Source organism: Heteronotia binoei, chromosome 9 (assembly GCF_032191835.1).
Source record: "Heteronotia binoei isolate CCM8104 ecotype False Entrance Well chromosome 9, APGP_CSIRO_Hbin_v1, whole genome shotgun sequence".
NCBI classification, from domain to species: Eukaryota; Metazoa; Chordata; class Lepidosauria; order Squamata; family Gekkonidae; genus Heteronotia; species Heteronotia binoei.
The window spans coordinates 99792026-99936204 of record NC_083231.1 but is presented as its reverse complement, the minus strand read 5'-3'; the positions used below and the strand labels follow the sequence as shown (position 1 = coordinate 99936204).

Genomic DNA, 144179 nt, shown 5'->3' with positions numbered 1-144179 from the left:
AAGACACAAGAGATATATGATCACATCTGATATTTCTACTCTTAAGAATAGCCACAGTGGACTCCAGTGGCTGAGGTGGGGTGGGGCCAGGGGCTAGGCAGTGAATTAACACTTTCTTTCAAGTATTTTCCCTGATGTTGATTGCTTTCTTCACTGCTCTGCTGCTGCTTGTTGACCAGCTGGTGAAAACAGGCCACAAGCTCATGGGACACAGTGACCAATGTCTGTTCTACCACGCCTTAATCAAATTTTGAAGAAGAAGAAGAGCTGGATTTATACCCTGCCCTTCACTCAGAGGGGCTTACAATCTCCTTTCCCTTCCCTTCCCCAGAACAGACACTCTGTGAAGTAAATGTGGCTGAGAGAGCTATTTGTGAGAACTGTGACTGACCCAAGGTCACCCAGCAGCTGCATGTAGAGGAGTGGGGTATCAAATCTGGTTATCCAGATTACAGTCCACTGCTCTTAACCACTATATCAAACTGGCTCTCTTCTGGTAGCTAGGCAGATCAAACTGTTCATGCTGAGCCAAGCCAGTGGTCCATCTAGCTTAGAAGGTTTCTCCTTGGACTAACAGCAGCTCTCTAGGCAGAAAAAGAGCTTCCCCAGAGCCTGGTATCTGAGATCCTTTAACTGGCAGCTGACTGAACCTGGGATCTGCTACATGCAGGGCTCAGGTTGGGTTGCCAGCCTCCAGGCAGGGCCTGGAGATCTCTCAGAGTTACAATGGATCACCAGACTATAGAGATCAATTTCCCTGAGGAAGAACATGGCTTTGGAAAGTGGGCTTTATGGCATCACATCCCAGAGGTCCCTCTCCAGGCTCCACCCCTCAAATCTCCAAAAACGTCTTAGCCAGAAATAGCAGTCCTATAGCTCTTCCTTAAAGCTGCTTCATGGTTAGTGTTGCCAGCTGCAGGTTGGGAGATATCTGGAGATTATTGGGGGTGGAGCCTAAGGGGGTGGGGTTTAGGAAAGGGAGAGACTTCCGTGGGGTATAATGCCTTAGCACGAGATCATGTTATGGTTCCCACTCATTTTTGGAATGCAGTAATGGTCTAAGTGGAGAATCTTGCAAAACAGATGTTACATTGGCAGCTCTGTTTACATACAGAACTCCCGTCAGCACCGGCATTTGAGTCTTTCTCCCAATCTCTGGTACAGGTGAGTTTTTCTGGGACTAGCCATGTGGGCAGATCACACTAATTTAAGGATAAATCAGGCCTAATTGGACACTATGATCTCGCAAAATCGGTAGCTTTATTGGGCCATTACGAGTAAATTGCTAGGCCTTTTCATTGAACTGTTTTGATTTGCTGTCTCGTTGAATGGAACCGATACACTGAAAAGCTATCATTTCCTTTTCTTTCCCTACTCCGTATCTTGGCTAGGAAAATAAAATTACTCTCTGTGTAAGCATCTATCGGCTCTCATTCTCCTCTGGAGGCATGTCAAGTCTTACTTGGAGAGGTATAGGCAAAGAACCAAAGTGCACACCCCTCCTCTCAAATTAATGTTTGGGACTGACATGTCAGACTGGCTACACATGCTCTCTTGAACACAAGAGTCCATTTAGGTAACAGCTGTGCACTGTGAGTCTCCTGTATTACAACTCTGAGCTCTGGTTCTGACAAGCAATATTAGGCCATGAAATCAGGTTGTCAGCTTCCAGGTAGTGGCTGGAGATCTCCTGGGATTACAACTGATCTCCAAGCAACAGAGTTCAGTTCTCCTGGAGAAAATGGCTGCTTTGGAAGGTGGACTCTATATGATGTTATACCACACTGGAGTACCTCCCCTCCCCAAAGCCTGGCCTCCTCAGACTTCCCCCCAAAAAAATCTCCAGGTATTTCCCAGCCCAGAGCTGGCAACCCTAGCCATGAATACCTGAGCACAAAATTCAGTCTCTTTACCCAGGGTTTTCCCCTGGGGAAACCTGATGGAATGGAGTTTCTGCACCTCTTTGTAGAAACTAAAGTCTTAAAAAATGTTTCAAAGTTCACGAGGGGCACTTGTGTGTTTCTCCTTCTTTACTCTCTTGAGAGTTCTGGCACCTCTTTTTCCAGAAAAAAAGCCCTAGCAAAACAGGCCATAGAAATCTCACCCAGTTTTTTCCCAACTCAGCCCCAAATGTCAGCTTGATTGTACAGCCAGCAAGTTGCTTCTTCTGTGTTCACAGCACATATGCAGAATCTTGGATCTGTCTGCAACTATATGGAAACTCATTGCTTCTTTCCCATGCAATAGACACTTTTTACCATGGCAGTCCTGGTATTTGCTTATTTTTAAAAGGCAAAGCTTGAGTCTAGACCTTACATTTGCTTTAAAAGAACATTAAGACAAGAGTGGTGACTAGGGAGCCAGGTGGGATCTGAGGATCCCCTGGAAGTACAGCACATTTCCAGACTACAGAGATCTCTTGTTTTGGAGAAAATGGATACTTTGGAGGGCACCAGACTCTATGGTATTGTACCCTACCAGGGTCTCTGTCCTCCACAAGCTCAATTGCAAATCTCCAGGAGTTTCCCAACCTGGAGCTGGCAGCCGTCTTCCATCCCTGCTGGTGGCCACGAGGGGTCCCGGCAATCCTAATGGTGACCACTAAATGCTGAGCAACAGGAAAAGAAACCAGAGTATCCTGTGATTTATGTTCCCAAGGCTTCCTGACAGTCTGTTCTTTGGACTTCTGCTGAATCCCCCCCCTCCTCCTCCACCACCATTACCAACTCCATTCATTCAATCCAAACCAGTGCTTTAGATCACCCAAGTCCACTCCAGGACTTGGTGTGGGCAGGAAGAAGGAGAAAGGAAGTTGTCCTCAATGTAGCCCCAGACAGAGAAAGGAGTGACCTTATTAAAAGATGCTCCTGCTCGAAACCATGCTGCCTCCTTCTTTTGATATCTAGAATTAAGAACACAACATTCCTTTGCCCCCAAAGGCTTCTCCAGTGTTCTGGCTGTGTCCCTTTCTCCACTGAAGCTCTTGGTGGGGATTCTGCTTGGCTACTCTCAACGAAGAAAAGCTTGTATTATTATCTTTTAGTTTGACTATCCTGGAAAATGGGGGTAGAAATAAGAAAGCCACTCGTTTTAACCACCAGATGGAGTTGCAGTGCAGTTTTGCGTCTGTATGTGTTTGCAGCTAATTACTTTTTTCCTTTAAAGTGTTCAGGGATTTCTAAATATCATAGAGGGGATTTATCATTAATACATGACATGACGCTGCAACTGGAAATGGCATCTCCATGCTCTGTTTTCTCAAATCTCCCTTAGTGGGTGTATAAATCTTGCTTTGGGTCGTCATCTCACTGTGCTTTCCCACACACTCCCTTCCCATCACCAAGTATGATTACACATCCCAGCCAATGGAAATGGGACATAGCGAAGCCATTTTTTAACATTGTTTTGGGTCCTGCATAGTATTTGCCTGAAGTATATCTGAGCATAACACAACTATAATCACCAACAGCTTCTCCACCCTGATACAGTCCTATTTCCTCCATGATTTCATCTGCAATTACTAATGTGTTAAAAGCTGTCATGTCGCTTCTTGGCAACCCTATGAAGGAATGTCCTTCAAAATGTCCTATCCTTAACAGCCTTGCTCTGGTCTTGCAAAGTGGGGGCTGTGGCCACCTTGAGGGAGTCAATCCATCTCATGTTGGGTCTTTTTTCTTCCCTGCTGCCTTCGACTTTTCCTGGCATGATTGTCTTTTCCAGTGACTCTTGCTTTCTTAGTATAATAGCCTCTATTTAGTCATTTTAGCTTCTGGGGAGAGCTCAGGCTTCATTTGGTCTAGAACCCCCTGATTTGTCTTTCTGGTGGTCCATGGTATTTGTAAAACTCTTCTCCAACACGTTTCAAAGGAATCAACTTTCTTCCTGCCAGCTTTCTTCACTGTCCAACTTCCACACCCATACATAGTAATGGGGAATGCTATGGCATGAATTAACTTGATCTTGGCCTCCAGCAACACATCCTCACACTGAAACACTTAAAACACCATAGCAAAACCCCTGTCCAAACACCAGTGTTGTACTCAGAGGTCTCTCTCTCTGTTCCCTCAATGCCTGAAGTGCAGTGGGTGAGAAAAAGAAGAAGCATTGGATCTATACCCTGCCATTCACTCAGAATCTGAGTGGTTTAATAATCTCCTCCCCTTCTTCTTCCCATAACAGATACCCTGTGAGGTAGGTGGGGCTGAAAGAACAGAGTCCTGGCACATTATGCGGAGATACTCTAGGATTTCATGGGAAACTCTATGGTTTCACATGGGGACACTAGCAATTTGGGGGGAAACTCAGCTACAGGGGACTTGTCATCCCTACTCTTAACCACTGCACCAAAACAGGGCCTTCTTGGTGGCAGCACCAGAAATATGGAATTCTTTTCATGATTTCATATCCTCTGTTGTTATTTTCTTACCTGCTGAACATGACCCATTTTGAGAGGGCTTCACTACATAAATTGCTCAGATCACTACAGAATTGGTGTTGGAATTCTTATTTTGGAAAGCTGCCTCTGAGACTTCTTGTCAGATGAAACAGCTGATTATTGTCTTCTGATGCTGTTTTGCTATAATTTGCTATTTTATAGCATTTTCACACTGGGTTTATAGTGTTTAAAATTACCTTTTTAAATTATTGTAATCCATTCTCGGACGGAAAGGCAAATGGTAAGTGTTTGTAGTAAGCAAACCCATCAATATATGCTTATTGAGATTCAAAACAGAATTATGGACCTTTCCTTTCCCACCCACCCCCTCCAGCGGCTGCTGGATTCTATCGTTGTTCCATTGATGCAGTAAATAAGTGTGAAGGAGAAATGTTGTCCCAAACACACAATGAATATGAATCAGAGAGCCACAGCCAATTTTAGCTCCCTGGAGCATGTCCACCGTGTGATCTTGAATGTATAGGGAAGCCTGACATCTTCTTTCAGACTTGCTTTCGCACACTTTGCACAGTGCTATCCCACTATACTGCAGCCATCCCCCACAACCAGATCCTCCTGTTTTGCACAAAAAACCCAGTTGCAAATAACTGCTGTAATGCACTGAGTGCAGACTATTAATCTATGTGGCAAAGCAACCTGATATGCATTCACCATGGTAAATAGGAACTGCCCTACAGCATAAGGCTGCTCAGATACCCTTTTATTTTTAATGCTAAGAGAAGTTATCTTAATTTCTCTTTAGCCACTTTCTCCTTGAAATCTAGCAATCCATTTCCCTTTCTCTTTTTAGAAATTCTGAGTCTGTTTCAAATCAATTCAATTTTTGATCAAAACAGAAGTTTGTACAGAGGAGCAAGAAGGGAGTTTTTCATACTCAGATTCTCAGAAGCAGGCAATGTTTCCCCAAACCTTCCTATCCTCCTATGAGAGCACTACCTCCTGGTGTGTAACATTAAAAAAAAGCCCTGCAAGATCCGAAGTCCCAAAAGGGCACACCGAGACTGCCAGAGAAATCAAAGAGAGATTCCTCTTTTGAAAAAAGAAAAGCAGAATAAAATGAATCAATGTGTGTATAAATTGCTGTCAAGTTTCAGCTGTGTTAGGAAGACCCCAAATGGAGCTTTCAAGGCAGGTGAGAAACAGAGGTGATATCTTTTAAAAAGTGAATTTTGGGAAAAAGGAATTCTCCATAACAACATTACCCCCCCGCCCCCCTTTTAGATCTGAATTTAGCAACTAATGCTAAGGTTCCAAAAATGTCAGCACTGACTTATGTTTGCTACATGAGAAAGAGTGAATACTTTTGTGAGCTCTGTGGGTATGCAATTTCCATCCCTGCTTCTACTAAGATCCCCCCTTTATTATTAAAAACAATAAGCAAACAGTACAACTGTAGGTTGATTACATTCCACCACTAAGCCTTACTTAAACATACCTTACATTACAAACCACAATCTCTAGTCCTCTACCTAACTTCTATAACCATCAAACTCTAAACCTAAATTGATATTTCACACTACCATCCGTACTTTACCAAGCTCTAAAGGAACATAACTGTCCTACATACAAATTTTAGTCCTCTGTTACTGCCTGTCTTGATGACCTTTACTGTTCCATTAATACAACCAAAATAGTTTACAAGTCTCTACAAATTTGGCAACAGATCATCCTTTCTGAGTATGCACACACCCATATGAAGATATCTTATTCATTGTGCACATAAACTGTGCAGTGTGTCACCACAGTCTCAAAGATGGCACAGTCTCACAGATGGCATTCTGGCTTCAATAACTAGCTGAAGTAACAGATGTTGTTCACCACTCCTTTTTATCCTCACAACAATCCTGTGAGGTTCGTTAGGGTGAGAGTATGTAACTGGCCCAAGGTCACCCAGTGAGCTTCCATGACAGAGTAGGGATCTGAACCTGGCTGTCACTATAGATCCTAGTCCATTGAATTTAATGGGCTCAGAAGGCCATTAGGCTTACCAGGTGCCCACTAATGGCAGGCAAACTCCTGCTAATAATTGCAGATGGACATGGACCCCCATCTGGCCAGTGAGTGAAAGCAGGCCAGCAAAATGGGGGTGGGAATTTTCATCACTGCATGATGATGTATTTTCTGGCCAAACCCGGAAGTGCTGGCACTGTATTGGATCAATGCTCTAGCATTTGACCCGGAACTCCATAGTTTTGAGGGGCAAGTGCTAGAATCTCACCCTGGTGCGATGCTGTGCTTCAAGGTCACTCCAGTAGTGACTTCATTGTGCAGTGACAAAGGTCATCACCCTCCCCTTCAGTAAGTACCCACCTCCCCTCATCTCCCACAGGTTGCTTGGCAACCCTGGTTGTAACTGTGCATAAGAGTGCAGTCTTATGTGGGTTCAGTATTTCCCAAACAAAAAAATTGTTTGTTATAAGAAATCCAAAGAACTCCACGAGGCAAGCAAGTGATGTTATCCTGATATTGCAGCTGGTGGTGCTGAGGAGGAAAGATGACAACTTGCCCCAAACCACCTATTGAGTTCAGGGCTGATTGCCCACTCTTTCTTGACAAGTCCGAGTGCATTCAGCCAAATCAGGAGAGGATATATCTTATACCTCTTTAATTTTCGTTATGGAGCAGCGGCCATGCCTTCATCAGACGGATACCTGCAGACATACTGAACATGCCACGTTTCTGAGTGCGCGTCGCCACCAGGTGTGAAATAGCCCTGTGTAAAAATGGCACATCAAGCCAACCGTTTTGCAGATGGCTTACAACTCTTTCTCCCACTTTGACTGAAAACCTGGCTTATCTCTCGAGCTGTCACTGGCCTGCCAAACAAAAGCCTTGACACAGTTCTCAAACTGCCAGAAAATGTTTTAATACTATTTTTACTCTCTTTCTCTGCATCATTTCTGCACAAACACCAAACAGGTGTAGATTTTTAACAGGGAAATTTTGCTGCAAGGAACCAGCAAATGATGCCAACTTAAAGATCAAGGGAGAAATGAAATCAGAATTGGGATAAAAGCAGGAAGCTCATGCAGTTGTAAACAGAGCTGATGTCAGTGGGCTCAGAAGGGTTCACTCTGCTTAGGACAGCTTGAACAGTCCTCCCAGCAAACACACTCTAGGCTGTTGATTGTTGTAGCTTCCTTTTACTTCACCTTTTCAAGCTGTAGTGCTTGAGTTGCCTGCTCTGGGTTGGGAAATACCTGGAGATTTGGAGGGTGGAGCCTGGGGAGGGTGGGGTTTGGGGAGGAGAGGGGAGAGTCCTCAGCAAGGTATAATGTCAAAGAGTCCACCCTCCAAAGCAGCCATTTTCTCCAGGGGAACTGATCTTGGTCATCTAGAGATCAGTTTGGTGATCTAGAGAGCCAATTTGGGGTAGTGGTAAAGTGTGCGGACTCTTATCTGGGAGAACTGGGTTTGATTCCCCACTCCTCCACTTGCAGCTGCTGGAAAGACCTTGGGTCAGTCACAGCTCTCGCAGAGGTTGTCCTTGAAAGGGCAGTTGCTGAAAGAGCTCTCTCAGCCCCACCCACCTCACAGGGTGTCCGTTGTGGGAGGAGAAGATAAAGGAGATTGTAAGCTGCTCTGAGACTCTGATTCAGAGAGAAGGGTGGGGCATAAATCTACAGTCTTCTTCAAATATAATAGTAGGAGATCTTCAAGTGCCACCTGGAGACTGGCAACCCTATCTAGTGCATTTCGGGGGGACTGTGTGTCCAGAACCATGCACAGCATTTCCACCTGTGGCCATGCCACCGATTGACATCAGGGTGTTAGGAAGTCTGCCCTTTAATTTGCAAATCGTTTTCCTAACAGAGATTGATCTAGCTTGACTCCCTGAAGAAGACTTCCCTGAGGACATGCATCCATCTTTCACTAAGTCACTCTGGGAAGTGACATGACAATCTCAAAAGAGGAACAAATGGTTTTACAAATTGCATTACCGTGTGGGGTTACAGCCTTGCAGCATTTCACAGGGATTGTGTTTTCTTCTAAAATTGTAACCACCTTCTGTTCTGCAGTGAGAAGGAAGCAGAAACAGAATCTACTCTCCATGGCTGTTTGCGTTTCTCTGAGGAGAAACGAAGCTGGGGGATCTGTACGGGAAGCGTAAACAGGAATGTCTCCTCTTCTTTTCTATTTTCATACTGTGCCACATCCCTCAAGAATTTCAGTTTGTCGCTCATTGGCAACTCCACAAAACATTTTCCACACACATCAAACTCTCTCAAGAATTGATCAAAACAACCGACCTAATAGCTTGAGTTTCTTCATGTGGTGTTATGTAAACCTATAGCAGCAAATTTACTGTGGGTTATTTCACTCATTCATATCAGGCTTTAATTCCATCCCCCGCCCCCCCGCCAAGTGAAAATTTCTTACAACAATGTAGGATTATTTTCCAAGGAACATATACAGACTGTACATTCAACACTGCTTGTGAGAATCCAGTTGGCTGCTGTGAGAAACAGGATGTTGGACTAACTGGACCCCATGGGGCAGATCCAGCAGGGATCTTCTTAGTTTTCATGGCCCCTTCTTACACACACAGGGAAATGCTGTTCACCATTTTGGGGTCAGGCAGCAATTTTTATCCAGGCGAGTTTTGCCAGGGATCCTGGAGACCTTTTTTGGGGGCCATCTTTTGGGCATGAAACAGGGATCACTGGGGGTGTGTAGGGGGAGGTATCTGTGAATTTCCTGCTTTGTGCAGGGGGTTGGACTGGATGATCCTGGAGGTCCTGTCCAACTCTATAGATTCTATTATTCCTCTTATTTATTAATTTAAATATTTGTACCCCTCCATTTTCTACACCATGGAGGTCCAAAATAGGGATTTCCCCTCCAACATTTTACGCTCACCTTAACAATGCCGTTCTTAAGGTGTATGTGGAATGTATGTAGGGATGAGTGAGTTAGGACAGTAGACAGTGGAAATAACTCAGGGACAACGGAAGACAATGTGAGGGAACAGCTATAGGATGTTGTATCTGAAGCTGTTATCTGAAGAAGTAGCTAAAGAAATGAGTAGCGGCTCACAAATTTTGTCAGTCTTTATTCTTTAAGGCGCTACTGGACTTGCTCTTTTCTACTGATACAGACAGACTAACTAACAGGGCCACCCATCTTGATCTATCTCCATGGTCACTTATAGAATCATAGAGTTGGAAGGGACCTCCCGGGTCATCTAGTCCAACCCCCCTGCACAATGCAGGAAACTCACAAATACCTCCCCCTAAATTCACAGGATCTTCATTGCTGTCAAATGGTCATCCAGCCTCTGTTTAAAAACCTCCAAAGAAGCAGAGCCCACCACCTCTCGAGGAAGCCTGTTCCACTGAGTCAGAAAGTTCTTCCTAATGTTCAGCCAGAAACTCTTTTGATTTAATTTCAACCCACTGGTTCTGGTCCTACCTTCTGGGGCCACAGAAAACAATTCCACACCATCCTCTATATGACAGCCTTTCAAGTACTTGAAGATGGTGATCATATCACCTCTCAGCTGCCTCCTCTGCAGGCTAAACATACCCGCTCCTTCAATCTTTCCTCATAGGACTTGGTCCCCAGACCCCTTACCATCTTCGTCGCCCTCCTCTGGACACGTTCCAGCTTGTCTATATTCTTCTTAAAATGTGGGAAACTTAGTGGGATACCATGGCAAGTGGGGATTTGAACCTGGGTCTTCCAGATTCCCAGTCTGATCCTCTAACCACTATCCATCTTTTATGAGAAGGTGCACACAGGGCTTTTTTTTGAGCAGGATCACAGTTCCAGCTCGCTTGGCATCGGGGATTAGTGTGTGGCTTAATATGCAAATGAGTTCCTGCTGGGCTTTTTCTACAAAAAGAAGCTCTGAGTGCACCAACTGACTGCCTGATAGCATTTTCATACTTGTACCTTGAACTTTATATTAATAAAGCTTTTTATTAATAAAAAAAAAAATAAGAGTATGGTACATGTGTTCATAAAACACATTTGGTTAGGGTTGTCAGCTCCCGGAGATTTGATGGTGGAGCCTGCAGAGAGTGGGGTTGGGAAGGGGAGGGACCTCTATGGGGCATAATGTCAGAGTCCATCTTCCAAAGCAGCCATTTTCTCCAGGGGAGCTGATTTCTGTAGTGTGAAAATCAGTTGTGATTTCAGGAGATCTTTGGTCTCCACCTACAGTTTGGGAATCCTACTGTTTACCAGATTTAGAACTACAGTGAGAAGAGCCCATTCCTCTTCAGGATTCACCCCTAAAATCTCCAGGTATTTCCCAAAACGGGGCTGGCAGCTATAATTCCAGGGCATGTGCAGAAAGGCTTAAGTTTTCCTATTTTTTATGGTTACCATCTCTAGGTAATGGCTGGAGATCTCCTGGGATTACAACTGATGTCCAGGCAACAGAAATCATTTCACCTTTTCAGGCTCCACCCCCCAAAGTTGCCAGGTATTTCCCAACCTGCAGCTTACAAGACTAGTTTTTTAAATCTTTAACAGTCACAGAGAGCAGCTTCTTTATTTATTCTTTACTGGCTGAGGTAAATCCAGGTTTCCACAGCGGGACAAACCAGGGCTATTTCAGATTGGGAAAACAACATGTGGGGAAAGGCTTGATCCTTTTCTCCTTGTGCACTACAGTGCCAATCCAAACTGGGCCCTGGTGTGCCTGGGAATTGAATCATCAAGTGGAGAGTTTATAGTGCATGTCTCATACACAGTTTTCATGGAGGATCCAGACCTAATACAAGGACTGTGTGACCCGCAGTCTCCTCCTTCTCAGGGTAGCTGTGAGGAGAAAATAGGAGACGCAAGTATGCAGTCCTCAGTTCTTCGGAGAAATGGTAGGATGAAAATATACTCAAGAATCATCACCCAGATCTGTAGGACCATATAGCTGAAATGGTGTCTTGCTACTGTGACTCCTAAAGGCATGGGAGTGTCACGAGCCCAGTTACCCAGACCCTGTAATGTCTGGAAAAACACAGACGCTCTCACATCAGTCACATTGAGACAAGATATTTCAGCAACTTGCTAAGCTACTGTGGATTTTTCGCATGCTAAGCAGAATATTTTACATGTTTCCTGTGAGAATCTTTGTGTTGCTATGTCTTAAGCTGAGACCAGAACCCTATATAAAAAAGGCCGCTTGCTTTGCAAGCTGAGCATTTTCTCCGCAACATGCGTGTTGTGTAGTTCATTCCTACACAGATCCAGCTCTAGTTCCCCTAAAGCCAGTACTTATGTATGATTTATTGTAACAGACTGTGGATGAGAATGTGTGTTCAGTGTGTGTGTGAGTACCCCACTGATAGCACTACAGTACAAAGAAACAGCATCCATAATTTGGATTTGCATCTGATTTATGCCTGTGGCTGTTGTTCAGAGCCCAGAAACCTGCTTCCATCTGTTGATCTCTGTGTAGTGAGGATTTCTAGATTGGGGTGCCAGCATGGTGTAGTGGCTAAGAGCGACAGACTCTAATCTGGAGAACCGGGTTTGATTTCCCTCTCCTCTTCCACATGAAGCCTGCTGGGTGACTTTGGGTCAGTCACAGGTCTCTCAAAGCTCTCTCAGCCCCACCTTTGCTTTCCTGGGGAGAGGAAAGGAAAGAGATTGTAAACCACTCTGATGGTGAGTTCACTCTTATTAAGTAATGTGTTTTACATCTGGAGTTTTGCTATTCTTATACAGTAAAAATCCAGATGTAAAACACATTATTTAGTGTAGTGTGAATGCACCATGAGACTCCTTTGGGTAGTGAAGAGTGGAGTATAAAACCAACTTCTTCTTCTTCCTCCTCCTCCTCTTAGGACATAGCATGGCTGGATGTATCACCAAAAAACAGCTTCAAATGTGGCCTAATCTGTGTGCAACATGTAAGACTGTGTCACACATAATCAGATTTCTGTTTGGAAGATTTGGATGCGTGATGGTCCTAACTTGTCCATTTCTTGTTTCAGGTTCCTACTGGGATGGCAGAATTGGTCAGCAGTGTGTGTTCCTTGATGCACCTGCATATGTGATTGTTGTGTGCTGCAGTCAACAAATTCAGAGATATTACTGGAAACTTTACAGAACCAGGCTGATTAGCTGGCTGCTTATATAACTATCATACCAACCGCATGCTGATTTTTGTTTCCTAGGTGGACTTTTTTCTGCACTGGAAAGAGATAGTGCCTTTACAATAATTATATTTATGAGCCTGTGGTCATTGAAGCCTGCCTTAGGATCACTGTTAGAGATGGAATGGACATCTGACAGTCAAATGTTTCTGAAAGTGGCAGTCATGTAAACCACAAGGGAGCTGGGCTACCATCCTCTGATGAGCTGTGTATATGTGACTTTGGTCAATCACACAATCTTAGGCTAACCTACCTCACAGGGGTGTTGTGAAGATAAAACAGAGGAGAGGCAAATGATGCAAGCCACTTTGAGTCCCCAGTGGGGAGAAAGATGGCAGACAAACAAACAAATGAATAAATCTAATGCTCTCAATGAGGGGGTCAGTGATTTGTGTCTGGATGTCTCATCTCTTTAAGAACTAATGAAACCATGATGCTGGTGGGCAAAAAAGGCTTAGCTTTGCCTTCAGCACAAGGCCTACCTGGGCAGTGGATCTCTGGCAAGGTAAAATTATGCATACAGAGGCTGATGACTCCATTTAAACAGAATGCTGGGCATATAACAGTATGGCATAGTGGTTAGAGTGTCAGACTATGATCTGGAAATCATCAGAAACTCAATGGAGTTTCTGGCAATTCCTAGAGCTACCCATTGTCACTTCCAGGTTTTACCCAGAAGTTACATAATGACTTTGGTGATGTCACCGGCATTGCCTGTCCCCCATTCATGTCTGCGCCCCAAATTCTCCTGCTGCTTGCTAAGCAGAACCTGGCAACCCTCCATTACAACAAAGGATTCATGGAAGAGACATATTTTGAGCTGGTGTTTCAAGGAATAAGGGGGGGGGGCAGTATGCACAGAAATTCTGGGAGTTTCTAGGATGGCCAGCTCCAGATTTTGGGGACACTAAACAAGATGGCCTCTAGCAGCCCCCCTGCCCCCTCCCCCAATTACCACAGTTGCATTCTCCTCAGTTAAATCTCCCCTCCTCCAGTACTTCTTTCTCCCTCTGGCGCTGGTAGGACTAAATAAAACCAGAGAAGTAGATTCTCTGCTCTGTCCAGTGGATCTCCAACCAAGCAATGCCATGAAGAGAGCCTTGAAAACTGCAGGAACCTTGAAGGCAGTGTCCAGTTTCCTGGGGAAGAGGTATCTGGGATAGGCACTGGAGCGTGGTTTTACTGCTTTCTGCCTGCCTCCTTCAAGAGTCTCTCCTAACAATAGATTGAATCTCATCTCAGAGGCCTTGGCAGAATTGCAAGGGCCTCTGGGAAAGTGTTGCCAACCTCCAGGTGGGGACTGGAGTTCTCCTGGAATTACATATAACGCCAGGTGACAGAGGTCAGTTCCTTTAGAGAAAATAACTGCTTTGGAGGTGGACTGTCTGGCATTATGCCATGCTGAGGTCCCTCCCCTTCTCAAACCTCACCCTCCCCAGGCTCCACCTCCAAATCTCCAGATATTTCTGAAGTGGAAGGTGGCAATCCTACTCTGGGCTGATCTCCTTTCAATAGGAGGGAGAGATGCCTGGTGGAAGCTGTGTACAACTCACAAGTGAGAAGTATGTTCTGCTGCAGATTGAAGGAGTTCACAAAGAGAAATTGTTGTCTCTTTTCCAAACTACTAGAACTTTAGGGCATCCAATGAACCTAATGGGCAGTAAGTTCAGGAGGGACAAAATGAAATATTACTCTACAAAGAGTGATTCAAATGTGGAATTCACTGACAGATAATATAGTGATGGCCACAGAAATAAACAGCTTTAAAAGAGGATTAGAGATTTATGGAGGATAAGTCATTGATAATGGCTACTAGCCATAGTGACTGAGGAGAACCTCCACATTCAGAATCTCAGAGCTAGGAGGCAACATCAGGGGAATATAGTCTGTATGCCCTATTGTTTACTGTCCAGAGGAACTGGTTGGCTACAGTGTGAGACATGATGTTGGACCACTGGCCTGATTCAGCAGAGCTCCTCTAAGGTTCTTAACTCCCGTTTTTGGAAACTTGAAATTCATAAGGTCCTAAATGAACAGATTATTACTGGATGGTTTCTTTCCTGTAGTAGCAGTTACACTGATTCCTAAGAACATAAGAACATAAGAGAAGCCATGTTGGATCAGACCAATGGCCCATCCAGTCCAACACTCTGTGTCACACAGTGGCCAAAAAACCCCCAAATGCCATCTAGAGGTCCACCAGTGGGGCTAGAAGCCCTTCCACTGTGCCCCCCCACAAGAATACAGAGCATCACTGCCCCAGACAGAGAGTTCCAACAACAGTGGCTAATAGCCACTGATGGACCTCTGCTCCATATGCTTATCCATTCCCCTCTTGAAGCTGTCTATGCTTGTAGCCACTACCACCTCCTGTGGCAGTGAATTCCACATGTTAATCACCCTTTGGGTGGAGAAGTACTTCCTTTTATCAGTTCTAACCCGACTGCTCAGCAATTTCATTGAATGCCCACGAGTTCTTGTATTGTGAAAGAGGGAGAAAAGTACTTCTTTCTCTACCTTCTCTATTCCATGCATAATCTTGTAAACCTCTATCATGTCACCCCACAGTCAATGTTTCTCCCAGCTAAAGAGCCCCAAACGTTTTAACCTTTCTTCATAGGGAAAGTGTTCCAACCTCTCCCTTCCAATTATGATGGTCTGGTGCAGCTCAGTAAAAGGTTACTGGAAGCTAAAGGAACATTTCCCCAGAACTGGTGTAAAAACACAGAGGATTTAGAAACACATTTCTTTTTCTTTCCTCTTAATAGTTGGCAAAGGTTTCATTATGCTGTGATTCATTACTAGTACTGTTTCAAAGCTGGAGTTCATTTTAGCCCCAAGATACATTTATATTAAATTAGTGCTTTGTGGTGTACTTAATATTGCATGATTTAGAAAAGAAGAACCTATCCATTAAAATTAAAGTCAGCGATGTAAATAACCAATATCAGTGTGCACCTCAGAGTAACAGATTCAGTTTTTATATGCCCCAAGAAAAAGAATACGTACATATTCCTAATAATCATAAGATTTGGGGAGGGGCCCATAGTTTGGTGCCTTGACCTAGATGGCCCAGGCTAGCCTGATATCAGATCTAAGCAGGGTCAGCCCTGGTCAGTACTTGGATTGGGGGAGGACTACCAGGCAAGTTCAGGATCACTATGCAGAGCCAGCCAGTGGCCAACCACCTCTGAATATCACTTGCCTTGAAAACCCTACTGGGTTGCCATAACGACATATCTAGGTGGGTAGCCATGTTGGTCTGACTGAAGCAGAGAACAAAGTCTGAGTCCAGTAGCACTTTTAAGACCAGCAAAGTGTATTTCTGGATGTTTAAGCATTCATGTGTACATACACACTTCTTCAGATACAATGAAATTGGGGAAAAGCATTCAAATTTATAGACAGGACTGAAAAAAATGAATTAGCAGTTAACACGATGCGAGCGTCCCACCCAGCATACACTTCCTCTTTGGGGTGGTGAAATATCTCAACTCACCCTTGTAGACCAAAATCAGACTTTTAGGTAGAATTGAGTAAAAAATAACAATATCCTGTGTTCAGGTCTCGAATTCAGTGGGAGCTCACAGGAGTGCAGCTCCTGAACCTTTCTGAGAGTTCCACCTCCCCCTTCCCACCTTGTCCATTGAATAGTAAGTGCAGCTGCATAACTATCCTGGATGAGCTCCACCACCTATTTTTCTACAAAGCAACACCTGCTTGAGTCCAACAACTAAACATAAGCAAGCACATCTGGGGAGGCTTTTCCAAATTTTTGGTGCCCCCACCTGCCTCACTCCTGAAGGTTTTTGTTGTTGTCTTTATGCAGTTTTATAGCACTATCTATACAGAGTAAGCTGCCACATGACTTGTTTTGAAGGGAAGGGCTTGTCATTTGGCATCTTTTGGCAGATAGGCCCACTTGGTAACAAAAGCAACTTAATGTGGAGCCAGCGAGCTTGCTAGACATCTGGGTGTTCCTGAGACATAACAAGATGTGGAGAGCCATTTGTCCTCCCTAAATGGAATCCTGCTCTTTTACTTAACATTATTTAACTTTGGAAGATTTAGATGGCAGACCAATTCTATAAACAGAATGGAGACAGAAAATAAAAATAAAAAAGAACAGAACAATTGCTGCTGATGGGGAAGGTCATTGAGTCTCTACAGATGACCAATTGATGTACACAGTCAATGGGCATACAGCTGAAGCGGGCATAAGGACACTGGTCCCACTCTCTGCCAGCTTGGGAGCACAGATGACTATGCAAGGGAGGAAGCAAACACTGGTAGGACCCGTGCCTATAATTAGGTAGAAAAAGTCCAGTAGGAACTCATTTGCATATTAGGCCATACTCCCTGACACCAAGTCACCCCGAGCTGCTTTCCTGTGCGTTCCTGATAAAAAAAAAACACCCCTGGGTATGTAATATTCCTGATTGCAGAAGGAGCCTACACACTGAAAAATCCCTCACTCCTATGCACTGTACTCACAAGCAGCAATCACATAGGCAGAGGCTGAGGCCAGTGCACCCATGCCCATTCCCACGGCAAAAGTGTTGATTCCGTTCAATACACAAATGGACCATCTGAAGAAAGCTGATGAATGCCTGCAGCCCAGATCAAAGATCGGTGGGCAGAGCTTGGCAAAGAGCACCCAAGAAAGGAGCATGAACTGTTAGGTCCAGATCAAGACCTGGGACTAGGGATGAGAGAGCTCACCTTTGCTGAAATAGTAACATTTGAAGAAGAAGAAGGTTCTGTGAACACACAGAAGAGGCTCTTTTTAAAAAAACAGAAAAACAAAATTGAGCATTGGCTTGAAAATACTTTGCACACATTGCATGTACAAGTTTTCACACTGCCACATGCACATGTTCTCGCAATGCTGCAGAAGGCATTGCATTGGTTAGGCAGGTGTGAGATGTTCTGTGTATATCAGGCATCAGGATGCCTTGCTGCATGACTGGAGGCTCATACATGCAACTATGATACATCATTTATCAAGCCAGAAGCTTGGATCCTCTAATGGCAGAAGAACAACATACAGCAGTAGCTCTGGTCATGGTGACATTGCTAAGATGGCTGGTAAGCGCCAATCCCAACATGGTTCTTGTTAATTTTGCTTCCTCCCCGTTGTCCTTCCCAGGGATAAGAGTGGCAGACTAGTGAGCTCCTTGCAGTGTGTTGAGTAGGGCAGGAGTAAAAGCTGAGCAAAAGCAATTGGAGAAGTTCAGGGAGGATTTGGGAAGTAATCACTCGTGCTCAATCAGTTTCTTTGGACTCCAAAGAGTTAAATGGTCAAGTATGTTCTGAGCATGTGCCAATATCAACTATTAGTTGTCTGTGTAGTGCAAGGCATGGTGAATGACTAACACAGGCCTCACACTCAACAGTAGCACCATCAACTGTGCCCTCTGTTTTTAAAATTGTCAACTGATAATTTTAGAGTATGAGGGAATGTTTTTGAAAAAAAAAAGGCTTTATGAGCCAAGCATGTTCAATTATGAGTACATTACCTCCAAACCTTGCTGTATCAATATCTGCGACTGTAGTTCACTGGAAGCACAAGAAGCAAAATCAAAGGGTAATCAGCAAGGTCTAGGCCAGAGAACGGACAACCAGGATCATTGCTCCAGGGCTGATCTGAAGCCTAGTAAGGGATGACCTTTTGGTGCAAAGTGTATTGCTCCAATTTCCTGGGGATGAGGGAAGGGTCAACTCTGAGTTAAAGGAACAGCCCACCATTTCTGAGGCACTTGCTACAGCAAAATTAATATCTCTCCTGCTTCTCCTTGTCAGTATCCTATATCTTTAAGGCATATTGGAACTGCCAAAGGATTGTGAAACCCTTGCATACAGGTGTTTAAGTGTTAGCATGTGATAGCATGTGAATGTCATTAACCAATGAAGAATGTGATTGGTTAAGGGGAATACAAAAACAGTAGCCTAACGTCTGTTCAGTGTGGAGTAGAACAGATGGATAGAGTGTGGCATGCTGTTGGACTGATAAGGGATTGATGATTAAGGCCTGTGACTTGACTATTCTATTTGGACTCTGTATCTGTACCTTTGCCTGGCTGGACTGATTGTAAGTGTATGATTCTTGACTATGATATCTGCCTGACCCTAATACAACTTTGTTGAACTGGCTGTCTTTGTGAGTGTCTTCATTAGCGCAACAACTGAGACTGGTCTGACCAGAGTGGCCCTGAGGGACGCTTCCACTACTACTCTGTCACTCCTAAGGGGCCAAGCCTGGAGTGTGGGACCTGGATTTCTCTCAGTGTGTGGAACCTGGAGTTCTCTCAGAATTACAACTGATCTCCAGACTACAGAGATCAGCTTGCCGGAAGAAAATGGCTGCTTTGGGATTTGGACTCTATGGCATCACATCCCTTCTGAGCTCCCTTCCCAAGCTCAGCACCCTCCTTCAAATCTCCAGTAATTTCCCAACTGGGAGAAATGGGAACACTGTCCCACCACCTATGGATACAGCCCAAGGCAGGCAATAAACTCATCATCATAAATTTGTATTGGGCCTAGAGAAATATGGTATTGGCTTTGAGAACAGGTTGAAGGCCAGATACCCAGAGTCAGAGGGCATTTCCAGGGAAGAGTAATCCCTGGAAATCCAGGGAAGAGTAATCCCTGTGGATGTTGGCTAGGAGACTTTCTCTGGAAACTGAGGAGCCAGCACTTTAATTTGTGGAAACTTTTTCCCTTCTGAGAGGACTAGCTCGCATCTTCAGACTGCTTGAGGCAACAAAAGTGAATTAGGTCATGATAATATCAGATTCATTCCAGTTAACCTGTTGTGGCATCTTCCTGGGAATTGTCATTAGATGAGAGTGCAAAAATTCTCCGTCCAAAGCATCTGCTCAGGCCAGAAAATCTCAGTTCCTAAAGATGAAGTTAACTATTATACCAGTTATAAACTGTGATGTAAGCCCACATTTTCCCACAAAAAAAATTATGTCAAGACCTCTTCAGCAAATAAGATTATAACTCAGCTTGAAATTATATAAAGTGCCATATTGGCTTAAAAACAGTTCATAGTTCACTTCAGTACATAACATTTTACCCATCAATCTCTCCCATCGTCAATTACTTTCCCTTTGATTGTTCTGTTTCTCTTCCTCTTCCTTTGCTTTTCTATAGACTTGAAATGTAGTTGGACTGCCTATAATAATGATCTTCTTCGTATAGTGCTACTGATTTCTGGATATTATGAAGTTTGGTTATGTTGTTTATGAATGTCAAATATTATTCAATCTACTCAGACTAGTTCTGCATCTGATCTCTGTCAGATATCATGCTTTACTAGATATGTATAATGCTTCAATGCTTCTTTCACTGTTTTATCTTGCCTTCTATGTACGATGTTTGTGTGTTCAATAAAAAGCTTTTTGAATTTTTTTAAAAAAATAGGGAATGAGTCTAAATAAATATCCAAAGAGATAAAGATTCACTTTATTAGAACTATAAATGTCAGTATGGATGGAGAAATTGCTAAGAGCACATGGTGATAGATGGATCTCTCCAGCAAGATATGTCCTTATATTACACTGCGCATCGGGCATACCTGAACTCTCAACTGATTGATGATAAGACAGAAAGAATCTGTCAGAGATGAAATATTTATGAAAAATGTTTGTTTAACAGCAGTGTGCCAGAAGGACTGAGCCAAAGATCACTGAAGCTTTTGAGCTTTGGTGTTACAACTTTTAAAATAAAATTTGCTCCAGCTGGGCGGTGGCGGGGGGGGGAGAATTTTGGAAAGGGTGTAGGATGTTAGCAGCAATGGTAATATCAATTATTCGTGCACAGATCCCAGCCGATTTACACCATAATTTAATATACATAAATGACTTGAGAGGAAATCCAAATTCTGAATCAGCCACGCCTCCAAGGGCTACCAAGTTCCCACTGGGGTCACAGTGGTATCAGGACCACAGAGGGAAAAAAAGCTGTACAAATACGCAATCAACTATCCGTCTATCAAAAATTCAATGAAAATATATTTGAATATCACTAAATTCTCAAACGAACAACACTAATCACAACATATCACCATGAAACATAAAGCTTTCAATGCTGATATGGAAGGTAATTAATGGCAGCGCTTTGTAGACTGTGTAAAAGACTCGAGGAAGCTTGGATCAATATAAAGGATTGTTATAATGAATTCTGGCACTATTGGACCAATTGATATTCTGTGAATACTATTAATAATCCCAAGAAGAAGGATTTCTTATCAGAAATGGTTTCCATAACTGGACCGGCCTGACATTGGACTATCTGCAAGGACACAAACGAGACTTTGGCATTTCTGCCTCATATGGACAGTAGCTGCGATGAGAAACTGACATGGCTTTCCTTTTGTATTTTTTCTGTTATTATGTTTCATGGTGATAAATGGTGATTAATGTTGTTTAATTCGGGAATTTAGTGATAATCAAATATATTTTCATTGAATTTTTGATACGCGGAGAGTTGGTTGCATATTTCTACAAGTTTCCGCTGGGGGCAGGTTTGGCAGGCCCCAACCCACCAGCAGGGAGGAGGCTGCTGGGGGATCCCCATCCCCCAAAGAGTCCCATCGCCACATATGCGGCATTTGGAAGTGATGTATTGCGCTGGGGATGTCGCATGCGGATGCTCTAGGGATTTGTGGGAAACTCTGTGGTTTCACACAGGGATGCTATAGCAATTTGGGGGGAAACTCTGTGGCAGTCATGGGGGACTTGGCAACCCTAACGCCTTCAGGTTTTTTAAAAAATCAACTCCATTATTTTCTACCCCACACACCCAAATATAGGCCATGTGCACTCTTTTTTCAGGATATAGCTACATTTCAAAAAATTATGCAAAAGAGGCAAACAATATTTGGCATTTGTGCGTTAAATTTTCAAGAAATAGCACATGGGATGAACAAGTGTTGATAACATGAGCAAAAAGAAAGTTAAACAGCCAGTGTGTGATATAACACAGTTAGAACAAAGGTCAACAGCCCTCAATTGGTTTTTCAAGGCTGGATCTGTAGAGAAGGCTGATTTAGTCAAGTACAACATGAGTTGCATATTGCGGTAATAATAGAGCATGCAAACACCTTTAATTATGTCCCACAGAGCCTGTGTGATGTAGTGACTACCGGGTCAGTCTAGGATCTGGGTGGGGTTGCCAACCTCCAGGTGGCAGCTGAAGATCTGAGGCTATTACAACTGATGTCCGGGCAATAGAAAGCAGTTCGCTTGGAGAAAATGACTGCTTTGGAAGGTGGACTCCATGGCATTGAAGTCTCTCCCCTCCACAAACCCCACCCTCCTCAGCCTCCTCAAATCCCTAAAATCTCCAGGTATTTCCCAACCTGGAGCTGGCAACCCTAGATCTGGGGGACCCAAGTTTTAATCCCTTTTCTGCCAGGGAAACACATTGAGTGACCCTGGGCCAGTCACTCTTACTCAGCCTAACCTACCTCAGATGGAGGATTGTTTTAAGGACAAAATGGACAAGGGGTGAATGTCATAAGCAATGATGAGTTTCCACTAGAGAGAAAAATGGAGAATAAATTTTTTTAAAAATAGACACGGTAAAAAAAATCATGCAACCATCTTTGTTGTGAACTCACAAGGGGGAGAAAGGCATGGTTGCCATCTTGGGTTGTCCTCCTGCACCTTGAATACAGGGCTTTCAGCTTCTAGGATTTCTGGAATTCTTTCAGAATTACAACAAACTTCCAGACCACAGAGACAACCCCCTCCCTCCCCCTGAAGAAAATGGCCGCTTCAGATGGTGGACTCCACAGCATCATAACGCCACTGAGCTTCCCTGGGTCTGCTGCCAAATCTTCAGGAATATCTATTCCCAGAGTTGTCAGTTCTACTTTGTTATATGTGATAGGCAGAAAGGTAACACATTTTCCCCCATCACAGCAAGAGCAGCTTGACTTTATGACATGTGCATAAGTCTTGTCACCTGATCTGGGAAACCGAGTAGTTGCCCTGGTTAGTACTTGGATGGGATATCACCAAGAAAAACAAAGGTTGCTATGCAGAGGCAGGCAATCGCAAACAACTTTAATTGGTTGATTGCCTTGAAAACCCCAAGGGATTGCCACAAACTGGCTGAGACTCAACAGCACCAACCTCTGCCCATACAGCAGCTGTTAAAGACACCTCTGCAGTGACCAGCTGAGAGACAGGCAACTTTTGTTAAAACACTGGCTTAAAAAGCAAACAGGACCACACAATGACTTATTGGGAATGGGACAGTCATGAGCTAATTATGAGCTTGTAGTCCCAAGACAGCTATCTGTTGTGGAGTTCAGGTCAAATTTAGACTAATGTTCCAAAACCGAAAAGCAATTCCCCCAGTAATCCGGTTCTCCACCAATTAATCTTTAATTACCTTTTATATTAAAAGCTGTAATGCTGGTGCATCCCTCTGTTCCTCTCTTCCCCAAGTATCAACAAACTCATTAACCAAATGGGTGAAACAGCGATAGCATTTTAAAAGAACAACAGACAGCTTAGAAGCAGTATTAGGAAGCAAGGGATGAGCTATGTTTTTTTAAAAGCCCTCCAGCTTAATTATTTACTGTGGCAGTATTGAGAAAATCAAAAGAGTTTCTATGAAATATTAAAAAGAAGTGTGATGACATTTCTGTGTTTTATTGTGAAGGTATACTATAGTCCTAGGGCCGCATTGCATTATGGCATTAAGCAATTTTGTATTTCAGTTTCAATCAGAGGTGCAGGGAAAGCACAGAATCCCCATCTGGGGTCTGATTCACCATCTGAACACACACAGAACGTATACTGAATCAGACCCTTGGCCCAACCATGATCTTCTACTCGGACTGGTGGTAGTTCTCCAGGGCCTTAGGCTGAGGTCTTTCACGCTGCTGACTGCCTGATCCTTAAACTAGAGATGCTAGGAATTGAATCTGGAACCTTCTGCATGCCGAGCAGATGCTCTACTACAAAATCAGACAGCCACTCCCCCATCTTGATTAAATCCATGTGAGAATGGAACATGCGGACATTTGTTGAAGACCTGGGCAAAACTGCTTTCAGCAACAAGATAAGCACTGTACAGATAACACAAAAAAAAATTCAAGGGCATAAATGGTGGAAAGAAAAAACATCCTTCTGTTTCTAGTTTTCTCTTCAGGAGATGGTTGTCCTTGATATGAGACAGCAGAAGCCAGTGTTTGCAAATGGGTGTATCTCCTTGCTGCACCACAGAGCTGTTAAAAGGTGATGAAGCTTCCATAAAGGATATTGCTAGTAAGACAAAACTGATGCAAGAGGTTCTTCTGGGGGCTTCTGTGTTTGGGAGAAAGAACCCACTTTCTCACTGTGCAGTGAGAAAGAACCACTATCAGCTGAATAGATCCATGGGATACAACTCAGATATTATTTAAAGTGCCCATCTGTTTGCATTTTAAAAGAAAAAAAGGAGCTTGCAATGAGGATTGAATGAATGCACCATCTGAAGGGCACTGCCCTCCTGTGTGCATGATATGCAGGAGTCTGTTGGGCTACCAGCTACACACATCAGCAGCCCCACTAAGAAAGATGTAATTTGGTGCATGGCATATAGGAGCAAGCAACTGGGGATGTAGTTGTGGAGCTATGAGGATCTGGATTATGCCCAGGATAACAAGAAAAAGCCCTAAATTCTACAGTCCCTGCTCAAAACCCCCAGTCATACTCAGGTCTCAGCTTCTGTTTTTAACAGAATTGTATCTTCTGATATTGCACTTGCACCTGTGGTATGTATATTTGGAAGACATCACACTGAAACATGCTGCTTGAGCAAAACAAACCTCCCACGTCGCACACATTTCTCTAGAACTGTGATCTTCAAGCAGTCTTCTTGCAGGAAGCTCTTCCCATCATCTGACCTTCTGAGAAACCCCAGTGAGTTTGCCACAGAAGCCATGAGTGTTGTAGGGGGTTCCAGATCCTGCTGTAGAGTGTGCAACCCGCTTTCATGGATCAGATCTGTTGGGCCTCCATCATGGTTGCCCCATCTGAAATGAACTCGCCTGCTAGAACTTGCATGCACTTCCAATGGGTGACGGTAGCAAGAAAGATCTCTAATGAACAATGTAGTGACTGCTTGAGAGCCAGATAGATTCAGGTGGGTAGCCATGTTGGTCTGAAGCAGCAGAGCAAAGTTTGAGTCCAGTGGCACCTTGACGATCAGTGACGATCAGCAAAGTTTTATTCAAGGTAGAAGCTTTCATGTGCTTCTTCAGATACATTGAAACAGAAGTTACCAGTCCATACACATAGTTTTGGTTTTGGGAAAATGTAATAAAGAAATAAGGACGAGGTCTGATATAGCACATGAGTGAATGAACATATGAAGCTGCCTTATACTGAATCAGACCCTGGGTTCATCAAAGTCAGTATTGTCTACTCAGACTGGCAGAGGCTCTCCAGAGTCTCAAGCTGAGGTTTTTCATGCCTACTTGCCTGGACCCTTTTTAGTTGGAGATGCCAGGGATTGAACCTGGGACCTTCTGCTTACCAAGCAGATGCTCTACCACTGAGCCACTGTCCCTCCCCAAATGAACCATTAGTAGCTGTGCCACCATGAAGATCACCAAGGAAGAATGGTGGATCCACCTGAAGTGGCCATTTATCGTGGTTCTACTTAATACAACCGATGTTACATCTCAGAAGTTTCTTAACTGTGATGAGGGTCTGCAGGGCTTGCTTTTGTATGTAAGAATTCAGCTTAATTGGAGCAAGTTGTCAACTCTGGAGCTGTCCAGGGTGCTGCTACTTATGTCCAAGGAACCCTTCCTTTAGCTTCAAGGTCCCCCTACTGCACTCATTAACTGATGTTGTTCTCCCACCAGAATTTTATTCTATGGATTCCTGCCTGAGTCAAGGATGGAATTTCCAAAGCCTCTTCACTTGGATTGGACCTAGAGTGTGAGGTTGGTCCCTTGATAAACCACCTCTGAATGTCTCTTGCATTGAATATCCTACAAGTCAACAATGATTTGACAGCAAATACTGACCAAATACTCTCCAGGTAAAGAGATTTTGGAAATTCCAGTTAATCAAAGACAACTAATATTTCAACCTTGACTCAAGCAAGAATCCAGAGTTCACTTTGGCAAAGCATCAGAGGGAAGCAAATCTGCTATAATGAAATGCTCCATTATTGTATTTTAGTCATAATGAACATTGGTGCAAATGCCAAGCTGTAATAAACATTAATTTCAACCTGAAAATCAACAAGAAATAATATCTTTTTTAAAAAATGCACCTTTCTTTCTATATTCAGGTTTCTTAGAGAACTTATTTTTAAGGAAACATGAAAAGGACCAGGCTAACCATGGGTAAAAATTGGGAGGTAAATTCCTTTATTATGAAAAAAGAAGGAACTCTACCTCCAAGAGACCCATTGCCATTACTTTCCTCTTCCTTTCCATCACTCTCAAGCAACATCAACTGTTACAAATGTGCATGCACTCACTGAGTTGTCACACTGCCATTTTGGAAGGTTAATTGTCATAATGAAATAATGCTGTAATTACCTTGAAGACAGCACCGTTTCAGAAAAGGTTATTGCTCTCTGAAATTAGAACGATGACAACCAACTATGATAAGGCCAGCTGTGTCATAAACTATGGCTTACAGGACTTTAAAAATTGTATAAGTTAGAACATGTGTGCAAACACACCACTAGGCAGTTTGCTGAGCTCCATGGTAACATGAGAAGAAATAGTTTTGCAAACAGAGAGCTGATAGAGTTGGCTAGATTGAATCAGTAACAGGAAGGGGACCAAAATGCCCAAATCTGAATGAGGTTGTGGTGCAGTGGAAGAGCCCCTGCTTTGCAAGCAGATGGTCCCAAGTTCAATCCTCAGCATTTCCTATGAAAAGAACCAGGCAGTAGGTGATGTGAAAAACCTTTGCCTGAGACCCTGGAGAGCTGCTGCCAGTCTGAGTAGACAAGGGGTGTCAAACTCATTTGTTATGAGGGCTGGATCTGACATAAATGAGACATTGTAGGGCTGGGCAATGTTGGGCCAGGCCATATGTGTTCCTATTTAAGATTAGGTAGCAGAGATAGAAACTTTATAAAGGACACAAGACAAACACAATTAAAGATTTCTTTTAAAAAATTAAAATAAAACATGCTTAAAACATTATTACTCATTGGTTTTAAAGGTGCCTTCTTTGTATTTCTCCCATGGGATTCAGAGAACTGGGAAAAGGAAGCTCTGGCTCTTTCCTTCCTTCCCCAGGAGACCAGGAGGGGGAGGATTCTCAGCCAATAGAAGGAAGAGAAGTTTGGCTTAGTAGCTCTGCTGTGTGAATGAGAGTGCCTGGCAAAGCAAGCTCTCCCCCCCCCTTCCTCCCCAAGGGAGGAGCCTCAACCAATGGAGAAAATAGGAGCTATCCGGGGGCCTAATTTGGCCCCCAGGCCGCATGTTTGACACCCCTGGAGTAGACAATACAGACCTTGATGGACCAAGAGTCTCATTCAGTATAAGGCAATTTCATGTATGTGTTTAACTTGCTTCTCCTGAGACCAGTCCAAGAGGAAATGTTTATTGTTCTGTTATATATAGGTTCAAAAGAACGAGGGTGCCACATGGCAATCAAGCAAAACTGGTAGGGAGAGCTGGCCTAAACAGAGACTTAGGTTTCTTTACTCACTATAGTCCCTAATAGGATTCTCTTGTTAGAAATTTTAATTGGCTGTTCTTAACATACTTCACTAGAGTATAACATTATACCAGTATCTGTATATTTTCACTTAAACTTATCTCCTTGCTTATTTGTTTGCCCCTCTGCCTTCTCTCATCTTCCATTATTTATAACTGCTTTTCTGTTTCAGACACACAGAGAGCTTGCACTCTGAAGTTTTATGACTGGATTCACACCTATTGACATCTTTTTTCTCCATGCAGATTTACTCGTAAAAGGTTCGTGACATAATACATGCTCTGCCTTAACTGCTCTTTCATGCATCTTGTATTCTCCCTCCTTAAGTAAAAACCTTGGCTTGATCTCCATATATCTGAGGAAGCGATCATGACTCACAAAAGCTCATGCAGAAATGTTAATTCTTAAGGTGCTACTGGACTTTTGAAGAAATTAACATTAAAAACAGCACAATCAAACACAGAGCTGGACCGTGGGCATACATAAGAACATAAGAGAAGCCATGTTGGATCAGGCCAATGGCCCATCCAGTCCAACACTCTGTGTCACTCAGTGGCCAAACCCCCCCAAGTGCCATCAAGAGGTTCACAAGTGGGGCTAGAAGCCCTTCCACTTTGCCCCCCCCCCCAAGCACCAAGAATACAGAGCATCACTGCCCCAGACAGTTCCAACAATATGCTGTGGCTAATAGCCACTGATGGACCTCTGCTCTATATGCTTATCCAATCCCCTCTTGAAGCTGGCTGTGCTTGTAGACACCGCCACCACTTGTTGCATGTGGTGCCCCAGGCAGGGTCCCTGCCCACTGCCGCCCCCGCTCTGTTGCTGCCCCCCCGTGACATGCCGCACTGCACCGAGGCTGATCCTTACTTGCTTCGATGCAGCTGGCACGGCTTCTACTTCTTTGAATAGCCCGCAATGCGAGAGGAGACTTCATTCCCCCTCCTTTCCGAAACCGGAAGTGAGGTGGAGTGAAGTTTCCTGTCACATTGTGGGCTGTTCGAAGAAGTAGAAGTCATGCCATCCACATCGAAGTGAATAAGGATCAGCCTTGGTGCAGTGCAGCGTGGTGTGGCGCACGGGGGAGGGCGGCGACGGAGCGCGACGCTGCCTGGCAGCTTTGCAAAGGGAAGGAGGGCGGCGGTGGGCTTGCCGTGGTGGCAGGGAGGGAGGCAAATTAGGGGGTTGCCTTGGGCACTGGAAGGGGGGAGCCCAATTCGGTTCCCCCTACCTCCCAGCGCCCTAGGCAACTGCTGAGTTTGCCTAGTGGGTGAGCTGGCCCTGATCAAACAGTTCCATCTTGTGTACCATATGCGGCCTTATGCCTGAAATGTGGCCAAAATTTTATGACCACAGGGGCATGGTCTATGACCTTAAAATTTTGGCTTCAATTGCACTATAGATCTGAGCCCTCTAGCCACTGTGCCCAATTCTTGACAGAATCCAGTATTTCCCCTTGGCTGGTCAATATTGAAAACAAACTAAGAACATTGAATATTTCCTTTGAATCTCTTCTCTCCCTTTCAGATTTAGAGGCAATGCGAACAATAAGGGACAGATTATTTGAGGTAGAGCTCTCTGAACTGTACAATGCAGCTAATAAGACATGCTCCCCTCTTAGTCATGGGATCTTGCCCACTGTGAACCTTCCTGCTAGCCACTTTTACCAACTTCAGACTCCAGTGTTATGCAGAATCTTTTCTCTTGCTAGGTTCAATGCCCTCCCTTCAGCGGTTTTAACTGGGAGATTTAACAGTACACCTTTTGCTAACAGACTATGCCCTTGTGCAAGTGGGTCCATTGAAACTGTGTCTCATGTTATTAGAATGCTGTTATTATGCTAATATTCAGTGCAGCATTTTATTGTTAATTCTTGATAGTAACTTAGAGCTTCCGGATTCATATAAACTGCTGTATCTAATAAACAACAAAGATGGGAACACAACTGATGATGTGGCAAAGTTTTCGCAAGCTGTTCTTCTTATACACAGTAATGTATTGTAATTTACATTTGTATTAGATTGACTTTTGACTTGTATAGATTTTAGACCCCTTTAGAATGTTCTTTTGTCTTGACTCGTGTTGGCATGTTTTATCTATTTGTATGCATATGTGTGTGCATCTATTTTTTCTCTCTCTTATCTCTCCTTTAATGCCAATAAAGATAACTGAACAGAGTATTCTCCCTCCTTAAGTAAAAACCTTGGCTTGATCTCCATATATCTGAAGAAGCAAATATGACTCACAAAAGTTCATATAGAAATGTCAATTTTTAAGGTGCCACTGGACTTTAAAGGAAATTATCATTAAAAACAGCACAATCAAACCTGACCTGAATTTATAGGTGTTAAGAATCACTGGCTTCCTGGTGTGATATGCTACTTCAGAATATTTGGCAGCCATATCCATAACATTCTAATGCTGATAATTATGAGTGATGCACCACAATCAAATATTGTTTATTGCTTGATTATCCTCTCGAGAGGATCATGTTTGCTTGATAGTTTTGAGCAGAGTTGATCACTTGCTAAACTGTTTGGATGCATCCAAACACAAGGGGAAGCATTCCATTAGTATAATTACAGTGCTTTGTTGCATGACCATCCTGCTGTCAGAATGTCCCCCCCATATGACATGATCATCTCCAGTTTTTAAAAGGTGCAAGAACAAAATCCAGTTTGAGATTTTTTTTACTTGAGGCCTACTACTTTGATGTCTGTATGCCCTTCAATGTCTGCCAAGGAAGCCAGCTAAGCTTGTAATCTGTTCTTGAACAGATACAGCTGACTATGCAGGTACAATGCCATCTATCTGATGATCGTTGTTTAAAGGATCCCTCTGATTGTATGGGCGCAAAGAAGGAGTTGATGGCTAGGAATCCCATGCTTTACATAGGACTGGTTGGTTTAATGAGCCAACCTTTACCCCAGAGGATAAATGTGTCTTTTCTTGTAATTGACATAAGTAACAAACCTGGGTTCTTATCAGTGTGTCTCACACTGTCCTAGATGATATATCTTCAATAGGCTTAATGGTTGTGCTGAAGCAGCACCATCAGTGCTCAGGAGACATAACTCCTCCTTTGGCTTCAATGGGTGGGCCTCTGCTCATATAGTTGAGAATGTGACTGCTAATGGATACATGAACCCATGAAGCTGCTTAAACCATTGATCTATCGAGATCAGCCAACTCCACTCTGGCAGTTGCTCTCCAAGGTCTTAGGTACAGGTCTTTACATCACCTATTTACCTGATCCTTCTAACTGGAGATGCTGAGGACTGAGCCAGGGACCTTCTACATGCAAAGTAGAGGCTCTACCACTGAGCCAGGACACCTCACCAGCAGGAGCTGAGTGCTGTTGGAAGCCACCAGGGATTCAACATACACAATGACTCATTTCCAGCATAGAAGATCAGCAAGGATTGTCTTGCTGCGCTGAATTTTCAACATCACTCTAAGACAAGGTCAGACTGTAATTAAAGTCATGATACTGTTGGCAGTTGCAATGTATACTTAAGTTTACAAGTGTGTGGATTTCTGATGTAATTAGTGTAGCATCAAACATGATGCTGAGGAGACTCTCATACCAGACTCTCGGACACCAAAGGTTTTCACCTTTTCTATTGCAGAAATGGCAAGTTGGATCCAGCTAGCTTTTCCACTGGTGAAAAAGAGAGGAGCAAGTCCACATTGGCTCAGACCTGGATAGCCCAGGTTAGCCAGATCTTGTTTGGTATTCGGTATAGGAGACCACCAAGGAAGTTCAGAGTTGCTACAAAGAGGAAGGCAACAGCAAACCATCTTTGAACATCTCTTGCCTTGAAAACCCTACAAGGTCACCATAAGTCAACTGTGGCTTGACAGCAAAGCAACAACAACAAAGGTTGTACCGGGGATCATGGGACCAGCACACACATAAGCCATATGGGATAGGAGGTGTAAAAGGAAGGGAATTTGGGTGAAGCGGAAAAAACACTCCCTCAGTTGAATCCAGCCTACTGTAGTTCTGATTGTTGGAGAGACATTAGTTGGGATTGGCCACTGCACAAAGCTTTCCTAATGGCAACTCAAATGAAATCTAGAGGTTGGGGCAAATGACGTTATTTAAGCAATATGAAATAAATGCAGTTGACATATTCTGCATGGAATATGAATACACATTGTTAATAACCCTCCAGAAACAGCATATCTGCTTTTCTCCCATCTCAGCAGATGCTGTTTTTCATTTGAGCTCTAGACTAAAAGTGTGCTAGTGTCTTTCAGTTAAACAGAAACTGAAAAATCAAGAGCCCTTTCTTCAGGTATGGGTGTCAGTCAAGGAAATCTCTATGGGAAATGAATCAGAGGACAGAATCAGTGACAAAGCATACATCAAATATCTGCATAAAAAGTTGTTTTTCTTACACTAGTCTTTTGATTTGATTTCCCCATAGCCTTTGTTCCGGAACAATGGCATGTGTTTAGCCATGCAGTTCCTCTGATGGAACAGCATTTCAGTCTGCACAAGAGGGCACAGTGATTCTTGCCAACTCCTCCCTGGCACTGCAGAACCCCCTTGCCCCTCTAAGCTGTTCCTGGGAGTCTGCTAACCTCCCCCAGGAGAAGAATGCAGGGGCCTCAATGGGAAGAAGCAGGTGAGAGGAATGATCCAGGAAGTTCACAAATGGTTGGCTACACCCCAGTAGTGCAATGTTTAAGACAAGCTGTAGGATCATGATTTAAAAATAACAAAAGGGCTCAACCTTAACTCAAATATTTAGAGCCCAGCTCTAAACAGGATTTAAAAATTCAGTTTCATTTTGGAAGTAAAAATATGCTTTGATTAGTTCCAGAAAGGTTGTTTGGGGAATAGGCTGCACCACAGAGGCACACTAGCCAACTGCTAGGTGATTTGTATTTTCCTATTACCCATAATTGAAAAGAAAGTTTGTAAGAGAAAGGACAGAAGGTGCTCCAGTCTCTTAGTAAGGGGTGGGTGGGTAATAAGGAAATGCTACAGAAGATTCTGCTTGCATTTTGGTCAGCTATTGTGGTGCCATAGCTGAGCTCTGTGAAGAGTTATTATTTTATTTCTTTAACTTTGTTCTGTTTGGTTTTAATTGCTATTTTAATTGGGCTGTTCAAGTTATATTTTCTTTAGGAAGTGACTGACCATGATAGATATGAAAGTACTATAGAAGTCTAAGAAGGATTGCTTTTCCTGATTTGGCTAGAATCCTACAAAACCCTGTACCAAACTGAGAAAGTCCCCCCCCACCCCACCCCACCCCGCTCAATCTCTGGATCCCCTAAAGGAAGAGCTGTTTTTCTCCCACCTTCCACCTTCTCCTCTGTTGATGACTAGGAGCTCAGATGTAGAATTAATAACTTGGGACAGGCATGCAATGTGAACTGGGACAAATGGTGTAGAAAAAACAATCAGGGATAAATGGAAGGTAAACGGTCCTGAGTCGAACTCTGAAAGAATCCCAGTGGGGAATCACTCTCTCTCTCTGTGTATAAAGTGCAGTCAAGTTGCAGCTGATTTATGGCGGACCCAGTAAGGGGCCTTCAGGGTAAGTGAAAAGCAGAGGAGGTCTGCCATTGTCTTCCTCTGCAGAGTCTTCCATGGTAGTCTCTCATAGTAGTAGTCAGGGATGGAATTCTAGCAGGAGCTTCTTTGCATATTAGGCCACACATCCCTGCTGTAGCTAATCCTCCAAGAGTTTACAAGGGTATTTTTGCTAGAATTCCACCCCTGGTAGTAGTAATAGTAGTAGTAGTAAAGTATCTGGTCATTACTGTTACAAATTGAAATATACTAAAATTTTAAAATACAATGTTCATCTTTAAATATTCACTTTCACACTCAAATATACTAATTACTTTGCATTTTAAAATACAAACATCCATCCTACTCCCCACCCTGCTTAGCTTTTGAGATCTGAGGAGATCAGGCTAAACCATGCCACCACCCCTTCCCTCTGCCTTACAGCACCCCTAATTTTCATGACACTGCTGAAAGCTCTCCTCAGCTACTTCATTAGCTTCCTCTGTAATGGCTTGTTCCCCATTGTTTTAAAAGTTATGTTGATCCAGTGCTTGTTCTTTGGCAGAGGAATGTAATTACCACACAGCAGCCTGGCCACAATTCCAAGCAGACCTGAACAGCTGAGGTGAGTCGGCTGGGCAGTCCAGCATTGTCCTCCGTGGTGCCTTAATGTAAGCAGCGATGTATTTTGCCTAAAAGACAAGCCAAGCAGATGCTCTGCCACTGAGCCACAGCCCATCCTTGTTTTAGGTCAGGATAGCTGATAACAGACTTTAACGTATCACCAGCACTTAGAGAGTTACATTTACGAAGAGTCTGGAAGATGGGAGTTCGGCACTGAAGAATCCCACAACTGACAATATCTCAGCCAGACAGGGCTGGCTCTAGATTGCCTGGCACCCTAGCAAGGCTAACTTCTGCCCACCCCCCCTGAAAATGTCACCGAGTAACATTGGGGGCACCCAATTCAGCGCCCCCAGAAGGCCAACGCCCTAGGCAATTGCCTAGTTTGCTTAGTGGCCGGGCCAGCCCTGCAGGCAGATATCCTCTGAATGCAAAAATAAGGGGGGTGGTTCAGCAGAGACACATCGACTGATACCAGACGGCTGGTTTGGGGCAGCTTCATGCTGCCCCAAAGGCAGCCGGCCAGAAATTGAGTGCCCCAGAGCTTCTGGATGGTGCTCAGAAAAGGGGTGGGCTGTGGGCACCTGGGGAGCATCTGGAATGCTCACGCATCCCGTGGCTCCCAGGCGTTCTCCGGGGACTTCCCAGAGATGGCCAGGGAGGCACCTCAGAGGCACCCCAGTAAAAAAGGCACCACTTTCAAAGTGGTGCCTTTTCAAGTCAGCTCCCGGCAAGCCAGGGATGGGACAGGGGTGAGACAGGAATGGAAGGCAGATGTGGGCGTGTGGACGCGCTTTTGTGGTCCACCTACCTCCCGTCCCCCGAGGTAGCTTTAAAAGCTTGTCTGTTATCAGCCATCCTGACCTAAAACAAGGAGGGGCTGTGGCTCAGTGGCAGAGCATCTGCTTGGTTTGCAGAAGTTCCTGGGCTCAATTTACAGCATCTTAAATTAAAGAATCTGGCTGCAGGTGATGTGAAAGACCTCAGCCTGTGGCCCCAGAGAGCCAGTGCTCATCTAAGCAGACAATACTGACAGTGTGATTTGGTATAAGGCAGCTTCATGTGAGAGAAAGAACACTTTTTCTTCTCTGAAAGACACAGTTTCCAGGGTGTGGCTGGGGTCCAGCTTCAAGGGCAACAGTGCCTTTGCCTGAGGCCTAGAATATTTTGCAACATCCAGAGAGCTCAAGGGCCCAACATGAGTGTGGATTGGAAAAATACCTCGAGGGCTGCCAATCTGCAAAGCTCCTTTCAGAGCAGATGACAGGTAAAAGAAAACAGGATGTTTCCAAAATGCCTGTTCAGTCTTTCTGAGTGCATATCCCAATAAAACCCTGGCCACTCTCCACCAGGCACAGTTAACAGAAAAAACATTCAGCTATTAAAGAGCTCCTACTTAATAGCAGAGAAGCCCACCAGCAGCGAATGCTCAGATGCTCATAAAATGTGAGAATCTATTGCAGGGGGAGGTTAGTGGTGAAGGGCTCCCTTCTTGCTCTGTTATCCACAAAGAGTTTCAGCTATTTAACTGGGTGTAACAAGCTAAGACAATCTTCAGGTCCATTTGTATCCCTCGTTATTTATAATTATTCTAATGAGCTGTGTTGTTCTTATTCCTAATTATGGATTCATAATAATTATTCCTATGAAACGCATTGCTCTTTCCCTCCACGAATTGCCAGCTTTTGAACTGGTCCCTCTAGCTGCCCTGCAGTAATTAGCTGTGAACCAAAGAAGAGCCTTTCCAGATCCAACCTGTGGCTGATCTCTAGCCCAGCATCTTGTTTCATGTGCTGGCTGACCAATTGCCCTGAAGGGCTAAAAGAACCACCACAGAAGCTAAGGCTTTCCACTGATATTGCCTCCTAACACTGGTTGGTATTCAGAGGTTTGCTGCCTTTGGCCATGGAGGTTTCAGTCAGGCACCAGGGTTGGTAGCCATTGATGGACTTCTCCTCCATGAATCTAATTGCCTTTCAAAGCCATCTGTGCTCACCATCACCTCTATGTCAGCTGGCAGTCAATTCCACAATTAAGCACTCACTAAGTGAAGAAGAAAGACTGTCCTGTGCCCTCCAGTTCTAGTATTATGGAGGAAGGAGAAGAAGCAAAGTTGAACTCCGCGTCAGATTTCCAACCAGCCAAAAGAACTGGGAGGAAAAACAGCTCACCCATCTCTTCATTGGGAGTTTGACTGCAGAAATCAGTCAGAGAAGCTTTTGATGGCATGATCACTTGCCATTTGTTGCACAACACATTGCTCTTAAAGGCACAGTGACAGATCTGATGAAATCGGTAAACCTGTTTCCATGCTATTGAAACCTTTACCTATCAATTTTTTTTGAAAAACACAGGAGCAGGCAAGTTGACAACCCTATTAGGTATCCTTATGGCTGATTGTTGGTGGTGTTTTGAGGAGCAAAACAGGCTAAATCAGATTCTTAATAAGGCTACTTTCTGTTTCTGGAATTGTATGCAAGAAGGTGGTGGGGACAGTGGTGAAGGAGGCAGCTGGGAAGTGACTGCCCTTATGGGGTTTGCTGAAGAGGTTTCCTGTCCCTTGAACTGAAAAAATGTCACCCAATTTGAGTGTTTACATAACACACTATTTAAAATTAATCTCCAGTTTTGTTTCTGTAACAACTACCACATTCACCCTCTGCCTTTTAAAAGAAGCTTTTCATGGCATGGGGGTAAATAACTTCACCTGGTATTTGCTGTAGATCAAACTGATATTAAAGGGACAGCTAGAGAAATCCTTGTAAAAATTGGCAACCATAAATAAAAGGTATCGCATAGCTTTTGCCTTGGGATCTTATGTTGGATCAGCATGGCTACCTGTCTTCAGCACTGCCGTTCTGAGGCACTTGAAAGGAACAATTGTGAGCGGCAATGATTTGGAATGTTTCATTTCTGCTGCTTCAACACCCCATCCCTATGTTCATTTCTTCCCTCTAGTGTGTGAACTGAACCCATGACTCTTTATTTTTGTGTCATTTTCTGTTTCCTTATATTGATTTTCCAAAGTTCTTGTGTGTCATTAAAGCAATATTAGGAATCTGCATGGACTTGCAAGAGGCATCTCACTTCCCCTATTTCCTTTCCCCCCCTCACTTCCCCCTATTCCCTTCCCCCCCTCACTTCCCACTATTTCCTTTTTCCCTTCCCTGAAAGCCCCCACAGACTCTCCCCTTTATGTGCTTCCTTCTCCCCTTAGGGTTGACAGCTCCAGGTTGGGAAATTTCTGGAGATTTTGGGGTGGAGCCTTGAGAGGGTGAGGTTTAGGGAGAGAAGTGACCTCAGCAGGGTATAGCACCATAGGCTCCACCCTCCAAAGCAGCCATTTTCTTCAGGGGAACTGATCTCTGTCATCAAGAGAGCAACTGTAATTCTAGACGCTCTCCATCCCTCATCTGGATGTTGCTAACACTAGTTCTCCCAGAGGAAACGGCTGCTTTGGAGGATGACGTCTATGGCATTTATACCTGTCTGATGCCCCTCCCCTCCTCAAACCCCACTCTCTCAAGACTCCACCCCTCAAATTTACACCAATTTCCCAACCTGGACTTGGCAAGCCTATCTCCTTCCCAGACAACAGCCAATCTACCTCTACCTGCCCAGCCTTTCTTCTCTGCCCCAACGGCATCCTCTAGCTACGAAAACTGCAGTCTTTCTCCACAGTGGAGAAAGCGTCTTTTTCAAGGCATCTTTTCCTCCCCTCCTTTTTATCTGCACCACAACCCTGTTAGGATGAAAGCACATGATTAGTCTAAAATCACCCAGTCAGCTTCCACAGCAAGATGGGGATCTGAAACCAAGACACACATAGGATTGCTGTTGAACAATAGCATGCAGCCAGGGCAAGTTGAGTGGTATCAAGTCACTCAGAAGCTGCTGTCAGGCCTAGGGGTGTCATCCTCCAGGTGGGTCCTGGGGATCCCTCAGAACTGCAGACAACAGAGGTCTGCCTCCTGGAGAAAATGTCTGTTTTGAAGGGTGGACTCTGTGGCATTATACCATGCTGAGGCCTCTTCCCTCCCCAAACTCTGTACTCCTCAGACTTCACCACAAAATTTCCACAGATTTCTCAAACTTGACCTGGCAACCCAAGTCAGGTCTAGCCCCAATGACTACTCCTTCAAAGACCAAAACAGGCCTGGAAAGAGCCCTGCCTTCTTCCTTTGTTTTTATACTCACAAAACTACAGTTTGAAATCCTGTGGCTGCCTAGCAACTGCTACTGAGGCAATCCATTTTTAAAGCTGCAGGCACTCCTTTTATCATTCGAAGATTTTTAAATTCCTCAGGGTTTTTTTTTTTATTTCACGTTTCCCTGCAAACCTGGGGCCCTTTTAGGTTTGTAAAAAGATCTGTCTTGCCCATTCAAATATCCAGATTTAAGTATCCAAAGATTTGCCAATTTCTCTATTAGAATATAAGACAAGTGGGAAGCCACAAGGACTTGTGGGAGGCATCTCATTTCCCCCTCTTCCACTATTTCCTCTTTCCCTATCTTCAAAGTATGTCATACTTTTAAAATCAAGAAGGATTGTAAGTGGATCTTCCTGCACACAGACATAATTCCCTTCACACACACAAAAAGGAACCTGTAAGGAGACGGCTAGGCTGGAATCTGTCTCTTCGGTGTGCCAGTTCTCCATATCCTGGGAAGTTTTATGCAACCCACTTTGTATTGTATTATATTATTATGATTTTATGATGTTATATTGTATGAAAACATTGGATAAGCCTCAACCTAGACACCACAAAGGCCAGGAGAAAAGTATTCTGTCAGTTTATGAGAGGCTTAATGCATGGAAATAGACACTTCAAGCTTTTCATGGCATGCAGTTTCACCTAGTAACATCACCAGTAAGTCTTTGTTAAAGGGACAGGAATATTTCCCCTCTGTGCCATTGACAACCCTAGCCAGAGATGCAGGGTTATCATTATCTCCTCTGTGTGAAGTAGATCTAAGATGGCATCCATGTTTGTGTCTATGATTCCTCCTCCCTTTCCCCAGAATTCTCTCAGCAGGAAAGGCATCACCTGACCTCCTTGCCTGTCTGTTTCTTCTTCTCTCCCACCTATTGCTTCTCCATCTGCCAGGCATTTTTTTTTTTGTTCAGAGGAGCTGCCTTGAATTATGCACTAAATACCAAGAAGCTTTAATCAAGGCCCACGTCCACCTTTAAAGGGACGATATTCTGATATTTTAAAAGGAAAGATGTATGGGGTTCATTCTGTTCTCCGCACAGAGGTATGGGGATCAAACGGAAGGTTATGTGCAGTGAACCCAGGATTTAGTATTTCCAATATACTTTCTCTCAAGATTTAATTTTCTTTAATATACTAATCGTTTGCAGGATCTACTGCAAGAACGGTCCTCTTATCTATCTGGTCTATTTGATCTCTCTCTTTTTCTGCAAATACTGCAGAGTGGCATACTTGGCTCTCCCTCCCCTATTGTATGCTCACAACAAGCTGTAAGGTGGGTGCTCAGTGGGTGTGTCTGGTTTAGTGTCACTCTCATGGCAGTATGGAGATTTAAATCCTGGCTTTCCCTAGATCCAGCACTGCCTTTCTTCTTGTCCTTCTCTCCTATTGTGCTAACAATGGTTGCTTCAGCAAGTGACAGGTTTGCTCTGTGTGTCTGAGCAAGAATAGAATCCCTTCTCCTGCTTTCTGTGGCAGCTCACTGTACCCTGGGAAATGTATTTTTTTTATTTATTTACTTCAGATTTCTATCCTGCCCTCTCTGCAAGTGGACTCAGGGTGGTTAACAATCATTAAAACAACAATTTTAAGTTACACGAATTAAAACAATAAAATGTAACAATAAAAATTACATTTATGGAGCTACTTCAGAGTTTTGATATAGGCGGGATTCTAGATTTCTTCATTCGGCAGTCTAATTAATAATGATGTTATAATTTATTGTTTTTCTGACAGCGGTCCGTATGATGGTCCCCATATAATGGTCCTCAGCAGTATTAAAGTGGCAGTCCTCTCCTGTTTAGATATTATAGGCCAGTCAGAATAATTCAGTGGTTTTTTTTACAGGCCCCGTAATGTAGTCAGGTATCTTGAGGACCATATTTGCTAAGATACATTAAATGAATGGCATACTGGGAAATAAATGTTCTTCCTTCCCATCAACTGTTTGGTCACCCATCTGCTTGGTCAGCTCCCACAGCAAGCCTGATTTGACACGAACTGATGCCCCCAGTAAGGCCAGGCTTAGGCATCCAAGGATATGTGGTGATAAGACGGTGAGGTGGTAGAATGGATTCTACTTAACACACAAATGAATGCCACTCAGTCATTTGTTGCAAAGTATTTTCATTTAGATAACCAAATAAAACGTTTACTTTTTCCAGGTCATTTTCTGTCATGAATGGAAACAAATACCCATCACTCACAGTTCTTGGGACCAATTCAAGGGAGGAGCTTGAGGAGAGGGCTGTGTCACAAATGCTGTGATGTCCCTTCTGGTTGAGTGGGTGGAAGTGATGTCACAGCATAAGTAATACTCTTCCTCAATCTCTATGGTAAATATCACAGAAATTAGGGAAATTCCTAGAATGTTGCTGATGCTGTGATGTCACTTCCATTTGCTCAACCAGAAATGACATCAGGGTGTTGTGGTGACATCACCCCGACTTCCCTTCCAGCTGCTCCTCAGTGCAGGGTGGGAACCAGTGCATGGGAGCAACCTGGTAAGGCTTTACCCATCCATATTGCATTCAGCCTTGTAAACATGAACAGCCATGGGCTGCAGAACATGCCATTGAAGATGGTATCAGACAGATTGTGCAGAATCTACAGACCCTTAGTTTTTGTTTTAAAAACAATATAAATGGCCAGTCATATGACATAACACCCTTCACTCCACCAGAAAAGAACAGTGTGATGTAGTGCTTACAGCTTTGGACTAGGATCTTGGAGACTCCAGGTTCAAATGCCCACTCTGCCATTGAAGCTTACTGGGTGACCTTAGGCTAGTCACACACAACCTAATCTACCTCACAGGGCTGTTGATAAGATGGAATGGATGAGAGAAGAACAAATGTAAGCCGCTTCAGCTCCTCATTGGGGAGAGAGGTGGAGTAGAAATGAAGTCAATAAATAAAACAACATTTGGCTTGTACTGATTTCAGCATGTGCTGAGGGAATCTGTCTTCAGCACCTACAGATTTTTTTTAACAACCCATCATATGAAGATACCTAAAGAGGGCTGAATACATTGAAAACAACACTAGCACCAAATTGCTTTTAATGTTTTTAAATTGTTTACTGTTTAATCTGTTTAATGTTTTTAACTGTTAGAGTTCAGAATTGTAAATGTTTTTATTGTTGTGAGCCGCCCTGAGCCTGCTTTGGTGGGGAGGGTGGGATATAAATCCAATAAAATAAAATAACTAATAAAATAATAATTGGTCGATGGAAGTGTTGCACTGAAAGCCAATTGATGCAGAGTTCAGTGAGAGTGGTAGTGATGTCACAACTGCCTTGGAGCACAATGCTCACACTGGAACTTGATGTGGCTCATATGACTGGACCCTAAACTTCTATTCAAGGTCTGTATGTGTGTATGTGTGATTATCTCAATGTAACAAATGCACATTGGCTTGAAATCAAGTTAATAGTTATCACTTTCCTGGGAGCTGAACTGAATTTTGATGAATTGTTGAGCATTCTCTGCATAAGACTATTTCTCTGCACCACAGAAATATAATTCCCATGGTTCCTTCAAAAGAGAAACTGAGTTCTAAAACGGTTTCTCTGAAGTACAGATACATAGAGATATGTGCATGTGTGCATTTGTATATCAACGTATATCCGTGGATAGTGTATACCCTGATAACATTCTTTTGCTCTCTCCGGCTCTTTTTTAACAAGTCTTTTTTATCATGTGACTCTGAAGCTGCATAATCAGACTTTTACTCTAAAAAAATCTAGATAAGAATGTCCTAATGCCACAGAAATATTAAAGCACCACACTTTACCATGCCTGGATTTATTGAGTTTATTGTCAAAGCAGAGATTTATCTGCCTGCCCTTGGATGTGCAACCAAGATAATCCAGAAAGACAGACAGGAATTGCTACTGACTTTCATGCTTGGGCTGAATTCTGTGTAGGGCATTGAGCAAAATTTTTTGTATGGGTTAGTGAGAGAGTATTTCAACAATATAAAGAGTTCAGGAACACCTGGGGAGGAAACATAGAAGTTACTGAAATTATATATATATATATATATATATATATATATATATATATATTTGCTAATATGTAATGTACTGGAAATGGGTGAAAAGAGGGGGTGATATTTACTTGTTTTATAATAGTTATTTCATCATTATCATTTGTTGCATTAATGTGTATGCTTGATGTCATATGGGGCAGTCTATGATTTAGCTTAATACCAACTATTATGACATTATTATTTAATTAATATAAACTGATGCTTGGTAAGGAACGAACTACAACTTATCTTAATTATGGCTATTATACTATAGTATATAACATTATCACATGAAAGTTGTTTTTCTCTTTTGTTGATGTTCTGTTCATACTTTAAAAAAAAGAATTCAGAAATACCAAGGATATATGCACTCAGATACTAATTATCAATCTACCTGGTACATTTTAATCCTGCCCATCCAAAGAGGTCAAGGCAGCATCCAAGGGTTTCCTCTCTTCTGTCTCTCTTCAAAGTAACCCTGTGAGGTGAGCCAGGCTCAGAGAAAATGATGTCCCCATGGTCATTCCATGACCTTTATAGCCAGGTATGGATTTGAACACAAGTCTCTAAAGCTCTAAACACTACATTACCATTCTCTCTTGCTAAATTGAAGAAATTTGGGGGCTTTCTGTTGTGATGATACTAAACCAGACCAGGAACAGGATTAACTAGTTGCACTCTATGATCGGACCAAATGGCAGATTTCAGTGCATTCTGAGGTACAATTCATAATACTGGGGTATGCTTTGAATTGTGCACTTAAAATGCTTGCTGTGCCAGGTTGGCATGGTTCTAGATGAAGGGAAGAGGTGCATTGCTCCAGCTGCTCTGATCCCACCCTCGCCCCTATGTGCTTATAGGCAGGGCTTTTTTGTAGCAGGAACTCCTTTGCATATTAGGCCATACACCCCTGATGTAACCAATCCAAGAGCTCACAGCGCTCTTAATACAGGGCCTATGGTAAGCTCCAGGAAGACTGGCTACACCAGGGGTGTGTGGCCTAATATGCAAAGGATTTCCTGCTGCATAAAAAGCCCTGTGTATACAGCATAACATTTGAAAGAGTCTACAGACATATGAAATAGATGCACAAAGGTTCTGTATGCATAAAGCAGCCTTATCCTGAGACAAAGGATTGGTCTATTAGAGCCAGGCTTGCCTGTCCAGTAGATGTCTTTCACATCTAGTGGTGATGGAAAGCCCTGGCAAGAGATGACAAGAGGTGATTTGCCATTGCCTGCCTCTGTGTAGTGACCTTGGACCTTCTTGGTTGTCTCTCATCCAAGTACTAAATAGAGTAGAGCTTTCTCAGCTTTTGAGATCTGAACAGACTGGCCTAGCCTGGGGTATCCAAGTAGGTTCTCACATCTAAGAAGAAGATATTGGATTTATATCCCGCCCTCCACTCTGAAGAATCTCAGAGTGGCTCACAATCTCCTTTACCTTCTTCCCCCACAACAGACACCGTGAGGTGGGTGGGGCTGGAGAGGGCTCTCACAGCAGCTGCCCTTTCAAGGACAACCTCTGCCAGAGTTATGGCTGACCCAAGGCCATGCTAGCAGGTGCAAGTGGAGGAGTGGGGAATCAAACTCGGTTCTCCCAGATAAGAGTCCACACACTTAACCACTACATCAAACTGGCTCTCCTGCCAGATCTATTGCCTGATCATTTTATTTGGATATACTGGAGATGGAACCCATGTTCTTTCGCATGAGGACCAGATGCTCTCCCTACTAACCTGTGGTCCTTCCCAGTTGTATGCACTGAGCCATGTGTGTACATGCATAAACTTTTCCAAATGTTATGGAGAATACATAGATAAGCAGGAAGTTATGTGTCTGTAGGTGCAGTCTTAACTGTCTTCAGATGACACACGGGGAAGACAACATGCATAGAGGAACACATGAGGACAACATTATTCTTGCTAGCCTTTGTCTGAATTCCTGTTATAGTCATAAAAGGATACCTAAGAGGTCTGCCGTGAAAACGTTGTGAAAGCAACATCACCCCAGAGTCGAAAACGACTGGTGCTTGCACAGGGGACTACTTTTTGTAAGGGCACTGAATGCCATCGGACATTAACAATATTAGCACCAAATTGTTTTTTAACTGTTATATTACTGAATGTTGTATTATTTTAAATGTATAATTAAAGTTTTAATGCAATTTTATTTCTGTGAGTCGCCCTTAGCCTGTTCGGTGGGGAGGGCGGGATATAAATCTAATAAATCAAATCATGAACAAATGCACAAATCCTATCCTCACTTTTGACACTTTATGCAGGACTTTGCGAATAGGTTCCATATTCAAGGTTGGGAATGTCTGAAAAAGCAGCATTCCTGATTATGGGGATGGAGTCCCTGTTTATACCATTCATACATGCGCACAGGCCCGTGATCACATTCTTACAATGATGTGTAACTGGGGGTAAGTGGTTTCCAATAGTGTCATTTCTTGTTACCTGTATGCAGGGGTCACTGTGAGAATGTGATCACAGGCCTGTGCGCATGTATGAATGGTATAAACAGGGACTCCATCGCCATAATCAGGAATGCTGCTTTTTCAGACATCCCCAACCTTGAATATGGAACCTATTCACAAAGACGTGCATAATCTGTCAAAAGTGAGGATAGGATTGGTGTATTTGTTCATTTGATTTATTAGATTTATATCCCCCCTCCCCCAAAGCAGGCTCAGGGCGGTTCACAGAAATAAAATTGCAATAAAACTTTAATTATACATTTAAAATAATACAACATTCAGTAATATAACAGTTAAAAAACAGTTTGGTGCTAACGTGTGTGAACCTGCCCCTGTTGTTTACCAAAAGCCTGTGGGAGTGCACGTTCACATACATCCAAGTACCCCAACATCACAGTACTGCACTGTGGGCAGCCTGGAGAGACCACAGAGTGAAAAGCAGGAGTCATGAGTAGAGATGGGCATGAATCAGCTCACAAGTCAAAATTCGGGCTGAACTTGGGGTGGTTTGGAGCTCAGGAACAGATGGAGGTGCATTCCCCAAACATCTTGACATTTGGCCAGTTTGGTTTAGCTGCTTGGGGCCATTTAAACCTAACAGCTGAGCTGCCTCAAAGGGAGGGGGAGCAAAACCAAAAAGTTAAATGAAACCCCTTCCTGGGAGATCCTTGTCCCCATTCTGGCTGCGGTGAACTATGGCCAGGAGAAAATGGGAAAGGAAGTCCTTTTCCAGGTGATCCCTGCCCCCTTTCTCCCAGCTGTGGCTCACTGTGGCCAGGAAAAAAGAGAAACCTGCCTATCCCTAGTCATGAGTTCACAGGATGAGATCCCAAGGGAAATCCATCTGGCAGGCAAGCGGTGGAATTAGCAGAGCACACAAGAGCAAAAGTTATCTGCCACGAGCTCTCACATGTTTGGTTTAACACACAGAGAGAAAGATCAGGCATGGGTATTCCTGCCCCTCAGCTTCACATGATCTCCTGCTTGTTCAAGCTGTGTCTAAAAGAAGAGGAAGTGTGTGTGGGGGAAACTCTAACCCCACAATAAGAAACATTTGGGAAAGCAGTGTCAACGATCAGTGGGAGGCAGTGTATGCACAGATACTTCCTCTGTAGGCTGGCACCTTGCTGTTAAGCTGGCAATTACAATTCAGCCAGGGTGGGGCCATTCCACTTATGCATCTACTCTGTATGTTGACTGTGGAATAGTCATCTGTTTAGAATTAGATGGGCAGGGGGATCCACTGGACAGCTTGGATAGGAAGAATAGGAATGGGAAGTATCTGCATGGATCTGAAATTTCTGAGATCCAATCTCAGTGGTTTCCAATAATGTCATTTCTTGTTACCTGTATGCAAGGGTCATTTTGTAGAAAAATAGGTGGTGGAGCTCATCCAGGGATTGTTATGCAGCTGCATCTACTATTCAATGGACAAGGAGGTGGAACTCTCAGAAAGGTTCAGGAGCTGTGCTCCTGTGAACTCCCACTGAATCTGAGGCCTGCCTATATGAATAACCAAAGGTAAGGACAACTGTACCCCACCTTGCTTGCAGATTGGCAACTGTACCCTACTCATCCAGATTCCCAAGCAATTGCCATCCAATGACCACTTACCACTTTGTTATCAAAGAGACTGGGTAAGTGCTGTTGCGCTCCTTACTTCCAATTACAGACTGTAATCCATTATTCTCCAGGAGGCACTGCTTAACACACTACCAGATTTAGAAATCTTTTGAAGTTTATCTGATCTTTGTTTGGCTTTGGTTTCGAGAGTCATGTTGAACTCTGGCATTTGCCACCCCAGACTGACTTCTGTAGCTCTGGATGTAACACAAATAACAAACAAACAACACACCAGTGTTTCATTTACTTGCGCAAAAGGCTTCATTGTCCCTAGAGGAATTTCATTAAAATGCAGGGTATATTACTCCTGCGCTGCATCACACACACTGGGTTGCTATGGAAACCACCAGAGCCTATGGTCAGCAACCTCTGCGGCCATCCTAGGGCAGGTTTTTCAACAAAGTATGTGAACCATAGAGACTTCACCCAGAGTGTTATTTCAAATAGCCTTGAACTCAGAATACTTTTGCTGATATTAACCTAGAAAAAAGAAAAGATTAACCTGACAAAGAAGCACAATGATTGCGTTTCTAGAAAAAATGGATACACTTTATATTTTTCCAAGTGCACTAAGCTAAGAAATGGAAAACAACAGCATCGTGCCCTAAATATTTAATTTCACCATCTTCATACAGCTCTAAGAAAAATATGCCAATTCATATATGTTGCCTAAGGGGGAACTATTTTGTTATGAAGCTTGGAAACCTGTGCCTTAAAGAGTTGCCAAAGTAGAAAGAAAGGCTTGGAACTACAAAAAAAAGAAAAAAATTCTACTCCCCAGCAGGCCAACTCCAGCCCATGGGAAGTATGAAAATTCCAGAACTTGGATCGTACAAATGGAAAACATCATTTGCAGTTCAGTCCCCATGGCACAGAGTGTTAAAGCTGCAGTACTGAAGTTCTAAGCTCTGCTCACGACCTGAGTTCGATCCCCAGTGGAAGCTGGGTTTTCAGGTAGCTGGCTCCAGGTTGACTCAGCTTTCCATCCTTCTGAGGTTGGTAAAAAGAGTACCCAGCTTGCTGGGGGGAAAGTGTAGATGACTGGGGAAGGCAACGGCAAACCACCCAATAAAATGTCTGCTGTGAAAACGTTGTGAAAGCAATGGCACCCCAGAGTCGGAAACGACTGATGCTTGCACAGGGGACCTTTCTTTTTTCCTTTCCTAAACATTAGCCATGCTGTGTTGTCTCAGTCTGTTGGCATTTATGGACTTAGAAGCGAATAATGCTACTTATCTTTGCACTGTGATTCTTCATCTTTAATTTTTTCATTATTCATTTTAACCAGTCTTGGAGAGGAGCGGAGGATTACAAAGGGGACTGAAACTCCACTGCCAAACAAGGGGAAGGAAACCCGTTAGGGGAGGGCAGGATATAAATTTGATAAAATAAAAATTAAAAAATAAACCTATGGCTAGATATGATGTGGAATCCACAGCCAGCTCTCCTTTCTGAAAACAATTTACAGTGGTCACACAGATGTGCTCATTTGATTGGAGAAGCAGCTGTTTATGCCTCTGAGGCCATTTAGGTTGGGAAATTGTGACAGAGAGAAAGTGTTAACCCCCCTCCACATTTCCCAGCACTGGTTCATTCATCAAATCAGCCACACACTGAAGTATTAACAAAAAGCCATAGAGCACTGGTCTTGGTTCTCTCATTTCTCAAGGTCTGGCCCCTTTCCAGATTTCTCTGTGGTTTCTGAGATATCATGAGGCAAGCACAGCTCACACATATTAACGCACATCATGGATTTAAGGGTGTTTCTCACCCTCTCCCCCCCATTAAAGCTGAATTCACACCCGACATTATAGTCTGAATATTCTGTAGTCCTTTTAAAAAGGGCAGCATGTGCCATGATTGCAAGGAGGCATGAGTAGTTACTACAGGAATTGCAAGACCTTCTTTGGTCCTTTCTAGGTTGACTTTAGTTCTTGTAATTGAGCCAAGAAATATGTCGATCTGCTATTCTTAGCCAGAAATAATTCAGCGCTTCTCACCATAATTTACAGTGAAGTCCTAAGCAGACAAGTGCCTTGGTAAAACCACTGACTTGCACAAACTTTAGAAAGTGTAACTGCACTTAGGGTTGCACTCTTAATGTGCTCATGGATTGGCGACGGGCAGTTGACCCAAGAACTGCAATTAACGGTGACTTCAATGGACTTACAAGGGTGTAATTCTCTTTAGGACTGCTGTATGCATGCTGGCCAACATTTAGGAAGGCATTCCTACAGCTTAAGCACCTTCAGCCACTCCCTCAAACAGCTCCACCCTTTCTTCCTGGTTGTCCCTTCTCTGCAGCCTTCTCCCTTATTTCTGCAACACCCACATGAGGCCACCTTTCCCTCTTCCTAGTGAGATTAAGCCTAAATATTCGTAATTGAACTGAATAAATACAATCCCATCTTCTTCCCTTTGTTGGCTGTCTCTCCCATGCTAGAGTTTAGTGCAGGGGTGTCAAACATGTGGCCTAGGGGCTGAGTCTGGCCCCCGGAGGACTTATATCTGGCTGGCTGTCATCTGCTTCCTTCTCCCCTTTCTCTTGCTTCTTTCTGCATCACAGCTTGTTCTGCCAGTCTCTGTCAATCACACAGGAGCTACACAGCAAAGCCTCTCTTCCTTCTATTGGCTGAGGCTCTGCTCCCTCCTCATCCCTTGGAGGGAAGGAGCTAGAGCTTCCTTTGCCCAGTTCCCTGGATTGCACAGGAGACATACAAAGAAAGCACCATTAAGACCAGCTACTGTTTTAAGCATGCTTTAAGTTAAAAAAATTCTTTGTGTTTGTCTGTGTCCTTTATAAACTTTATATCTCTCTGCCGGGCATTATATTTTATGATATACATGGCCTGGCCTGACAAGGTCTCATTTATGTCAGATCCGGCCCGCATAACAGATGAGTTCAACACCCCTGATTTAGTGGGTAAACTTCTCAGACAGTGACCCATACTGTTGTTCCCTACAGAACCATGCACACTGATGGAGGGAAAGACAGCAAGGTATCTTCCCACTGGCCTCTTTCATCAATCTGTATTTTCAATTTCCTATTTTCCCATTGAAAAAGGAAAGAAGAGAGAATAATCTATATTGCTATAGTCATACCATTAATTGCTGGCTGTTCTCGTTTTTGTCTTCCTGTACATTGCTTTTAGTTGGTTTGTATTGGCTGACTTCTTACTGTATATTCATTTTATTACCTACCTAGGGTTGTTGAAAGTGAAAAATATTTTAAATAAAAGAAATAATTTGCCAGGGGCTGATTCCGGAAAGAGAATGATATAAATTTTACATCCTGGTAGAGAATAAATGACAAAAAAGGAGAGTGCTAGTTAATTAGCACCAGTTTAGAGACTCCACTTAAACAGATGACATTTTATTTCTTTCCAGGTGGACACAATTATTTACAGATACAAGTTAGTAAAACATGTTACAGAACAAATAAAATTTCACAGTTAATATTTATAGGTGCATAGTTCATGCTCAATTACTTTATATATATGTATATATGTATAGAAATATATTAACAACTTTCACGATAAGTCATCCCTGGACAGGAAAGAATGGCCATAGGAAACATTTACAAAAATCTTGTATCATAAACAATAGCAAATTACCAACGATCTATCAATAAAACATGTACAGCTTTAGAAATAAGGAATAGACACTTAGGTGTTGTCTCTTTTTAAAATAATTTGTTTTCATACGTCTTAAAACCTTAAGCCACAATATCCACACAACAACAATGGTTCTGGCCTCTGGACCATCATTTCAGTGAAAGGAAGGTTCACTGAAACAATAACCAGACGTGGTTACGGATTTTCCAATCATTGCTGATGGAAGACTTCAAAAAGACACTGTTAAAAACTATAAAAAATAGTTTACGACAGGGAACATTGGAACTTAGCACTTGTACAGGACAGGATGTTTGTCAGTAGGTACCAGGAGACTGAAGGAGAGGGGGGTGATTTTCATGCTTCGGGTTCATAATCTTGGTACTCTTCCTGTAGGAAACAGCAAATGGTCAACAGTGGGAAAGAAGATCATCTCATTCACCAATCCACATTGACATAGTTTAAAGGTTCTGACAGACTACAGGCCAAGTTAATATTAGACTTCTAACTTAATGATTCCCTGCCTCACCTTTGAAATGAGATCTGATTAATTAGAGAGGTGCTGATGAATTTCCTTCAGCTCAGAGTGAGATGAACTTTCCAGTGCTCAAATTCTTCTTCATGGAAGATTTCCCTTGCTTCCACCCCTCCCCTGTATCTGCCTTGTTAAAGGGGAGTGATGCCCTTGGTTGCTGAGATGACAGCAAACTGATTCAGTACCATCTTTCTATTTTTTTTATTCCTCTACTTCTTCCAATCCCTTCTGGAAACTACGGTTTGCAGTACACCTCACACTAATTATTGGGTGTTCAAGTCCAGCAGTGTGTTGAAGGCCAACAAGATATTCAGGGTATGAATTTTCCAGAGTAAAGATATCCAGAGAGATATTGGATGTGGGGAACCCTGACTCTCAAAAATTCATACCCTGGAGATCTTGTTGGCCTGTAAGGGCTTTAATCTAGCTGGTCTATTGCAAACCAATATGGCGGCTCTCTAAAACTACATTTCTGGAATATACTGAGGGAAATGGAGGAATAAGGGAAGAATAGGTACGATGGAGGATGGGAGGAAGCTGGGAGCATCTGAGTCAACTGAACAAGACTGCAGCTGAATGCCTTCCTCTCCAGGTAATTAAGATGTAGTGATCCAAAAGCATGGGCCAAAGGGCTGAGCAGTTGGCTGTGGTCTCCTGTGAGTTTTGCTGCTGGAACCAGCAACAGTTCAGAATGTCTATTCTCCATCAGTGGCTGGATGAGAATCCTAAGTGCTTGTTTATCTATTTCTGCTTGTGGTTTTTCCCCTTTATTTTACGTTTTTGTATATTTTATGTGTAAACTGGTTTGAGTCCCTGATGTTGAAGAACAACAGGGTACAAAAGTGTACATGAATAAATAAAGCACTCAGATGAGACGTCTTATGTTTTCTGGTTATAGCCTGCGTGGTGGGGGAGATCTTAATGTCTTTCCTTTTTCTCAACAAGACCTGATCACTTTGTACATTGTGCACAGAGATTTTCAGCTTCAGCATCTGGAAAGGATGGAAAGAAGTCTCTTTATTTCCGGTTTAAGACTGGAATTGGATTTTAGGGCCTTAGAACGGAGGGTTCCCCCTCATCCTTGCTTCCTAGCTTTTAAGGGGAAAAAATGTATTTATGGGTTGAATCCAACGTGCTTTTCTGCAGGTTTAAAGGGAAGGAGCGGTTTCCTTTAAACACCCAAAAAGGGCTATGCAGGGGAATCGTGGGATCTGAATCTACAAAAACCATGAAGGATAAGAACTATATTAAGGAGAGGAATTATGTAAGACTGAGGAAACAGGCATGAATGAATCCAGTGCTCTCTGTCTGTCTATGGCTAACTGCTCTTACTGATCGTACACATACTGGCCTTAAACCTAGAAATGGAAATTGTTCTTTAGAACATGCTGCAATTCACTGACAATCACAGTCCATTACAGCAATTTTGTATTGAAATCTGAGTAGGTATACCTTTGCAGGATCTTGTTTGAAGAAAGAAGAATATGATTTTTTTAAAAATTACAATATGAAAGAACTAAAATCTACAATTCTAAACAGCTTTACAAAAAGGAAGGGGAAGGGAAGCAATCTGTACCAGTACTTTCACAGTGCATAATAACACGATAATTGGTGTGCACTTTGTTTGATTTAGGATCTGATGCAATCACATGGAAATCCTGGCAGCGAATGCATGGAAAGACGCTTTTCATGCTGCAGATTCCTCCCTCCTCCCAGTATTAGTTATTTGGCATAAATTAAGAATCCACAGTTACTTTTTATATAGAAAAGGCATCACAGAGTGAAGTTTGCCTCAGAAATCTCCCATGTGGTCTGGGACAGGTAACAGAATATGCTGATCTAAGAGCAGAAGGAAGGCAAGCCATCGCTGGCTGTCCAATGCTGCTTACTAGGAGCATTTTGGGAACAAGGCTCCATTGGCAACACTAGGAGCTGGCCTGTATTAAGACACACTGAGTTTCTAAGCTATGTCAAGTTTAAGTGGACCCATAAAAATGGAAAAGTAGTAATTTTTAGGGTTCTTTAAAAAATAGAGGTGCCTTATAACCTGAGGTCTTACATTAGAGGTCCCCAGCAGGGTGGCTGCAGACCTTTCCTGGTGCTTATAGTTTTCTTTTCTTTTGTATTTTTGTGTGTGTGCACCTAGAAATCATGGTGACCTTTGGTGACTGACTCCTCAGGGGGCATGGAGGTTATTCAGAGAGTTAGTTGAATAAAGTCTGCCCTCACCTCCTGGCTCTGGTATCCCAAGGAGATCTCTCATCCAAGTACTTGCCAGAGGTGGCCCTGCTTAGCTTCCAAGATTTGACATGATTGGGCTTGCCTGAGCTATCCCGCTCAGGGCTGCACCTGTAGTTTTCTTAAAAGTGGGCATGGCCACGTGTGGTTTTTGCTCAGCAAGGCTTGTAACTGGCCATCAGACATTTGATTGGCTGTGCATATTTTTGAAAAAAGCTGCTTCCATAGAAAGTGCCACCAGAGTGCAAGGCTCTTCAGTGTATTACTGGAGGTAAGCTGTGCAAGAACCTATTTTGAAACAGCATGCTCATTTAGAAAGACATTCAGTTAAAAAGAATTTCTGCCTAAAGAGCTGAAGACTGTCTATTCATCACCCCCTGACATTTTGTGGTTGGCTCTACCTCCTGCAGCAGCCATTTTGTTGTTGCCTCTGCCTTCTCTGGCAGCCATTTTGTGATTGTACCTACCACTCTGTGTCAAAATTCCAAAGGTGCCTGCAGGCTCAAAGAGGCTGTGGACCCCTGCCCACATTGTGTACAAATCCAGCTCTGGTTAAAAGACAGATCCAGGAACTTCATCAGCTGATGGCAAAGAAGAGAAGGGAAGCAGGCCCAGCTGGTGAACAGAAAGTTGAATGAGTTTGCTAAGGCAACAGGACACCATGGGCCAGCTGTCATGTGGGCGCTTAACAGAGCCTGAATCACATGTGCTGCTTGCTACATGAAAGAAAGGAATTAAGTGGCCTGGGAGGCTTTCCTCCATTTTATAAGTCTGCTTGAAAGGGCTGAGAGTGAAGGAAGAAAAGGGGGGGGGGGGTGCTGATGACCGCCTCTTTCCATATTTGAGGCTGAATGAAAAGGGAGGAGTTGAAGTGGGAACAGGATTGCCATTGTCTGGGTAGGTCTTGGAGTTTTCCCAGAATCACAACTGGTCTCCAGACTACAGAAATCAGTTTCCCTGGAGAAAATGATAACTTTGGAGGGTGGAATGTATGGTATCACATTCCTGTTGAGTTTTCTCCCCTACTCAAACTCTGTCCTTGATAGCCACACACCAAAAACTCCTGGAATTTCCCATGATGGAGTTGGCAACTATTGATAGGGAGGCCCAAAAGTGTAGGGAGGGGCAAATTTTCCTACTGTCACAACAGGCAGTATTTTTTCTTGAGATATTAAGTGGCAAAAGATAGCTGAACCTGTTGCCAATGGAGCCTTGTTCCCAAAATAACCACTGCAGGAACCCTCTGAAGTTCTATATGTACTGACTCCCCCTGCTCCCAAAACTATACTGGTTTTAACAAAACTCTTGCTGCTTCTTTCAGAAGCCAGGATCAGGACTTACCCAGATCCTACTTGCCACTCTGCAGGGAAGGTGGAGAGTGGGGGCAGCCATTGCTGCTTCGTTGCAAGGGGAATGGAGGGGGTGGGGTGGGGAGCCTAGTGCTAGAAGCTGGGTACCCACCCAGCCCCTCTCAGACCTATGGGGTTGCTCTGGGGAAGGGCAGAGGGCAGTGGGAGCTGTATTTACTTAGAGTGCCGAGCCCTGCTGCCCTTCCTCTTTGGCTGTCTGGTCTCTTGGCCCACCCACCTGCCCTTTAGGTAAGCGTTTTAGGGGTTATATGCAGTTTATGCTTCATATATTCCTTCTTGTCACAACTTGGCAGTATCAGCATGGGGCTGGATCCATTCTCAGGAAAATCACACTGCATTCTCATTTCCTGAGTGTGGGGATCCCAATAAGGGATCTTGGCATGAGGGGCAGCTGAGGCACCCAGTCCGGTGGTATGTCCAGAGATCACCCTCATGCTCAGGTGGCAGGGGAGACCACCTCTAGGCTTCTGCCCTAGTGGGATCCAAAACCTTCCACCCCAAGGCAACCAACTTACCATTGACTGGCAGGAGTAGTAGTCGATGCACAGGATCCATGCTGGGCCAAGGCTTCTTACAGTTGTAACCAATAAAAGTTGTGGCCAATTTTATTTTACTTTTCTGAAATGTTGTGTTTTGTGTATTATTTCAACTCGGATTAGTATATTAAGCTAGATTTTGTAGTGATTCAGGACTTGTTTCAGGGTGCCCACCTCTGCCCCTCCCCTTGGTGCTGGAGCTGCAATCCCTGACATTCTCCAGGAAACTCCAAAATCACCTCAAGATTTCAGTGTCTTTAAGTTTCCGTGACAAGTAGGTCCTATCAGCTTGGCTTCTCAGCTTTGCCAAAAGGCTCAAGCTGCTTTCCAGATTTCCCCAAATTTGACACATTTAAATGTTCTTCCTCATAAGAAACTGTTGAAAATTGGATTTAGTTAAAATGTGATTTCTCCCTCTCCTACAGCTAGATAAGGAGGCAATGAGATGTAGAATGGTATGGTTTAGCCTAGTCTCCTCAGATATTAGAAGCTAAGCAGTGTTGGCACTTGGATAGGGGGGACTGCAGAGAAAGGCAAAGGCAAATGACCTCTGCTCCTCACTTGCCTTGAAAGCCCTTCACTGGGGTTGCAAGTTGGTTACAACGTGACAGTACATACATACATAAGGAAGCTTGCCTCATGTGGCTGCTCCCTCTGGTATATTTCAGGATTTCCTTTACACCCATGTGTAGCTGCTTCGGCACTGTCCAATAGTCTGGGCTGAACCACCAACATCTATGGTGATGAGGTAGCCTGCTTGCCATTTGTCTGTTTGCACACCTCTGTCACAGTGTGCTTTTCAACTGACTTAAAACCCATGGGGGAAAAGTCCAATTGTGCCTAAAGAGTAATGGCATGTCTAAGGATACTTAGATGAGTTCATGGTTGAAATGAATTTCATTTTGCTTGGGTTCACCTCAAGACTCCTCACACTCTTAGCCATTGCATGACTCCAACTCCCACTAGATGTGAACACAATATGCTGCCATATGAGAAATCCTTATACTATAGCTTAGTAATCCAGCAGTTTAGGACACATGAATGCCCTGTACACCATCGTTCACTCAGTGCATAGCTCTTTTCTGTATCCTTCTGCCTGAAGGAAGACTTTTAAAGCTGTTCTTGTACCCCTGCAGACACATCTGACAGAATATATCCCCTCATGCCACAGTGTTTTGGACACTGAATACTAACTCAGCCACCACTTGCCTATCACTAGTATATTAGTGTCATGGTCTGCCAGAAGGTATCAAAGAAAGATTTACCTCAGGAGGCATTTCGTAGGCCTCATTTTCAGGGTCTGCAGTCATGTCTGTGTTGTCCATCACTCCTTCTTGTGGAAGGCCTTCTTCATTCTATGATCATAAACAAGGAAAGAAAACAGTCTGACATGGGTTTCTTCTCCATCAACCACTGCCATTCCACCTCATCTCCAGTGCCCTGTAGCTTATTGTGGTTAACTGAGTTCTGAGCTATCATTGCTATATCATCTCCTCAGCTTCTTGCCATGGCGACAATGAGACAAGGACATAACAATGGACAGAAGCTCCTCATTATCCATCTTTAATTTCTGGAAGACATTTTAGAAAGGTCCTTTGGATACTGGACAGCCAGTGTTGACACTGATGGACCTGTTGTACCCTTTTACAACCTCACAGACCTCCATATGAAGATAAATCATGATAATGAGCACACTTCTTGTAACCTGCCAAACTTGCAAAGGCAGATAAGATCACCTTGCTATTTCAGTAAGAGTGGATCCTACTGGTACAGTGCAGATCTTCAGAGGAATTAATGATAATCCCTACTAGCCTCCTCAGCATACACACCTGGGAGCTAACTATCCTATTTTATCTGGTTAAGCTGAGAGATGTAGGCTGGGTAAGGATCTCAGTGTAGTATAGAGGATAGTATGCTGCAATAAGAAGATACTGGATTTATATCCTGCCCTCCGAATCTCAGAGTGGCTCACAATCTCCTTTACCTTCTTCCCCCACAACAGACACCGTGAGGTGGGTGGGGCTGAGAGGACTCTCACAGCAGCTGGCCTTTTAAGGACAACCTCTGCCAGAGCTATGGCTGACCCAAGGCCACACCAGCAGGTGCAAGTGGAGGAGTGGGGAATCAAACCCGGTTCTCCCAGATAAGAGTCCGCACACTTAACCACTACACCAAACTGGGTCTCTGGGGATAAGACTGGGGATATCGAAGTTCAAATCCCCACACTACCATGTGCCTTCCTGGATTAGTCTGGGCCAATCTCTCTGTCTAACCTACCTCACAGGTTCCTGTAAAGGTAAAATGGGTACATGAATGCCACCTTAGAGGAATACAGGAACCTGCCTTATACCCAATCATATCACTGGTCTATGAAGGTCAATATTGTCTTCTTTGACTGGCAGAGGCTCTGTGGTAGGGTCATTTCACCTACTGATTGATAATTGTAACTGGAGATGATGGGAGTTGAACCTGGGACCTTCTTCATGCAAAGTCAATGCTGTCCCACTGATCCATGGCCCCTCATCTTCAGGAAGGGTAGGAGAAACAGAAAATAAACTAATAAACTTGACTGAACAATGAACTGGACTCAAGTCTACCCAGTCCAAACCTGGTGCTGCATTCAATACAACATACTGCTGCCCAAATAAAAATAGTGTGTATATGGGAAATTCCATGCAGATTCCATGATGTGGAACCTTGAGAAACTCTGTCCTTTTGCAAAGAAAAGGAGAGAAGATGCAAGTCCCCATCAGTCCCCAAGATACAGGAAAATGAAGATGTGGAGGCACTTTCCACTAAGCAGAAAGTTCTGCGGTTATTAAAGGTCAAAGGGAGAGAATTTCTTCAATTGCTCCATATCCATCTTAGCTATCCCTATGTCATAGTCCCACTCTGATTGAAAATAAATATATACACAGATACTCAGTGTTCATAGTTCAGTAACAGCATTTAGGTTTCTCTGATGAGAGAAAATGGGGCACTCTCTCTCCATCTCAGAATCCTACACTTTTTGGCTACTTATTGATCTACTGGATGGATGGCTTTCAAGAGCTCTTGGGATCTGACCGATCACCAGTTCTGCTGCTAAGATTTTCTCCTCTCCCTCTGTCTGACTGCCTTATGATGCTCCTGGTTCAACCTGCATGTGAGAGGAGAAAGACAGGGTGTGAATGGTAGGAATGCTAGCTTCCTGGTGGGACCTGGGGATCCTCCAGACTACAGAGATCTATTCCCCTGGAGAAAATGGATGCTTTGGAAGGCACCGTACTCTGAGGTCCCCGTCCTGCAGAAATTTCCCAACCTGGATCTGACAACCCAGTCCCACATCCCACACCAGTGGCTGGGGGTGGGGAGGGGTGGGACCTGGCAACCCTAGAGTAATCCCTTTCCCCCGGCTGAAGCCCCAATAGCCAAAGGAATTCCCCCCATCCCATCTTCCCTTGCAACTCGTTAAAATTTTAACAAGCTTCAAGCTTATGAGATGCCACAATAGATTATTTAAAGGAGCAATTACTGCTAGACCTAGATGTATTAGACAGGCTTGATGGAGTGACCAGAGCCTGAAAGTCAAAGAAAGGAGAACAATTCTCCCTCCCCCCCCACCCCAGACTCACATGAACTGGAGACTAATGGGCTACTCAATGCGATATCAGTAACTGACATATAAAATGTGAAGCACATAAGTTCTCAGTCACATTAAGCTGATTAACCATGTTCCCCTTCTTGTGGCGATCAGAGCTCTAATTTAGATGAAGAGCTCTGGCAACAGCTCCGGCGCTCGATTCTGACAACAGCCTGGCTAGATTGTGCCCGACAGCTGCGTGGAGCTGTGGCCCACAGGGAGCTGAAGCGAGAAAGAGCACTCAACGTAACTGTCACCAGGGATGGCCTAAAGTGGGGCACACTGCAACCCAAATAGTTCTAAAGAAGCTGGAGCTAGGCAGAGGAAGGGGAAAGCACACGTCCCAGGAGGAAAGGAAGGAATGAAAAATGCAAGAAGCCAATGTGCACTTAGCAGCACAAAGCCCTGCTGCAAATAAAGGATCGAGCAATGTATAATTCACTTTCTTTTTATATAATTAAAGATGTGAACTGAAGAGAAGCATCATTAAAATGCTACATGGGGCTTCACCTACTGAGCTTTCAGTCAAATAGCTAAAACAGAGTGAGTGTTCAGAATCTTACACACAGACATGCGGTTGGATCCCGTGGAAAATTTCTGCCAACAAAAGGAAGTGTGTGTGGGGGAATGCTGTCAATTTGTCTTTCACATTGCAGACCTGGAACCCAAACTCATGCAGGGTTTTGCTGCCCCCCCGCCCAGGAGCAGCATTTCAGAAGCCATTTTGGTCTGCAGCAGAAGGGAAGAGGTGAAGAAGTCCCACTCTGGTGATAGTAATCTTTCCTAGCAGTACAGATTTTCACACAGAATCCAAGTCATAGTGAAGAAGAAGAAGATATTGGTTTTATATCCCGCCCTATACTCTGAATCTCAGAGCGGTCATGATCTCCTTTACCTTCCCCCCCCCCCCACACATGACAGACACCCTGTGAGGTAGGTGGGGCTGAGAGAGCTCTTACAGCAGCTGCCCTTTCAAGGACAACTCCTACAAGAACTATGGCTGACCCAAGGCCATTCTAGCAGCTGCAAGTGGAGGAGTGGGGAATCAAACCCTGTTCTCCCAGATAAGAATCTGCGCACTTAACACTACACCAACTGGCCAATCCTCCAAGAGCTTATAGTAGGCCCTGTAAGAAGAGCACTGTCAAGACAGTGTGCAATTGCAATAAAAAGGCCAATGCCATGCTAGGAATTATTAGGAAGGGAATTGAAAACAAATCAGCCAGTATCATAATGCCCCTGTATAAATTGATGGTGTGGTCTCATTTGGGATACTGTGTACAATTCTGGACACCACACCTCAAAAAGGATATTATAGCATTGGAAAAAGTCCAGAAAAGGGCAACTAAAATTATTAAAGGTTTGGAACACTTTCCCTATGAAGAAAGGTTAAAACGCTTGGAGCTTTTTAGCTTGGAGAAAAGTCAACTGCAGGGTGACATGATAGAGGTTTACAAGATTATGTATGGGATGGAGAAAGTAGAGAAGTACTTTTCTCCCTTTCCCACAATACAATAACTCGTGGGCATTCAATGAAATTGCTGAGCAGTCAGGTTAGAATGGATAAAAGGAAGTACTTCTTCACTCAAAGGGTGATTAGCATGTGGAATTCACTGCCACAGCAGGTGGTGCCGGCTACAAGCATAGCCAGCTTCAAGAGGGGACTGGATAAAAATATGGAGCAAAGGTCCATCAGTGGCTATTAGCCACAGCATACTGTTGGAACTGTCTGAGGCAGTGATGCTCTGTATTCTTGGTGGTTGGGGTGGGGGCAAAGTGGAAGGGCCTCTAGCCCCACTTGTGAACTTCCTGATGGCACTTGGGGTTTTTTTGGTCACTGTGTGACACAGAGTGTTGGACTGGATGGGCCACTGACCTGATCCAACATGGCTTCCCTTATGTTCTTAAGTTCTTGGAGGATTGGCTACATTAGGGGTGATGTAGTCCAATATGCAAAGGAGTTCCTGCTTAAAAAAGAAAAAGCCCTGCATTCATTTGATTCATTCTTTCAACACTCATGTCCAGCCTTATCTCTATGGATTCAAGGCAGCTAATGAAGCAACAACCAGGACAGCAAAAGAGCATGACAGTTGCATCAACAAGATAAGGAAAACAACATGCAGGAAAAAATGCCGTCAGATCTGTTAAAATAGCTTCCCCCTCTGCCCAACAAGCCTTTGAAATAAAACCCATCTTACATGTCTTCCCAAATGCAACAAGTGTTGATGCCCCCTGCACCTACTGAGTTCATGTGGTGATGCACTGAAGTGAATGCATGAATTAGGCTCTACCGGCATCTGTTAAAAGTGCCTTCCTCGACTGATAACGGCACACACTAAAGTGGTAGGAATGACATGATTTTGACACAGCAGCTTCCTGGATACAGTGTCTACATTCCTCTCATAAGAACACACAGAAAACCTTTCTGGATCTCACTGAGGGTCCATCGATTCCACCATCCAGTCTTTTACATGGGCCATCAAGATGCTCTCTGGGAAGGTGACTAGATCTCCCATTTTGCTTGCCTCCAGGAACTATACATGAAGTTACCCCTAAACTGAGGCTATCATATTTTGATCATATCATGAGAAGGTATAACTGGAAAAGGCAGTAATGCTAGAAGAAGAGGAAGGCTCAACATGAGATGGATTGATTGCACTCAGGAAGCCAAGGCCTTCAGTATTCAAGACCTGAGTGAGGCTGTCGCCAATAGGTTTTGAAGGTCCTTAATTTGTAGAGCCAACCATCTTGAGTTGGAAGTGACTTGACAGCACATAACACATACACACCAAGTCAGATGGCTCATCCACATAGTCCACAATTTTCTGCCCTGGCAACAGCTCTCAGAAGGCAGGAAAAGTTTTTTTCAGCAGGAAAAAGTCTTTTTCAGTATCTCCAACCAGAGCTTCTTGAACTAAAGATATACATTTACTCTTATGTGGCTCTGTTTTATCTATTACTTCTCCAACTACCCAAGCTGACCACTAGCATTGCTTGCTCTTTGAACTGATAACCACAGAATGCATCTCTGAGGTCCTCAGCTTTGGATCCATGCCTAGATGTATTCCCTCCACATCATCCAGGCTCAGGATATCCTATTTGAAGGCCATAGCTGAGTAACTCATGTACTCATGCACAGTTGTTGCTTTGTGTTAAGGGAGAAGTGGATCAACCATCTTTTAAAAGAATGCTTTTCCCCTACTAACCACAAGCAAAGCCACAACTTTGGCTAGTAGATAAATACAAACATATCTATTGCCTGTTGTTAAATATGCTCCAGATAACAAATGATACAATTCAACAAAAGTGATCCAACTATTCTATTTTTCTTTATAATTGTATTCTGTTCCTTTTAGGCAGTGTTGGGTTCCTTAAAAATTTCTGACAGCAAAACACTAATGCTAAATTGGAATGACTGTTTAAATAGGTAGCTCCAGAGATACCTGTTCTCTCTTCTATTCAAATGCCAAAATAATTAGCATAATTATTCCAGATAACACACTAGGAATTGACTAATTTTAATCAGCAGAGTTTATAATAATTTTCTCTGCTATGTAATGAAACATTTAGCACCTTTATTCAGCTAGTGGTTCATTCTTTACTTAATGGGGCCATTTTGTTCAACAAAGCCCATTATTAGACCTTTTCCAAAACTGAACAAATTAGGTTCTATGGGCTGCCTGCAGCCCCAGATTTCCACCTGTGCTGGAGCTCTTGTGCAAGCAGCAGTGCAAGGAAACGGGCCATGACAGCTGCTTCTGTTAAGTCAAACTTATTGTATCTTCACTTGCATTTCCAAGAGCTTGTGCAACTGGTCTCTTGGCACTGTAGCATATAGGAAAGGAAATGCTATATGCTGCACAAAATCTTGTGCTAGCATAACTGTGAAAAATTTAGAAGATGACGATACTGGATTTCTCCCCCACCCTTCACTCTGAATCTCAGTAACTTACAATCTCATTTACCTTTTCCCCCCACAACAGGCACCCTGTGAGGTAGGTGGGGTTGGGAGAGGTCTCCCAGAGGCTGCCCTTTCAAGGACAGCTGTGCAAAAGCTATGGCTAACCCAAGGCCATTCCAGCAGCTGCAAGTGGAGGTGTGGGGAATCAAATCTGGTTCTCCCAGATAAGAGTCCGTGCACTTAACCACTACACCAAACTGGCATATGTTCCCACTTGCACACTGCCTATTATATTTTTATCCTGCTCCAAGGAGCTCAGAGTGGCATACATGGTACTCTCTTTGCCATTTTACCCTCACAACAACCATGTGAGGAAAGTTAGGCTGAGATCTTGCGACAGGTCGAGGATCAGTCAGCGAACTTTATGGTCAAGTGGAGATCTGAGCTTGACTTGCCCTGGTCATGTCACAACAAACTATCATTCTATACTGACTCTACATTATACCATATTAGCCCAGTTCACAAGTTACAGTGTATACACATATGATCTGTGTATGTTTTCCATGTGATTTTTCTTTATAGGTTTGTTGAGTAGTTTTCATCGTTACATGGAATGCATGTACAACTGAACATGTGATTGAAACTCCTCACTAATCCAGGTACTTGTCCCTGGTTTCATTTGTCAAATAAATGCATGTTGGCTTTTTAAAACAAACATTTATTCAATGCAGGCTGCACATCCATTCATTGTAAGATGTGAATAGGGATAGTGAACTTGATACAGAAAATACTTCTGTGGAATAAGGTAAAAGCTTGAAGTCCACCCTGAAGAAAAGCATGCCAAAGATTCAATGCTTTACTCTCCCTCTGAAGCTAAGGTTCCACAAATGAAGAACCAGAAACCACTGCTTCATCTGATCTCCAGTTGCCCACGATCCTCATTTCCCTGAATGACACCTGGCAGAGAAGACAGAAGGCAATGTTAAAGTACCAGACTCCGAGTCAGAGAATTCCTCTTTAAAGTCTGGCTCAAAAGACTGAGGACTGGGCACTCAGTGGAGCTGCTTCACTGGGCAGTTGCTCAGCTGGCCTTTGTGGAAACTACAGCGCTTGTTCTTGAAAGTTTGCTCTTGGAGCTGTCCTAGGTGCTGACCAACCTAATCCAGCTTTCTTCTGAGGAATCTGCTACTGACCTTACAGTTACAAAGCACCTTGCAGTCTGAAAGCCATTCCAGAAGATGAAATTGTTTTTAGGGCACGTGAGGTCTTGAGTTTCAGAAACTGTCTTATTTTAGAATCCTTAGAAGAATGAGATACAGTAGTACACTGTGTCCTGAACATGACCAGGAATGGAAATGAATCCAATGGAAATTTCTGTTGAAGGACAGGGGGTGTTCTTAGCCAATCCACCCTCCATTGCACATCTCTGACTCCCCACTCACTCTGTTCTAGGGAGCACTTTGCATTACAGCAGGAAGGGCAGTCCCATTCCACTGACAGAAGTATCTTTGGTCAGCAGTAGGATTGCCAAACTCCAGGTGGTGTCTGGAAGATCTCTTGGGATTACAACTAATCTCTAAGCGACAGAGGTCAGCTCACCTGGAGAAAATGGCTGATTTGAAAGATGAACTCTATGATGTTATACCCCACTGAAGTCTCTCCATTCCTCAATCCCCACTGTCCTCAGGTTCCACCCCCAAAATCTCCAGGTATTTCCCAACCCAGAGATGGCAATCCTCGTCAGCATAGATTTTTCACAGAATCCATGCAGCTCAAAGATTCCATTTAAACTTGGCCTGAGCACACTCTGAGTATAGTTGCTTCCCTATTCACCTCTTTGCTTCTATTTTGACGACCTCCCACATCTCTGAGATCATTACTGTTGGATCCCCCTTTTCCTAAAGACTTGCCAAAGCTTACCTAAGCAACTCTGGGTTGTGGTATAAGTTTTTTTTTAAAAAAAGAAAACTGTCCGACCTTTGGTGGATGTTAGATTTTTCTCTAATATATTTTAATCAATCTGTTTTACTACAGCTGTTTTTAGCATACTTCCCATGTGTGTGTATGTTTGTGTATGTGTGTAGTGTGCATGCCTCAAGCTTCCTGGACTGGCTGGTGGTTTTAACAGTCACCAGAGGTACTAATAGCTAGATTGCTTCTTTTCTGCCACCCTCCACTCTACCATGTGCTCACTAAGAAACTAAGGGGTACATCAGCACACAGTTACCTAGCTTAAGTCTTCAGGACGACACAGACTATTATAAACAAAATAAATATCTGCTCTCTTTCAGGAATGATCTACAGATCTATTATTTTAACAGGTACCATTTTACTTGCTCGAAGCTCAAAAATTGTAAACTGTACAAACATCTTTTCATGATTTGTGTTGGCTAAATAACCTTGGTTCATCTAAGACGACACGTCACAGTTGCTTTTTCTATGAATTTTGGCAGGTAAATAGTACCACAAAACTCAAAACACAATGTCTCATCATAACAGCCATGAATGGTTTCAAAAAAGTTTGACTTGTTTGCCGATCTAAAACTGGCGTCCCTGCTCTACACAGCCCCACTCTCTGCCCACAGGACTATCAATATCATGCAGAAGGAATTCTATCTGATCTGTCTTTTCCAGCTGTAGGATAATAGTTTGTCACCATTTTGATAATTTTAAGTGATATTTTAATCTAGATTCTAATTGATATTTAACTTTATTGTTTGATGGCTTATGGTGCTTTCAATTGTTTTTATGCTACTTGTTGTTACCCACCCTGAGCCCACTTGTGGGGAGGGAGGGCTAGAAATCAATGTTATAGATAAAAATAAATAAATAAAACAGATTAATACACTCCCTATCCTCTCACTTCCCACCCACCCCCCACAAAAAAATCCTGAAGTCCATGAGAAAAGCTTAATTTCCACATTGTTGGCATCTTGTTTTTTATGCTTCTCCAAAAAGAAATTCTAGCTACAATCTACAGGAACAAAGAATGCCCTTTCTCCTCTTCTTCCCTCTTCTCTCTCCAGACCAGAGCAAACACCGGCCATGACATACCAAAGGCTACATTTGTGGCCTGGGAAAAAGAGAGAGCTAGGAAGGAGGCACTGGCTGCTGGAGGCCATGTGAAGTCCAGCAAAAGAGGAAGTGGGTTGGTCCCTGGTGCTGACTCAGTGGCTGGCCAGCCATGTCATTAAGAGGCCAGCTCTAGAGACAGGGATGCTTAGGCTGAGTCCGATATGGGATTCAGGTCAGGTTCCCTTGATTCTATTTAAACTGCTGCAACCGCGTGCCCTAAGCAGTTGGTTTTCCCAACTCTCCCACACTCTCAATCTTATCTGGTTGTTATGGGAAATTAAGTTTCATTGTTGTAATCTTTGTCACAGGTCTGGTGGTTTGGGCACTGGGATGGATCCTTTGTGGGGAGGATGGGTCTGTGTGCCCACTTTCCCCATTTAGGGACTCCCTTAAGGGGTCTTGGGAGTCGAGCCAGGAAGTGGCATGCCCGGCTTGGGGGCTGCCAGCTCACCACACAGTGAGTGGTTTCAGCATTCTTGTCACATCCGGAAGAGACAGGGCTGGTTGCCATTCTTTGTTTTGCAGTCATTCATAAGCAGGTATGTTATGTGTACTGGCCACACACCAGTTTGACTTTGGGGCTGATCCACAAAAGCCAGTGCTGACATCCAGCTTTCACAGGTCTGCTTGTGAAGCTGATTAACATGGTTTAATTTCATACATCAGATTCCTGCCTTTATGCATGATAAAAGATGCATTCCTCAGGAGGTTATTCAATAGGGCTAACTCCCAGGAAAGTGTCCTTAGGACTGCAGTCAAAGTAACTCTTGCATCTGCAAAAAATCACAAGGACCTGTCAGCAAAATTGCTCCATCCCATGCCCTGGATGGCCTGGGCTAGCCCAATTTTATCAGCTCTCAGAAGCTAAGCAGGGTCACCCCTAGTTAATGCTTGGATGGGAGACCACCAAAGAAGTCCAGGGTAGCTATGCAGAGGAAGGCAAAGGCAAACCGCCTCTTGCCCTGGAAACGCCATGGCTCACCGTAAGTCAGCTGTGACTTGACAAGAACTTTCCTTCACCACCGCTGCAGTTTGCAAAACCTGAGCAAAGGCTGTTAATGAGAGGATGCTTGGGAGGATCATTAATTCGCAGGGTTGCGTAAGTCAGAAGTGACTTGACAGCACTTCACATAACGCTGCACACATCTTTCCCACCACCTATGAACTGGTCCATCTGTAATCTCAGACAAAAGCCATCAGTAAAGAAAATTTCCAGACAAAACAGTAATAAATGTGTACTACAAGTGACTATGAATGACTCATACGCTCTCGCAGCATTCCTTTTCTTCTGAGAATGAGGTAAGGGAAAGACAGGTTGCTTACCTGTAACTGTAGATCTTCGAGTGGTCATCTGTGCATTCACACTCATGGGATAGTGCGCCTGCGCCGATCCCCGAATCGGTAACTGAAAAAGCCCGGGATTTTTTCGCGCTCGGCGCCAGTGAGCATGCGCACGCGACCCACTGCGCATGCCCACCAGCGCCCGCGCGACAATCCCGCCAGTTCCTTCCTGACCGCCGAGAGCCCCTTGTTGGAAAGAGACCGTCAGCAGCGGGGAAGGAGGGCGGGTAGTGTGAATGCACAGATGACCACTCGAAGATCTACAGTTACAGGTAAGCAACCTGTCTATCTTCTTCGTGGTCTCTGTGCTTCACACTCATGGGAGATTAGCAAGCAAGCATACCTGGAGGTGGGAAGACGGTCAGCCCGAAGAAACAGCTTGTAGCACCACAGCTCCCAACCGAGTCCTCTGCTGAGCATGCACGTCCAGCGCGTAGTGCTTCATGAAGGCATGCGGAGAAGACCAGGTAGCCGCCTTGCAGACATCAGACAGGGACACGCCCTTCAGGAATGCCACCGACGTGGCCATCGCCCTTGTGGAGTGTCCACGAACAGGTCCAGGTAAAGGCTTCTTAGCCAACAAATAACAAAGTTTGATCGTCTCAGTGAGCCACTTGGAAAGTCTTTGAGACGAAATCTTGGACCCTAACTTGGGGGCAGAGTAGGAGACAAAAAGCTGATTATCCTTACGAAACCCCCGTGAACGATTCAAATAAAACAGGAGGGCACGCTTAACATCCAACGCATGCAGCCTGCGTTCCTCATCCGAGGAAGGGTTAGGGAAAAAGGTAGGCAACCAGACTTCTAAGTCAAGGTGAAACTGGGAAACCACTTTAGGAAGGAATGTAATGTCCGGAGCCAAAGAAACCCCAGCCTCCCGAAAGGCAAGGTATGGGTAGTCACACCTCATTGCCATGAGCTCCCCCGCACGACGTGCTGAAGTGATTGCAACCAAAAATGCAGTCTTCCAAGACAAGAGTTGCAGGGAACACGTCGCCATAGGTTCAAAGGGACGGCGAGTCAACTTGTCCAGAACCAAAGTCAAGTCCCACAACTGTGGAGGGGATCTAGAAGGGGGATGGAGGCGAAACAGCCCCTTCATGAATCTTTTTGACTGCGGGTGAGCAAAAACGGTGTAACCCTCAACCGAACCATGGAAAGCAGAAATAGCTGCTAGGTAGACCTTGATGGAGGAGAAAACCAGTCCCTCGTCCATCAAGGACAAAAGAAACTCAAAGATTGCCGACAGCCCGACCGAGGCGGGCGGCAACGGGGAGTCAGCTACAAATTTGCTAAACTTCTTCCACTTCCTCTCATAAGAGGCGCGGGTGGAAGGTTTCCTGCTGCTTTGAAGCACCTGCTGGACCCTAGAGGAAAAGTCTAGGGGTCGATGAACCACGCTGTCAGTTTCAGGTGAGGCACGTTGTGATGGAGCACGTGCCCGCCCTGGGCCGACAACAGGTCCGGTTCTGCCGGGAACTGGTAAAAGGTCCCCCTCGACTGCTGGAGCAGAATCGAGAACCAGCTCTGACGGGGCCACCACGGAGTCACTAGGATGCAGCGCGGCTTCTCCTGCACTAGCTTGTGAACCACCCTCGTCAGCAAAGGTAAGGGCGGGAACATGTACAGGAACCAGCCCTCCCACCGAAGTAGGAGTCCGTCTCCCAAGGACGCCGGATCCGCACCTCCCCTTGCACAGAACAAGGGGCACTTCTTGTTCTGCGCTGTGGCAAAAACATCCAACTGCGGGTAGCCCCAAAGTTGGAACACTGGCTCTAGGAACCTCCAATGCAGTTCCCATTCGTGTGGGGAGGCTCCCCCCCTGCTGAGAGAGTCCGCCTGTATGTTGAGGACCCCCGGCAGATGTGTGGCCTTTACAAAAATGTCCCACTGGAGGCACTCCTCCCAGAGATCTATCGCCAGCGAGCATAGCCTGCGAGACACAGTCCCCCCCTGTCTGTTTATATAGCACAGGGCAGTGGTGTTGTCCGTAAGCAATGCCACAGTCTTTCCCGCTAACAGTGGACGGAAAGATCGAAGGGCGAAGTGAACCGCCAGCAGTTCTAGATAGTTTATATGGCACCGACGCAGTTCTGGTGTCCACTGGCCTCCCACACATAGATCTTCCAGATGAGCTCCCCACCCCCACATGGAAGCATCGGTAGCGATGGTCACTGTAGGAGTCGGCAGATGAAAAGGAGCCCCTTGGCAGATGTTGCTCTCTACTCCCCACCATTGCAGTGAGCGGAGAGTCCCCAGTGGAATGGTGAACCTCTTTCGAGGTGAGTCTCTGAGAGGTCGAAAATGGCGCAAGAACCATAACTGTAGGCCTCTCATGTGCAGTCTTGCGAAGCGTAGCACGCTTGTCGTCGCAGCCATCAACCCCAACATCCGCTGGAGCTGCTGGGCTGTGCCCCACCGCCGTCTTCGAAGAAGTTGTACCAGAGCGATGATGTCCTTCGCTCTCTGCGAAGGAAGAAATGCTCGATGCTGCTGTGTGTCTAATAGAGCCCCTATGAATTGGACTGTCCTTGAAGGAGTGAGATGGGACTTCTCCAGGTTGATCTGCAGCCCCAGGGTGCCGAGAAGACGCAGAGTGATAGCAATGTGAGTTGTTAGACTCTCCCTCGACCTCGCCACAAGAAGCCAGTCGTCGATGTATGGGAAGACGACGACTCCCTGCAGACGAAGATGGGCAGCCACCACACTCATCAGCTTCGTGAACACCCGAGGGGCAGTAGACAGTCCAAAGGGCAGGGCCCTGAATTGGAAATGCCGAGCACCCACTGCAAACCTTAGGAAACGCCTGAACGCAGGATGAATGCTGACATGAAAATAGGCATCCTTGAGATCCAGGGTCGCCATCCAGTCCCCTTGATTGATGAGGGGCAGGATTGTTTGCAGCGTGGCCATTCTGAACTTCTGGTACCGAATAAATTTGTTCAGACTCCGAAGGTCCATGATAGGCCTCAGGCCCCCGTCCCGTTTGGGGACCAGGAAGTAGCGGGAGTAAAAACCTCCTGTCCTGGCCTCCAATGGAACTTCCTCTATGGCTTGTTTCTGTAGGAGGTTGTTCACCTCCGCCAGCAGAGGTGGGGAAGGGGGAGTGGTAACTACCACGGACTGGTCTGGGGTCTGAATAAACTCTATTGTGTAGCCCTCTTTGACGATGGACAGAGCCCACCTGTCTGTGGAGATCAACTCCCAGGCAGGCAGGAAAGGGCGTAGACGGATGGAGGAGTCGACAGTGGGAGCGATGACGCGTGCCAGCGGGAAGTCAAACCCCCTGCTTCTGTAGCCGGGCCCCTTTAGACTTATTAGAAGGCTGGCCCCCGTAACGGTTTCTGCCGTTACCGGAGTAGGATGGTCTTTCGGGCTGTTGAGAACGAGGACGCCACTGCTCCGGGGAGAACTTTTGGTACGGTTTTTTGGACCAGGGTTTGGACCATTGCTTGGATTTAGGGGACTTGGAGGACGACTGGACACCCAAGTTCCTAGACGTCTTGACACTCTTGTCAAACTCTTGCAGCGCCGTGTCAGTTGTGGCGCTGAAAAGTCCATCACCCTCAAAGGGTAAGTCCTCAATAAAGGTCTTGGTGTCCTGATGGAGTGCCGTTGACCTGAGCCAGGAGTGCCTGCGGATGCAAACTGCCGAAGTAATAGCCTTGGCTGAAGCCTCAACCATATGTTTCGCCGCGGCCAGCTGCTGTCTGGCCACAACGAGGCCTTCCCTCTGCAATTTCATTGCCGCCGTCTTCTTATCCTCGCTTAAAGAGGAGAGGAAGGGGGAGAGCTGTTCCCACACTGCAAACTGATATCTGGCCATGCATGCAGCGTAGTTGGCCACCTTAATGCCGAGAGCCCCCGCCGAATAAACCTTGCGGCCCATGACATCAATCTTCCTGCCCTCCTTGTCCTGCGGGGAGGAATGCACCTTCCTGGCCTTCGACGAGGATGAGACCACCACCGAGTTCGGACGCGGGTGGGTGAATAAGAATTCGGCCCCTGCCTCCTGGACCCTGTACATATGGTCCAGCCGTTTGGAAGAGACCGGTGTCGAAGAAGGCTTCTTCCAAGGTTCCTTGATGGCCTGAAGGATCACCTTGGTGACCGGCAGGGCCACTGCAGTGGACGTGTTGCGTTGCATGATGTCAAACACGTTGTCATCCACTACAGGCTCCGGCTGAGTTACAGGCAGTTTGAGGGTAGCAGCAATTCGCCTCACGAGGTCTCCGTAAGACTTAAGATCCTCCGACGGCGAAATCGGGAGATCTTCCGCCGTTTGGGGGCCCGGTGAGGGTTCCAACTCCTGCTCTTCAGTTTCCGACTCCGACGAAGAGGAGTCTCGCTGGGTAGAGTGCTCCGAGAACATCGGGGTCGATTCTCGAGGTGGAAGCTGAGTCAGCGGTGGTCTTAGCGGGGTCTCGATCGGAACCAGCTGACGGTCTGGGGGAACCGAAACCGATGCCGACGCCTTTCGGGATCGATGTGAAACCCTCGACATCGAAGAAAACTCCGACGCTTGCTCCCAGTCTGGATAGTTGTCGGGGTACCAACGAACGGATTCGTATCTGGAGTAGGGAGGCTGCCACCTGCGCTGTTCCCATGGTGGTATCGGGAAGCGCTGGAGAACGGGAAATCGCTCTCGCCTCTGTCGGGGCTTGAACGGCGGGTCTACAACCGGTGCCGAAGCATCCACCTCCGACGCCGAATCACTGATCGACCGCCGACGGGAGCCGGAAGATGAGGACCGTTGTGTGAGGTCGATCTCAGGCTCGTGCTCTGACGCCGACAGCCGACGGACTGATGGACTCCGAATCGGAGAGACCCGCGCCGACTTTGACGGTTTTGTCGAAGTCGGTGCATCGCCCGACGGGGAAGGAGTGCGGGGTCGCTTGCGCTTCTCCTTCGACTTCGCCTTCGCCTTCTTAGGAGCTCGGGTCCCCGAGTCCTCTCGGCGTTTCTCAGCGGGCGTACTCGAACCCTCGTGGGAACGGTTTGTAGCGCCACGCTCCTCCGGCAGATCCAAAGTCAATATCGGAGCGGCATCGGCCGATGCGAGCTCCTGTGCCGGGGTGTCGGTCGACTTCGGTGCCGATGACTCCATCGGTCGATGAGGCCGAAGCGCCGATTCAGTCAGTGCCGCCGATAATCGAGCCGCGCGGTTCTTTCTAGTCTGTTTAGAGAACCGAAGGCAATGCGGACACGACTCTACCCTGTGCGTTTCTCCAAGGCACAGCAGGCAAAGGGAATGGCCGTCCGGAGGGGCGATCTTCTTGCCGCAAGCACGACAGCGCTTGAAAAACCCCCAGCGACTTTCCATAAGCAGCCGCCCGAGAAAAAACTCTCAGTTAAAAACGACTGAGAGAAAAGTGGGGGAAAGCGAAAGCGGAGCGCCCCAAGGGGCAAGGCCGCCAGACAAACGGAAAAAAACGCTTTTTTTTTTTTTTTTTTTACTAAACACTATCTAACTATCTAACTATACACTATGACTAACTAAGGAACTATTTACACAGCGAAACGGGCAAAAAACGAGAGAAGGAAAAATCTCACCGACCGGGGAAGCAGAAAGTGAACCTCTCTAGCGCGGCGGTCAGAAAGGAACTGGCGGGATTGTCGCGCGGGCGCTGGTGGGCATGCGCAGTGGGTCGCGTGCGCATGCTCACTGGCGCCGAGCGCGAAAAAATCCCGGGCTTTTTCAGTTACCAATTCGGGGATCGGCGCAGGCGCACTATCCCATGAGTGTGAAGCACAGAGACCACGAAGAAGATCTCTAATTGTGCTTACCTGTGATTAATGGAAGGCTGTCCTTTTGAAGAAGAAAATACTGTACGGTGTGCTAAACTGAAGGTTGCATTCTGGATTGTATGTTTACTAATGCCAGCTAGAAATAGCCTCAAATTGCTTTATGCTGCTGACCTTGATCAAGACCTCGGTGCCTGAGGTTTATTACAGAAATGTATTTCTTGATGGGCTTTTAAATGAAATAATGCTACAAAAAGACCTGCATTCAGGTTGAGGGGCTGGAGGGCAATCCAAAGAGGCAACCATTGGATGCTATCAACAGCCAAGGACAGAACAAGGTAAACTGTACATTCACAGTGAGATCCCTAAGAAGGTCTACTTGGAATCCTACTCAAGTCTAGTCAATGATTCTTACTCCCAGGAAAGTATTCTAAGGATTGCACTGTTAGCATAATACAAAAACCCTTTTGCAAGTCTTATGGTGTAACCCCAAGCAGAGTTGCACCCTCTTAGCCCCAATGACTTCAGTTCTGCTTAGGATCGCACTGGTGTTCTAGGTATGCTGAAGAGCCACACATCTCTGAGACAATACTAGGAAGATATTTTACATGCTTGCTATGAGCCAGCATATTGAGAGACAGACTGGAGTCCTCTCCAGGCTTGGCACGAAACCTTCCCAAAATCTGTCACATGATTTCTGCCAAGCAACTCATTCCCTGCCTAGAATCCACAGTCCTCATGTGAGGCATTTGGATACTGCCTGAATATTGTACTCATCCAACTATTACTGACATCTGAAGTGCCTCTTCTGGTGAAAAGAGAGCCCGCTTCCATTTTGTTAAAAGAATATTTGACTCACTTCCTACAGTGCACATCCACACAGTACCATGGATATGTTTCCTCCTGGTATATCACCTTTCTGGATCATCTCAGTGTTTCTGTGGAAACAATTTATAGCTCAGAAAAGATATTCAAACTGTACAACTACATGAGACATCAGAGCTCCATGACTGGCTAGCCTTACATCTTTGATTTTATTGAAGAACAGCTGTGCCCCCTGTACTTAAGTGGGATCAAGAAGACCATGACACTACAGGAGCGGCAATCTCCCCACCCTTGCCAGTTTCCTGATATATGCACCTTCCAAAGTGCGACGTGTTGCTCTCTGACAAGAAGACTGCAGATTTATACCCCACCCTTCTCTCTGAATCAGACACTCAGAGCAATTTATAATCTCCTTTATCTTCTCCCCCCACAACAGACACCCTGTGAGGTGGGTGGGGCTGAGAGAGCTCTCCCAGAAGCTGCCCTTTCAAGGACAATGTGAGAGCTATGGCTGACCCAAGGCCATTCCAGCAGCTGCTAGTGGAGGAGTGGGGAATCAAACCTGGTTCTCCCAGATAAGAGTCCACGCACTTAACCACTACACCAAATTGGCTCCCAGATGCTCTACCAATGAGCGACAGCCTCTTCCCAATAGAATGAGACTTGGGAGATCTGTGAGCAGGGGGGCCCAGGGGGGCCAGTTCACCATGGGGAAGGGTGACTTTCTTTGGTGAAACAGCTCAGTGGAGAAGCCGTTAAATCCCCTCTCCTGGTGCTGTGACCCAAACCCAATTTGAAGCCTCCAGTTGCTGTTTACAAAATAAAGCTACTGGGAGATCTGCTGACAGATCTCCCAAGTCTCATTCTATTCGGAAGAGGCTGTGGCTCAGTGGTAGAGCATCTGTTTTGGATGTAGATTCAGCTGGGTAGCCGTGTTGGTCTAAAGCAGCAGAACAAAGTTTAGAGTCCAGTGGCACTTTTAAGACCAACAAAGTTTTATTCAACGTATAAGCTTTCATGTTTACACTTCTAATAAAATTGTGTTGTTCTTAAAACTGGGCTCAAACTTTGTTCTACTTCACAGCTATATGATTCCAGTTGAAAAGATCAGGAAGAAGGTGATGTGAAAGACAGTTATACAGAAACCTATGTGGGCTAATGGATGGCAGTGAAATAAATGAGGGTTTAATAATTCAGACATACAATGTTGACAGGTGTGTGCCAATTCCATGGAGCTCAGGATATGTTCCCAGATCCCAGGAATGCGGCAAATTCTGTGTAGCAATTTGTTAGGCCCTCCTGGACTCATTGCAGAATCCCTGACTGAAAGATATATTTGGGTTGGGTTTTTGTTTTGTTTTTTGCCATGAAGTCACAGCTGACTTTCGGCAACCCTATAGGGTCTTCAAAGCAAGAGACATTCAGAGGTGGTTTGCCATTGGTTGCCATCACGGCCTTGGTATTCCTTGGTGGTCTCCCTTCCAAATATATGCCTGGGCTAACCACTCATCTTCTGAGTTCTGATGAGATCAGGCTAGCCTGGGGTTACCCAGGTCAGGGTGTCGATACCAGATGGGCTCCTTTACTCTCTGGATGGAAGCTGGTGTTACCTTTTGGCTTATCATTTTTTTAGTATCATGATTATTTTTAACTACATTTTATAGATTTTTTTTTAAAAAAATTGTAGAATTTATTTAAAGCAATACATAAAAGCTCTGTGTGAGAGAGCAAATATTCAAGGAGACAAGAAGCAAAGAAGCATTCCACTTAATTGTTTTAGCTTCTGGAAAATGAAAACAGCCCTGTCATGATGCTGGGCCTAGTGAGGCCTACAGGCTCCAGAGAAGGCTGCCAAGGAGTTACTACAGAAAACCTACATCTCCCAGGATCCCTTCTTTCCTTCTGATTGGGTGGCAAAGTTTTGGAGGGAAACTAGCCCAAGAGGGATGGGACCTGGGAGGAAAGCATAAAAGGGCCAAGCACAGACAAGGCATTTTCTTTCCTGGAGAAGCTGCAGGCAGGGACAAGGAAGTTCTCTCTGGGAAAGCCTGCAGGAGAGGAGGCAGCAGGAGAGATCCCTTACCCAAGGTGCTGAGTTTGGTATTAGAGCAGGGAATGTCTAGTTAGTTATGTCAGGGCTTCTGTTTATCTCCACCCATCTTTACTGTATATATATATTCCACTGTTTTTACCCACATTACTTGAGCACTGTAAATAAACTGTTGTTGTTATACTGCTTGGGTCCTCACATCTCCTTGGTCACAGTTAAGAGATGTTTACTAACAAGGAAAATACAAGGGTGGTTGGGTGCTCTAGGGCCTCCCATGCAAACCCTTACCAGAGTGGGGGCAGCCAGTAGAAGCCACCCCATGGGGTGGCCATACGTCAGCAGTGATCTGACAGCAAGAAAATAGAGTTTAAAAATCTGAAAACACAATATTCAATATGATTGACTCCAAGTGTGCAGATTCTTTCTGGGTTTATCAGTTTCAAACATGGAAAGGTATTTGGTTGTGGTTTTGCCAGACTTCTTGTTCCATCTGTACATTATGCCAGCAGAGGGGATGGCTTATAAAATCACTCACTTCCTCTCTGGCTACTCAGGAGTTAACAGAGACAGCAACAGACATTACAACAGATCTTTGTAAGCCTGTGATGGGCTGAAACGCAGCTTGTAGTCATCCTTGCATGCTTTGAGCTGCCTCCCTTTGCTGGCACCAAACACATCCTGGTTCAGAAAGCCTTCAAACATGCTCCAGTTTCTCCTGATTGCACTTGGGGAAGCTGGAGTTTTGTTTCCTAGCCACATTCTAAATTGGAATTCTAAATTGGGATGTAGCCCAGGTTTGTGTGGAAGAAACAAACATCAACTGGCCAGGCATCATGGTCAATTACCAGTTAGACACCTTGAACAGTTACACTATCAGTACTGCATTTGCTTTATTAAAAGGACACGGCTTATCCTAAAATGAAAGAATCCTTAATGCTGTCTTAAGGCGTTTCAAGCCCAGCTAAATAAAAGGTGTCCCTACAGCTTTTGCAGACATCACTGTGTTTACCACTCTCTAGGACTGAATTGTATCAGATTGCAAATGTGATCTCACTCAATCGCTCTCCGCACACACAGGAAACATATTAGTAGACAGATGTTCTTCTGCACTCTGAAAAATGATAGCATCCCAGGTGTGTGGTTTGTTGTCAGTTTTTGCAAGATGCGCACATCTGAGAGCATTCTGCTCGCCTTTGATTTCATAAACATGCTCTCCTCTGTTAAGATAATCAGCAGCTCCTTTGGTCCCTGGGAACTTTTTAGAAAAGAAGTGTGGGGAGAGCAAGCATCCCTGAGGTTGTGATGTCACCATGTAATTGCTGCTCTAAGAATTCCTCCAAATCTCTTTGGTAAAGATCACAGATATTGGGGGAAATCCCTAAAGCTCATGGACACAGCATCCGAACATGATGTCGCTGTGTCTGCAACATCATTCCTCTTTCATTTCTCCTACTGGTCAACTGCCTGGCAGTGGGTAAGAGTGGCAGGAGACTGCCATCATGGGTGGGCAACTGGCAGCACTATGAGTCTCCCTGGGCCAGGTCTCACATGCTTTTCTCTCAGCCAAACCTATCTCAGGGTGTTACTATGAGGATAAAACAGAGGAAGGGAGAACAATGTTATAAGCTGATTTGGATCCCCACTGTGGACAAAAGTGAGGTACAAATATCTTTTTAAAAAAGAAATTCCCATAAAGCTGATTAGTCTTATTCCTAAATAAATGTGCATGTGCTTGGAACTCTAACCTGCATATATTGAAATAAAAAAACTGTCAATAAGACAGTGTGCTTAGGCACTTGATTGCACACAAGAGTTTCCAACTCATCCATCTATTTGTCTGTCTGTCCATCTGGGGCTTTTTCTATAAAAAGCCCAGCAGGAAATCATTTGCATATCAGGCCACACCCCCTGATGCCAAGCCAGCCAGAACTGCGTTTGTGTGTTCCTGCTCAAAGAAAGCCCTCCCACTCTCTAATGCATGCCCCCACTCCACCCCAAAAATGGGCTCAGTGTAGCTCACAGCATAAAATTTTTAAGAGAGGGAGGGAGACATTTGGAGTCTGCTATTTTATTCTGGTTTTAGTAAACTTTTAACAATCACTGTAAGCTGCCTTGAACCACAAGGAAAGGCAGGATATGAATGTCTTAATTAACAAATAAATCAAACCAAGAAAGAAGAGTCAATGGAGCTGTAGGTCTTGGATCCCAAGGCAAAAGAGGTTCAACTCAACCCTCATACCTTTTCTGACATCACTACTGCTCCAAATGAACACCTGGAAGGGAAGAAACTCCTAACTGCTGACCCAGCCCTGATTTATGCATCTTCAGACTTGCATCTTGCAAACTTGCTCTTGGGTGTCTGACTTGAAACCCCTTTCCTGGGATACAGAACACATGTACAGGAACAGATGGACTGCATGGGGGCAGAAGGTAAATTAAATTGACAACAGAATGCATCTTTGGCTCCTCTTGATCTTTCAAAAAATATTACGTGCTAGGCAAGGCTGTTAGTGAACCATCTAGCACTAACTTGGAAGCAGAAATTAGATTTACCTTCCCCCATAATCCATTTACTAATGCTGCCAATAAAGCTGAAGTCTAAGGTCACTGGAAAGATTAACTAGGGGAATAGTCTAGGCATGTAGTAATTATAAAATGCAAGATTTCTATAGGAAGCTACAGTTGCCAGGGGTGTACGGCTATGAGTAATTCTTGTTGGACATCTGGGAGATGGCTCATTTGTGGATATGAGAAAACAAAATCTTCTTGCCACCAGCAACAACAGAAATTACCATTACAAAGGACTTACTACAATGGTTTTATTTCAAGAGCAGTATTAACCCTCAATTTACAATGCATAAAATCTGCAACCTTGAAACTGAGGCATCTCAGTGTTTGTCACCATAATTTAGTAGCCTTAGGTACTTTGAAAAATTATCCTAAGGTTCTTTCAGTTGAAGTTAGTACACTTGGTCGAAGAGCAAATGGGAACTGAAGCTATGCAGATCGCAAGTACAGTGGATAATCATCACAGATCTTCCTCCTACAAGTAACATTTGTGACTGAGCTAATCAATACTGACAAGCTGTCTAGAATTATGTAGCAGTACCAGCTTTGGAGAATTCACTGGCGTTGTTACAGGACTCAAGTGGTGTCTGTTCCTTCACATTCACAGAGCTGTTCAAAGCCAGAAGAAGGGAGAAATAAGCAAAGCATAGAAAAGATGGTGACAATACAAGAACACTGCTGGTGATCATGGTGGGGTTAGATGGATTCTACCACCTAGCAGCTAAATGCATGTGGCTTAGTACTAAATTAATGACTACACTCCAAGGTTATAGTCTGATATATTTTAAAGAGTCTGCAGAAAATAATTCACAGAGCGGAGCTCTCAATTGGTGGAGCTGGTACAGAATAGAGGCTGAAGCTGCAGGCCAATGCAAACTGGTCTGGAAACAAACCCCAATGAACAAAGTAGGGTTTACTTCTGAGTCACCATGAATGGCATTGCACTATAATAGCTGACTCTCACAACACCCTACTTTAGGAGGTAGGCCCCAGTGGTGTGACTGGCTAAGGTAGGAAGGAGGAGTGTCAGACACAGCTATCTATTTAAGGGGAAACTGCAAGCAAGCCCAGTTCTGGGAATAAGAAACAGCCTTGGTGGAGGTGGCTGAACCAACTGAAAACAGTGATTACAGCGGGATCAAATTTTCTATACATAAATGTGGAAAAGTGCTCGAGAACGCCAATACAGAGGTATTTGACTTCAAAAGAGGAAACTTCTCTATAATGAGAAATCTGGTAAAAAAAAAAAGTTGAAAGGAACAATCAAGAGGGTTAAATCTCTTCAAAAGGCTCGGGGCTACTCAAAACCTCAATACTAGAGGCTCAGTTAGAAAGCATACCGCAAGTCAGGAAAGGTAGTAGAAAGTCTAAGGTCACCGGCATGGTTAACAAGCATAGCAAGGGAAGACTGAGAAAGGCTTTCTTCAGAAACTGGAAGGTTTACCCAAATTAAACAGACAAAAGCCAACACAAATGCAAGCAGAAAATTAGAAATGCAAGGAAATGCAAGCAGAATATTAGGGGTGCAAAAAAGGATTTTGAGGAATGTATTGCTAAAAGCATAAAGACTAGCAATAAAGGATTATTTAAATACATTAAGAGCAGGGAACTAGCTAGGAAAGCAATTGGACTATTGGATGGCAATGGAATTAAAGGAATACCAAAGGATAAGATTATCGTCTGTTCCGGTTAATATGACTGAAAACATTATTAAAGATAAAACTGTCATGCATATAGAAGGATAAGCCCTGCTGAATAAAAACCAACATGGTTTCCGCAAAGTTAAGTCCTGTCTCACTGACCTTTTAGAGTTCTCTGAAAGAGTCAATAAACATGTGGACAGGAATAAACTGGTAGACATTGTTGATTTGAATTTCCACGCAGCTTTTGATAAAACCCCTCATCAAAGACTTCTAAGTAAACTTCAGTCGTCATGGGATAAGAAGCTAAGTCCTCTTATGGGTTGGAAATTGGGTTTAAAATCAAGGAAGCAGAGAATAGGCATAAACAGCCAGTTCTCACAATGGAGGGATATGAGGAGTTCCTCAGGGACTGGTGCTTTCTCATTTGTTCATAAATGACCTGGAGTTAGGGGTCAGTACTGAAACAGTCAAGTTTGCAGAAGACACCAAATTATTTAGGCTTGGTTAAAACAAATAATTTGTGAAGAGCTCCAAAAGGATCTCTTCAAACTGGGAGAATGGACATTAAAATAGCAAATAAGATTCAATGCAAGCAAGTGTAAAGTTATGCCTATTGGGCCAAATAATCCCAACTTCAAGCAACAAGAATTATAAGGAAAAGGAAAGGTCCCCTGTGCAAGCACCAGATGTTTCCGACTCTGGGGTGATGTTGCTTTCCCAACGTTTTCACGGCAGACTTTTTATGGGGTGGTTTGCCATTGCCTTCCCCAGTCATCTACATTTCCCCCCCAGCAAGCTGGATACTCATTTTACCGACCTCGGAAGGATGGAAGGCTGAGTCAACCTCGAGACGGCTACCTGAAATCCCAGCTTCTACGGGGATTGAACTCAGGTCGTGAGCAGAGCTTAGGACTGCAGTACTGCAGCTTTAACACTCTGCGCCACAGGGCTGTAAGAATTAAAAAGAGCTTTTTCAGCAGCTTGCGAGGATTATCTGCAGGGCTTTCTCATTGCAGATTTATCATCTGCATAGGACTTCCCACTTATCCAGTGAATTCTGTGCAAAGGACCAGAAGAAGTATCAAAGCCATTCTTCCAGCTGTGTTCCAGCCAACTGATTCCAACATCTCACAGGTTCTTTAAAGACATCCAGCTGAGAACTCAAAGGTCAGGAGCTGTCATGTGACTTCCTCCTGCAGTTACAATTCTACGTCAGGTCTGTATGCATATTTTCTAAACAATAAGGGTCAGGGACAGGGTTTTTTTTTTTTTAAAGCAAGTTCCTACCCCCTGGATAGAGTTGCCAAGTCTGGCTGGGGAAATTCTAGGTGATTTGGGTGTGAAGTCTGGGGAGAAAATGTAATGCTGTAGTGTCCACCCTTTGACACTGCCATTTTCTTTAGCGGAACTGCTCTCTGCAATCTGGAGATGAGTTGCAGTTCAGACTCCATTTCTCCTAGATGTCAGCAACCCTACTCATGAGATTGATTAGGCTGAGAGAGTGACTAGGCCAAGGTGGTCATCCAGTGAACTCCCAACTCTTCCCAGTCCCACTCTGGCTCTCTGATTTCATGTACCTGGGAAAACATATTACCTAGTGAGGCCCTATTCAGTTGAAGGTACTAGTTATCACATACAAAGCCTTTCATTGCCTTGGACCCTCAGATCTTCAGGAGAAGCGTCTCCCATCATAGCAGTCCCAGCAAAATGAGGGGGAAAAGTAGTGTCATGACAATGTTCTAGGAATTTTCTAAATCTAGAGACCTGGGAAATTCTTAGAGAGTTATTGCGATGGCATAACGTCACTCTGAGGTACATAACCGGAAGAGACATTGTGGCCTTATGTATTAAGATGTCACTAGACTCTGACCCCTGGGGTTGCAGGCTAGTGGCCGGCAACTCTACTGCAGGACCACTTCTTCTATAGGCCTACCAACTCAGGATTGGAAAATTTCTGGAGATTTGGGAGTGGTGTTAGGGGAAAGACTTCTGTTTCACCTAGACTCCATGGTATACCATAAAGTCTGCCCTCCAAAACAGCCAATTTCTCCAGGGAACTGATCTCTGTAGTCATCAGATCTCATTCTGGGAGATTTCTAGGCCCCACCTGGAGTCTGGCCATCCCAGCTCTGTTCATTCTGAAGGTGCCACATTGCAAATGGATAAAACCAGCTGCCTGTAATCCAAGCTGACCCCAGCCTTGTGGAATGGCTTGTCAGGGGAGGTCAGGAAAACTCCCACACTTTTATCATTTCCCAGAATGTGCAAACAGAAATGGTCTGGAGGGCATTTTTATGAAGGAGATAAAGCTGTAGTATAACAGAACAGCTCAGGAGGGTGCTTTTATAGTGGGAGTAGAATTGTAATCTATTGCACTGTTTATTGTAAGCATTATCTTGACTCCTCTGCCTTTTACTTCTACTTTTGTAACCCATTTCTCTGCATTGCTTATGGTGTGTCATATGTTAATGTGGGTTTTTCCGGGGAGCAGGACCTGCAGTGTCACACATGAAACTGCCTTATACTGAAGCAGACCCTTGGCCCATCAAAGTCAGTATTGTCTACTCAGACTGGCAGCAGCTGTCCAGGCTGAGGTCCTTCCCATCCCCTACTGCCAGATCATTCCACTGGAGATCTCAGGGATTGAACCTGGGACCTTCAGAATGCCAAGCAGATGCTCTGCCACTGAGCCACAGTCTTCTTACTTCATAATCCTAATCCCTTTACATTCTTCACTGGATGCCCTGTGCCAGGGGTGGCCAAACTTGCTTAACGTAAGAGTCACATAGAATAAATGTCAGGTACTTGAGAGCCACATGAACATCAGACATTTAAAAGCAGGCAGGCAGGAAGGAAATAGATGGGGAGAGGGAGAGAGAGGTGGAAAGGAAACAACTTTAAATTCATTCTCCAAGCTGCCCGCTGCCTTGGAGAAGTGATTTAAAGAGACAAATACCTTCTCTGAGCCAGCTGATGGGGCAGTGGGGGCTTCAAGAGCTGCACAATATGTGTGCAAGAACCACATGGTTCTCAAGCTGCAGTTTGGCCACCCTTGCTCTGGATATTAATGAATATGGATCATGTTTCACAAGTCCTTTTTAATGGAGAAGAAAAATCTCGGAATTTGTGTGGGCCGGAAGGAAACCCAGAATTAAAATGAAAGTCCTGATAGATGCAAAAGAGAGAGGTGGATTTCAATTACCAGATTTGAAACTGTATCATGAAGCAATTTGTTTAGTATGGTTGAAAGAATGGATAACATTATTAAATAAAAAACTTCTAGTGCTAGAAGGCCATGGGAAAAAATTCGGCTGGCATGCCTATTTGTATTATGGGAAAAAGAAGATGGACGGTCTTTTCTCTCACCATTATATAAGGAGTAGCTTACTAAATGTGTGGATAAAGTATAAGAAATATGGCGATGAGAGAAGACCTTTGTGGATAGTGCCGGCGGAAGTGATAAAATTAACGGCCAAAACAGTTAAGGAAAAACAACTATCATACAACCAACTACTAAAAATACAAAGTGGGAAAATAGAAATGAAAACTGCAGAAGAATTGAACTATAAATATGATTGGTTTCAAATGCAACAAATAAAAAGTTTGATGGAGAATGATGTCAAAGCAGAAGGAATAAGGAAAGAGCAAACAGAAATGGAAAGAGTTCTGCTTGGAGATAATGAAAAATTAATTTCAAAAGTGTACAAATTACTTTTACAATGGACTACAGAAGATGAAGTAGTGAAATCTCAAATGATAAAATGGGCAATTAATGTAAATAAAGAAATAAAGATGGAATCTTGGGAATATTTGTGGAAAAACTCTATGAAACTCGCAACATGTCATAGTATTAAAGAGAACTGTTTTAAGATGATGTATAGATGGTATATGACTCCAAAAAAATTAGCAAAGATGAACAATAAGATGCCAGATAGGTGTTGGAAATGTAAAAAACATGAAGGCTCTTTCTACCATATGTGGTGGACTTGTGAAAGAGCTAAAATGTTTTGGCAGATGATTCAACAAGAGATATCTAAGATCCTAGGATATGAATTTAAAAAAGCAGCAGAGACACTTCTGCTGGGATTACAAATGGAGAATTTTCCAAAAGAAGATAGAACTTTAATATGGTACTTGCTCTCAGCTGCTAGGACATTGTATGCGCAGTTGTGGAAGCAAGAAAAAATACCAGAAAAATGGGACTGGACTTTAAAAGTTATGTCATGGAGTGAAATGGATAAGCTGACAAGAAAATTAAGAGACTGCGATTTAGAACTCTTTAATCGGGAGTGGAAGAAATTCAGAAGATATGTAGAAAAAGAGTGGAAAATAAAAGGACACTGGACAATTTTTGAAGATTAAGACCTTTAAGACAAGAATATAACTTTTGAAGGGTTTTTTTTTTCTTTCTTAATCAATTTTTGTTTTTTCTTGATAGTTAAAGGTACCTTTAATATCTGTTTTCAAAAAAATAACACTGGCGGGGGTCAATTACTGGGGGTGGGGTGGGAGGAAAGTAAGATGTGGGGTAGAATGATGCTTTCATCTTAAGGTTTTTATAAGCTGTAGAAACAGTTCTACTACCATATGTTACCAATAAAAATTGTTTATAACAAGTCCTTTTGGATTCATGTTATGTTGCCCTCCAAAGTTCAGGTCCAGTGGAACATTTCGATGAACAGATTTCCACCTGTGAATTGCAACTGTCTCATCCCTTCTTACTGTAGCCCCAAATGCCTTCCCCTGTATTCTTCCTGGGGGTCCTCTGCTCCCCCGGGAACAGCATTCGGGGGGCACTTTGGGTTGCAGCGGGAAGAAGGTAATGAGAAATTCATGCTCCATGGGCAGGTACGCTGTTTAGGATACAAGCCACCGCAGTTCCCTAGAACCTCACAGCTGGGTGACGTGATAAGCCGTGCTAACTATGCCCATCTTGATTCTCAGCTGGCTAAAGCAGCAAGCAGCTGGGCTGTTGATGGCTTGCCAAGTTAAGAGGCAGCAGCCCTCTGCACGTAATTGGGCATAACAATATTTGCAGCTTTAAAAGGCAAGTAAGGCACCTTTGCTACAGTTGTATCTACAGAGAAAGGGGACTAGGTTTTGGGGAGGGCAGATGTTGTAGAAAGGCACCCGGGCGTATTACTGGAAGCCATCAATGTTATTTTCAGCAATCCTGAGCTGCAGCACAAAGTTATCTGGTGGGAGCCATAAGTGCAACGGAGCAGCACAATGGATGTTTAAAGAATATTTATAGGTATCTGGGGGGCAGGGGAGGCTGCCTGACGCCTCCTGCTGTGTAAAATCTAGAGGGGAAAAAAGAACAAAGTTGCAAAAAACTATCATTACCAATCCAGTTTCTATCACACAATGAAAGGATGTGTCGGAATAATAGCTGGTGTGAAACTATGAAGTTGCCATTTTCGATTGCTGCGCTCCTCTTTCCCTTCAGCTGGGAAAACAGTTGTGCCGAGCGAGGAATTGGGAGAATGCCTGTTATCCAACAGCTATTTCTTTTAAAAGGAGAGAACAGAGGAGTTTGGATTGCAGCGAGCAAGATGGCTCTTATAACTGATCCCCACCAGCGGCTGGTGTCTGTCATTATGTATTTCCTATCGTTCATTTGTGAATGTTCCTTTTCTTGGTTTGTTAAAAGCCCTCAGGCTGCTCCAGGCATTTTATTAACAGTGGCAAGTAGTGTAACAACGTTTTGATGTCAATGTCAGGGTCTCTGGCTATTTCACATCTTGAAGTGAAATGCATGGTTGAGAACCCCGGGAGCAGAACAATCCCAATGTGTGAGACCCGTGAGAGAAGAATAGACAAAAGTTTTCTGTCCAATGAAGCTGATCTTCAGTAAGTTCAGGACAAATAAAACTCTTTTCTGCAGGTCACTAACTGGTCGAATTCACAATATTTAATTTTCTTCTTAATCCTTTAAAGTAAGAAAAGATAAGATGGAGGAGTGGAAGGGGATACAAGTACCAGTACAAGCTCCTTTGAGAAAGAATAAAAATGTGATGGGTTTGGTTTTATAAAAAAATTATTCACTTAACAGTTGTCCTTAAATTAATTGGACAACACATTTAAAACACTATTTAAAAACAAATTATTTAACCATCCTAATTATAAGGGATAGAAGAAGGAGAGTTTGGATTTCCTTTCCCTGTCCAGTTCTCTTCAACTACAAAACCATTATGACAGAATGAATTAAGTAGCACATAGAGGAACAAGCCTTTCTAATAAAAAATCAGCATAGCTTTTGACAATGGAAGTCCTTTCTCACCAACTTGTTCGGTGTAGTGGTTAAGTGTGCGGACTCTTATCTGGGAGAACCAGGTTTGATTCCACACTCTTCCACTTGCACCTGCTGGGATGGCCTTGGGTCAGCCATAGCTCTGGCAGAGGTTGTCCTTGAAAGGGCAGCTGCTGGGAGAGCCCTCTCAGCCCCACCCACCTCACAGGGTGTTTGTTGTGGGGGAGGGAGATAAAGGAGATTGTGAGCCGCTCTGAGACTCTTCGGAGTGGAGGGCGGGATATAAATCCAATATCTTCTTCTTCTTGGGAGTTCTTTGACTGGTATAACAAACATATAAAGGGTGATCTGGATACCTGGACCTTCAATTTTTTTTAACGAAGTCTCTTAACAAGGGCTCCTGTTTAAATTTTGAAGCCATAGGATAAGAAAATGGGTCCTTTTAGAGATTTTTTTTTTAAGTTAAATAGCAAGGAGCAAAGAGTAAATGGACAATTCTCATGCTGGAAAGAAGTAAGCATTTGCAACTGGTATTGGTGGTTGGTACTGGTATTATTAATCGTGATGGCTAAATGGAACCTTCATTTTCAAAGACAGTGTTCCTATATTCACCAGCCATACCTATGTTCTCTTACGTCCATGAGCCATTCCTATTATTTTACAGCATGCAAATTATCTTGCCTTTCTGCCAGTGAAGCTCATCATATTGTGTTTCTGTTGTTGTTCCACTTGTTATCCTTTTGAAATCTACGCAGAGGTTCACTGGCCTAATAAAGAGTCTTCCATGAATCTAATCAGCATGCTGCTTCATTTTGACCTTTGAAATCTCTGTTGAGGTTGTTCTACAAGAGAAGGCCGAACAGTGACCCTTGAGATGTTCTTCTAAACACCACTTCCCAATTCAACAATTTGCCTCTTAATTTTGAGCCTTTGAATTAGGTCCTTTGGGTTGTTCAGTCAGAGCATTAACATGCAAGTCATATTAAGGGCTTTTGTTGTTGTTTTGAAACAGATCGCATGACAATACAGCAACCCAAGTATCCTAATCTCATTTGCAATTAAATTTCTAAAGGGTTCACTTTAAGGGGAGTAAACTGAACTTCAAGCTTCAAAAGAGAACATAGTGAAAGATGTGTAGTATGGGCAGTTAAAGATCTTAGATTACAACAAAAAACTTTTCCTACAGATCAATGGTACAGGCTTGGGCACCTGCATGGCCCCACAATATGCTAGCATCTTCATGGCTGACTTGGAGCAACGCTCCCTAGACTCCCACCCACTCCTAGCTACCTTATACCTGCGTTACATTGATGACATTTTTATGGTCTGGACACATGGTAAAGAAGCCCTGGATACATTTCACCAGGCATTCAATGACTTCTATGCCACCATCAACCTGACAATGAACCAGTCTACGCAAAAAATACATTTTCTGGACACCACTGTTAAAACACACAACGGATGCATAGACACTACCTTATACCGGAAACCTACTGACCGACAAACATACCTGCATGCCTCCGACTACCATCCCAAAATACCAAACGATCCATTGTATATAGCCAGGCTCTACGCTACAGCCACATTTGCTCCAATTCTGCTGACAGAGATTCTCACCTGAGAGATCTACAACAAACCTTTTTGGAACTAAAGTACCCACTTGATGAAATCAGGAAACAGATTAACAAATCCAGAATGATACTCAGAGAAAACCTGTTACAAGACAAACCCAAAAAAGACAATAACAGAACACCACTAGTGGTCACACACAACTCTCAACTGAAAACAGTTCAACGTATCATCAACAACTTACAGCCTCTATTGAATAGTGACAGCTCTCTTTCAAAAGTACTGGGGGGGGTGGTGGTAAACCTTTTCTTGCACACAGACAACCCCTAATCTCAAACAACTCCTCACCCACAACAATACAACATCTCATCTGAGCATGGGCACTGGTACCAGAGCTTGCAATAAACCCAAGTGCCAACTTTGCTGCCACATACACCCAGACAACACAATCACTGGACAGAACAGCATTAACTACACCGTTCCAGGCTCATTCACTTGCTCATCTTCCAATATTATATATGCCATTAAATGCCAACAATGCCCTTCAGTTCTTTACATAGGGCAGACAGGACAAACCCTCTGCCAAAGGATAAATGGACACAAATCTGACATCAGGAATTACAGAACTGAGAAACCTGTGGGGGAACACTTTAACTTTCCAAAGCATTCAATGGGTGACTTCAAAGTAGCTGTTTTACTGCAAAGGAACTTCAAGAACAGAATGGAGAGAGAAATTGCTGAATTACAAATTATTATGAAACTTGGAACAAACACCTTCCCAGGACTGAACAGGGATATTGGGTTTTTATCTCATTACAGATGCTAAACCCACTCTCAGAACTTCAAGAACAGAATGGAGAAGGGAATTGCTGAATTACAAACTATTATGAAACTTGGGACAAACACCTCCCCAGGACTGAACAGAGATGTTGTTTTGTTTTTTTATCTCATTACATATGCTAAACCCACTTTCACCATATATTCACAGTATTCCAATGTATTTCTCTTTTAAGACAGTGTATCAGAATAATGCTTTTGTATTGACATAAACAAGGGATATTGGCTGTTTATCTCATTACATATGCTAAACCCATCTTCCACTATATTTTAATGTATTTTTTCCTAATGGCAAACTAGAATGATGCATATCAAGGGTGGCCAATGGTAGCTCTCCAGATGTTTTTTTGCCTACAACTTCCATCAGCCCCAGCCACTGGCCATGCTACCGTTGGCCTCCTCTGATGTATATATTTATGTTACATGTTAAAAGGTAAATTAGTTGGACTGGAAAAACTTCTGGGAAAGAAATGTCTTCTTTTTGACCCAGGTTTATTAGCAATAGAACAATTAACAGGCATTCTCACATTCTGACATGTTACTGTTTTATGGCTTCCCACGCTAATGTAACCCAGAACAAAGGTTTTCTGAATTTGTTAATTTTACTATTCTGCTATTGGTTTTTAACTTTGTACCACTTGGCATTCCAAACCCCATCATCTATGCTTACTGTACTCTGCTTACTGTACCTCATTCCTCGTCTGAAGAAGTGTGCATGCACACGAAAGCTTAAGTTCAGAATAAAACTAAGTTGGTCTTAAAGGTGCAATTGACTCCTATTTTGTTCAACTTTCTGAAAATTAATTGACCGATTTGACACTAAGCTTGTTCCGGGTGGAGACCCCTTTTGCTCCTGGTGCTTCTCTTGGTTTTTGCACAAGCTGCGCCACAGCTGTGAGCTGGTGTGCCGCTTTTCCACAGCAAGAGAGATCCTCTTACAAGCAGTTTCTGCTTGCTGCGGAAAAGCAGCGTGCCAACTCGCAGTTCCGGGGCAGCTTGTGCGAAAACCGAGAGGAATGCTGGGGGGCAAAAGGGCTCTCCACCCAGAACAAGCCCTAGTGCAGAACAGGTCATCCTCTCTGCAAAGATCCTCTCTGATTCTTATCAGGGTGTTCCACAAACTTCCTCAACCCCGCAGTAATCTTATTTGTTATGGCACAGAAGTTCAGGAGCAGGACACTCCTAATACTAAATTTAAGAGTTCACACCTTCTTAATTTATGAGCTGGGCCCAAATTCAACCAAACTTTTTGCATTTGTAACAGATTTACCTAGACACCTCATCCCCCACATACAGACACCATGGCTGTCCCCTTCTCACCTCCCCCCCTCTCAAATTCCTTACTAGGGAAGGCCTCACTGCAGGTCTTTCCCTGCACCTTGCAGAAACAGAAGTATTCCAAAGTATCAAGGACCCTAGGAAGCACAGTTTGCCAAGGCACCAATGCAGTCAGTACAGCTGTCAAGCAGTGTTCCCTCTAAACTGAGTTAGTGCGAGCTAGCTCAAAGTTTTTTAGTCTCCAGCTCACACACTTTTGTTTTATCTCAGGAAAAATGGCCCCAGAGCAAACTAATTTATGCAGTTGCTCACAACTTTAATATCAATAGCTCACAAAGTAGAATTTTTGCACACAAGACTCCACAGTTTATGAAATCTAAATATTCCAGTGGGATTGTGTGGCTGGAATTCTGTCATGAGTTCATCTCATGATCCCAAACGTGCGCAATGCCCAGCCGCTTAATTATTTCCAGAGTACCAGATTCATTCTATGTTAATCTAGGCAATCATAAGTTTGCACAACTTTTACCACAACGATTTCTAGCTATCTCAGCTCCGTGACTCAGTCAGCGGAGAAGATGGCTGCAACCTCTGCCACTCACGCCTGCCCTCCTTCAAACTGGGAAGTGGTTTCTATCACCCAGCCAACTAATTGCTTCTCTGATTAGTCACCATACAGTATCTCAAGTTGCTGAGGTCACTATGCAGCCTCGCTATTATCTCTTGCAGTAGGATGCTCGATAGTCTTTTACCAAAAAAGGGGGAGGGGAATGTGAATGTCTAATGTAATCTGGTTTTTTAAAGTCTGAATTGCTTTCTCTGTTTCATTTCAGAAACCTCGCACATACAATATATACATACAACTGGGAATTTAAAGCAAAATTAATTTTGGAGGGAAATGTTCTCACATTCTGAAGCAGAATCTTTTCAAATACCCTTGAGAAAGTTAGAATTTTATTAATAACCTATTTTTTTTAATCCTTTGAGTGATTTTTCAAGAACTTCAATTCTGAAGAGACATTCTTGCACATATGTACATGCTCTCTGATGTTGAATCTTGTACACAGAACATTGCATATCATTTTTTTTTAATTCCCTGTACATTTACAAAATTTTGAATATACATTGGGGGGGAAGGTTCTAATCCAGGGGCGGCCAAACTTGCTTAATGTAGGAGCCACATAGAATAAACATCAGATGTTTGAAAGCCACAAGACATAAATGTTAGATGTTTGAGAGCTGCAAGACAGGATGGAAGGGAGGGAGATGAGGGAGGGAGAGAGAAGTGGAAAGCAACTAACTTTAACTTTAAATTCATTCTTCAAGCCTACGGCTGGCTTGGCTTGGAGAAGTGATTTAAAGAGAGAAATGCCTTCTCCAAGCCGGCTGATGGGGCACTGGGGGGCTTTGACAGCAATACAACATTTGTGAAAGAGCCACATGTGGCTCCTGAGCCACAGTTTGGCTACTCCTAATAATTCACAATTACTCTGGGTTTGTCAATGCTAGAAATCTGCTAACAGATCGCTTCTGTGCAGAATTGCACTTATGGAATGCACTGTTGATTAAAACAATCCCACACCTACACATAAGGCTGGGAATAACCTGCCCTCAGGTAAGATGTGGATGGTTGAAACTGGCTGTATTTTTCTCAGCAGTGAGTCAATTTTTTGTTAGATTTTTATTCAGACCTTCCTCCAAAGCCCTCAGGGCACCACAGACTGCCTGCTTCTCTCATATATATATATATCAGAGCAAGGACAAAAACCACTGAAGCCCTGTCTGAGGGTGGAGCTTTAGCTGAGTGGTAGAGCATCTGCCTTGTATGCAGAAGGCCCTGGGTTCCAGACTTGGCATCTCCACTTGAAAGGATCAGGTAGCAGGTGCTGTGAGGGGCCTCTACCTAAGACCTTGGAGAGTCACTGCAAGTAACAGTAGCTAATGGGCAATAGATTCAGAATGGGCAAAGGAAATAATTCTTTACACAGAGTCATTAGAATGTGGAATCTGCTGGAGAATGCAGTGATGACCACGTGCAGGCACAAACAGCTTTAAAAGGGGATTACATAGACTCATTGAGGGTAGGTCTATCAGTGGTTACTAGCCATGGTGACCAAAGGAAACCTCCTCATTCACGGCAGTAAGCCTCTGAATAGCAGTGCCAGGAGGCAACACCAGGTGAAGGCCTTGGCCTCAAATTCCATGTTTGAGACAGGATAATGAGCTAGATGGACCACTGGTCTTATCCAGCAGGGCTCTTTTTTTGTTCTTATGAGTAAACACTGACCTTGAGAGACTAACGGTCCAACTCAGCACAAGGCAGCTTCATATGGCTTGCCCCTCCCCCCACTGGCTTAATCATATATAGCACGATACTACTGATCCCAGGAAACTGAAGCTATGCAATGGAGCAATGCTTTCTGCCTTCACTCTGGAGTTTATTGGTTGAAAAACAGAGAGAAAAGGAGACACAAATATGGCTACTGATCAGTGGTGTGTGTATGAAAAATGTTTCCCCTTTTCACAGATGGAGAGGTTAGGATAGGGAATCTGGGGGAAGCATTTGGGCTCAGCCTTGTTTTTAACTCTAACAAGTAATACTTTTAATCCACCCCCCCCCCCCAAATATTTATTTTCCTTCTCAGACTCTTTCTATTCTTCCCTCCTTTGTTTCTCCTTTCCTTAAAACTGCAAACACGAACAACCAAAAAGATGATATTGGGTTTATATCCCACCCTACACCCTGAATCTCAGAGCAGCTTACAATCTCTGCCCCCCCACCCCAACAATAGACACCCTGTGAGATGGGTAAGTCTGAGAGAGCTTTCACAGAAGCTTTCACACTGCACACTTAATCACTACATCAAACTGGCACTGCTTGAGACTGGGATCTGACTCATGACCAACCAAACAGAAGATCATTGCACAGGATAAAGTACAGGCTTGGCCTGGAAAGCCCTCTATTCAAGACCTACCTTTGTGATGTGCTACTTGCCCTGGGCAAGTTAGTGGAGCTAGAGTTGAGCTTAGCTGGTTGCTCCCTAAATGAATCTATCACAAGGCTTGGTTGGCATGTCACCTCTACCTTAAAGTCTTTCCACTCTCTTCCCATTTATTTGCCCTGGGCAAGTAGCCATCTTTAATGCTCCATCTAAGCTGTGAAGTCTTGTGAGCAAATATTCTATTTCGTGAGCTACTGCATAAATTAGTTTGCTCTGGGGCCATTTTTCCTGAGCTAAGACAAAAATGTGTGAGCCGGAGGCTAAGAAATTGTGAATTAGCTCACACTAATGCAGCTTAGAGGGAACATTGGACATCTTGTAGCTTCAGCGTCCTGTGTGTAAAATGGAGATGGAAGAGTGTAGTGTACTGGGCAGAACATCAGACTAGGATCTGGAAGGCCCCAGTTCAAATACCCACTCTGCAATGGAAGCTCATTGGGTGACCTTGAGCCAGTCACTCTCCCTCAGTTTAACCCTGTATCACAGGGTTGCTTTTGTGAGGAAAAGAAAAATGTAAGCTACTTCTGGCCCCCAGTGAGCAGCAAAATGAGGTATAAATATCTAAACAAAAATTTCACAGTACTGTCATGACAACTGTCAAAATATAGATTCAAATACTTTTCCAGTGCCAGCATCAGTCCTGCAACATAATAAAGATGCCATTGTTGGGAACATGCTAAGTGCTGTTCCGGAATCATGGGAGAACCAGAACGGGCATACATATGGACACAGGGTGAGGGGTTCCGATTCACAGCTGTGGCTTTTTGCAAGTAAACTAAACATCTGAGCTCTAAATATGACAACTGATTTGAATCTTTCACAGTTTTCATGACTCTGGCAGCCATATTGTTCTGGCAATGCTGTCCTTCCAGATAGTGAGGGGATTGTTTGTACAACTGACTATGGACTTATGTACCAAATGTGAAACCATGGAGTCCTCTGCAATAAACTGTACAATGAAGCTTTCAGAAATCTTGGCATTCCATTGTGAGACAACACACTCTGAGTAACAATGAAGACAATGAAATGAATTCCCAGTGGCCTTTAGCAGCTGTCAAGCGCGCTCATTTCTGGACTGCATTTTTTATGTAGAGAGCAGGTCATCAGCTCTCCATCTCTCCCCCCTTATTTACAGCCAGTGGGCAAGTAGTAAACCATCTGGCCCTGAGATGTTTATGTTACAGACTGGCCCGTTAGTGCCTTCACCTCGCCTCTCCCACGGTTTCACACAGACAGTCCTTATCTCTCCCCAAAGAAGTGTGAGAATGTTTGATGTTTCCAATAGCCTAAAATTCCTTAGTAATAAAAGTTGCTTAGTAACCTTTGAACCCGTGACTCAAGTATGCATCTGTAGTGTAACCTTTGATGATATCCTATATAGCAACTGTGTAACTGTTTGTACCCCATTACTCCCAAGGCTTGTGTCCTTGGTACAGCTCCTGAGTTTCTAACAATAAACCTACTTTTGATTCAAAACAAAGGACTTGGTTATTGAGAAATATTGGCGCTTGACAGCAGCTCTATTTTAGCAGTACGTTTTTTTTGTGAGAAAGTTATGTTGGTTATTCCTGGCATTCAGATGTGGAGGATGCAAAACTATTTACTAGCTGACGTACTATTTTGTTCTTCAGATAGTGAGTGGAACTGCATGACTGTTGTTTTTAATAACTTCATCTAGCAACATGAGATGGAGGTGATGTTCCTGCTTTTCCTCTCCTTCTGTAGATTTCTGCACCCCACAAACCTGTGTTCCAGTGGGTCACTGTACCCCCAGGGACAGTATGAAGGGCAAATGTGAAATCTGTAGGAAGGGAAAATCAGATGCACAAGTCACCACCCCTCTTAATGCAAACAGAAATGCCATTTTGCCCATGGATTGGCTTTTACATAATGGTATCACCAATGAGGATCTGGCCCTCCTTTCTTTATGTCTCAGGGCCAAAAAACCTTACATTGCAACCTTACTGAAGCAGGTCTGGTCAAGAAAGGACTGTGGTGTAGTTAAAAGTGTTGGACTAGTACCTGAGAGACCCTGGTTTGAATCTCCACTTGGGCCATGGAAGTTTGCTGGGCAACCTTGGGCCAGTCACACTTTCTCAGCCTAACCTACCTCAAAGGGTTGTTGTGAGGATAAAAAGGAAAGAATGATGTTTGGATTTGCATGGGGAGGGGAGAAGTGGAATATAAATGAATGAATTAAACAAACTGCCACCTTAAATCCCATTAAAGAAAGGTGGACTCTTAAAAGCTTTACCCAGAACTGTATATAGCTGTTTATACTTTTCTTCCTTCTCCCCGTCTTTTCTACCCCACTCCGTCACCTTTTGTCATAACAGTTTAAAGCCATAATACACTCACGCACAATGCTATTGGTGCATTTGAGGCATGAAGGCATTGAAAAACTCACTATCTGAAGAACAATGGCCTTGAGCTCAAAAATCATTTCTTCCCCAAGACACCTTATTGCAAAATCCCCAGCACCAGAATGGAGCAGGTGCTATGAATCACCAATTACATTTGCATCCTGTCCTCTAAGATGCTATTCAGACAGTAATGAAGCCTCTCTGCCTGTCAGGGAACAACATTCCACCAAAGCTGAATTTTTCAACTTGATCAGTTTGCTCAGGCCTAGAAAAGAACTATGACCTGGCACTGTGTGCCCTACTGCAAGCCCTAGGACTCTGTCCTTCAGAAATTCAGGAAGGGGTACAAGGTCACACTGTACAGAAATGCTTTGACAGCCTCTTAGTGGAATTCTCCTGATCTGAAATTACCAGCTCACAATGGCAGAGGGGCTGTTCTTCTCTTATGGCTGCACTGAGAGCTTAGACTATTTGTTGTTTAGCTTTGTAAATCTGCTTTTGAGTTCCACTTTACAGGTGAAAAGTGGGATAAAAATAATTTTAAAATCTATCAATTCATCTCTTGTTGCTAGTGCCACAGAGATCAAGATGGGTGGCCATGTTAGCCTGTCTGTAGAAAAGTGCAAGAGTCCAGTAGTATCTTATAGACTAACAAAATTTTTGGCAGGGGATAAGCTTTTGTGAGCAATGCTTCATGAAAGCTCAGACCTTGCCACACATTTTGTTAGCATTTAGGATGCTACAGGACTTTTGCACTTTTCAACTGGTACAGTGCTAGTTTCTTCACCCACCCATATAGCCACCTGGTTGTTTCATAAGTTCCTGATGTAGGTAAGCACCAACAGTCTGCATGCTTGATAATGGAGATTCTGGGAGATTGCTGGAGATTTGTATTTACTTTGATTGAATTATTGCAAGTGCATTGTACATAAATTATAAAAAGTGTGGTTAGATTTGTATAAGCTTTTTAGTTATTTATGTCACTATAACCTGTTGGTTGTGGTTTGCTCATTCTCTAGTGACAGCTCTCCTATTGTCTATCTTGCTTGATAATGAAAGCAGTCTGAATAGCTCACTTTAGTGTGAGCTCACTGGGAACTAAGCAGGGTCAGCCACAATCAGTACTTGGGTGGTGGACAGCCATTAAGGCAGACAGGGGGTTGCTATGTGGAGGAAGGAAACGGAAACCACCTTGGCTCATGTCTTGCACTGAACACTCCATAGCCGAAAGTGACATGACGGCACCTTCTTCATCTTCATCCTCTGTATAATGTATCCAGTGACCAAGTTCCAAAGAACTTTGCTAGGCAGGCTCAAAATCACAGGTGTCCCTACTGGGATTCTTTCCCCTTCTGAACAAACATTGCAAATTTCAGTTTCAGCTAACACGGTTATAGGGAAGGGATTTTTTTTTTTTGCTGATATCCACTTTTTTTTAGCCATTGAGTCCTCTGAGAGAAAAGACAGAACGGTGTAGCCCAGTCTTGTCAGACCTTCTCAGCTAAGCAGGGTTGGTACTACAAAGGGAGACCACCAAGGAAGGCTCTGTGGAGGAAGGCAATGGCAAACCACCCCTGCTTCTCCTTGAAAGCCCCTTACTGGGGTTGCCATAAGTTGGGTGCAATTTGACAGCACTTTACACACACATTATTCTTATTCTCTTTTCCCTTTTTTACGAGAGAGTTCTCTTTGTAGAGAAATCAATGCACCCTTTTGTAACTTCAGCTCTTGCTGTTGTTTTATGTTATGCAGTACAGGGTGGTGCAGGAGGACAGGAAAATTCCCTACTTCCTCTGGGCATGTATGGACTGAAATTCTAAAACTCTCCAAAATCACCCTTCCTGCCTCTTCCTCTCTATGAATTTCTCTGTGCTCAATACAGAACTGATTAGAAAGTGACTCCCAGTCCCGAAAAAACTAATGGATTGTTGAAGTTCAGGAAGAAATTGTACAGAGAGAAATTAAGAGACTTTCTCTTAACAATACTTGTTTTGACAAGGTTGTGGTTTTAGAAAACACAAGCTGGAAGCCCTCCTGAACACGTTGAACTAAGTATGCCATTCTCAGTATTCTAGCCTATGTATAATAGAGCCTATCATGGACCCCACTATCTACCTCCAGTTACCATTTTCCCCAGAGTACACAATATCCATGACCCACATTCTCAGAAAATGGCACCATTTTGCTAACAAAAAACAGTGAGGCCAGGATTTCTAAGAATGCAAAGACTTTAACATTTGAACATGAGTAATATAAGCCTGTCATCCTAAATCGCTTTCTGCAAAAGAAATATTTCTTCACAAAGTGATCTTAAAAAACCTAGAAATTATATTTTTAATTTCTCAGTAGAAACTCAAAAAGAAGCAGCACAAACTATTATTGCTTCCTCTTTTTGGTAAGGTTTGAATCAGCCAAGTATGGCTCATTTAGTGAACTATTTCACCCATTTGGGCACGATTATATCTTGGGAATGATCCCAGGGCATGTACATCAACTCTGCTGTCTTTTTAATGCCCCAAAGATTCCAACTTGGTTGGTTTCAAGGCAGGGAGAACTCCTGGAGGACCCATGACAGCCAGTCTAAACTTCTTGAAAGAAAAATGACATATGAGCATCCAAAACAAATGTAAAAATGTAGTCTGCATCTTGCACGAATCTCTCACACTGTAACCTGGGATTCATTCTCACATTCTTCTCACACCCTTCAAGGAGCTCAGCTGGGTTGTCCAATTTCAGCCTCCAACAGCCCTATGATGGCTCATTTAGGATGAGTGAGGATTTGAACCCAGGTTCCTCCCGGCAAAGAGAACTGACTATCCATTAAACCAAGTTGTTTTGGCTCTGACACTGCAGCTACTTCACATGTTCAGTCCTATAGATAATTATTCCACTCTAAACCCATTAAAAGCAGTGATTTTAGTGATCGAGTAATTCTGCACAGGATTGGACTATCTTTGCTTCTAGTGTATTAACTCATGAGATTTCTGCATGACTTTTTCCTCTGCTGTGCTGTCGATCAATCTCTCTCCACAGCTACGAGAGCCAGAGATTAGCTTCTGAAAAAGCCTGTTATAATACATTAGACAGTCTCATTAAGCGGTTACCTCTACCAGATTATTACACTCCAGTTTGTTTTTTGCAGTGTGGAGTGTTCTACTTGTACCTGAGGCATTCAGCTGTATTATAAATACTGCACTGGCGTGACAATACTTTTGCTGTAGGCCAGAGACACTGAATTGCAATGGTAATTAATAACATACAATTGTGCACAAATGCTGACCACACTATGGTCGTTTTCGCACTCACCTTCCGCCGGTGCGACCCCCCTCTTCACCGCGCCGGAAGCTCCCGTCGCAAAAGCCGCGCAAACGCCAAATTGCTTTTTGGCGGTTTCAGTTCGAGCGGCTTTTGCGCCGGGAGCTTCCGGCTTTTCTGGCTGCTCCACAGCGTTTAGTGCGAAATCCGCGCAGATCCTGCGCGGTGAAGAGGGGGGTCGCGCCGGCGGAAGGTGAGTGCGAAAACGACCTTTATGTTTTAAAAAAACACCTTCACCAGCTTGCATTCCAGAGCACTTTAGCTAGCTGTCTCATGTGTCTTTAAACTGCTTTCCATTTAACTCCACACAGCTTAGTAGCCCTCAAAGCAAAGAGAAAATAGTTTCCAAAACCAGTTTACCCCTACACTGTCACAATGCAAAAATTAACTGATCAGTTTGATGTAAGATATCTTTCTGGGTGTGACTTGTTGCACTAATCTCTCACATGCCGAATGACAGAGGCTTCTCTTCCCTCCAACCAAAGGCAAAAAGAAAATGGAGAGTAGAGGGTTTTTTTAAAAACAGCTTCCTCTCAAATCCTATTATCTTGGTTGGTTATAGAAAATGCTATCAACTTGCAGCAGACTTATGGTGACCCTGTAGGGTTTTCAAGACAAATGACACTGAGAGGTGATTTGCCATCGCTTGCCTTTGCTTAGCAATCCTGGACTTCCTTGGTGGCTTCCCATCAAAGTACTAGCCAGATCTGGGCCCTATTATCTTGTGATAGGCCAATTACAAAGCTTTAGAGACACTCGAGAACCAAGACACACAATTACTTAACCATCATTCTGTGAGCCATCTATGGAATGTGAATGGGGAGACAGCTAGTGAGCTACTGTCACACAGCAACTGCTGAAGTGGAGTACATGGAAACTTGGACAGCAGCCACGGTTCCCAACTGTTATGTCAACCATCTTGATAAGCAGGCAATGAGCAGGAAATAAAAAGCTTTCTGAAGACACTCCAACATAGCACAACAGGGCAAGCCTTATGATTTCCTAATGACTTTCTGCTCTAAAGAGCGCAATTACAGAGGGACTGCAGATCTGTGGTAGAGCATCTGCTTTGTATACAAAAGCTTCTAAGCCCAGTTTCAGCTAAAAGGATCATATGTGATATGAAAGACCTACCTGAGATCATGTGGAGTTGCTGGCAATCAGAAGACACTAAGGCAGCATCATGTATTCATTTACCTGAAGCTATGTTCAAAACAGGTAGGCCACATCTCTCTCCTTATCATGGTGATGCTCAGGACTTGGAATACATGTTTAGTTTAAACCATCCTCAGTTGCTCACCCTGTTCAGGTCACTGAGCTAATATAAGCACACTGATAATGAACCAAAATAATTTCTATGACTTGAACAAGGCCAGCATTTTACCTATTTAAAATTATATGTCTGCTTTTCTCCTGAGCAACTTGTGATGCTAAAGTTCACCAAATGGGAGTCCATATTCCCAGAATATTTTTGTATTGTTTCCTAGTTTTAGTCATAAATGATTATTAAATTTTCACCACATATCAAAGTTCCAGCCATTCCTTTATCATGGGAATCCATGTTGGTTCCAGGATGTGGGGGGCACCCTTAATAGGCCTTCTTACCTGGATGAGGTAGGATACACAAACTGAGAAATCTCTTACGATGTCTCTGTTCTTCTTGTACACTAATATGAGAATGGAATCATACTGAGGAAATGGCCCCTTTAGCCAATATCAGGGACCTGTCAAATTTCCATTCTCCTGGAACCAGCCACAGTTGGGATCTTCCACTGCCATTAATGCTTCACAGAAATTTTCTGGCAGCTGCTAGTCCTCTACCTTACTCAGTTTTTCAGCAGAAGGAAGTCTCTGTCCTCTTGTATAACATGAGAATTTGAAAGAACCGAGATATAATGCATCATGTCTACTTGAATTTTCTGGAGGCAGATGGGCTACTCCTCCCATCCACACCAAATATTTCTCTTCCCCTTCTCAGAATAAGCCAGGTCTCTAACTCTGAAGCTAAGTCCTCCAGAGAAGGGGAAGCCCACTACATATTCTAAGTGCATCTCTGGGCCAGGAGGATGTGTCATCCTACAGTGTGGGACTCTGAAACAATGGTTGGCTGGAGAACACCCTGCCCTTCAATCTTGCTGAATGAATAGATCCCAAGATGTACCTGTCAACCATGTCTGGGTTCCTTCCATGTTACTGGACCCTCCTTGATCACCCTCCAAGAACAACTACAATGCATATCTGGATGGAAGTCCCCCGTTGGACAGAGTAACATTCAATCAGCATCTCAGTCCCTTCTTTCCTCCAGTTCAGCTCCAGAGAATGAGCTGCTAGCATAAGTGGTTCCAGGATCAGGGCCACTTCTGGTGTACTAGGAAAGACTGAGCTGCCAAAAGTACTATAAACCCATTTCAGGTGCAACTTGAAAGTGCTGATGCAACGTCTAAGCTGTTTACCTCCTCAGCCCCAGTTACCTTGCTGTTCAGCATTCAAGGCTTGGCCCTGAACCATCATTCTCTGCTGGACAGCTCCCCACTTTTGCCATCTTCATTTATTTCATTTATAGTCCTATTTTCATTTTCATTTTATTTAGTTTACATCCCGCCCTTTCCACCAAAGCAGCTCAGGGTGGCTCACAACACAAAAGTTCTAACATAGGATTAAGTTTTAAAATACATCAATTTACAACATTTAAACAATAAACCAGTAAAAACAGTAAAACAGTAAAACAAAGCCATTTACCCAAGTACCATACTACAGCCTTCTATTCGAAATTTTCAAGTACCGATCAGTTGTATGCCAACCAGGCTGGCTGTCCATAAGTAGATAGAGATGGGTGTCATCAGCATACTGACGGCAACCCAACCCATACCTTCGGGCAATCTGGGCAAGGGAGTGCATATAGATGTTGAACAACATCAGGGAGAGCACCGCCCCGAGGCACCCTGCAATCAAGTGTGTGTCTCTGGGACAGTTCACCCCCAATCGCTACCCTTTGTCCCCGACCTTCAAGGAAAGAGGAAAGCCATTGTAAGGCCAGCCCCTGAATCCCCGCGTTGGCGAGACGGCAAGTCAGCAACCGATGGTCGACCGTATTGAACGCTGCCGATAGGTCTAACAACATCAGTACCGCTGAGCCGCCTCGATCCAGATGCCACTGAAGATCATCTACCAGGGCACCCAGCACTGTCTGCGTCCCATGACCCGGGCAAAAGCCGGACTGATGGGGATCAAGAACGGAAGCATCCTCCAGGAAACTCTGTAGCTGCAACGCCACTGCCCTCTCAATGAGTTTACCCAAAAAGGGCAAATTCGAGACCGGCCGGTAGTGTGTCAATTCGGCTGGATCTAATGTTGATTTTTTCAAGAGAGGGCAGACCACCGCCTCTTTGAGGGGCGCTGGAAAATGCCCTTCCATCAGGGATCTATCTATGATATCCTGTACAGGATATCTAAGCTCCCTCTGGCAGGTTTTAATAAGCCAGGAGGGGCACGGGTCCAGATTACAAGTTGTAGGGCGTGCAGATAGGAGGATCCTGTCAACTTCCTCCAGGCTGAGAGCACCGAAACCATCTTTTCTTTCGCTGGGTAACCTTGCGCCAGTTCCTCTCTTTCTTATCATACCCAGAAATCCCTGGATAAAGCTGTGATGCACAGCATTCTAGCTGCAACATCAGAAAGGCTCCACATTGGTACACGCAGACACATCAAGATTCCATTTTGTGTTGATCTTCACCAATCTGCATGAATAATGTGCATGAATAATTGTTCTTATTTGTAACTTGAACTGGGAAAAATTGCACCTGAATGTGATGCACAAGCCAGTTCCAGTTTAGAAATTCTCCCTGTTACACTGGAAGAAATACAGAACATTAAACAGAACAGAACAGCCAGGGAGATGTAATTAACTCATTTGTAATATATTCAAGTCTTTTTTTTTTTTTAAATAAGAGCGTTTTAATGCAATTATTTTTCATTCCTCACAATAACCTTATGCAGGTTCTCCTAAATAATAATCACATATGATCTCAAATACGGGTGGTACCTTTCATCCTTTGCTAACTTAATTTCCTCTTCAAGAGACTGTTTATCACTTGATCTCAGAACCAGTCTCATGCCTGCAAAATAAGCCGCACTAAAATCTTTGCAGAAAACTCTGGCAACTTGAAAACCTCATCTCATAGCTTGTGTAGGAGGTGGAAAGAAAAAGTGCTAAATATGCATTCAATCCCGTGAATGCTCTTCACATCACTTGCCCTAAAAATATGTGCTAGTTTGCTGAATAAAACGCTGCACAGTTCTTAAAGGAGAGAGGGCCAGCTCAGGCTTAAACCTACATGCAGCTTAGGTTTAAATGGAGCCCAAAAGCCACAGTGATACCAATTTTAAAATGTACTTCCTTTCTACAGGAAACTCAGCCCCATTGTATCCAAAGATCTGTTCCAGTAACAATGGTGCTTTCATCTGCTGCAAGAAACCCTCTAGCAGTGCTATTATTTGTGGAATGGATCCAGAGGATATTTGGTTTTCCCCTTCGATCTGATCCTCTCAACAACCTTGTGAGGTAGGTTCAGTTGAGACAGACTGACAGGCCCGAGAACACCTAAATTCCCCCAGCTGTAATCCTCTTCTCTCTCATGAATCTTGAGTCCTTACCCTGACATGCAGGAAAAAAACTCACATTCTCTCCTTTCCATGCTGGAGCTCACTTGGCCTTTTCTTTATCGTTAACCATTTAAATATGCATAAAAGTTAAGAATTCAGGGTTTTAATCACAGGGTTGTACAAAGGAGCTCCAGCTAGAATTCCACCCCTGGGTATAAGTATTTTTATAAATGAATACATTTTGGTCAGAGAATTTCTCCACCTAGTATGTGGAGAAATTAAAGAGGAGAATCCTGGTCAAAGTCTCTCCCTGCCTGTAAGGTTGAGTTGGTTGTGTCCCTTTCTTTCGGAGAGCTGGATTTGAGAGCTGGACCCTTAGAGACCAACAAGATTTTTAAGGTGTAAGCTCTGGAGAGTCAAAGCTCCCTTTGTCAGATACCTTTCCTTGGGGGAACAGTGGAAGAAACAGGAACATTATACAGAGGGTAACAGCCTTTCCCAGGTGAGCCCATTGGCAGTGATGCCCAGTTTAGTTCAGAAGCTATGTGTTCAAAGGCATTTCCCACCTCCCCACTGATTTACAGGTCTCCGACACTATAAATCTAGTACTTTCCTCTCTTTTCTTTGGTATTTTTGTATTTTATATGCGCGTGTGTGAGTATGTGCATGTCTGGAAGTCATGGTGATTTCTGATGACTGAGCCCAACTGGGGGACCTGGAGGATATTCAGAGAGGTGGCTGAATAAAGCTTGCCCCTGCCTCTGGTATTTCAAGGAGGTCTCCCATCCAAGTACTTGCCAGAGTCAATCTTAGTTTCTGAGATCTGACGAGATTGGCCTTGCCTGAGCTATCCAGGTCAGGGCAATCTAGTACTTTTCAAATGTCACTGCATTAATGCAGTGACTTTCAGAATATTGAGCACAGCGTTGATACACTAAACATCATAAAACGTCTTCAATCAGTTGAGTCACTTTCCCAGTAAATGCCCAGCTGGGGGGAAAAACTCTGTCTCGGTGCCTCAAAATGTATTCAGTCCTCATGATGATCTAAGCCCCTTCACCTCTTCTTCTACAATGGACACTCTCAGATATTGTAGGTTGAGCTAATTATCTTTAAATTAGTGCTCAAGTGCTCTGGCCATAGAAACACCATCCTCCAGAATCTATTAAATGACAAAGAATTAAACTACCATGTCATACCTGTTCAAAAGCGGTGGAAAGTGGAGGTATTTATTCTGCATTGCTGACTCATGTCATCTCTTCCATGCAGTCCTCCAACAGGCAGTGCTGCCAGTCTGAGTAGATAATACCAATCCTGATGGACCACTTGTTTGATTCAATAATGAGACAGCGTGATGCAGGAGTGGAATTCTAGCAGGAGCTCCTTTGCATATTATGCCGCATACCCCTGATGTAGCCAACCCTTAAGGCTCTTTTTTATAAGCTTTTGGTGGATTGGCTACATCGGGGGTGTGTGACCTAATATGCAAAGGAGCTCTTGCTAGAATTCCACCCCTGGTTTGATCTGTTCATGATTCTACACAATTGGTTGTATTTAAAATTGATCTGGTTTGATCCAACCATTTTTTTCACTGGAAATTAAAAGATGACTAAAACATCTGTGCTGGAGATCATGGGACCTATATGCACAAAAGGCATGTCTGATGGGTGCTGGAAAGGAATTAAGTGATAACGTATGAAAAAGCTGGCTAGATCCAAACCAACATATGTGTGAAACCGTGACCATAAAGCAATATGTCCCTGTGTATGACTAAGGCTGTGATCACGCACACTAAATAATGCACTTTCAATCCACTTTCAAACTGGATTTTACTAGTTCACATGGTCAAATCCAGTTGGAAAGTGCATTGAAAAAACCTAAGGTTTTTAGGTTTTTAAATGCTTCGACTTTTTAAATGTAATAACTCTGTACTTTGTTTTATTGTTTTACCATTGTTGTGAGCCGCCCTGAGCCATTTTATGGGAAGGGCGGGGTATAAGTTATAGAATAAATAAATAAATAAATTATTTAATGTGTGTGATTGCAGCCAAAAGCCAGATAGGACAGTGAAGTTCCTGTTCACTTGCCTCCCTCTACTTAAACCATGCAGCCCAAATTAGGGAACAATGAGAAAAAACTAGAGGCTTGACTGTCATGTTAAACCATGGGATTGTTGCTACCTGAAGGCAGGTGGAGGCACCTTAGCACAAGTCCTCCTCAATTACTTATTTCCTGATTTTGAGCAAACTATTGTCATGATATCCAAACCAAGAAACTCTTCATGGTTCTTGACCTGCAAACCATGATTGCAAACTATGATTTACTCCCAAATGACCGGAGAAGGCAATGGCAAACAACCCCGAAAAAGTCTGCCATGAAAATGTCATTATGTGACGTCACCCCAGAGTCAGAAATGACTGGTGCTTGCACAGGGGACTACCTTTACACAGGAAGAAAAGAGGGAATACACACAGCCCAAAGCTCATCCTCAGCTATAGTCTGGCATTTATGTCTAAGCCTAGAATTTGAATGACCTACAAAAAAAGTGAAGCTATCTCTGCCTCTTTTAACTGGAGATACTTAGATGACAAGTGGAATACATGCTCTCGTCATCAAAAAGTGAACATTATCGAGTGGAGGAAATGACTTATGAAGCATCAATGGCTTAAAATATTATTTGTGTGGTTATTTAGTACATTTCTATTTTGCCCTTCCCTCTTAGGGTGACCTAGATTGTTTCCTGTCCTCCATTTTAACCTCACAAAAACTGTGAGGTAAGGTTAGGATGGGGAGGGCAGGCAGCATGGTATAGCCCAATCTCATCAGATCTCAGAAACTAAGCAGGATCAGTACTTGGATGGGAGGCCATCAAAGTATCTCTGCAGAGAAAAGTAATGGCAAACCTCCTCTGCTTTTCACTTGCCTTGAAAACCCCTTGCTGGGGTTGCTGTAAGTTGGCTGTGACTTGACAGAGCTTTTCACACTGGTTAGGATGAAAGAGATTGGCCCAAGGTCACTGGTTGAAAAACTATCTGTTAGAGGACTCTAACCAACAGATATGATGACTAAAATCAATAGATGAAGCTTCCATAAACTTAATCAGATGAATGTTCTACCACATACATGAATCTGCCTTCTACTGAACCAGAACACTTTGGGTCAGGACGATCAGTATTAACTACTCAGAGTGGCAACAGCTCCCCAGGCTGAGGCGTTTCATAACACCAACTACCTGTTTTTAATAGGAGATTTTGGGAGTTGAAGCTGGAGACTTCTGCATGTCAAGCAGATGCTCTCCTCGGAGTGAGTATTGTCTGCTGTCACTGGAAGGAAGTGGCTGGCCAGGGACTCACAGCTAGAGGTCTGTCACATCACCTCTCACCTAATGTTACTTGATCCTCACAGCAGCTGCTCTGAGCCATGGCCCTTTCACTAATAACCAAGCTTGTTTGCGTTTAAGGTTTCTTTCAAATCCTGAGTATTTTATGGTGCTAATTAAAGTACCACCAGACAATATAAGAATGTGGCTGCTGATTTTTTTTTAGTTCTCTGGACATTTTAATTTGAAAAAAATGCTGAGGAATTTTATGAGGTGTTTTACAAACACAATGAGGTTAGACATTTAAAACTAAGCCATGATTGGCTTTTTAGAAAATGATTTTTACAGTAAGTGTAAGCAGATGGAACATTACGATTTCCCTGTGAAAAGTCAAGAAAAATAACAAATGGAAGCAGAACACCACAACCCACTAAGCTAATGTGTGTGTGTAACTCCGCACCTGCACAGACCAATTACAGCTCCACCGCAGAATTCTGGTACTTACAATGGTTGGCTGCATCTTATTCAAACAACTACTCTAGAACAGAAAACCTGAAGTGTGTAGAGGTTACTGTATCAGACTAGGACCTGAGTTTAAATCCTTGCTTAGCCGCTGCGTGACTTCAGGCCAATCCTTTTTCTGTGTGGATTACAGGAATGCTCCTCTGAGATCCTTGGAGGAAGAGTAGGCTAAAAAAAATTGCATTGCTACTAGCTAGAGGCTGTCATGACAGAAAGCTCTCTCACACAAAGATTTCTCCAAGCAGAAAAATAGCATACCCAGAGGGATGCATTGCTACCCTGTCATCAGTTTTTGCATTAAAAAAACCCCTTCTGTATAGAAGAGCATTTAGTTGTGTGAGTCTCCAAATGAATTGGGAAACACATGGCACTTTTTCTACCACAGTGAGGGTCAAATTTTACACTGCATGCAGACCCATGATGGATGGAATCTCCTAACACTTTTATAATGTTAAAATGCAGCATTATTGTACTCTCTGGGATTTGTATTGAAGCTGAACAGATTAATTCAGGCTCTTAATAGAAATCTCCCCCTCTAATTTGTACTACTCCTTATAGAAACTATCTTAGCATGAATAACAGCAGTTCTGTGGGATTGGGGGGGGGGGCACACTATCTTGCACACTTCTTCCCTTCCCCCATGGAGCTCAGGGTGACACTTCTCATCTTTATCCTCACAATGAATCTATGAGGGAATCTGGAAAAGTGTGATTGCTCCAAGGTTGCTCATCGAGCTTCATGACCACACAAAAATCTGAACCCACATACCTCTGACCACACAGTCCAGAATTCTAACCAATATGTCATATGGATACTCTCAAGAGGCCATGGGTACTAGTCTGAAGATTAGGGTTAACAGGGTCAATCCCATGCTGCGACCCCCAATAAAAACCTTTCCTGTGACTTCTTTTCAAATTTTTTTTTTAAAAAGACAGATGGATCTGTTGCATATGTTGTTGTTTAGCTGCCTGAACACAGTGTAGGGGCAATATGCGAAGTTTACCTGCAGTATTCCCACACTTTTAAATCACTTTATAGGTCCATTCCCCCCCTCCCCCCCCCCCCGAGACAACTATTCAAGAAGAATGGCCACAATTCTGAATCTGACAAAGAGAGATACCCTTAAGTAATAAAAATATAATAGCATTGTTCTTAACAGTCTTCTGCCCTATTCTCCCCCAGCAATTTGCTAGTTGCAATGCTTGGAAGCAATACTGTACAGAGAACTTAAAGCAAGAAAGTTGTATTTCTTTTTACGATTTAATCAATATGTGCTTTTCTTGTATGATGGGATAATTGCATAGAAATAAACTACTCTTCAATATCTCTTGAGGGAAGTGACTAGCACAACATACAGGCATTTAAAATATAACATAATATGGCAGAAAATTTATTTTCTTAAGGGCTTAAATAGACATTATGAGGGACACTCCAAATAATCTCTTTTTTCATAACGAGTTGACAAAAACATGAAAGTTGATGTCACAGTGCTATGTATTGCTTCATCCTGACAGTCAGTAATGTAAGGCAGGGCAGGGCCATACATAGAATGATAACATCCCACATTGCACTGTATTTATCTTATCCTGGAGTCCCTAGTCTTTTAAGCCTACAGGCACCTTTGGAATTCTGACATATTGTGGTGGGTGCAGTCACAAAATGGCTGCCAAAAATCATAGAGTTGGAAGGGACCTCCAGGGTCATCTAGTCCAACCCCCTGCACAATGCAGGAAACTCACAAATACCTCCCACTAAATTCAATGGATCTTCATTGCTGTCAGATGGCCATCTAGCCTCTGTTTAAAAACCTCCAAGGAAGTAGAGCCCACCGCCTTCCAAGGAAGCCTGTTCCACTGAGGAACTGCTCTAACAGTCAGGAAGTTCTTCCTAATGTTGAGCCAGAAACTCTTTTGATTTAATTTCAACCCATTGGTTCTGGTCCTACCTTCTGGTCTTTCTTGACGAAGCCGGTGGCTGCAGCAATATTTCCAGCACCTTCCACAGTCTTCTGCGCTACTGCTGTCACTCCAGTCACTACAGCTCCCCCAACATTTGATACCTGTTCTTTAGTTTTCTCAGCCACTGGGGGGGAAAAACAGGTAAAAGATAAATGACAAGTTGTTGGTCCAGTAAGTTTTAAGCAATTATGGCAAATTTGCTTTAAGACATGAAACCGAGATTTCCTCAAGTGAGTCAGGGATCTTTAGTAAGTAATGAGACAGCTTCACCACCAGTCTCCAGTGAGTTGGTGTGGAAATGGCAACATAAGAACATAAGAGAAGCCATGTTGGATCAGGCCAATGGCCCATCCAGTCCAGCACTCTGTGTCACAGAGTAGCCAAAAAACCCCAGGCACCATTAGGAGGTCAATCAGCGGGGCCAGGACACTAGAAGCCCTCCCACTGTTGCTCCTCCCCAAGTACCAAGAATACAGAGCATTACTGCCCCACACAGAAAGTTCCAACAATACGCTGTGGCTAATAGCCACTGATGGACCTCTGCTCCATATGTTTATCCAATCCCCTCTTGAAGCTGGCTATGCAACAGTCCATTAACTGGAATACAATGCCACTTTTTCTTTGGCCTCTCAACCATGAAGATAGTCTCCCCTTCGTTCATTGTAGCTCTGGCAGCTGGACAAATATGAACATACCAAGCTGCCATGTGCTGACTCAGATCATTGGTCCACTTAGTATTGTCTACTCTGATCAGCAGCAGCTCTCTGGGAGAGAACAGCCTTCTTCAACAACTGCTACCAATGGGTTAAAATCCACCAAGCTTTTCCATTGGTGAAAAGGGGAGGGAGTTCCTTCTGATGACTAAAAATGCCACCATGAAGGCATCATGGGACCCACTGAACAAAACCCATGTAGATAGATGAAGTCTGCTTAGAGCATACGAAAGCTTACATTCTGAATAAAACTTAGTTGGTCTTAAAGGTGCAACTTGTCTACTGCTTTGTGCTAAAAGCCATGCAGGACAGAGGTTATAATAAGAAAGGGAATTGACTGAAACTGAGCAAAACAGCTGGAGGTGCCAGGACTTGAAACTGAGACCTTCTGCATGCCAAATGGGTGAGTCACAGCTCCTCCCAGTTCAGGGGAAATAAGTAAGTCTTTTTAGAAGTCCCAGAAGCAAAGATCTGGGGTTTCACAGTGGGAGATGGGGGAAACAGGAAGTTATGATGACACATCTGGCACAACATAGAAACAATGCCATTGTGCTGGGGAGGCACTCTAGTATTTACCCCAAACTCTATGTTTTAACCACAAAGTCTGGGGAAATGCCAGAGTGCTACACAACTGGATAATGTCACTTCCAGGTCACACTGGAAGTTGTGTCATCACATTGGCGCACCAACTGCAACCATTTTCCTTCCATCACCCAGCTAAACAGTGGCAGGCAGCAGCAGAAAGATGTGAAACACCTCCCGCCACCAGTCAGAATATGACCTAATTTTACTTAATGCAGAAGTCCCAAAACAGCCCAGTATCTAATGCCATCTCCTTGCGCCATTGCATAGTGTAAAACAGCTTCATGCATGGAAGGTCAGTGCAAATGGTTGATGGATCAAATTAATGGCAGGCTAGGGTTTACCCTAAAGAAATTAACTAGCTCACGCTGCATGAGGAGAATGGCAGAGGAGGGAGCTTGCTAGCACATTCAAGGCTTGGTCACATGGCCCCAGACCACAGTCTAGTAGTTTCTCTGAGTCAGCACACCATGAGAAAAGCATTCTTGTCTCCCTTCCTCCAACAAGTTCAGTGTGAATACTCCACTGCCAAGACACAATGGAACTAATCCGTTCCCCTCACCTTTACTCTGCAGTGGAAATCTGTGAAAACAAATGTCACTTACTGATACTCATGAGCTTACAGCGTGCAAGCCATGTGCTGACTCCTTTACTAAGAATAAATATTGACCTCGCAGACCTTGAAAACAGTGTCTGCAGAATTTGGAAATGGAACAAAGGAGCTGAGAACTACAGAGAAGCAACTGGATCACACCAAGTCAGTTCCCCATCCATTAAATATTTCCCATGTACAAAACTGAAGCACAGAGGGAAAGAAAGTGCTGGAGAAACACATCACCTTGCTTCACTGATCAAGTTCTTTTACCCTCTAAATGCACGTAAGCATTCTTCACGAAGAGCAACGCTTTCTTTTATATAAGTGCTGGGGTTGTCTGCAGCTCAGTACCCAGGGGGCTGGCCTGCTTAAACTTCTAGAGGGAAAGTTCTCTTCTTGCTTTACCCCAGCAGTAAACAGCTCCCACAGATAGGCAGCTCTTGTGCCTCTCTCTCTCTCTGTTGTGTGGAAAGGATTCAGTGGATTCCCTCACAACTGCCCAGAAAAGTCAATCTTGGCTCTCCCTAGTGCAGTCAACAGGGGCTTTCCCTTCCACAAGGAATGAGACATACAGGAAAGGCAGGGCTATGGCAAGACAAAGACCCTTCCTACTTGGAGACTCAATGCTGAGGAAAGAACTCTGTGAAGGAATCTGGCCAATAACTTTTTTTTTGAAGTTTGGAAGTGCCATCATGTGCTGTGGCCAAAACACTAGAGCAGGGCTCTCCAACCTTTCTGAGCCTATGGACATCTTTGGAATTCTGGCACAGTGTGGTAGGTACCACCACAAAATGGCTGCCACAGAGGGTGTAACCAGTCACAAAATGACTGGCACAGCTTACCTTCAGTCATGCCACAAAGATGCTTGTGTTCTAGGGGCAATTGCTGCTAAAGCAACTTTTTAAAAAATCTGCACACTCAATCAAATCTCCAAGGCAAATAGCTCCACTCAACCCCACTCACTTTCCAAAAACACTTGGCAGGCTCCAGAGATGGTATAAGCAGTCACAACAGCCATAAAGGCTAAAGAATAGGTGCTGGAAATACTCACAAGGGGTCAAACCTAATGACAAGAACTTATATCATAATAATATTGGTAGTGTTTAATTCATTGCAAATCTGCAATTTTCTTATGTAGAGGTAGCATTTCCCATTTCATGATGCATATCATAAAGGGGCAGTCACATTTGTTACTACAAACTTTTTTAAAATTAAGCCCATCAGAACACAAAACATGAAATGGAGGAACTGTACTCTTACCACAGTGAAATTCCTAAATAGTGGCCACTTAAATATATTAAATTGTTTGCCCTGATTGAGAACGGGGTTCCTACGCCCAGCATCCACTTCCTGACCTCACTGCCATACTTCCATGTACCTTGTAGGTTTCCCCCATCTTTTCTGACATCTTTCCCAAAACTGCTTTGCTGTGATGGTTGGAGAAAGACTGATTGATTGAATGTTTGTCTCCTTTTCTCACTGGGACTCAAAGTGGATTACACCAAGTGAGTCAATACAATCAACAATATAGAACAATCAATAAACAACAAGACATGATTTAAGTTATAGAACCAACCAGATGTCTAAACAATAGAACCAAAGCAAAGCATACATTTTAACATGATAGGAATCACAGCAAAGTCAGGGTGGCACCTGCATGGATAACAAAGTCCATCAAGGGCTACTCTGACTGGCAGCATCTCTCCAGGGTCTCTGGCAGAGAGTATTTCACACTGCCCAGTACCTGGTCCTTTTAACTGGAAATGCTGGGAATTGCACTTGGCACCTTTTGCATGCAAAGCAGAAACTCTGCCACTGAGACACAGCCCCTCCTGACTGGCTAGATGTGCTTCCTGATATGCATGAGGATGTGCATGCCATGGCTTAGGGCTCCCACCTTGCTGCCCGAGGACCACTCACAGATGGTATGACTAGGGAGTCTGCAGAGTCAGTGGAAATAAACTATTAATTTCAAAACAGATGTACTGAAAGGCAAGTTCTTTTCCCAGAGAGTCTGAATACAGGCTTTTCAGCACACAACAGCACACCTACTCCACTCTGTGAAGCAGAGGCTTCTCAGAGGTAAAAAAGCATTTTAACAATAAGGTGGGAGATCTATCATGGGTTTAGAAAATGGAAGGACATTATGGGCTTACCTGTTGTGACCCCATGAACAACTCCCTCTTTGGTCTTGGAACCTGTTTGGGTGGGGGGGGGGTTTAAAAAGAGAGGGAAAATCATCAGTGTAGCTCAATAAACTAGTACATAAAAGCACAAGACTGGCGAATAATAGCAATTCATTCTCCCTCCTTCCCCCAAACGGCAGCAAGTTCCAGACACAACATTTTATAAGGTCATCTTTTTTTGTGAGGATAGAACAGTGTAGACTTCTGGTGCCTTTCATCAAGTGCTTATTTACTGAAGAACAGACTGAGTCAAAGATAGCCAGGCTCAGACACTTGCTGGTTTCTGAAATAGGCCCTGCCCCTTAAGCATCCCCAGCTCCCTCCACAAGATTATTTGCGGGGGGGGGGGGGGGCTGCAGGACCGGATCTAGGGGGGCAGAGGGGGGTGCTTGCCCCGGGCACTGACGGAGGGGGGGCACCAAATTGGGTATGGAGCTCCTTGTGTTCTATGGGACCATAAGAGAGAATGCCCGTAAGGGAGTGCATTTTTTAATTTTGCCCCCCCCCTCAAAAAAAGATCCAGTCCTGGGGGGCTGTAATTTGTTTGCTGCCCAACTACAAATTGAAAGCCTGTTTCCTTTAGCTCCCACTCAGGCAAGAAAGGTGTGGCCTGCATTCCTCATCCCGTTCAGCCATTAAAAGTTTTCTACACTATACTCTTGTCCATAGCAAGCCCATACAAGTGTGTCCACGGAAGAGGCACATAAACAAGTAAGGACCTGCCATACATATCAAACTACATGTGCATACTCCTGGTCGTGGGACCAGCAAGCATGTCACCATGTTTCCCCTAAAATGCATACCCTGATCGTGCATTACTAATGGGCAAGCCCCTAAACTGAACCCTGAAGAATGGCAGCACTAGCGACATGCACTAATTTTTAACAAGGCATCCCAAAAAGGCAAAGATGTGAATAACTTGCCAGTTATTCCCAGTGAGCAATGACAGCTGGGCTGCATATTAATTGGCACAAGTGCCATCAAGTTGCACTTAACTTATGGTAACCCCATAAGGGCTTCAAGGCAAGAGATGTTCAGAGGTGGTTGGCAACTGCCTGCCTCTGCACTGCAATCCTGGACTTCCCTTGGTGGTCTCCCATCCAAATACTGACCAGGGCCAGCCCTACTTAGCTTCAGAGATCTGGCAAGAACACACATTAATTAGGAATTATTTATGTACAAACCTATCTGGAAGATCCAGCTGAAAACATAAAATGCCGTAAGCAGATTAAAAAGTCTCCAGTTTGTCTTTTTAAGGGCTTAGTTCCTCCTGTGTCTTTAATATTATAGCAGCAAATGGACCAAAACTGAAAGCAGTCTATCTCTTGTTCAACTGCACTGCTGCAGTACTGCTGTAAAACTGTCCAAAAGCATTCTACTGGAAAATGCAGTAAGATCCAGCAGGCTTTGAAACGGTAAAGGATAAACGGGGTGGGGGTGGGGATTTGTTTTTAATCCATGCTAGTAACTGGGCCCTAAAGGTATGTCAGAACAGGTGCTCATATTTGGGCCCATAATGAAAAAAGTAAAGGTAGTCCCACTGTGCAAATTGTTACTGACCCATGGGGTGACGCCACAGTACGGTGTTTTCTGGGCAGACTTTTTATGGCATGGGTGTTGAACTCATTTGTTATGAGGGTTGGATCTGATATTAATGAGACCTTGTTGATCCAGGCCATGTCAGGTTGGGCTGGGCCATGTTGGACCAGGCCATGTGTATACCTATTTAAGAATAGGTAGCAGAGATATAAACTTTATAAAGGACACAAACACAATTAATTTTTTTTTAAAAAACTTAAAACATGCTTAAAACATTAGCACTTGTTGGTATTTAAAGTGCTTTCTTTGTATCTCTGCCATGGGATCCAGGGAACTGGGCAAAGGAAGCTCTGGCTCTTTCCTTTCTTCCTTCCTTCCCCAGGGACCAGGAGGGGGAGGGAAGAGAGGCTTGGCTCAGTAGCTCTGCTGTACAATTGAGAGAGCCTGGAAAAACAAGCTCTGCCTTCCCCCCTTCCTCTCCAAGGGAGGAGCCTCAGCCAACAGAGAAAACAGAGGTTTTGCTCTATAGCTCCTGTGCAATTGAGCAAGCCTTGCAAAGCAAGCTGTTATACAGAAGGAAGCAAGAGATAGGGAGAAGGAAGCAGATGACAGCCAGTTGCTCAGGGGCCTGATAGGAGCCCTCTGGGGGCCTGATTTGGCCCCCGGGCCACGTTTGATGCCCCTGTTTTATGGGGTAGTGGTTTGACACTGCCTTTCCCAACCAGCAAGCAAAAGGTTCTGGGGTCAGTCCCTGGCATTTCCAGTTGAAAGGACCTTGGCTAGCAGAGCTGGGGAAAACCATTGCCTGAAACAGAAGTAGTCAGATTAAAGAATACTAGCCTAGACAGGCATAGGATCTATGTCAGCACAAGACCCCTTCATATTTGTGCTCCTTTTTGAGCTGGTTTGGAGGTTCAAGTGATTTTTTAGGTGATTGCAAGCAATGGAGCTTATATGTTTTTCTGTTAATGCTGGGGTAATGTAAAATAGTTGCATCAGGTGTGCATATCTATAAAGAAATCAGAATTTAAGGCTGGCATTTCTAGTCTCAGAGTAAAAGAAGGGGTTTGGAAATATCACATTTAAGGCTGGCCCTTGCTTATTGGGATCTTACTATGCTTTGGGGGGAAATACCAACTGCATGAAACACCTCAGTCCACACACCCCCAAGGCAACTTGCGGAAAAGCATGCGTGACAAAATGATAACCTCTACCCAGGGCTAATGTGTTTGCTTTGCCCATCTCTCAGCCTTTGAAGATGGAACCATCATTGCTATTATATTTGGACACACTTGAAAATTCCTAGTTACCAGGGAAAAGAGCAGAAATCAAAATGGATTATTACAAGTGTGGGGGGGAAGAGGCCAGGATGCTCTGCCTTTGTCATGTAAGATGACTTCATCCTCCTTACAGAGCCATACGGTAGGGCCTGCCCATTAAAGATGCCCATCCTTCTGCTTGAGATAATTGGCTCTCTGCCTGCCAATTAAGGAAATGGCCAACAATCACAGCACAGAGCAGAGGAAATGCTGTATTTCTTCGTCAGAGCCAGACTTTGATTTCTGAGTGGGGGCAGAAGAAATGAGGTATTGCAGAGACAAAAACCTAACCCATGGCTGTAAAACAGGAAGAGCTATATGCTTACGCATGAGCTGGAAGGGAGATTGTATCTCACACTTCACAGTCTCTGTTTTTCTGGCCCCTCTCTCTGGGAAAATTCCCATGTTAGATCCAGCCAACTTGTTTGCTCTATTTCAGCCAGTTCCCCTCCTTATTACAGCCTCCTCCACAGCATTTGCCAATGGAAGACCCACAATCCTTTTGGGTGATCAGCTGCGGCCCACCCTTTCCAGAAGTGGAGAAACTGGTTGGATCCAACCTATTGATTTTATGTTTAGAATGCTTTGAAAAAGCTATTAGCAAAAATTGCCAGTCATTTTCCAGAATTAAGCAAGCCTGCCCATGGTAGTGCCTCTTTATAGTGATGCAGATGGATATAAACGAATGCGTGTGCATGAACCAAAAGCAGGGTACAGGGCACACCCTCCTATCTTGCACCCCACAGCTGCTGAGGTATATTTTGAACTAAATTTAAAGAATGTGCCATCAAGTCACAATCAAGTCATGGTGACCCCATCCATGGGGCATTCCAGGCAAGAGACATTCAGAAGTGGTTTGCCATTGCTTGCTTCTGTGCAGTGACCCTGGACTTTCATGGTGGTCTCTCATCACGGCCAACCCTGCTTAGCTCCCAAACTCTGATGAGCCCAGCCTAAGGCTGCTATTTTGAACTCTCTTTATTTGGTCATCAAGTCCAGGGTTTCTCAAGACAAGAGATGTTCAGAGGCAGTTTGCCCTTGCCTGCATCTGCGTCACAACCTTAGTATTCCTTGGAGGTCTCCCATCCAAATTCTAGCCAGAGTTGACCCTGTTTAGCTTCTGAGATGTGATGAGATCCCAGCTCCCATTTTTAGATATAGGATAATTATATTTCTTAGTATTTCACACATGGCTGAGTTTGTCTTCAAAAAATTGTGGCGAGCAGGCCATTGACAGTTTAAATAAAGGGTATAATCATTGGCAATGTATAAGGTACAACAGGGGCTTGGGAAATGACCCTTGCTATATGTACATTTTCATTGGTGAAATGCTGACACATACCCATCTGCTTTGAAGATAGTGAAAATTATATGATACCTTTGGATGGTTTCATGTGTTGTGGTGGATGCCTACCCTTTTCCTCAGCGGTTAAGTCACAGCTGACTGATGCAACCCCATATGGTTTTCAAGGCAAGAAACATTCAGAGGTGGTCTTCCTCTGCATAGCAACTTCCTTGGTGGTCTCCCATCCAAATACTGACCATGGACAACCCTGCCGAGTTTCTGAAATTTCAAGAGATCGGGCTAACCTGGGCTATCCAGGTCAGCCTAGAACTAATACCAGCAACACTAACTATTCAGTCTACCTGCAACAAAACATCATATGAAGAGGGGGAGGCGAGCTGGAATGCTGGAACAGCTCTGGAGCAAGCTGAGTCAAGTGACCCCTGTGCTTCAGAGACTGCTTGGCTTGGACCCAGGCAGAAGTGATGAGGGACTGTGGCTCAGTGATGAGGGACTGTGGCTCAGAGGGGAGGGACTGTGGCTCAGTGGTAGAGCATCTGCTTGGGAAGCAGAAGGTCCCAGGTTCAATCCCTGGCATCTCCAAAAAAAGGGTCCAGGCAAATAGGTGTGAAAAAACTCAGCTTGAGACCCTGGAGAGCCGCTGCCAGTCTGAGAAGACAATACTGACTTTGATGGACCAAAGGTCTGATTCAGTATAAGGCAGCTTCATATGTTCCACTGGCAAGTCTAAGGCCATTGTCAACACTGCCATAGCCCAAGTCTGAAACAAACAGTTTCTGCAGTGCCGCCAACACCACTGTGGCCAATAGGCTTTGCTTGTTCTAAACCACTAGCAGACCTCTGTGAACTTTCCTGGTAAGTTCAAGACTAGTTTGCCCCCACGAATGAAGGGCTTTTACAAAACCATGTCAGAATCTTCTGCCTAGGCACTGGCTTGTTCTCCAACTGAAGGGTATTTGAAATGGTTCAGGGCACACACATCTCTCATCCTCACAGATAAGAGAAATTCCTCTATAAGGATTCCATACTTGGAATATCAACTTCAAAATACCTGGACCAGGTACTTAAAAAAAATAAACAGCCGGTTTTCATAAACCTGGCATGCTTGGATCACCAAACTGTGCACTTGCTCATATTGTGTTTCTAGGGATCAAAATGAGTCTGGGTATACTTCTGCCTGTCTCAGAGATTATTTACTGAATCTTGGGGAAACAATGTATAACAAGATCTCACTTAAGCCATAACTAATAATCACTGCATTTCATGGTGACTAGAGTGGTCCATGACAATCTCAAAAGCACCCAAACCAGACAAAGTACAGTATTCTTCTTGCTTGGAGGACTCCCTAGGTAGGCAGAAAAAATATGACTTATTAACCATAAGGGAAAAACCTTGAGCTGAGAACAGAACATGCTTCAGGAGGCACAGAGTGTTAAGAGCAGCTGATAGTCTGTTAAAGGGGGAAAAAAGGAGAATGGGCTGATCCAGACCTTAGACTCCTGGAGGGAGGAGGATAGCTAAACTTCCCCCTTTGCTCTTCTACAATTTCTTATAGGACCCCCAACTTGAGTAGCAGATTTTCAAAATGCTCCACGTATCAGCATCTGTAGGACAACTATTGCATTGCAACCGCTTGTCAAGAAATCCTGCTAGATTCTTCAGCCATGCAAAGAATCCTGGGAGGCTTGGGGAGGGGGGAATTGTATCTGATAAGGATAGGAAGTAATTCAATCTTTAAGTGCCTATTGCTTCCCCTCCAAATCCCCCTCTCCAGCTGCATTTACTATTTTGGGTTTCCAGAACTGTGATTACAAAGAAAATCCAAGTCTGGGACACAGGTATGTTGCGGGTATGTAAGAAGGAGCCAACAGATGAGTTCAGCACATCACAATTCAGCCCTAAACAGTTTTTGCCTCATGAAACTTTGGCATTAACAATGGGATGAACATTTACAAGCCAGAATTATACCGTGCATCATGGATGGAAAATCTGTAAATAAACTCTGCCATTTTTTCCCATTAAAGGCTTGCAATGAATCAGAATAATGACAACTGAAATTAACAGAAGAACAAGGACCAGCCAAGATGAAATACAAATGAACATCAGAGAATTCATCAAAGGAAAGGAAGAAGCTGTCATAGACCTGAAAGTCAATGGAATGGTTAATATGCTTTAAAATTACGCCTGTGCTCTGCATGGCACTTTGCTGGACTGATTCTAATATCAAAACTTTCTAATCTTGGTTTAGTTTATTTGATTTATATCCAGCCTTCCCTGCCAAAGCAGGCTCATGGCAGCTCTTGTATGGAAGAGACAGCAGAGTAGTAGAGTCAATGTATGTGAAATGAAATAAAGCAGAAAAAGTAATCCTTTTGGGGGGAAAGTCCTATTTTAAAATGTATATGCCACTGGAACACCTTCCCTATGAGGAAAGGCTGAAGAGTCTGAGACTTTTCAGTTTAGAAAAGAGACAACTAAGGAAAGACAGAACACAGGTTTATAGTATTATGTATGGGATGGAGAGAGCTGACAAAGAGAACTTTCTCTCCCAAATTATTAGAACTTGAGAGCATCCATAAAAGCTGATGGGCAGCAGTGATGGCCACAGGAACAAGCAGCTATAAAAGGGGATTAGGTAGATTCATGGAGGATAAGTCTAACAATGGCTACTAGCCATGGTGACTGAGGGGAACATCCACATTCAGAGGCCCTAAACTGCTGAATCCTAGAGTCAGGAGGCAACATCAGGGGAAAGCCTTGGCCTCTCTGCCCTGTTGTTGGTCCTCTGGAAGAACCAGTTGGCCACTGTGTAAGACAAGATGCTGGACTAGATGGACCACTGGTCTAATCCAGAAGGGCTCTTCTTATGTTCTTAAACCTATCACTATTTCAGATTTCCCACACCTGACTTGCTGGCATGCATCCCGATTAACATCTTCCCGATTTGAACATTGTGATGCAGCCCTATTAAAGGAAAGAAAACAAATTACCAAGGAAGAGTGAGGGAGAGGAAAAAAGGATCCATTTGCAAATCACCAGGTGGGAGGACCCTGCATGAAGCTCTTTTCACAGAGCCGAGCAAAACGTGCATTGCATTTTAATTGGAGCCCATAAGGGGAGCTGTCCACTCCTGCAATCCCCTCCTGAACACTAAGGAGAAGCAAAAGCTTTTCCTTAAGGCAAAGCAATTATATGACTCTGTTTCTTTGCAAGGGCTGGCATACCATATGGCGGGCATAAAAAATGGAGATGATGAAACTCAGGGAATACAGGTTCTAAAGCAGAACATCTATGGGAAAACTGCCTCATACGAGTCAAGACGTATGACTCACACAATCACGGCTGGGGGAGAGGGAGAGGAACCAGCTGCCCCAATTCTTTGCACCAATGAGAATCCCACCTGAATCATCTCTAGCTAAGAAGAATTTTGTTAGATAACAGTTCTGTCACACTAGAGGACCAATCTCTATCATCTCAAAGAAAGGGAGTCCAAGGCAGGGCTATGCAGATGAGGAGGCTGCCTATATTAGGCCAGAAAGGAAGCTAGTCTAGTCTAGTCTAGCATCCTAGTCTAGCATTTCAGAGAGCTCTGAGAGAGAGTGGATAAGAAGGCTATAAGGGTAAGGATTGGCTTTCTAAACAGCTGGGGAAATTGCTGAGAATTTCTGAGTTTGTGTGATTGCTGAAAATTCTGAGTTTGTGGTTGCTGGGGAACTGCTGTTTGTTTGGTTTGAGTGGGCTGTAGGTGATTGTCGCTGATTGACTGGGAGTGGCCGTCTTCCTGGGGCAGACTGAGGCCCCACCCTCTTTGCATTATTAAGCTGCACCTTGCCAGAGGCGTGAGCTTTTGGAGAGAGCTAAAGGGCTCTTGGCCTGGGGGCTATGTAAGAAGTCCTGGAAGGACCAGAAACCCGGATCCTTATTTTCCTTGGGTTCCCAATAAGGTAAGTAGACCCTCCAGAAAGAGATCCACATAAACACAACAGGATTTAAAGGGGGACTGTATATTTTAAAAAGCTATCGTGAAGGTAGAACGTCAGCAGGGAGGTGGGGGCTCTCCAGTGTTTTGCACTGAGTGTCACATGTATGACTGTCTGTCCACAGGACAGAAGTCTTGGGTGTGTGCTTGATGCAAGGAGCTCCTGGTCCTCAGGGAACAAGTTCGTACCCTTGAGGCCAAGGTGGTGGACCTGGAGAAGCAGAGACAGGCACTCGGAGAAGACTCTCGGGGATGCGTTAGATGAGCCCCACTCTGAACATGGCAGCCCCGTTGCTGCCAGGGAGCATGAGGGTCAAGAGGGAACAGGGCACCGGGCTGTGGATAAGGGGAATGTGCCCTCAGAAGGGACCTCTTCTTCAGTTGGTGAGCGGGAATCCTTTCATGCCAAGGAACCATCCCTGGGCAGGGCGGGAAGGGGGGTCTTGGTAGTTGGTGATTCGATCCTTAGGCAAGTAGACAGCTGGGTGGCAAAACCATTTATTGACCGTATGGTGACTTGCCTGCCTGGTGCGAAGGTTGCGGATATTACGTGTGTTGTAGATAGGCTGATAAGACAGTGCTGGGGAGGAGCCAGTGGGCATGGTGCATGTTGGCACCAATGATGTGGGGAAATGCAGTTGTGAGGTCCTGGAGGAAAAATTTAGACTGCTAGGCAGGAAACTTAAGGCCGGGACCTCCAAGGTAGCCTTCTCAGAAGTGCTACCTGTTCCACGTGCAGGGCTGGAGGGACAGGCACAAATCAGAAGTCTCAATGTGTGGATGAGATGATGGTATAGGGAGGAAGGGCTTAAGTTTGTTAGACACTGGAATGCTTTCTGGAAAAAGTGAGAACAGTACAAAAGAGATGGTCTCCACTTGTCCCCAGAAGGAACCAGGCTGCTGGCGTTTAAAATCAAAAAGGTGGCAGAGCAGTTTTTAAACTAAATCTTGGGGGAAAACCGACAGGAGATGAAATGTCTCTGGTTCAGAGGACTCATCTGAAAGAGATCAAGGGATAGCTGTTACTTTTCTATCGGGTAATGGATCAGAGTTGTCCACTGAGATGGTGACAAACAGTATGGACTGTATGCCAAAGTCTTGAGGCAGCAGGAGGAAGGTTGCGGGCCTAACTTGCCTGGGAAATTATAGATGTTTGTATACAACTGCTAGAAGTGTTCAAAGTAAAATTGGGGAGTTGGAATGTTTAGTGTTGGGGGAAAACATAGACATTGTGGGAATTTCAGAAACTTGGTGGAATGAGGAAAATCAGTGGGACATGGTGATTCCTGGATATAAGTTATATTGAAAGGATAGGGAGGGAAGGGTTGGAGGTGGGGTGGCTCTGTATGTCAGAGAGGGTATATAGTCCAGTAAGACTGAGGTCAGAGAATTAGATTCCCTTTTAGAAATGCTTTGGGTTGAAACAGAGGGCCCAAAAGAAAATTTAACTATGGGAGTTTGCTATAGCCACCAAATCAAAATATAGAGGATGATTATAATATGATGGAACGATTAAAGATAGTGACTAAACATAAAAATTGTGTCATAATAGGTGATTTTAACTACCCACAGATTGATTGGGTCAATATGTGTTTTGGTCAAGAGAAAGAGATTGAGTTTCTAGATGCTCTCAATGACTGTCCTATGGAGCAGATGGTCACAAAACCTACCAGGGGTGGGGTGATCCTTGATTTGGTCCAAAGTAATGCCCAAGACCTGGTGAGAGATGTAAAAGGGATTGCACTGCTTGGGAGCAGTGACCATAACGTTATTGATTTCACCATTTGTATAAATAGGGAGTTGCCCCAAAACACCAGCACAACCACTTTTAACTTTAAAAGGGGTAAAATCTCTGAGATGAAGAGGCATGTGAAAAGGAAACTGAAAGGAAAGGTAAATGCAGTCAAAACCCTTGGGAAAGCTTGGAGGCTATTTAAACTACAATCTTAGAAGCTCAGATAAAATATATACCACAAGTCAGGAAAGGCACAAACAGATATAAGAAAAGGCCTGCATGGTTAACAAAGTTACGGAGGCTGTAAAAGGTAAGAAGGATTGCTTTAAGCGGTGGAAAGCTAGTCCAAGTGAGTTTAATAAAAGGGAACATAGGCTGTGGCAAATCAAATGCAAGACTGTGATCAGGCAGGCAAAAAGGGACTATGAGGAGCATATTGCAAAAAACATAAAGACCAACAACAAAAATTTCTTCAAATATATTAGAAGCAGAAAACCAGCCAGGAAGGCAGTGGGGCCTTCCTGTAAGGGAAGATCTTGCCTCACTAACCTGTTACATTTCTTTGAGGGGGTGAACAAACATGTGGACAAAGGAGACCCAATACTTGTTGTTTACCTTGACTTCCAGAAAGCTTCTGATAAAGTTCCTCATCAAAGGCTCCTTAGTAAGCTCGAGTCATGGAGTAAAAGGACAGGTCCTCTTGTGGATCAAAAACTGGCTAATTAATAGGAAGCAGAGCGCGAGTATAAATGGGCAATCTTCGCAGTGGAGGACGGTAAGCAGTGGGGTGCCGCAGGGCTCAGTACTGGGTCCCATGCTCTTTAACTTGTTCATAAATGATTTGGAGTTGGGAGTAAGCAGTGAAGTGGCCAAGTTTGCAGATAACATTAAAGAGTTCAGGGTGGTGAGAACCAGAGAGGATTGTGAGGCACTCCAAAGGGATCTGTTGAGGCTGGGTAAGTGGGCGTCAATGTGGCAGATGAGGTTCAATGTGGCCAAGTGCAAAGTAATGCACATGGGGACAAAAATCCCAGCTACAAATACAAGTTGATGGGGTATGAACTGGCAGAGACTGACCAAGATAGAAATCTTGGGGTCGTGGAAGATAACTCATTGAAAATGTCAAGATAGTGTGCGACTGCAATAAAAAAGGCCAACGCCATGCTGGGAATTATTAGGAAGGGAATTGAAAACAAATCAGCCAGTATCATAATGCCCCTGTATAAATCGATGGTGCGGTCTCATTTGGAATACTGTGTACAATTCTGGTCACCGCACCTCAACAAGGACATTATAGCATTGGAAAAAGTGCAGAAAAGGGCAACTAGAATGGTTTAAGGGTTGGAACACTTTCCCTATGAAAATAGGTTGAAACGCTTGGGTTTCTTTAGCTTGGAGAAACAGCGACTGCGGGGTGACATGATAAGAGATTTACAAGATTATTCATGGGATGGAGAAAGTAGAGAAAGAAGTACTTTCCTTCCTTTCTCACAATATAAGAACTTGTGGGCATTTGATGAAATTCCTGAGCAGTCAAGTAAAAATGGATAAAAGGAAGTACTTCTTCACCCAAAGGGTGATCCACATGTGGAATTCACTGCCACAGGAGGTGGTGACAGCTACAAACATAGCCAGCTTCAAGAGGGGGTTAGATAAAAATATGGAGCAGAGGTCCATCAGTGGCTATTAGCCACAGTGTGTGTGTGTGTCTGTGTGTAATTTTTTTGGCCACTGTGTAACACAGAATGTTGGACTGGATGGGCCATTGGCCTGATCCAACATGGTTTCTCTTATGTTCTTAAACAGGCAAAAGCTCATGAAGTGGACTGGCTCAATCAAAGACTCCATTGCCTTCATTTTGCAAGACCTGAGCAGGGCTGGGATGATGAGAAGAAGTTAATGAGAAGTAGTTTTGGAGGTCATTAATCCATAGGGTCGCCATAAGTTCGAAGCGACTTAATGATGGTTAAAACAGAGAGACTCTTTCCTCTGCCTTGACCTGACCTGGATGGCCCAGGCTAGCCTGGTCTTATCAGCTCTTAGAAGCTAAGCAGCATCAGTCCTTGTTAGTATTTGGGTGGGAGACTGCCAAGAAAGTCCAGGGTTGCTATGCAGAGGCAGGCAGTGGCAAGTCACCTGTTTGTCTCTTGCCTTGAAAACCCTACAGAGACACCATAAGTTGCTTGACAGCATTTTCCACCCCCCCCCCCGCACAGTTCCCTCCACCAGCCATTGGTGTTCAGAGGTACCCTGACTCTATAAGGAGGTTCCATTTAGCCATTAGAGGGAATGGCTTCCCTCTCAGACACTGCCATTTAGTTAACAGGCAACAGTCTCAAGATGAACAGTGCAGCTCTAAGCACAGTTACACCTTTCTACATGCACTAATTTCATTAAATTAGAAAGGAGCAACTCTGCTTAGGATTGCACTGTTAAGTACAGGTGGCAATGTGGAGAAGCTGTAAAGCCTACCTTCTAGAGACTGAGCTCTTAAGAAACAGAAAAAAGTCTATCTTCCCCTTGAATGGTGTTCTCATGATAGTCCCCTTTGAGGACTCCCTGTAGCTTCTCTGACATAAAGAAATGGCTAGCTTTCAGAGTAGGGGGATTAAAAAAGAGTAAGTGCCATGTTTGCAGACACTGCAGAGGAAAAAGCCTGCCCACTGGATAATCTCATTTCCAACACCAAACAAACACAGATGCAATTCACATCTTTGGAAGCCTGGGAATATATATATGAATGGATAAAACGGATAAAAGGAAGTACTTCTTCACCCAAAGGGTGATTAACATGTGGAATTCACTGCCACAGGAGGTGGTGGCGGCTACAAGCATAGCCAGCTTCAAGAGGGGATTGGATAAAAATATGGAGCAGAGGTCCATCAGTGGCTATTAGCCACAGTGTGTGTAGAGAGAGAGATAAGAGAGAGAGAGAGAGAGAGAGAGACAGATAGATAATTTTTTTTGGCCACTGTGTGACACAGAGTGTTGGACTGGATGGGCCATTGGCCTGATCCAACATGGCTTCTCTTATGTTCTTAACCTCCTCCTTATGTATAAGGTACCCATCACAGTAGGAGACATTTCACCTGGCTACCTGTCTTTCACTTGATCACTACAATTATAGATTAATTCCACAGGGGCATCATACCCAAATGTGCTCAGAGTGCAAAATGCATTGCAATATACATAACTGCACAGCCTAAGGAGAGACATACCATATATTCTTAAAGAAAGCATGTAGCCATCTGATCAGCACCTTGGACAGCAAACAGGACAGCCCCTCCCCTGTTCCCATTGCTACTCTTCCACTGTTGGTAGCCCTGGGTATCAAGCTCTTTGCCAAATGAATGCTCCCCTTTATTCCATGCAGGTCCTTTCATGGTCAAGTGGGTTCTGGCTCATGAAGGTTTACACTGTAATACATTTGGTAGTTTTTAAAGTGACAAGATTCCTTTGTAATTCTAGATGTAGAGTTATGCCCTGACCTGGATGGCCCAGGTTAGCCTGATCTTGTTAGCTCTTGGAAGCCAAATAGGGTTGGCACTGGTTAGTACTTGGATGGGAGACCACCAAGGAAGCCCAGGGTTGCTACACACAGGCAGGCAATGGCAAACCACCTCTGTTCATCTCTTGCTCTGTAAGCCCATAAGGGGTTGCCCTAAGTTGGCTGTGACTTGATGGCATATTCCACCACCAAAGATATGCATCATTAAACCACACCTATCATCCTCATAAGTCCAAGGACTGGAAGAAAGGAGAACCTGCTGTTTGGCTTGGAATGTGTGTTCATGGTTTGTAGATTCATAATAGACTACGGATTCCAAGGAAGAACTGACTATCCAGGTGTAGAACAGACCCAACTTGAAGAAGTGGTCTCAGAGGTGCAGTCATTCTTGGAGACTATGGCTTGAACAGTATATTTTTCTTCTTCTCAACAAGCATGGTTCTCTATCGCAGAGGCATTATCTGTTGGAGCTAGGAGCTTTCTTTGCATACAGAATTCTGTTTCATGTATAAGCAGAAAGCATCTACTGCCAGAGGACCAAGTCCAATAACAGAGGATCACATGGCACAAGTGGAAGAAAAGTATAAGATCCAAGCCATTATCTAAACCAGCTTTTTGAAGTTAGATCTGGCTTTCTTGACATCAGAGGCAACATGGGCCATATTGTTCATTGTAGATCGTATATTGCACCAGATGTTTTTACTAGCTGTGAAACAGCTGGAAGGAGATACTGAGAAGACACCACTGTCATGCACAACCCCCTATTTCAGATCCTTGTTCACTGTCTGTGCTGAAGTAAGAGAGCACATCTGCTCCAGAAGATGCTAGGGGTCATTCTGGATTCCAGCTTCTTCAGAGGAAATGTCCACTGAACTTGAGAAACCTCTTTGTCATGGCCTGGTTGAACTATAGGGCAGCAAGATGACTAGGGCACTTGACACAGTAACTTATCAACATTGTCATCTGTTGCTTCTTTGTCTAACCTGGTTTACGAGCTTTGGGAAACCAAAGAAGCCTGACAAGAACCACTGGGTCTCACTCAGGACTCAAGTACACCTTACAATGTCAATAATGTTCTCTCCTTTTGCAAATTCGGGTGGTGGGGATTGTTTTATTAGGGAGAAGAGTGGCATATGATAAAGGGAAACAACAATAATTTCCTCATCAGCTATTCTTTCACCAGAAAGTGAATTGCTTTTTACTTCTGATGGGAGGGATTGCAGGTTTTGGTAAATTCAGGGCAGCTAAATTTGCAAAAGAAAAAAAAATTAAATAAACATGGAAGAAACTGGATCAAATAGCTGAGCCCTCAGGCAAAAAGTCAAGCACTTACAGCACAGAGGCAGCAAGGAGGCAGACACAACATCTGTAACACTGGCACTCAGATGAGCTATTTGGGGCAACCACTGGCCTGGGTGACTCATGTCCATCTCTCAGTGAGAAATCTGCAGCCCTTCTCTGCAGAGGGACAACACGATCTGAGTCTCTACTGAAGGCCAAGAGTAAGATCAGAAAAATGGTATGTGGTGGAGGATCCTGCCTGTGCATTTGAAATGCAATACAGGAGCTCTAGGTTAGAAATAATAGGTTTTTAAGGAATGTTTAAGCCACAGTAGCTTTTGTAAAAATAAAGTACTGCAATCACTTGTGGGAAGGAAGGTGGCATCATGTAGCCCAATCTCATCAGCTCTCAGAAGCAGGGTCAGGGCTTGGATGTGAGACCCCCAAGGAAGACCCTACAGAGGAAGGCAATGACAAACCACCTTTGCTTCTCACCTGCCTTGGAAGGCCCTTGCTGGGGTCACCATAAGTCAGTTGTGGCTTGAAGGAACACATGAACATAACTCCTTAGTGAGGATATCCAATACCATATATCTTGAACTATGAGGAGGGACTATGGTACCATGGTAGAAAATATGCTTTGGGTGCAGAAGGTCTGGGGTTTGGTTAACATAAGCATGAAAGAGCCTTCTTTGCCTGAGATTAATCCTTCAATGGAAGTCCTGAAGCAGAGGCTGAATGTCCCTTGGTTGGGAAACTGCAGTTGCATGGTCCTGCACTGAGCAAGAGGTTGGACTAGATGGGCTGCAAGTCTCCTTGTAGAGTCTCTGCAAGTCTGCAGAAACAACACTGAGTTAGATAGCCTGATGGCAGAGGAGGAGGGATTTATACCCTGCCCTTCACTCCGAGTATCAGAAAAGCTTACAATCTCCTTCCCTTCCTCTTACCACAACAGACACCCTGTGAGGTAGGTGGGGCTGAGAGAGCTCTGACAGAAACTGTTCTTGAGAGAACAGCTTTGAGAGAACTGTGACTAGCCCAAGGTTACCCAGGAGTTGCATGTGGAGGAATGGGAAATCAAACCCAGTACTCCAGATTAGAGTCCACGCTCTTAACCTTTATGCCAAACCACTACAACAAGCAAGGAATGGCATTTGATTTCTCCATAGGTGACTAATGTATGCTAGATGGCAACTAGCAATTGAATTTTTTTTTTTAAGGTTTTGGAGAGAGAAATAAAACCAGGGCTTTTTTTTCGCAGGAATGTACAGGAACACAGTTACAGCTGGCTCTGCTTCAGTGAGTGTGGCCTAATATGTAAATGAGTTCCTCCTGGCTTTTTCTACAACAAAGCCCTGTAGGAAACAATGGTGATGGCATGGGGTGTGGCTTAATAGGCAAATGAGTTCCTGCTGGGGGTTTTCTACCAAAAAAAGCCCTGAATAAAACTATCAGTGATGGTTTGCATTCACGCACATGCAGTAGATGAACATGCATTTGAAAACCGGTCCTAATTTCATGGTCTGGCTGCACTGTGCCCCAAACATACAACATTGGTCTAACCATGGACCACAGGGGCACCTTCTTCTATTTAATACTTATGCCAGCTGCATCCTGCCGATCATTCCCATACCCCCACAACTAGAGCAATTTCAAGCAAAAATAGTTGCCTCCTTTCCCATTTGTGTTGTTTTGAGGATCAATGCATCCAGCCAAATTGGCATGTCATGAATGTCTAGTGATTAACGGATATGTACAGCTATGCTAAAATACTCATGGGATTGCTTCAATGCACTCAATTTGCAATTCAGCTTGCATTTAGCATGGTATATTCCAATGTAATTATACTCTTCTGCATTTAAAAAAATAATTATCCTCATACATCTAATGAAAAAAGCTGCCCTTGTACAAGCACATGCCAAAATAAATTAATTAGGGTTGAGTTATAAATTCTGCAGTATCATAGTACCTTCCCTGGACTACAATATTTTAAACTGTAGGGAGGGGGGCACATCTGAATGCTAGGAGAAAACAAACCTCGCATGTAGAAAACCAGTATACCTGATAAGGTAGTTTTCTACATACACTGAGCAGTTTTTTCCCAGTGGGAAAGCACTTCTCTATCTGTAGCCTAAAGTGAAAAAAACTTGATTGTTTTTCAAACTTGAAGTAATTTGCTTCCCAGTTTATGCCCATGTTCACTCTGCCACTGACATTCTCATCATTTTTTGAGCCCATATGGACAACCGAAAAACCCCAAGGTGAATGCTTTCTTTCTGGGTAAGCTTAGCCTCTATCATCCTGCCAACAGAAGGATCAATACAAAACAGCTAAACACATGAAGCGGCCTTATATCAAGTCAGCCTACTGGTCTCTCTAGCTCAGTATTATGATCTATGATTGGCAGAAACTAGAAAGATCTTTTCCAACCACTGCTACTTGATCTCCTTTAACTAGAAATGCGAGGGGTTGAACATGGGACTAGAGGTGTGCAAAAAAGCAACCACCACCACAGTATTTTCTCAGGTTCAGGTATACTGAACCTGAAAAATATTGGTATTTCCTAATATTCCTGAATTCTGAGTATTTCCCGATATTCCCAAATGGTCTTCAGATTCAGGAAATATTTTGGAAACTCGAATTTTTTGGTCTCCAATGGTCCCCATAGGGTATAGTGGAGAATCATTTCAGGGGTATTTGGGGCTGGGGGCTGTTATTTTAGCCCCCCAGTTTTAAAAACATTGGACCAGGGTTCACACACTGAGTCCTGCTGCCACTGCAACTTGGAGAAGGCATTTAAAGAGACCCTTGGTGAGTGAACTCAGAAGGCGGTCTCTTTAAATTCTTTCTCCAAGCTGTGTCGCCGTGACACAACTTGGCAAATAAACTCAGAAGGCATTTAAAGAGACTGTGGTCTCTTTAAATGCCTTCTCCAAGATGTGCCCAAATAAAAGCTGAATAATATTGGCTTTTATTCAGGCTTAGCTATGTTGGTAGCTGAAAAGAAACTGTAAGTTATTTTTTCAGAGTTTTTTTATTTGGGTAAATCAAATGCACACCTCTACTTGGGACATTCCACAAATAAGGAGTGTGCTCTACCTTCCCAGCACAGTTGTCTCTATTTACCCTCCGCTACTCAGAGCAGCAAAACAAGCTCAGCTTGGGTCTTCTTGCCCACCTACCCACATAGAGAACGCCTTCTTTCGTCTTCCCTGCTGCTTCTGCCACGCCTTGCTTGGTCTTCTCTGCTGCTGCCACAACACCTTCTTTGGCTTTATTAAATCCTTTCATGAACACATCCATGGCCAAAGAGTCTGTATGTTCAGCACTGGAAAGAAAGGCAATGACAACACATTCATTAGAGGTCTCATGAGAGAAGGCGGGGCTGAGAATGGGATGTATGCTTCTCCATACCTGCCTATGGACCTCAACTAGGTGACTAAGTAGGAGGCAGGAAGATTAATCTATGATGGGGAAAGAAAGCAGGATTGTACCTAGATGGTTCTGTCTCTAGTACCCACATTATACTTTTTATCCTGCTCTTCTTCAATAAAATTCAGAGCAGCAGAGAGCTCTTCCCCTCCATTTTGTCCACACAGTAACCCTGTGAGAAAGGTAAAACACAATCACTGTCCCCAGATACTTTTACCCAACAATTCTTAACCTTTAATTCTCTACTACTCGCTACATGAGCTATCTCATCATCAAGTGTCCTACAAGCTACAAGTAAAAACATAAAACAAACAACAACAAAGAAAACAACAACTGGGACATAGAAAGAGAACTTCATTCAAGGCAACAGCATGAGATCAAGTGTGGTGTAATGGTCAGAACACTGGACTAGGATCTGGGAGACTGTGCCATGGAAGCTGCCTGGCTGACCTCAGGCCAATGACATACACTCAGCCTAGTCTACCACAGTTGTGAGGATAAAGTGAGGACAGAAGAACAACATAAGCCACTTTGGCTCCCTACTTAGAAACTGGCATCCTCTCTCCACTCAAACAGAAGAGGACTGACCCGTCATTACAGAGCACAAGAGAAAAGCTTGTGCTATGATGCCAGTTTCTTTTGAGTTCACACATGCATATTCATTCAGTAGGTTCAACATTCCCTTCTGGCTGGCATAACAAGGCAACTGTCAAGGCCACACAATTCTCATCCATTGCATATTATTATTATCCTTCTTTCAAGGAACTCAGGGCAGACTGCCTTGTGCTGAATCAGACACATGGTCCATCAAAGTCGGTATTGTCTACTTAGGCTAACAATGGCTCTCCAGGATGTCAAGCAAAGGGCTTTCCCATCATCTACTGCCAGATCCTGTAACCGGAGGTAACGGGGAATTGGACCTGGGACCTTCTATATGCCAAACAGATGCTCTACCACAAAGCCACAGGACCTCTCAGTGTAACTTCCACCTATCCACCCCCATTTTAAGTTAATGACCTCCACAGTTGCCAGCCAGTGTGATGTAGTGGCTAGCAACTGGACTGTGATCCAGGTTGGAATCCTCTACTGCTTCAGGGGAGCTCAATGAGTGACACTTGCCATCTTAACCTAACTTAATTTGTTGTGTGTCTAAAACGGTAAAGGGGAGAACAACGTTGTAGGCTGCACTGAGTTTCCCATGGGGGAGTAAAAGTGGACTACAAATATCAAAATGAATAAATTTGTGCCTGACTAGAAACCCATGAAACTTCCTGATACTGAGTCAGTCCATCTGTTTATCAGAATCAGTACTGTCCACACTGCTCTGACCCGGAGAGTCCAGGCTGGACCAATCTTGTCAGACCTCAGAAGCTAAGCAGGTCAGCCCTGGTTAGTATTTGGAAGGGAGACCACCAAGGAATAACCACTATGCAGAGACAGTGGCAAACCACCTCTGAGCATCTCTTGCCTTGAAAACCCTACAGAGTCACCATAAGTTAGCTGTGACTTGGTGGCACCTCCCACCACCATTATTCACTCTGGCAGTGTCACTCCAGGGTCTCTGGTAGAGATCTTTCATATCACCTACTAACCTGATTCTTTTAACTCTAGAGCAGGGCTGGTGAAACTGTGGCTTTCACACATATTATATGGCTCTCAAAGCCCCCTCCCCACATTGGCCAGCTTGGAGAATGCATTTAAAGTTGCTTTCCTTCCACCTCTCCCCTCCAACTCTTCCTGTCTTGCAGCTCACAAACATCTGATGTTTGTTCTATGTGGCTCTTATGTTAAGTAAGTTTGGCCATTCTACTCCAGAAGCTGGGGACTGAACTTGGTACCTTCTGCAAGCAAAGCAAAGGTTCTACCACTGAGCTACAGCCCCACCCCTAGCTGAACTCACATCCCCCTGACTGCAGTAATGGAGAGAATTTCAAACCCATCCTGGCATTCATCATGACCACTTCAATCACAGCCCTTCTCTGCATGAGCTATGCTCATCCTCCATTGTGAGTCATCATGAACTCAGCTCATGTACAATCTCATGTACAATCAAGAGATGTACATCCTTGTCTTTTAAAACTGCTCCCCAACAACAGTAAGGACAAGATTTAAAGCCCTGATAGAAATCTTTGCCAAAAGCCTCAGTTCAGTTAAGGAAATTTTAAGTCCAGTATAGATAGCTAACTTTCATTACAAGTGGCTACAATGCACCAGTGACCTCATTTATTGCCTCTGATAGTATACTGTGCAATATCATACCTACACTATGTTTCCTGCACAGTAGGTTTGTGTAGATCAGTCCTATGGTAGTATGGAAATGAATTCTCCCATTAAATCAAGAGGGGAAGACACTGGTTTAGATCCAGACAGTATACTAACATTCCACCCTGATCCATGTTTATTCAGAATTTAGGTGGGTCACCGTGTTGGTCTGAAGCAACAGAACAAAGTTTCAGTCCAGTGGCACCTTTAAGACCAACAAAGTGTAATTCTGGGTATAAGCTTTCATGTGCCTGCACACGTCATCAGAATTCAATTACCTCAGCAAAGCTGACACTTTTGAGTAAATGTCTGTGAAATTTTAGGCAGTCCTCTTTTTTTTTAAAATGGTTTGTTCTAATGGCTTTTTGTTTCGGAGTTTTTTTAAAACTGTTGTTTCAATGTCCTTAATTGAAAGCAACCTTCAGCAGCCTCTGAAGAGAGAGCATATAATTTTTTCCAAATAAATAAAACATATCATCATGGTTTTTTTACAGCAGTGTTTGCAAGTATTAAATTGCTTTTACTGAGTTGCTTTCTAATTTTGTAATCCAGTTTTACTGCATTGTATTCTATGGTTCCCGCTGTATTGTCAGTTGCATAACCTGAGCCTTTAATATAAGAGAGAAAGACAGAGACAGATCAGCCTGTAGTCCAATTCTACTCAGTGACACTTAAATTCTACGTGCACAGAAGTGCAGCCTTAATTTTGGAGGTTCCCAGAAATGCTCCCCCCGCACCAATAAAATGGCTGAATTTCAAATTGCTTAAAACATAACCACTGCCTGAGTCTCAATTGCCTGGCACACAAAGCTGCCTTGTACTGAGTCAGACCCTCGTTCCATCAAGCTCAGTATTGTCTACTCAGACAGGCAGCAGCTCTCCGGGGTCTCAGGTGGATGTCTTTCACATCATCTTTCAATATCTGTTCCTTTTAACTGGAGAAGCCAGGGATTGAACCTTGGAGCTTCTGGATGCCAAAGAGATGATCTGCTGCTAAGCCACACCATTTCATTTGCAAAAAGGACCAAAAAGATTCCTGAGAGTTCTTTTAAGAAGTTGGCGCTTTGTAGATAATTCCTCTTTTTAACCCCAAGTCAAGTTGCACATTTAAGACCTACTAAGTTTTATTCAGAATGTAAGCTTTCGTGTGCTAAAAGCACACTTCTTCAGACGAGGGGATCAGGTACAGTGGGTTGAAATACATGCAGTTTGTTGGTTAAGAGACCAACGCGGCTGCCCACTTGGATCTTTTAAACCCTGTCTTACTTATCTAGGCTCTTTCTATTTAACGAGAGAAAAGAAACTCAAGAGCGCTGTACATCTGTGCCGCAGCTAGTCCTTCCAAACTGTGCTCGCATGAGTAATTCTTTAAAAATAGGAGTGTGAATTCTGATTAAACACCCTGCAAACAAAATCCAGCTGCTCCCATGGAGTGAGGTGATGGGGCGGAGCTTGAAACGTGCTTCAAAAGAGGATTCAGCTCCCAGAGATCTTCACTCTCCTACGTGCTTTTTCTCCAAAACGCCCCCCTATTGTGAGTGTTCATGCAAACATTAAAGAAGAGCTGATAGCCGAGGAAGGAGGGATTTGGGAGGGGGGTAAATTTCAGAGTACACCACCAGGCAGGCCGGCTTCAGTGCACATAGTTCAAAATGATAAATGTTCCTATCAACTTGGGTTTTTCTTTCTTTAAAGGTTGATTCAGGGGAGAGGCTGTGGCTCAGTGGTAGCATCTCCTTGGCATGCAGAAGGTCCCAGGTTCAATTCTCCAGTTAAAAGGACCGGCATCTCCAGTTAAAAGGACCAGGCGGTAGGTGCCATGAAAGACCTCTGCCAGAGACCCTGGACAACCACTGCCGGTCTATGCAAACAGTACTGACCCTGATTCCCTTATTCAGCATGATTCCCCACCCCCGTCAACTATTGCACAAATAATTGTTTATACGGTGGTGACCAAGAAACCAAAGCTCAAGGTCTATGTTAATTCTAATAATTCTCCAGAACATGTGCTAAAAGTTCCTCAGACTTCTCCAGTCCCACCTACTGACAGGATGCCAGATCCCTGTGATACACTGGAGCATGTTTTCTCTGTATGTCTAACGCATGCAGGCACAAAGAGCAAGTGGCTCATGCAAAGGCAGGAGGAAAGACAGATCACTGGTCGCCTCCTCTGCCTACTGAAGCATGCACGGTCTGGGGGAGGGGACTATTAAGATATCAGATGCAATGGTCTGGAAACATGGGAAAGCGACCCCTCTTGCACATGGGAGCTTCGGCAGCAAATCCCGCCAGGATTGATGTGATTCTCGAACCGCCCCCCCCCTCCAAACACACACACACACTGTTGCTGCATGTAATACGGTACGGAGCGCGACGGACTTTCCTGCAACTGTGGACTTCCCACTTTTTTGCAGCCTTTTCCCAGAGCCGCCAACTCCCGGGTTCTGAGACTCCGTCTGTGGCTCCAGCACAATCTCCCGCCGCTTCCCTCTTTCCTCGAAAGGCTCGCCCAGACGAAACCCATCTTCCACCCCCGAGGCTCCTCCGAGCCCAGAAGCGCGCGGCGACGTGTTCGACACCTGTTCCCTTCTCCCCACGACCCGCAGCACGAGGTGTTCCCTCCAAGCGCAGTTAGCGTGAGCCAGCTGACGGTTTTTTCGCCTCCAGCTCGCACCTTTTTGCCTCAGCCGAGGAAATGTGGCCCCAGAGCCAACTAATTTATGCAGCAGCTCACAACTGGAAGGCCAGAAGCTCACAAAGTAGAATGGTTTGCTCACAAGACTCCACAGTCTTACAGGGAACACTGATCCGGGCCCGTTTGGAAAGCGTATTCCCGCCCCCCCCCCCCCCCTCGTCTGTGCAACTAAACACGATCCTTGTGATTCTCGGCGCTCTGTCCAGCCGGGGAAAGGAGAGGGGAAAAACGGACTGTGCCCCCTTCCGCCTCAGCAAACCATTTGATTCTTGACCACGTTTACTCCGAAGCAAGTCGCCCGCGCTCCCCCCCCCCTCCCGGGCCCGCTGCCTCCGAAACACGCGGGAAACCTTCTCCGAGCCTCAGCAGAAGCCAGTCTGCAAGCCAACGAGGTTTACCCGCGCCGAGAAGGGCCGCAGAGCTGCCTCCTTCGCCCGACACGACCTGCAGCCCTGCGACGGACTTACCCTTTTGCTGCTTGCCTGGGCAACTGTTGAACGCGGGGGGGAGGGGAGGGTTAAAAGGCGAAACAACAACAGAAAAAAAGCCCCGAGAGTTTCCAAGGCTTGGTCGGGTCAGTACATCACGGCTGCAAGCAAGCGGCAGCCCGGAGCCGGACGTCTGGCGTTCAGCGAGGCATGGACCGGAGGCAAGCGAGAAAGTGGCCCGCCGGGCGGCAGCAGGGAGGGAAGGGAAGGGAAGACGCGCTCGGCTCTCCCAGCGCCCACGCGCACGGCGGCCAACTCCAGCCCAGCCAGCCCGCTCTGCCGCCGCCTTCCCTCCTGCGCCTGATTTGCCAGGTGGAGAAAATGGGCAGCGCCCACTGGCTCCGCCGGGGAGGGGGCTCCGCCGCCCAGCCTCCCCCTCGCTGTGGCCATCTTCGACTGGCTCCGCCCTGTGCTCCCCTCGCCCCCCCACCCCTGCTGGGAACGAGCTTTTGCAACAAGTCGGAAGAAGGGCACAGAGGCTCCGCGCGCCGCACCTGCAGCCCGGGGAGGTCGGGGAAAGGTCTCGCGCAAGGCATGGGCTGGTCGCCCCACCCTTCCTCCTTTGGCCACGCCCACCAGGCCCCGCCCACCTGGAAAGAACCCCAGAGATGATCTCAGCCGAGAACATCTGAGCGCATGAAGGGAGGGGGCTTCTCTTTTAGCCCCCTCCCCAAAAGAATCATGGCCATCTTAATAGCATTATGGGCCCCGGGCAAAGCAGTGTACTTGGCCCCTATGACAACTAGTAACAGGAATAAAAATGAAAACGGTGGATAAAATTAAATGTATATTTATTTTATTGGCACTTCCAATAAAATCAATGCTGAAACATTAAAAACATGCCATGCAGCAGCTCCACTCAAAACATTACGTTTCATTTCTGCTGAAAGGATTAGTCACCTGGAAATATATATTATAAATGTTTAGTATTTAGTCCCACGCCAGGATCTTTGTATAGGTCTACAAGACTACATTCAGCATTTTCTCAACTTGCACAAGTAAAAAGCTTATCCATTCATATATTCACAAACTATCAATACTTGGTTATTAGTACTGCATCATACACAGATTAGTATGGGGCCCCTATGCTTGTGGGACCCATGGACAAGTGCCCATCAGGCCCATGCATTAAGACAGCCCTGCCAAGAATGAGGCGTGGCCCCAAAGAAAAGCAGGGCTCCTTCCTTACAGGAGAGCTAACAGTCCTTTCAGCCCCAAACACCGGTTTGTTGACACATTGAAAAAGTGCTAGGGTTGCCACCTCTGGGTGGGGAAATTTCTGGAGATAGGAGGGAGGTGGATCTCGGGATCCCCTGGATTTGCACCTCCAGAGTACAGAGATTGGTTCCCTTAGAGAACCAATCTGGATTAGTGATGAAAGGCATTTTGCACATGCTCAGACACACTCATCTCTTTAACATAATGCATCACAGATTATGACCATTTTGATAAATTTTGAGATATGTTTTGACTCCCAAGACAGATGCTTCAGAGACTTCTGATCCGTCCTGCTGTTTGCATTTATGTGTGAATGATAGAACTACAAATATGTTTTGTATTAGCTTGAAAATCACCTGTTGGCCACACGGAAAGGTGGATTTAGAATTTTGCGCTCTGGTTTCTCTCTCCCCCTTCCTTCCTCCCTCCCTCCCTCCCTTCCTTCCTTCCTTCCTTCCTTCCTTCCTTCCTTCCTTCCTTCCTTCCTCCTGCAATCAGGTGATGTGGAAAAAGCTTTCTTAGGTTCTTTTAACTCTCTTGTAAATACATCTGCAATTCAATTCAAAAGTTAATTAGCATGCCTCTGAGCATGTACAATTAAAACAATTTTGTGCAGTTAAACTTTGCCAACATTTCTGAATGCTACTGTGTTTGAATTTTGAATTTGATTTTTACATTTAGTTTTTAAAAACGCATCTTAGCCCATCAACAAGCATGTAAAGGTCCGACTGACCATAATGTTATTGATTTCACCGTTTGTATAAATAGGGAGTTGTCCAAAAAGACCGCCACAACCACATTTAACTTTAAAAGGGGTAAATACACTGAGATGAGGAGGCATGTGAGGAGGAAACTGAAAGGAAAGGTACATACGGTCAAAACCCTTGGGGAAGCTTGGACGCTATTTAAAACTATAATCCTAGAAGCTCAGATAAAATACATACCACAAGTTAGGAAAGGCACAAACAGGCATAAGAAAAGGCCTGCGTGGTTAACAAACAAAGTAATGGAAGCTGTAAAAGGTAAGAAGGACTCCTTTAAGCGGTGGAAAACCAGTCCAAGTGAGATTAGTAAAAGGGAACACAGGCTGTGGCAAATCAAATGCAAGACTGTGATCAGGCAGGCAAAAAGGGACTATGAGGAGCATATTGCAAAAAACATAAAGACCAACGATAAAACTTTCTTCAAATATATTAGAAGTAGGAAACCAGCCAGGGAGGCAGTGGGGCCCTTGGATGACCATGGGGTAAAAGGATTACTGAAGGAGGATAGGGAAATGGCTGAGAAGCTAAATGAATTTTTTGCCTCCGTCTTCACTGTGGAAGACGAGAACTTTTTGCCCGCCCCAGAACCACTAATTTTGGAAGGGGTGTTGAAAGACCTGAGTCAGATTGAGGTGACAAATGAGGAGGTCCTACAACTGATAGACAAATTAAAAACTAATAAGTCACCGGGTCCGGATGGCATACATCCGAGAGTTCTGAAAGAACTCAAAGTTGAACTTGTGGATCTTCTAACAAAAATCTGTAATCTTTCATTGAAATCTGCCTCCGTTCCTGAGGACTGGAAGGTAGCAAATGTCACCCCCATCTTTAAAAAAGGTTCCAGAGGAGATCCAGGAAATTACAGGCCAGTCAGTCTGACTTCAATACCGGGAAAGTTGGTAGAAACCATTATCAAGGACAGAATGAGTAGGCACATTGATGAACACGGGTTATTGAGGAAGACTCAGCATGGGTTCTGCAAGGGAAGATCTTGCCTCACTAACCTGTTGCATTTCTTTGAGGGGGTGAACAAACATGTGGACAAAGGAGACCTGATAGATGTTGTTTACCTTGACTTCCAGAAAGCTTTTGATAAAGTTCCTCATCAAAGGCTCCTTAGAAAGCTTGAGAATCATGGAGTAAAAGGACAGGTCCTCTTGTGGATCAAAAACTGGCTGAGTAATAGGAAGCAGAGAGTGAGTATAAATGGGCAGTCTTCGCAGTGGAGGACGGTAAGCAGTGGGGTGCCGCAGGGCTCGGTACTGGGTCCCATGCTCTTTAACTTGTTCATAAATGATTTAGAGTTGGGAGTGAGCAGTGAAGTGGCCAAATTTGCGGATGACACTAAATTGTTCAGGGTGGTGAGAACCAGAGAGGATTGTGAGGAACTCCAAAGGGATCTGTTGAGGCTGGGTGAGTGGGCGTCAACGTGGCAGATGCGGTTCAATGTGGCCAAGTGCAAAGTAATGCACATTGGGGCTAAGAATCCCAGCTACAAATACAAGTTGATGGGGGTGTGAACTGGCAGAGACTGACCAAGAGAGAGATCTTGGGGTCATGATAGATAACTCACTGAAAGTGTCAAGACAGTGTGCGTTTGCAATAAAAAAGGCCAACGCCATGCTGGGAATTATTAGGAAGGGAATTGAAAACAAATCAGCCAGTATCATAATGCCCCTGTATAAATCGATGGTGCGGTCTCATTTGGAGTACTGTGTGCAGTTCTGGTCGCCGCATCTCAAAAAGGATATTATAGCATTAGAGAAGGTGCAGAGAAGGGCAACTAGAATGATTAAAGGTCTGGAGCACTTTCCCTATGAAGAAAGGTTGAAACGCTTGGGACTCTTTAGCTTGGAGAAACGTCGACTGCGGGGTGACATGACAGAGGTTTACAAGATAATGCATGGAATGGAGAAAGTAGAGAAAGAAGTACTTTTCTCCCTTTCTCACAATACAAGAACTCGTGGGCATTCGATGAAATTGCTGAGCAGACAGGTTAAAACGGATAAAAGGAAGTACTTCTTCACCCAAAGGGTGATTAACATGTGGAATTCACTGCCACAGGAGGTGGTGGCAGCCACAAGTATAGCCACCTTCAAGAGGGGTTTAGATAAAAATATGGAGCACAGGTCCATCAGTGGCTATTAGCCACAGTGTATGTGTGTATATAACATTTTTTGCCACTGTGTGACACAGAGGGTTGGACTTGATGGGCCGTTGGCCTGATCCAACATGGCTTCTCTTATGTTCTTATGTTCCGGGGTTGGATCATGAAGAGTTAGGACGCTTCTCCAAAGAGGAGCGGACCGGAACCTTTGTTTTTGGGCAGAAAAAGTGATTTCAACGCCAACTGCCTACTTTTCTCAGACACGGGAAAGGCCAAGACATGCTTTGAAAATTCTGAGGGGGTTTACTTTGGCTGAAGAGGAGTTCCAACAGGGCTTCTCCGAGGCTTTGAAGGATCCCCAGCAAAGGATTGCATTCCAGCGTCTACAGAGGTTTCCGTGGTCATTAAATTGACTTAAACCCATCATGATTCAAGCCTTCTTTGGACTATTTTAGTATCTATTCATTTATCTTCAGCAAGAACGGTGTTAAGGAGGATATATTTGATCCCGAGGTAAGAAGAGCATTATCTATCACTCCGGGACTAATAAAAGCTATTTGGGAAATAAAGACTAAAATTTGGAACTAATTACAACTTTCTAAAGTTAAGAAGAAGGGAAGGGGGTAATTTTGGGACTATTAGGATCTAAGAAAACAAGTTAAAAGTAAAAAAAACAACAACTTATGTTTGGAATACCTGTGGTTTCTGCAAAATCCCCCATCATCACAGAGTTGCAGAACTGGAAGATGTCACAGGAAGTGGTGTAAACTTCGCAAGATTACCTGATTATAGAGAATGGGACTTTGTGGCAAGAAAAGCAGGAAGTAAAACAGGAAGAGAAGCAGGAGGGAGCCACTGAAAGAAGGTCAAGTTTTCAACTTCCTGGACCCTCTACGACTAACCAATCATAGAAAAACTTCAGTGGCCATTAAAGGAAGGTCAAAAATTGAAAAAACTTTAAAAAAAAGAAAGAATGGGATTTTAAAACTTGGTGCAGCAGGCAGATATTGTTATAATAAGGTGAAACACATTGGACCATATAATTAGAATTAATTTTGGTGGGCCCAAAGAGAAAAAGTTTTAAAAAGGAGCCAGAAAAAAATCGCAGACGCCATTTTGAATAAATTAAAATTAATATCTGGAGATAGGAAGCTCCTAGAACAGCGATTTTGGGCTCATTGGAAAGGGCGTGTTTCAAGCTATCAGAATCTGTATTTCAATTTTGAATTGAAGAGACCAACTTTGGAACCTGTATTTATAATGGGAGGACAGTAATGTCTGAACATAAGGGGGGACCGAAGCTTTGTCTGAGGGCCTGGTCTTTGGAAGAGATAAAGATGGCCAAAGTTAATGAACAATTTGAAGCCATGGAGGCCAGACTGGTCAAAGTGATGAAAGAATTAATAACTGAAAATATTAAAGAACTGAGAAAAGACATTAAATCAAATGCAGAAGTGGTGAAGACAGAAATTAAAAAAGAAATTGAGGATCTCCGAAAAGACTCACAAGCAACATTAAATAAAGTGCATGTAGTTGAAAATAAAGTAAAAGATCAAGATTCCATGATTACTAAGTTGCAGGAGAAAGGAGTTCTTTCAAGACTGTAAGATAATGGAGTCTTTCAAGACTGTAAGATAATGGAGTCTTTCAAGACTGTAAGATAATGGAGAACCAGGTACGTCTGAGAGGAGTTCCTGAAAATGAAGAATTTGAGTTGAAGACATATATAATAGGTATAATTGCTGAATTTTTGGAGATGGATCCTGATCAATCTAGCTATGCCTATGACTATATATATAGGGTCAATTCAATGTATGCCAAAAAAATAAGCTACCAAGAGATGTGGTAGTAAGATTTGTATCAAGAGACATGGTTGGAAAACTTTTAAGTAAACAATTTGGAAAACCAATGGAGGTTGAAGGAAGCAGAGTGAGAATTATGAAAGCGCTGCCAAGAAAGGTCATAAATGACAGAAGACTGTACAAGAAATTAACTGATAAACTATGTGACAAAGGTTTGAGATACAGATGGATATTACCAGAAGGTCTAAGCTTTGAATTGGAAGGAAAGAGGATTACAATTAACTATGTCCAAGACCAGAGGAGATTTTTTGAGGAACATAGGGATTTTGGGAATACAGAATAAGTGAAGAATCATTATGGATTACAAATTATTATCTTGGAATGTAAATGGACTAAATTCACCTCAAAAAAGAAAGGCTACATTTCATTGGATTAAAAAGCAAAAATGTATATAATTTGTCTACGAGAAGTGCATATTAAACAAATGGATTACAAATTTTTGTGCAACAAGCAATTGGGTACAGAATTTTTTTCATTGGCTAAAGAAAAAAAAGGGGAGTGATTTTTTACATGAAGCAGGAACTTAACCCAAAATTGGTTTTTAAAGATGATGATGGAAGATATGTAGCAGTGGAAGTGTCATTAAATGACAAAAAGACATTGTTAGTGGGATTGTATGCCCCAAATGGGGCAAAGGACTCTTTCTTTAAAGAAATTGTACAGCAATTGGACCAAGTGGTATATGAACAAATAATGGTGATGGCAGATTTTAATGGAACAGTTAAAAATATTTTAGACAGATCTGGAAAAAGAAATAAAGGGAAATTACCAAAGTCTTTTTTTGACTTAGTGAATCAAGAAAGTTTGGAAGACATTTGGAGGAAATTTAATCCTATGGTGCATGACTACACCTTTTTTCAGCAAGACATAATTCTTTCTCAAGGATTGATATGTTATGGGCTACAAAAGATCTTGGACTTATGACGAAAAAAATAGAGATTCTTCCTAAAGTGGAGGTAGATCATAATCCAATAATATGGTCGGCAAAGTATATCAAAAAGACTAGGAGGTGGAGGATAAATGAAGCTTTACTACAGAAAGTAGATATAGTGACGTCTCTAGAAAAAGGAACTAAAGCTTTCATCCAAATAAATGAAAAAGAGGACATACAATTTCAAACGGTGTGGGATATATATAAAGCTGTAATAAGAGGCATTTTAATTAAATTGAACAATAAAGACAAAAGAGCAAAAGAGAAACAAATGTTGGATATTCAAAAAGAGATTGCTAAGAAGGAAAAGGAACTTAGAAAGCGACCAGGTAAAAAGAAAATTATAAGGGAGATTACAATATTACAGAAACAGCTAAGACATCTGCTAAATAAAAAAGTAGAATGGAATGTTAAAAGATTGCAACAGAAATCTTTTGAAGGAGCAAATAAACCTGGGAAATACCTGGCCTGGCAAATGAAAAAAAAGAGAGTAAATTTATTAACAAAATTGTGTCAGATGGTAAAGATATTGTGGACCAAGCAGGAATTAAAAGGGAATTTTATAAATATTATGCTGTTGTTCCAATGTCAAAAGATGGAGCAGAGTAAAATAAATCTTTATTTACAGAAAATACATGCAACAGAAAACAACAGAAAATACAACAGAAAACATGCAAAAGGTCTTAAATGAACCAATTGGAAAAATAGAAGTTGAAGCAGCAATAAACTCAAGAAATTGGGAAAAGCACCGAGTCCTGATGGTTTTACAGCAAAATTTTATAAAGTCCTCGCAGAGACATTAGTACCAAAACTTCAAAAATTGATGAATATAATAAGAACTGATGGGAAAGTGCCAAATACATGGAAGGAAGCAGTAATTTTGTTGATACAGAAAGAAGATAGAGACACCACAAATGTAAAAAATTATAGACCAATTTCACTACTTAATAATGATTATAAAATATATGCTAGGATACTAGCAGAAAGACTCAAACAGCGTTTGAACAATTTTATTAAAGACGAGCAAGCAGGTTTTCTTCCCAGGAGACAAATTAGAGATAATATTAGAACTGTCATAGATGTGGTTGAATATTATGAGAAGCACCCTGAAAAAGAAGTGGCATTATTCTTTGCTGATGCAGAGAAGGCCTTTGATAATGTGAATTGGGACTTTACGTTTGCAGTGATGGAAAAATTAGGAGTAGGAGAAAATTTTATAAGAATGGTTAAGGCAATATATACTGAACAACAAGCAAGACTCTGTATAAATGCACATTTGACGGAAAAAATGATAATCAACAAAGGTATGAGACAAGGTTGCCCTCTATCTCCATTGATATTCATACTGACTCTAGAGATTTTGCTTATGCAAATACAAGAAGATAAGGAGACTGAGGGACTGAAATTGAAAGGTTTTTCCTATAAATATAGAGCGTTTGCTGATGATGTAATGTTTATTAATGAAAATCCTATATATGTAACACCATTGCTGCTTCGCAAGATACAAGAGTATGGAGAATTGGCAGGATTTTATATAAATAAAGAAAAATAAAAAAATTATGTAAAAATATGACAAAGAATCAACAAGAAGAATTACAAAATGCAACAGATTGTGAAGATGGAGATTTGCTAAAATGGAATAAATTGAACTTGTCTTTGCTGGGCAGAATTTTTGCAATCGAAATGAATGTTCTACCAAGAATTATGTTTTTTTTTCCAGACAATCCCAATTGTGAAGGATTACAAACAATTTAGTAAATGGCAAAGGAAGATTTCAGAATTTGTGTGGGCTGGGAAAAAAGCAAGAATTAAAATGAAAATTTTGACTGATGC

At 43.8% G+C, this 144179-nt stretch overlaps 1 protein-coding gene across 2 annotated transcripts; it reads right to left on the bottom strand.

The window, feature by feature from the left end:
- Positions 1-49123: 49123 nt before the first annotated feature.
- On the bottom strand, positions 49124-136092 carry SNCA (synuclein alpha). Of its 2 annotated transcripts, XM_060247059.1 has the most exons (7): positions 135959-136092; positions 129770-129915; positions 111891-111932; positions 107832-107968; positions 91703-91711; positions 55322-55411; positions 49124-49767 (listed from the first exon to the last, which is right to left on the bottom strand). In XM_060247059.1, the coding sequence occupies exons 1-7, from the start codon at positions 136090-136092 to the stop codon at positions 49735-49737; spliced, it is 591 nt and encodes a 196-aa protein (XP_060103042.1). In that variant the 3' UTR covers positions 49124-49734. The 2 variants fall into 2 exon arrangements, with proteins under 2 accessions (XP_060103042.1, XP_060103041.1); XM_060247058.1 differs by lacking the exons at positions 49124-49767; positions 55322-55411; positions 91703-91711 and adding an exon at positions 62277-62536.
- Between the last annotated feature and the right edge of the window lie 8087 nt (positions 136093-144179).

What these genes read in the sequence shown, in the direction of transcription:
- SNCA (XM_060247059.1), bottom strand. Translation starts at nt 136,092, where the DNA reads ATGTTCTCGGCTGAGATCATCTCTGGGGTTCTTTCCAGGTGGGCGGGG. An exon ending in TGTTCATGGGGTCACAACAG is followed by an intron (nt 107,969 to 111,890) that starts GTAAGCCCATAA and finishes TTTCCCCCCCAG; the next exon opens with TGGCTGAGAAAACTAAAGAA. An exon ending in CCTACGAAATGCCTCCTGAG is followed by an intron (nt 49,768 to 55,321) that starts GTAAATCTTTCT and finishes TGTTTCCTACAG; the next exon opens with GAAGAGTACCAAGATTATGA.